Below are 115038 nucleotides of genomic sequence, written 5' to 3' on the forward strand. Positions count from 1 at the left end.
CAGTTGAATCCTGTCATTGTGGGAAGCCAGCTAATATTCTATTTTCTTTTCTTGTAAGGAGAACTTCTAAGATCTGTTCTCCTAGTAACTTCGAACTGTGCAGTAGTGTATCATTCATGTGGCCGCGAGTGCTTTACGTGACATCCCGTGACATGTATCTTGTAGCCGGAAGTTTGCACCTTTTGACCACTTTAACCCCCTCTCCCCACCCCACCTCTGGGAACCACCAGTCTAATATCTGTTTCTGTTTCTTGTGTCTATCAGTGTGTTCTCTTTCTTTGGTTTTGTTCTTTTTTTTTACCCCACATATCCTTTGGTATTTCTTTCTCTGTCTGCCTCATTTTTCTTAGCCTTCAAGATCCATCCAGGTTCACAGATGGCAAGATGTCTTTCCCTTTGATGTCTCCGGTGGCTGGAGAGCACTCTGTTTTATCACACACATACACCACAGCGTCTTTCCCACTCGTCTGTTGGTGGGCATGCAGGTCATTTTCGTGCCTTGGCTGTTGTGTGCGGCCCTGCAGTCAGCATGGGGGTGCAGGTATCTCTTCCAGTTAGTGTTTCCTGGGGTCTTTTTTGGGGAGGGGGGTAAATAACCAGAAATGATATTGCTGCATCATATGGTAGTTCAATTTTTAAAATTTTGGGGGCATGTCTATACTATTTTCCATAGTGGCTGCACCAGTTTACATTCCCACCAGCAGTGCACGAGGGTTCACTCTTCTCTAAATCCTCACCAGCACTTGCTACTTTTGTCTTTTTGATGAGAGCCATTCTGATAGGTGTGAGGTCAGTGTTCCATTGTGGGATACTAGGCATTTATTGGTATTTTGATGTCAGCTTGTTTCTCTTCGTACATTTAAAGAAATTCATAAATATATTTTAAAATAGGCAGCTCTAAAGCCATTTTTATACAGAAAAATAATGAAAATGACATTGAAATTTTATTCTGTAAACCAGAAGAGGTTAAAAACATGCACCTGCTTCCTAAGTTTGTTTTTGTTTTTTGGTTTTTTTTTTTGACATTTAAAAATCTTTAACCACTGTTTCCAGAGTGAAGAATTGGACAGCAGAGTAAGCCTTTAGTGTCTGCTTTTAGTGCTTTCTAGGGTCCTGGGTTGTCCTGTGACAAGACCAAGAGCAGTGGGCAGTGTTTCCTTTCAGTCTGTAAAGAGGATGTCAAAATTAGGCAAGATCAGAGTGAACTTGAATTATTAGCTGCAAATGAGGAGGCTGTAGTTTGAAACATTGTTTTAGTTAAAAAATGTAAATGTTTTTCTGTGTTTTCACAGTAGGCTAATTTGTAAAAACTTATAAAGTAGTGAAAAGTCTTCAAATTTCAGTGGCTTAAACCAATAATACTACACTCACTGACTGCCCTTTGACTTTCCTAGTCCAGGACGTAGGGGCCGCCTGCATTCTGCTAGTGGATGGGAAACGTGAAGGGAGGAGTTCACGACAAGCGTGTTACAGGCCAGGCCTGGAAGTGGTGTGTGCTGTTCTGCCCGGTTCCTTCCTGTCAGGCTCTCATGGCTGCATTTATAGCAAAGGAAGTTTGCAAATGTAGCCCATCTCTGTGCCCAAGAAACAAACGGAAGGTGTTTGGTGAATAGCTAGCCAGGCTCTGCCATCCATTACCTTCCTGATTAAGGACTAAAATCAGCTAATGAATTTGGTTGCTTCTGATCCACACAGTTTATAACTGAGGTTACTCAGCCTCTCTGTGCTCCAAATGTCCATAAAAGTAAAACGTTTTCTGTTTAACTTGTCAGACTACTAAAAACTGAAAAATTTGAAATTTGTAGGAAAAAAAGTTGCAGAAGAAGGCTTATGTAGGGTCTCGGTGTGCACAGGTTATTCAAGAGTTAATTAATCCAGAATCTCACCTGATACTACTCTTCTCACTGATTTTTCTGTTTATATCGTTGTGCTTTCATGGTCATTGATCAGACATCATAGTTCTAAGGTGCTCATGTATGCCTGAAAGGGTAGCATTTTCTTTGATTACGTATCTCACTGTAGAGTGATAGGACGAAAATAATCCAAGAGAGAAAACAAAAATTTAAAGGATGTATGTTTCTTGTTGACATTTCAGATAAAAATTGAAGAAAATTAAAGTATTTAACTTTTTATTTTCCTCTGAATTTAAAGGATTCATGTGTAAATTTAATGTCAACCTTCAGTTAGTAACCAATGACTTCTTTTCTGGGAAGTCAGCATCTGTTGTATTAATCCTCCAATGAGAAATGTGCAAAGACCCCTCCCACAGAAGACACGCAGCCACTGCCCTCACAGAAGCATTGGCATTGCCGCCCGCAAATCTCACCCTCTGATTCCTGGATTTCTACCTTGATCGGAAGCAGACAAAGTATTCCCGTTCATTTTACCCCATCAGAAGAACTCAAAATTCCGTACTTTTGTAAACATACATGAAGTCTGATAGTCTACTGTTAGTTCTTAGATCTAAGAGCAGTTAAAGCAGATGCTTTTAAGTATATTTAAGGTAAGTGTGTTTCTACTAGAAAATGACAAACAATCTGGGCAGAAAACTTAAATTCTTACGATTGCAGAATAGTAAGTTTTATATGCTAATACAAGTAAAAGATAATCTGCCAAACGTGAATTTTTCACTTACAGCAGTTCCCTTAGGAGAGTTCTTAACGAGAACTTAAATGGATACACATATGAAGAATTCAAGCATAGCCCTCCCCCAGACGCAATGTATTTTAGTCAATGTAAGGTACTTTAGAATATAAAACAACAATAGAAAGAAGTCAGAGAGGTTAGTGATGGTGGTGGTGGGTGTGGCTCTGGTAGAAAATTCGTTTGATCATTTGACTATTAAAAATTCATTTGGTTTAAAGAGAAGGAAATATTTAAAACGTCAGTGAATTTTAGATCTTCAACAGCTAAACCACTGTAAGCAGTTATCAAAAGATGATCATGGAAAAGTGACATCATTTTGAAAGTAGGACGTACTGTTCACATTGCTATCCTACATGGATCATTTCTGTACAGCATGTGCGCTGTTGTGGTTTATGCTCTATGTCAAAGCACTGACACAAAGTCTTCCAGTTTCAGAAATACAGATTTATAATCACACTTAACTCAGCTCACGAGACGCTGGTTTTTCATTTCTTGGTAACTAGTCCTCACACACTGCCACTTGTAGTACGAAGTAGTTTGAATTCCATTAAATTGGATATTTAGATTTGGTTGGTAGATTTTAAATCTGTCTAACTTGGTGGTTATCCTACTTTAACCCTGATTGGCAGTTTCCATTACAGTTGTGGCTTATTTAAATAATATGGAATATTGTGGAATATACATTATGGAAGAAAAGATGGAGAAGAAATGGTTTGGAAATTCAATTGGTCTTTATTCTGAAAAGCATTCTTTCCTTCATCAAAAAATCAACGAGAAAGATGAACATGACAAAAATCATGTTGTAATTCAGGAGGAACATTCATTAAAACTTAAGCAATTTAATACACAGTGTATAGTGTATATAGACAGCTTTGTTACAGATATGTGCACTATTTTTGAATAGACTGTCGATTAAACACCTGAATGATAGTAGTATTTTAATTAGTTTTACTATTATCTTGCCCGGTGGCTTTCACAGGAATTTGGTTTTAATTGTGGAAGAATAAGGGAGACGCCTAAAGGAAAGTTACCCTTCCCAGAAAATTGGTAATAGGGTCAGAGACAGCACTCATGTTACTCTCTTTACTTTAGTTTGTTTTAGAGTACTTGCACTGATGCTCACAGACAGTGAGACATTTTGTACATTTGGCAGTATAGTCATACTTTCTTTGAGTTCCCAGGAGGTTTTTTGTTTGCTTTCCCCAGGTTCGAACCACTGTAATTTTGGGGACCCTTGACTCATTAAGAAGGTGGAAGATAGTGTGGGGTGATGTCTCTTCTGTCTGCTGCCTGCTTTGATATCGGCCACTGTGCCAGCTTAGACCCTGAACTTCTTACACCCAGGTTCCAGGAGAGCGTGCGTACCGCTTCCCTGACCTTATTTCTACTGTAGACACTGTGAAGTCTGAATTAGCTGACTTTAAAATGCTTATCTGATGGTCACAGACTCCTTGAATGATCTGCTAGTGACTCCTATGGATAAAACTTCCCTTTAAAAATTAAAATTTTTTGTTTAATAAATTTTAAATGTAGTATCCTTTTCATGCTTCCATGATGATGCTTCTCCTACTTCGTGTCCTAAGTCTGACCACCTTACTCCCTGCACTCCTGTCACACCTGCCTAACTTCCAGAAATTTATGAAGTTGTTCTGGGGCTTTATAGAACTATTATTCTTTGTGACTAGAACCTCCTTCTTTATCTGGCAAGCTCCTACATATACTTAAAAGCCCAACTCCAAAGACAGATTGATTCCTCCTACCCCAGGCCTCCTCTGGAACCTGTTACAGTAATACAGCACTGCTTCTGTTTCCTGTTCACATGCTGGTCACCGATACCAGTATAATTTACTTCGGGACATGGAAATTGGAATTGAGGATGCATTATTCGTTTTTCTTATCATCAGTCCACAGCTTGCCAACTCAATAAGTAGTAGGGGCTTATAAATATTTGATAAATCAATCAGTAAAGCTTGTACACTTACCAGACTTTGGTCTATTCAGCAGAAAACCTGCCTTTATTCAAAATTATTCCATATCAGAACAAGGCATGTTAGATTTGAGCCTGACTAATAAGTGACCTGACTTGAGCCTTCTGTTTTATATCAGATACCTGAGTGGGCAGGTAACATTCTGGAAACAGTCCTCATGAATACCCATGAAGGACATCTGGCGGCAAAACGCAGAGGAGAAAAATAACAATAAAAACCGAGTAAGCTGCGAATCAATAATGTATACTTTGTATTATTAAAGCGATTTTTTATGATTTTGAGCTTCTGTTCAAATCTAATTTCATGTTTTCTGAGAAAAAATACTTAATCATAATAACAGCTGGCTTCATTACATTAAGTGCAAATACTACTTGTTTGTATGTTAACTTGGCATTAGTATCTGCACTAGGTAGAAGAATTTTAAATTATATTTGAAGAAATCCATTAAAACCAATACCATCAATATATTGGCATTTGTGGTGAGGCTTACAGAGCGGTGGGGTTAGGTTGATACCCCTGGACAGAAAAGTGTGTTGTTTTGTGAATCAGATTATTCTCCTTGGGGTACTGTTTTAAAGTCAAAGCTTGAGTTCCACATTCACATCTTGTTAGTGGTGTTTTTAGTTTAAGCTTGTGGCTTAATTAAAGCTCTCGGTAGTTCTACTAGACTCTTCAGTGCCAGTGCTGGGCTGCTGCACCCGACGCCTGTTTCCACGCGGGGGCCCCGCGCTAGCTTCCACAGCGGCCGTGCCATCGCGCGCCCGTGGCAGCGCCGCCCGGGTGGCCCCCGACTCCGGAGCCGGCCGCCTCGGTGCTGGCCCGGGGCAGGGAGCAGCGGTGGCTCGCGGGACGGGTGAGCGGGTGACGGGGCGTGGAGTCGCCCGGGAACCTAACGCTGCCTGACGAGAACCCCAAGACGCGAAGCTCGTGCGGGTTACTGCAGCGCTCGGTCTTGGGCGCTCCCGCGGCGCTCCGGGTCGGGAGGGAGACGGGACACTGTGTTTGCTTCCCACTGTGTAAGGAGGCAGGCGTCTGCGTGTGCTTTAGAAAAACATCCACTGATAACTACGTAGTACTGAAATGTTCAATTTTCTTATAATTTCCAAAACTAAGAGTTCCATCAAAAATAGTGACATTTTTCAAAGGGCTGGTCTGTGTGTGTGTGTGCGCTCGTGCCTTTTAAAAATTTTTATTCTTTACTGAAGTATAGTCAGTTTACAGTGTTGTGTCAGTTTCTGGTGGACAGCGTCGTGTTCAGTCATACGTGTACATGCATATATTCATTTTTGTATTTTTTTCATTATAGGTTACTGCAAGATATTGACTACAGTTCCCTGTGATACACAGTAGGACCTTGCTGTTTATCTGTTTTATGTATAGAATATCTGAAAATCTCGGTAAGATTTGTTTTCTTATGTTTGTTTTCTATGTCTGTGAGTCTGTTTCTGTTTTGTAAATAAGCTTTGTGTCTTGTTTTTAGATTCAAAGGGCTGGTCTTTCAGGTTTTCCTTTATCCAGGAAGTTCCCTTACATGGCATGGACCCCTCATTGTAAGGCCACGTGAGACTTTCCAGATACGACCCATGATGTGTTAAGGACATATACTCAGCCAAAATAGTATTTTCAGCTACTGGTGTGTACGTGGTTGTGAAATGTTTATCGACTAAGGAAAGAGGTAATCCACAGAGCTGGGGGGACAGGTGTGGAGCTGAAAACTCAGACACCTGTGAAATAGGACCCTGAGGGTGGAGGTAAAATCCTGCAGGATTTCTGAAGTGGCATCTTTCCCCGCCTCATCTTTCTTAACTCACTTACAAACCAAACCACAGGAGAATGACAGGTCTAACAGTTTGTCACCACTTGTGGGGGAGGTGAGTCTTACAGAGTGCTAGGAACCTGGACGGAGTGAGGAGGTGAATAAGGCCTGGGAGGGTCATGACCTAGCTATGACACACAAGGGGCATTGTTACAGTGTGAGGACTGCACCTGGGGGCACAGGGGCGGCAGAAGGGACGTGCCCCTCACCCAGGCAAGGACCACTGCGCCCACCCCAAGGGTGGCTGGCGGGCAGAGGCAATGGTGGTGAGCTGGGAGCCTGGCCGGGGGCTGCTGGGGATTGGGGGGTCTGGGAGTTAGGAGAAACGTCTGTCGGAAAGCTTGGCCAACAGAGACCGAAGCCAGGGAGACAGCAAGGCTAGGGACCCCAGGTGATCTGAGCAGAAGGCACCTAAACTGAGAATAAACAAGAAACTGACAGTTAAATCGGCAGAGGGTCACTGGAGGGAGCATGGGGACATCGCGACCACGAGGCTCCCCTGTGCACCTTGACCTGGGAAGGTGCTCCCTCGCTCTGTTGGCCCCACGCCCTGGCTCCTGGGTCACGTCAGGTGTGCTGTCACTCCAGGTTCACGGCGAGGAAGCTGGGCAGTGAGCCCGAGCCCCCCGGGCACAGGGACACCAGGAGCTGAGCTGGGACTGGAACCACCCACTCTGGAACTTTTTGCCGCCAGGTGAGCCTTGGTCCTGTCATTTTCCAGTGCTGAACATCTTCAGCCTAGAAGGCTTTTGTTTCTAGTAAATGTATTCTGTCTTCATGGGCAGCGAGCTGGGGGACAGGGACTCGTGTGAACAAACCCAGTGGAAAACGCAGGCTGACTCCAATGGCTTCCTCAGCAGTGCGTGCTTAGGAAGGAGCCTGAGTTTCAGCGGACTTGGTCTTTGAATGTCTTTTCTAGAGACACCGGGTGTCCAGGGCCTCGCACGGAGACGTCCATTCAGCAGGGCAGGTTCTGTGCTGACCCTTAAGCCGGCGCTGGACTAACGATTCTTCCCCCAAATGAAAGTATTCCTCTGTCTTGCAGGCAGTGAAGCGAGGGCTTTTGCATCTATGTTTGAATCTACAGTGGAGATTTCAGAAAATCACAAAAATGTAAGACGCCTTTGTTTCTGTTATTTAAAGCTTTAAAAAAATTAACTAGATTGATAGAGAATGAATCTTGGTCACATTTCACTTTTCAACTGAAAGTTCCCTGACTTGATAGGTGACTCTTCAAACCTGCGTTATGTCTAGTTAGTTGCGAACAACGTAGCTCAAGGCACTTTCTCTCCTAGGATGTTCTGCAGACGCGTGGTGAACACCAGGGCGGGGCGGGCTCCCCTTCCTCCTAGGTCACCTCTTGCGGCGGGGAGCTCTCGCAGAGGAGCTAGCTGTGGAGCTGTCAGGAAGGCGCTCTGGGTCTGATGCGAGGGACGGAATGACACCGTGGCCATCAGGAACTAGCAAGGCGGGTTTCTCAAAATAGGGCTGGTGTGCTACCAGAGCGCAGTGTTCTGAGACGGCAGCTGGAAGGGGACAGGACCGGGCTGCAGTCTGGACCTCCTGGCTGAAAGTCTCTGGGAGACTTCGGGGGCTGAGTGTGAAACAGCCCGGCAGACAGCAGAATGTCACTCTGGGCGTGCTACGTCCGTGAGCCCTGCGTTTGAAGAGGGGAGAGCAGACTTGTGTCCAGGTCAGCTCTGCCTGATACACCCCCTTCCAGACCCTCCACCATTTCTGTGGCCACTTGATGAGAAATGTGTTACTTTTCAACTTCCTGAAGAGTCAGATGTATGTGTGTTCAAAGGGTCCCTTTTCAGTAAATCAAAGTGCATCTGGGAGGATCAAAGGGCTCTCGCCCACGTTCACATCCAACACCCGACTGAGACAGTTAACTCTGACTTTGGGGAAGTTTGACTTGAGGCAGTGTTTTTCAAATTCAGGTATTTAACTGGACTCTTTTAAATAAAAAAAAAAATCTTGACCTCAGAGTTTTGACGTAAGGCTAACTTTTACAGTATTACATATATGAGCAAATATAGTATCAGATATAAACTATGAGGATGTCGTATTGATGTCTGAAGTCAAAACAAGATGCACAAATGAAATACAAACAAGACCATAAAACTAATAAAGATTCAAACTGGCAACACTGAGGGGACACAGATGATGGTGTTTGCTCAAACTAAATTGTGCGTGTTAGGTTCACAGCAGAAGGATGTGGCTTTAAGTCCAATTCTATTTGTGATTGAGTGGTGTAGACAGACGGGCTCTGTCTGCTAAATCAGACTAAGTGGGCTTCTCAGGGTGCCACCTGCTTGTCCTCTGTTTCTGGCTCCCATCGATGGCTGCCCCATCCTGCACTCCTCACCCCTGTGCATCAGGTGACTACACCTTCCTCTCATGACCATGCATCTGACTCAGCATTCCTGCTGACACCTCCAAGTCTGTCTAAGCAAGCCAGGACTTCAGGGAGAAGAGAATCTGGAATCATGGATTTCTGTTTGGGTCAGAGCACAGGGCACACCCCAGATGCCACGCCTCCTACAACGTGGACTCCACTCCTGCCATGGCCCCCACCCACCAGCCAGGCCCGAGTGGAACCTTCCCCTCCATAGCTCTGACTGCTACCTCCCCTCTTGGAGGGCCAGTGTCAAGTCCAGGCTCGTATCAGGACTAGGTGGAGAAAGCAGTCAGTTGGCAAACCCTAAGACAAGGGTTTTCCCACAAGACAAGGATTCTGAGCACTGGCCAGGCTTGGGGGTGCCAGGCAGGCTTCAGAAGAACACCAGGGCCTGGGCCTGTCTGAGCTCAGGCAGATGCCCTCGTGGCTCAGCATCACAGCCCGCGCGGGTCAGCGCCTGGCCAGGCCTGTCACCAGGCACACAGGCTGGTGCCTCCTCTAGACCCAAATCCAGACTAAAGCTGAATGGAAGGAACATTTGGGACCCCTCAGTTACCTGACACCAAACAGCCCCATCTGCAAATCCTGGGGACTCCTGTGAGACTTGATGTGTTGAGAATGAAGCAGCATGAGGATCACACCTAAACTTTCACAGATGGTCAGCGTGAGTCCATCACAAACCGAGAATTTGGCTGATTATTGTTGGGACTGAGGAACCTGAGAGTTTGGATTATCCTGGATGCCTTTCCTCTGGATTCTCTACGAAGCAGACTGAGGAAACACTGTACTGACCCGGGGCCTCTCTGCACCAGTCTTTTTTGGAAGAGTTCTCAGGTACCTTGGCCCAAGCATGATGTGAGGAAATATGTAGAAATGGAACATGAGAACATTCAGTGTGAGGGGGGAGGAGAGGGGAAGGAGTGGGGAGGGGAGGGGTGATTCAGAACAAGGAAAGCAAGACGCAAGAAACATCATTCAAAACATATTTTAGTTAAAGTGGCTGTGAGAGAAGCCTCGTATCTCTGCTTTTAAGAATGCTGATGATGGATAAAGAAGCTGTGGTAGATTTATACAATGGAATACTACTCAGCCATAAAAAAGAGCAATGCCATTTGCAGCAGCGTGGATGGACCTGGAGATTGTCATTCTATGTGAAGTAAGCCAGAGAGAAAAAAATGCCACATGATTTCACTCATATGTGGAATTAAAAAAAAGAAAAAAAGACACAAATGAACTTACTTACAAAAGAGAAACAGACTCACAGACATAGAAAACAAACCTACAGTTACCAGAGGGGAAAGAGGGTGGGAAGGGATAAATTGGGAGGTGGAGATTTGCAGATACTAACTACTGTATATAAAAATAGATAAACAGTAAGTTCTTCTGTAAAGCACCGGGAGCTATATTCAATATCTTGTAACCTATAATGAAAAAAATATGAAAACAAATATATACATGTATGAGTGAACTATTACACTGTACACCAGAAATTGAAACACTGTAAACTGATTGTACTTCAATTAAAAAAATAAAGTGCTGGTGACAGGCTTGGGAGCTGTTCACAGCAAGTCTTCACACTGGGAGGATTAGGAATATATTGGGAGTGTTAGCAGACTGGAGATACCTGGCAATGAAGATAAGTGTGAAGGAACAGTCTGGGCTTATTCTGTACAAACCTGTTTATTTTCTTGACAAAGGGGAAAGTTAAGTGGAGAAGCCAGCTGAGGGTTTCTGCAGCAGTTCTGGTTGTGGATCTCTGAGTCATTTCTATTATCCCTTATTAAACTTAGGTTTGCAATTTTTGTGCTTAAGTAACCTCCTTGGAGACGTTCCACCTGTGTCTCTCCCATGTGCTTGTGCAGCCGGAGCTCAGGGCCCTGGGAAGAGGGCATCACAAGGACAGTGCCAGAGGACTCCAGGTGTGTGCCTGAGTGGGCTTCAGTGCAGGTCTGAGGACAGACAGAGGCGTCGTGTCACTGATGTGGGGGACACGATTGCCTGTGTGGAGCCGAACTTCCCTAAGTGTTAAGGAGAAAGTAAGGCTTTTCAGGGCGGATGCTCCAAAGCCCACAGCTTCTCAGAAGGAGGAGCACAGGTCCGGCAGGTAGGTTGCTGGAGGGGATCTGGCTCAGAAATCCCACTTCAGCGTCAACCTCCTGGGCCCTCCCAGTCTTCTTAGATGATTCCTGGAGACAGAGATGCCACACTGCATGCAGGGCTCCCCGGACGTGCCTGGGGAAGCCGCATGGGGACCTGTGGCAGACAGACTGGCAGACGCTAAAGGCTGCACTGGAGCCGGGCTGGAGAACGCCCACAGGTGCCTGCATCAGCCAGGCACTGGGGAGGGCCGTCGCCTCCGCCACAGCGGCGCCCTGCGGCTGCGGGCGCTTGCCAGCGAGGGGCGCGGCTGTGGGCCCACACTGCCAGCAGGTGGGGAGTGAGGGTGTCAGCCCTGAAGAGGGGGATCTGGGAGACCCACTCTACCCTGCTCTCCCATCAGCCCTTCCCTCTCTGTGGCCTCACGCTCACTTGCACAACTCGACTGTCCTTGTTTTACTGTAAAAATGTGGTTGGGTTTTTCGTGCTGGGAACAGAGCCAGTTAACTGAGGTAAAGGTACGTGGAAGTACCTGGCTCGGGGAGAGGTCAGTAACCCACCACCACACCCTCCATGTTGGACTGGAAGGCCTTCTGGCTGGGTTGGAAGAGCACAGCTGGTGAAATAACCTTCCTACCCCTTTTCCAAAGCGTCAGGAGTTGTGAAAGGAGGTCCAGAAAAAAAAAAGTTTTTAAATAGGGAAGAATCAACTTCTACTACCTCCACCCGCTCCGAGGTGTAGAAGTCCCTTGCTGACTGTTCCGAGGGCCCGCAGGGGCCGGGTCACCTTCTGAGGGAACAGGGTGAAGTCCTTGGGCCACTGCGAGCCTCACTTGGAACTGTTAAAGCCTGCAAGACACAAACCTAACTAAGATTAAACCAGAAGGGCCCAAATACTAATAAATATTAGTAGGGCCCACCAGAGGGCCCAGGAGAGGCAGGAGCCAAGCAGGCCCCAGGGATGTGACCTTTAATCTAGTCCCACGGAGTCAGGGCAGTGGAGTTGCTGACCCCCTGGAACCGTTTAGCTTGTTCATAAATGTCCTTAGTGCTTCTTTGATGTCCTGGAGTGGCTGACGTATGTATAGCCAGCGCTGCTGATTACTGCAGAGACACCCCCTTGTTCAGCCAGAAGACGACCCAGGGCTATGCTGCTGCCAAAAAACGACACCGGCAGGTCCTGGAGGTCCCTTAAGGCATCACCAGTTTTGGAGGCCAGTTGTGGCCTGGGTAAGGTGTCTGAGGTTGCTTCACGACAGGCAGAACCCCCCAGGGGCGGCCAGTCCAATGGCGGCCCCGAGTCCTGCCAGGATTAGCCCAAGTGCCCAATTCTGTCTGTTTTGCAAGGTGGCATTATACGTGGTGGCTCCTAGTCCTTTAGGTCCCAACTGTCCCAAAGTGCATTCTCCCTGGAAGTGGACATTGTCTAAGCACAGATAGGCCACTGCCCGGAGAGGCTGGGAAAAGGAGGAATTTGGGTTCCCTTCGAAGGGCAGTTTATTTTGCGGTGGACCACAGAGGAACAGGTACCCAGGATGGGTGCAGGCTTGCCAGGGTGAAGTGGAGTTAAACCAGCGACGTAACAGGGAGGCCCGGCTAGGTCTATTACTGCATCCGGGGGGCAGGTGCAGCCATGATAGAGAACAGTATGGGGAGTCTTCAAAAAATGAAAATAGGCTTACCATATGATCTAGCAGTCCCACTCCTGGGCATATCTCCACAGGGAACCTTCATTCAGAAAGACACCTGCACCCCAATGTTCGTAGCAGCACTACTTACAATAGCTGAGATATGGAAGCAACCTAAATGTTCATCGACAGATGCATGGATAAAAGAAGTCATGGCGTATACATATACAATGGAATACTACTCAGCCATAAGAAAGAATAAAATAATGCCATCTGCAGCAACATGGATGGACCTGGAGATCATCATTCTAAGTGAAATAAGCCAGAAAGAGAAAAAAATACCATATGAGACCGCTCATATGTGGCATCTAAAAAAAGAAAGACAAATGAACTTACTTAGACAACAGAGTAACTGTCACAGGCATAGAAAACAAACTTATGGGTGGGAAGGGGTGGGAAGGGATAAACTGGGAGTTTGAGATTCGCAGGTACTAACTACTATATAAAAAACAGATAAACAAGTTCATAGTGTATAGCACAGGGACCCCTATTCAATATTTTGTAGTAACTTACAATGAAGAATATGAAAAAGAATATACATATGACTGAAGCATTATGCTGTACACCAGAAATTGACACAAAACAAAATTAAAAACAAAACAAAATATATATATATATACACCAGCCCATGATTTCTTCCGTACAGCCCCTTTCCAGCATTCTCCCATTCCTGTGGGGAACACGGGACGGCTGGGGAGGCCAGGGGCTCAGTCACTCAGGCCGTGGCTCGGTCAAGCTCTCGTGACTGAGCTGCACGTTCTGCCGCTCCATCACCTTTGTTACCTCCTTGGCGTACAAAGGATCCGTCTTGCAGTGGTCCCTCCAGTGAATTACTGACACCTGGGCTAGGAGCGGCACTGCTTCTGAGAGAGCCGAGATCAAACCTGTATGTTTCATGGGAGAATTGCTGGCAGTTAACATTCGTCTCTTTCCAAGTGGCAGCATGAGTGTGTAGCACGTGAAGTCCAAATTTAGAATCAGAAAGAACATTTAATTCCTTACTCCCCCCCCCCCCGCAGAGCTCTCATTCACCACCAGGTTCAGCTTCCTGGACTGACGTCTGGGGTGCTGGGCTCTGGCTTCCATGGCTTCATCTGGACTAACATCCTGCCATTTAGGTTCCCATCACTACAAAACCACTCCTGTCGGTAAACCACTAGACTTCAGGGCTGTCAGGAGGTTCGTCTGGATCTGCTGGGATAAGCTCGTTCTATTGTCTCTGTACACCGATGTGAAAGATCTCCATTTTCAACAGCTGGGAGAAGAGTTGCTGTGTCTAAGCCTTGGCACACCTTTAAAGTACTGTCGAGGGTGTCCATTAGGAGAGGATATTTTGCTAACTCTCCCCTGGTTAACCAGTGGTGTCCTTTGGCTTCTAACAGGCTGTACCTGATGAAGGGTTAAAACCTCTAGGTGTTGTCCCAGGGTTAGGGACAGGTTAGCCTAGAAGCCTCACTGGCCAGTAGGGCCGTGGCTGCTACTGCCTGTGGGCAGCTGGGCCATTCCAGGGCTACTGAGTCCAGCTGTTTGGAAAAGTAAGCCACTGGCCTTTGATCTGGTCCCAGCTTTTGGGTCAGGGCTCCTAGTGCTGTCATTGACCACTCATGGACATGGTGAAGTCTTTGTCTAAGTGGAGAAGCCCCAGGTGTTGCTGCCCTGCTCAACTCGGGCTTTAGAGTCTCCAAGCCCACTGGTGGTGCTGCTCCACTACAGGCTTCCCTGCTTCCCCCAGGCTTTGCCTGTAAGGCTGTACTCTGGCATCTAGATATGGCAGAACCAGCCACTGCAAGAAAGCCTTGGAGCTGTCTCTTTGTGGTTGGAGACGGTGAGGCACCAACTGCTGTCTCCTGGTCTGTGGCCAGGGCTCACGCACCGGAGGCCGTAACCAATCCTAAATCCTGGACACATTGTGAAATCTGAGCCTTTGTTGGGGAAGACTTGACATCCCTTTTCTGCCAGGAAATTTAACATGTTAACAGTATTCTGATCTGAACCTTGCCTTGTCTCACTATTCATAGATCATCAACATACTGCAACAAAGTTCCATCTTTCAGGCTGCTCCCTCAGCTCCCTTGCTGAGGTGCTTCCAAAGAGATGGGGGCTGTCCCGAAAGCCCTGTGGAAGCACTGTGCAAGTGTGCTGAGTAGCCTCCAGGGTGTCAAGGTCCCTCCATTCAAAGGGAAAAAGGTACTGGGAGTCTGCATGTAGGGGGTGACAGATGCATACTTGAGGTCTAACAGAAGTACTGAGCGCTAACCCCCACCCCCCACACACTTAAGGCCTCTGGCTTTAAAGGATATGGCCTCTTCGAGAGGTACTTCCCTCCAGGCTTTAACTCTGTTTTCAGGCGGGATCATGCTTTGCCTTGCTTGGTACCGATTTATATGAAACCACAGGTTCTACCTATTCCCTACTCTTGGGGAATATTTTGATGACCAATAGGCAGGTCATCTGGGGTTACCAACAGATTTATTCCCTGTTCTGGTTATCTGTCTTCTTGGGCCTCACTCTGTTTTAAGAGTATACTAGCTCCCAGTTGACTTAGCAGATCTCTTCTCAGGAGGGGGTCAGGCAATTCTGGCTAACAGAAAAAGGAGTGAGTAATGATCCCACCTCGCAGGTTAGGGGGGTGTAAACTGTCTCACCTCCGGCCGCCCATCAATCCCCGTTACAGTACAGTCCCATTTGGAGAGGGGGCCGCAGGTCAAGCCAGGTCAGGATCTCACAAGGACATCCACCCATTCCAACAAACAGCAATAGTACAGTTCCGAGTATGAAACTTTTTAAAATACAGACTAACACAAGTATAAACGTTTAACGAGACAGAGAGGGAGCACAGGTTAAGAAGAGGTTACCCTCGTCCAGAACTGGAAATGATGTTTGCGCTGCCTTTGGCAAGACGTCCGCACGTTGCTGGTGCCGAGTTAGTTACCTTAATTTTCTTCCCGGTTAGTACCTGCGTCCGCCACTAACACGTCCTATTTCTGGGCCTCAGTTTCCTCACACAGAGAACGGGCTGCGCCTGGTTTCTCCTGCTCAAAGCGCTCTGGACCCTCGGCTCCTCTCAGGACGCCTCCCTGGCCACTCGGAAAGGGTGGGAGGGTTGCTCGGCTGCTTTATTCTGTCCCCCAACAGGTGAAGGTGCACCGTTGCAGTGCAGTGGGGCTGGCAGGCCGGGGACCACCCCCCGAAGTCCCAGAACGCACACCGACAGCGTAGGCAGGGGAACAGGTGAGGCCGCGCTACCTAGCGGATACCTGCGGGGAGGCGGGCGCCGCCCGGGCCCGAGTGCACTCCCGTCCCGCTGCGGCGGCTCGGGATGGGAGAGCGGCCCGTCCTATCCAGCTTCCGCCCAGCGCTTAGAAGAGACAGACTAACCCACCCTCCGCCTCCCGCCCCCCATCCCGCAGCCGAGGCACCGCACTCCGGTCCCGGGGTCAGACCCTCGCGCCACCTCCGAGCTGTCCGCGCCCGCAGCGCCCGCCCCCTGCTCGTGGGCACTTCCGCTTCTGGGTCAGAGGGCGGGGCGGTGGTGCAGGGCGGGCGGGGCGAGGAGGGCAGGGTCGCCGGCGCGGCAGGGCGGGCCCAGCGTCTCCCGCCGCCCAGGCCCGGACCCAGCGTCGCGCCTCCCGCCGCCGCGTCCCCGCTGCCCGCGTCCGCTCCGCCTCCCCGCGTCCCGAGCGGCCGCGCCCCCTGAACCGGAACCGTTTGCGGCCGCCGGCTCGGAGCCGGGCCGACCGGGAAGCGGAGGCGGCTGCGCGGCGCCCGCCATGGCGGCGGCGGGGTGAGCCGGTCCGGGCGGCCGCAGTCGCGCGGGCGCGGGCGCTCCTCCGCCGCGGACAGGCCGCCGGGCCGGCGAGGGGAGCCGGCCGCCCATGGCGAGGCCGCGCCGCCGCCGCCGCCGCTGCTGACCGGGGCCGCGCCGGCCGGGCCCGCCATGGGGAACACCGCCTCGTGCTGCGTGTCGTCCAGCCCCAAGCTCCGCCGGAATGCCCACTCGCGGCTGGAGTCCTGCCGGCCGGACGCCGAGCTGAGCCGCGAGGACACGGGCTGCAACCTGCAGCACATCAGCGACCGAGAGAACATCGACGGTGAGTCGGCCGCGCGGGTGCCCTGGGCGGGGGTGAGCGGGCCGGGCCCCGGGGCGCGGGGCAGCCGGGCCGCGGGGGCGCAGGTCACATGTTGGAGTCTGAGTCCAGCCGGCGAGCTGGGCTCCCCGGACCCTCGCAAAATGACTCCTCCTCTGGCCCTCCGACCCCAGCGACGCCGCAGGGTTGGGGTGAGGGGTTGCAGTCCCACGGCTCCACCTGAACGCTTTACGTTTTCTTTAGTGTTAGTGTCAGTGCTTTGCAGGCAGCTTTGGGCCGGGGGCGAGCCGCAGTCCTGCGAATTCCGGACTGATCTGAGTGACTTTGGTTTGGACTGGTGTTTGCAAAGGAAGTTAGAGGACTGGTCATTGCACCTAGTGATGGTTGTCTGTTTTCCTGGTCTTGCAGTAACTTCACTAGTAGTATTTTCGCTGTAAGGTGCGTGGCTTAATATCTACAGATGGGTAGTTTGTACATCATGCCGTTTATGCAATTTTCAACTTAAAAAACTTGAAAGTGAAAATACATGTTAGTGACGTGTTGAAATTTCTTTTTTTTAAGCCACCTAACCTCGCATTGCTGTGGTTGAACTCATCTGAAAAACATTTCTTGTGTGAGTGAATTGGCAGAACCCTGTCGTGATTCCTTCCTGTCACTTTCAGGCTGCTTCATTCCATCCAGTGTGCAAAGCCAAGTTTAAACTCACCGAAGGAAAGGATTTTTTCATTGTTTGGCCTCTTTTAATTTCTTTTAAATAGTGATTTCATCTCTTTAGCATGGAAGCTTTATAAAATGAGTACCATGTGTGAAAGAATACACTGTCTGGTTTATGGCAGGCGTTTAGTAAATTAGGGTTCAGTATGACATATCTAGTGGTGGTATTTCAAGCTTCCATTATGTTAGCTTACTCTTTAGCTGCCTTTGAACTACAGCGATTTTTTATTTCATTTAAAAGCATGTAGAAGGATATTAAGGCCAGTCTGTCTTGATCACTGCTATGGCCCCAAACACCTGAAAGAATAAAGACTGAGTAAGTGTTGTATTTTAAAGGAATGAATGAATGAATGAATGAACGACTTTGTCATAGGAAATCATTACCCAGTCCTATACAGTGTTGCCAGGCAAAAATATTTGGAAATAATTTCTCCTTTATGTTGTGTCCTAATTTTCGGTAGAGGCTTTGAGTTTTAAATAATGGGTTGAAATAATACAGATAAAAGGTGGTCCTGGCACTCCGGCGGGCCGTTCTGACGGGTGCGGTGGTGGCTGGTTTTAGTTTGCTCACGTGACGTGGAGCCTCTTCTCATTGTACTTGTTTGCCTGCATTTTACAAGTGATAGTTTTAAAATTGTGGTGGGAGCTGAGCTCTACCAGAACAGGGGCCTGGGGCAGGGCAGGGCCTCTTGCGCAGAGGTGGACTCCCCACACTTCAGGATGGGCGGTGAGCAGCTTTTCCTCTGGGCAGGTTTGGAACCTGCGACTTGTAGGGCTGTGTGTGGAGGGACTAGTGTGCTGGCTTATCAGAGAGCAGAGAAGTCACATGGGAAACAAGGCCACAAAGCAGGACATCTGCGTTAGGACTGTCAGCAGGTGGGAGAGGCAGGTGGGCTCGCGCTGACCGAGCACCTGTCCCGGCCGAGCTCGGGGCATGGTACAGGCCCCTTGGCCCCGAGGGAGGGCAGGCTGGGGCTGCACCTTGGAGCCTGAGTGGGATTTTGGTGGTGGCAGAGGAGGGGCCTTTCAGGATGGCGAGGGTGGTCTGGATACCTCCCACCTATCCGTTCAGTCCTGGGAGGGTGGAGGCCGGCCACCCACGTTTCCATCCAGGTGACTGTCCTGCCCCGGCATCCAGCAAAGAAAGCGAAGAAAGAAAACCTCTCATAAAAACGTGTAACTGTCTGAGGGCCTGTTCTGCCTGTTTTCCCAGAGCTCAGAGCACCTCATTCCGGTCTTTGCCCTGAATTCCTTTCACGCAGTAGGTAGACCTGGGTGGTGGACAGCATTCTTTGTTTTGTGCCTTAATATATATACCCTTTTGAGAAAACTGCTCCATTGGGCTTTCCCCTGTTAAATTTATCTTACCTGGTATTTTTATAGGATTCTCGTTAGTGTACTGAATCAACTCAGGTGAGCTGAACACATGCGAGAATGAGCAGTTGCAGCGCACTTCTGGGGTTGAGCCTGCTCGTGTGCAGTCGAGTGTTTCCTGTGTCTGCACGCTGTCGCGCGTGTGTGTGTGTCAGAAACTGGACCTCAGAGGAATCAGTATTTTATTAGATTAGAGGTGATCAAATGTCTTAATAAAGTACGTCTGAATTCTTTCTTGTGTAACTCTAGACTTTGCCGACCACTTTTGAAAATGTTTGAAAGTGTGACCTGTACACTGCTCTGAGTCAGAATTCCCTGGATGGCTGTTTGAAAATACGGATTTCTAAATCAGGGTCTGCAGGGCGGCTCTGCGGAATGTGTTTTCAGTAAACTGCTCAGGTGGCTTGTGCTAAAGCTGTAGCTCCTGTGAGCCTCGCAGCAGCCCCTGGATTTCCCGGGTGAGGGCGTTTGCTCAGAGAAAAGGTTAGTTGTGTCTGTCACCACCCCCCCCACCCTGCCGTGTTCTTCAGACACTGATAGGGATTTGCCCTGTGACTGGAAGCTGGCTGGTGATGAAACCTAAATTGAACACTTTTTTTTAACTGAAGTATAGTTGGTTACAAATGTGTCAGTTTCCGGGGTACAGCTTGATGTTTTGGTCGTACGTATACTCGTCTTCACGTTCTTTTTCATGGTAGGTTACTACCAGATGTCGAGTGTGGTCCTCTGCGCCGTGCGGAGGAAGCTTGTGTTTTGCCTGTTAATTACTTGCGGTGGCTGGCATCTGCACATCGTGAGCACTTTCACTTGGCGAGCTCGGGACGTCGCGTGATAGATGCGTGCCCGTCCACTCAGGGTCGCTGGCTGTGTGGCCGCCCGGTCACCCACAGGTGAGCTGAAGTGCTGCTCACCTTCCTTGTAGCTGCTTGTCTTCCCTTGGGCAGCGGTTTACTGCCTCACCTTGGATGGAAGCTCTCAAACCCTGCTCACTGTTGATGGCCCCGCAGGAGTTTGCTTCACTTGCCTTGCTGTGAGGTTTTTAAAGAAAGGCTGGATTTCTTTTCCTGCCATCCCCACCCAGCCTGTGTGGCCCTTCAGAGCAGGGACCGCATATGGGTGAAGTTGCTAACAGCCCTGCCAGCCCAGGAGGGGTCACAGAAGCAGCGCGGTGCCTGGTTATGGCCCACTGACCAGTGGCAGGGGACCCCCTCCTTTCTGTTCCCACTCTTGCCACATTGGCTCCTGGCCTTCTTTCCCGAGGCTGGACGCAGTGGTCTGCTTGGCCTCCTTCTCTGTTTTCAGGACCCCTCCTCGCCGTCTTGCCAGGCCAGCCTGCAGACGCGACCTTGAACAAGCCCCTCCCTCCTTGGGGACCTTCACTGTGCTCCCTGGCCTGGGAGGCTCCCCACAGCCTCACTTTGACCTGCCCTTTCTGACTGAATCTGCACCCATTGGGACTGTTTTTTTCCATCCTTTCCACACTTTTAAATGTGGGACTCGGGCTGAGCAGGGTCAGGACAGGGCATTGGCTGCAGGACCTGGGACAAGATGTGGGGACGTGCCCCGGTTTGGGAGTCAAGCGGAGAAGGGTGCCAGTTAGGACAGGAACTGGGAGAGGCAGCTGGAGGGGCCCGGGGAAGGAAGAAGTTCAAGGGGGAGTGGGTGGTCCGCAGTCCTGTGTGTTTAGCAGGTGCATGAAGGCCGAGTGAGTTCTGTTCTGTTGGATGAGCTAACGGTGGCAGTTTGGTGTGTCCGTAAAGACATCAGTGGCAGCAGAAGCCAAGTTGCAGCCATGAGGTGAGACTGCTCATTTGTGAGATTTAAAAGTGAAAAGGCCTGTTTTAATTTATTTTTTTCCCCAGTGGCAGATTCTTCAATGCTTTGAAGGCTCAGAGGACGCAGCTTGTATGAAGGGGAAGATTGGAAATAATTCAGAGAGGCGTGGAGGAGGGGAGGGCTGGGTCCTCCAGGAGGAGTGGGCAGGGCTCAGGTGGCCTCCTCTCTGCTGTTGGTACGAGGAGTCTCATTAGCTGTTGCGCGGGCCAGCTCTGGTGGTTCTGCTGAGTTAATCTTGTGAGGTCTGCCTGGTGTTAGCTGCTTCTCTTCACAACTGTGGGCGACTCACCATCCCTGGCCTTAGCCCTGGGGCCTCCTGGTGCTCAGGTCCCCCAGCGGGACCCTCCATTGTGGGTCTGCTCACCGGCTCTGCCTTTGCGGGGTCTGCCTTCGTTCCTTGCCTTCCACCACCAAGTCTCAGATGCTCTCAGGTGCTTCGTGAGCCGTGTAACTGCCCTGCGGAATTGGAAGTCGTGCTTTTACTTCCCCTGCTAGTTGTGTAACTGAAAGGATCCTTACATCCACGAGTGACTTTAGATGTAATGAAACATAATTAGGAAGTTTGTGTAAGTATCAGAGGACCAGCCTGAGTTGGGCAACTCGGGTTTGCATCCAGCTCTGCGTCTCACTGGGTGTGGCGTGGGGTGGTTATGTCCTGTCACCCCACCCACCGCCACTTACAAGGTGTGGATCAGGGCTGGAGGCCTGGGCCTGGCACAGAGTAAGTGCTCTGGGGTCCGCGCAACAGTGGTCAGTGATGGGCTCGTTTCCAGCAGCGTTTGGCTGACCCTCTGGACAGATGACGCAACAGATGAGGTGGACCAGCCAGGGTGAGTGAGGTGGGGGCTCTGCTCTGTGCTCCCAAGTCCATGCACGGTGGGATGTGCATGGCAAGGAGGTAGAGGGTGCCTGTCTGTGACCGTGTTGTTTCCCCAGGGCCCTCTGCAGGTACAGTTTCCTTTTTCCCTGGTGATCACGTCGAAGGAAGCACATGTTTCTTCCAGGAAAGTGGTGGACACGGAGTCAGTAGCATCATTTTGTATTTTTTTTTTTTAATTGGCAACTAGTTGGAAGTAGCACATAAGTAGATACTTACAACATTCATGGCAAGAGGTGCAGCTTATGAAACCCAAGAAGGAATATTACCACGGAGTGGATTTTTTTTGTTATTAATTTTTAATGTATTTGACATTGTTCCTGGGTAGCCAGTCCCTCCATTTGCTCAGTAGGAACGCAGATGTCTCCTAATGGAGAAACTTCCTCAGAGCCAGATCAAAGTCACAGCCTTATCGCAGACCTGGTAGCCTTTTCCTCACCTGTATTCTGTTGATTAGAAGCAGGTCCCACCCACAGGCAGGGAAGGGGATTATACTGGGGAGTGAGCACCCAGAGGTGGGAACCTTTGCAGGAGAGGGTCTCAGACTGCGGGTTTGTGCTAGGCTTCAGAGCTGTTCCCTCTGTGCTGGCCGACGCTTCCTCCCTGGGCTCCTCCAGGCTGGAGTGGGGCCCCACAGCCACTTCTGTGAATGGGTTTACTCTGCTCCCAGAGGAGTCATGGCTGGAGTGACCCTCAGGGCACCGAGGCCAGGTGAGCAGGGCTGTGGGCCTCCTTCCAACCCATCCGTCAGACACACCTGCTGTCTGGAGAGGAAGCTCGCAGTCAGGTCACCGGTGCAGAGTATCACATAAGTATCACATAATAAACAAGCCCCGCAGAGGACAGGGACGCCTGCTCTTGCTCTGCGTGGCTCTCGCTGCCATCTTCTCAGTGAGTCTGGACATACCATGGTAGTGATGTGGCCCGGACCTTTCCCAAGCCCATGGCTCCTCTCATGACTCTGTAGGCTCCCGACTGTGGGAACCAGGGAACGAGCCTTGGGCTGGAATGATAAAAAAAAGTTCTAGAAAGCTACAGACTCAGAGGTGAGAAAGCTGGTTAGCCAAGGAGGGTAAGATCCCCGAAGGGGGCAACCTAAGACAGGCACAGCCGCCTGAGTCCCAGAAGAGTGTTGTGAAGCAGCCGTTTCTCATACGCTCCGCCCTGATAAGCTGTGAGGCTTGCTGGTGCCAACACGGACATGACTTTCCAAAACATGAAGGGTCTTCTGACCTTGAGCCAGACGCTGCCTGCCAACCTCGTCCCTTGTCGCTCTTCTTTGCTGTGTAAGACTGCGCAGCTTAATAAAGCTTCAGAGTAGCCATCAGCCCTCTCCGCATACGGTGCGTGTGTGTACATGGTATCGTGACACCGACAGACTCCTCCCCAGGACTCCCGCCCTCTGGACAGTGAATGACTGGAAGAGACCCTGGCCTTCATGCTGGTCCTTGGTGACACTGGGAGATGAATGTTCTCAGTCACCCCTGAAAAGGGCAGGACCTCGGAAGGAAGCTGTGTGCCTAGCTAAGTGTCACACCTGCAGAAACCCACGAGCGTCGGCCTCCTCGACGTGGAGGGTGGGCGGCCAGGACGGAGGGAACGGCCGCATGAAGCCTAGCACAAAAAACAAGCGAAACTGCATCAATGCAATATGTTACTGGGGAGTTCTTGAAGAAAACTTAATAAGTAGGAGGTTGAGGCTAATTGTGGGGTGCCTCTAACGGGATGTGATGCTGAGGAATTCGGACTTTATTCTGTAAGTCTTAAAAATCAAGCAAAGAAACGGCACGAAGAAGTGTTTCAGAGACGTCAGGCCACCGGCAGAGCCGGCCAGGGTGGACCCGAGACGGGAGAGTGTGGGTTCTGACCGGTGGAAGTCCCACTGAGGTGGAGTGAATTACTCAAGACCGTGGAAAGTCAAGAGAGCGAGAGGGAGTCGGGGACCAACTCCAGGAGCCTCTCAAATGCTCCCACGTTTACTGTGTACAATCAAAGGAACAATCACCAGCAGTTGTGTGATGGAATGCAGGAACTTAAGGAAAGACAGGGTGGGATCGAGATTGTAGAATCCACAGTGAGTACAAAGGCTTAGTTTACCTTTAGGGAAGTCATGGGGAGAGGGGGAACAAGGTATATTCTTCAGATATGTTAATTACAAAGACGACCGCTGGACCAGCCAGTCCCTCGTCTGGGGGATAACAGACCATCTAACAGCAGGCACGCCCTGCGTCTATAGCCGAGGGCCTGGGTCATTGCTGTGCAAGGAGCAGAGTGCTATCTGAAGCCTCAACTGTGCAAGCAAGGCATTGTCTCCACTTTTACAGCAAGGAGACAGGAGTGTGGACGCACAGGTGCCTACTAGCAAAGCGGTTACTAAGCACATTTGTTCTTCTTAAAGGTGACAGGCAGCTGGGGTCTGTTACAATTTGTTAACCCAGTCATGGGCTCCCACAGGAGAGGGGAGGAGGAGACCCTGGGACCCTGTGGGAGTGACCAACGTGGGTGGGTGCCTCGGGTGCGTGGGCGCAGCGCTGGGGCGGAAGGGAGAACTGGGTCACGTGGGACCGTGCCGTGCTTTGCCATGTGTTTGAGGCATTAAATCGGGGTCGAGTGATCCAAGTGCTGATTTGGAGACCGTCCAGAACTAAGCCTGATAGACACAGCGCCCACTTCAGTGTCGTCCTTAGTCATTCGTGTGTATAAACATGAATATATTTTTGTTATATATGTTATGTATGTAACGCTGTAGGTTCTAATGCCTTCTGACAGCATTGTTTCAGCTGGCTTCCCCCTGCTGAAGTTAGGAAGTAGGTTGGCTGGTTCCCGATTCCTAGACAAACTTCCTAATTAAAAGAAAAAAGGAATAGGCTGTCATTATTTGGTCCTGCAGATGAGTGAGTTCTTCCTTGCTCAGTTCTGTTTTTCTCTCCAGGAAGACCTCTGTCCTTCGTTTCCCCTCGCTCTTAACTGGGGCGCTGGCCTGTCTTGCCGGTGTTTCCCAGGCTCTCTTGTACAGAGAAGCTCGTGGGAGCACTGTCTTGTATGTATATCCCAGACATTTTCACGTGACCCGCTTTGCTCTGTAGAGAAGCTGCATCCCGAGTCCCTTGTTCGTGGGTGGGAGTGTGCACAGCAGTGCCCGCGCAGTGCGTGTCCGCCTGTGGGAAGAAGGCTCTGGTTCTGTCTGCCTTGTGTGCAGTGAGGCTGGCTACGGGGCCCTGGTGGGGAGGGGCCAGCTCGAGGGTCTGGGTTCTCCGGGTGTTCTGGGCCTTTCTCACGGAGGCCACTGGCTTCTCGGGAAGGTGTGAAGCTGCCGTGAGGGTGCTTTATGCCCTGACCCACACAGGCAGCTTCTGGTGACTTTACACCCACTCTTCTGGCGCGTCTTCAGTTTGAGGTTTAAGAAAAGATGACAGTGTCTGGAGTGCGATGTGAATGGGGTGAAACCCACACCTGTGATGGGGATTCTGGAGAGTGGAATGTGGGGTCTCTGATAATGGATCATGGGGAAAATCACCATCATAATGCAGAATCTCATTTGAAAATAAAAACAAAGTCTCACCTAAAAATAGAAACTGAATGCTAAGTAAACTTTAAAAAAAAAAAAAAAAAAAACCACCAGCCCTCACGCTGCAGCTTTGCTGTCAGACTTAGCCGAGTGTGAGTGGAGAGATTCTTAACCAGGGACTTGGCGTCTAGATGAAAATGCGTCTGAATTCGCATTTCCAGGTCTTCCTTGGTTGAGGGGAGCGGTGTGTCACTGCGTCCTAATTCAAGTCACACCGCAGACCCGAGCTCGCCGTGGCCAAGTGTACACGTGAGCATTTCCATGTAATTTTTTTTAAATTGACGCTTAGTCCCGCTGTGTCAGCGTCTGGTGTCCCGCGTCATGCCCTAGGCAGGCATGCACATCCATATGCTCGTTTCTTACTCTTTTCTGTCTGATTCTCCGTGAGCAGCCTGCTGGGTGGATGGGCCTGTCATCTAAAATGAGCCAGGCCGTGTTGCCCTGGTGCCTGCTCCATGCTGGGGCTGCGTCCTGGGTGCGGGCCAGAGTCCGGAGGGCCCGGCCGAGGATGGGTGTGCAGCCCCATGGGCGCCTGACAGGCCCCTCCGGGAGGCCCACTCCCGTGCTCTTCTCGGCTTTTCTTTCTCGGGCCGCGTGTGGGGAGAGGAAACTCCTTTCTTCCTTGGCATTCCTGGTCTCACGGGCGTTCAGCGACGTTCTCGTCTCTGGAAATCCCCGTCCCCATGCTGCGGGGCAGAGCAGAGGCACCGTTAATCTTGCGTGGGTGTCATGTGCTGCCCCCCCAACTCAGCCCCAGCTCGCGTCCCCTGCTTTACTGTGGGGCCAGTGCCTCCGGTCTGACCCGGGAGCCCTTCCTGTGCTCTCCCCTCCAGCGTGGCGGCCAGAGCTTGCTTGCCCGCCGGGAGCGCCGGGGCTCTTGTCCGGGACTCCTCTCCTTGCCCCTTTGGTCTGCTTTCCCAGACTGCACTGCTGCTGTTCGGCGCCGTGTCCCACTGCTGTGGGTGCAGTAACTTGTCCTCATGCAGGATGCCCGCCTTCTGTCTGCTCCCTGCCTGGCCGCCCTCTGTCCCGGTCCACACGATGGCCAGTGCCTGGGGTCTGAGTCGTCCCCCTGCTCTAAGCTGGACACTGTGCCTGTCCTGGGAGATGCAGCCCCCCCTCAGTCAAAGGTGCTGCCTTCACGTGCCCGTGTGCACGTGGGACCACAGAGGCGTGGGGTGGGTGGGCCCTGTCCCCGCTGGTCTGGCTACTGAGGACCCGGGCTGGACTGAGAGCTGGCTCCGAGGCCTTCCGTAACCTCTGCGTCACGCAGCCGGCTGGGTCTTGGTTCCTCTGCTCTGGAATCGTCTCCCCTGCCCCTGGTCCCCAGGTGGGTTAGCCCACTCACATGAGCACAGCCACACCTCAACCTGGCAGACGTCGCATTTAGCAAAGAGCCTGGGTTAGATCAGATCTGGGGTCCTGGCTTCGAACAGGCTTCCTCACTTCTCTGATCTGTTTCTTCCTCTGACTCAGGCATTTGAGAAGATTCAATGTAAGAAGCCAGGTGCTTAGCACCTAATAGCCGTTCAGAAAATGTCAGTTATTATGTTCATAATGAAACAGTTGAGAACTGTTATTAACTTGGGAGGAATGCTAGTTTATGTTTGCCGTTAGCCAGTTCTGGTTTATAATGGATGGGGCCCAGAAAGAGACTTCTCACTTTTCATTGTTTGGGACAAAGCAAAGCTTTTTTTTTTTTAACTTAAGAGTTAAAGGGATAGAGAATTTTTCCATTCCAAACAAAATACCTTTTAACATCCAGTTTTATCTTTTGAGCATGTTTCTTTCCCTTTACTTTATCTGTTAAAAAATGTTGACTCATTTAATGTCTGGCTAGAGTAAAGGCCCTTACAACAGTTTTCTCTAAAAGCACAATAAAACAGTGTTTGCTTTCACCTAATTGCAATCTCTGAAGCTGACTTCAGGCTTCGTTAGGTGGTGCTCAGTCATCTGCAGTGACTGCTTTAACGAACGGGATGAAGAAGCCCCAGATTTGTGAACCTCTGTTCTGGGCCTGCTTTGTGAAGTGCCGAGCGCCCCGCCTCCCTCGGCCTCCCAAAGTAAGACTGGCCTGCCGCAGGCGTGGTGTTGGCCCTCCATTCAGTTCAGCTTTCCACAGATAGTCTTCTTTCATTTATTCAGTCATTGTCTGCCGAGAGAGGCTTTCTGGGGGAGGGGCACGTGTACTGAGGGCGTGGGTGACAGGCAGCAGGTACTTGGGTGCGCTGCAAGCTGCCGTTCTATCAAGGAGCTTCCCCCCGAGGGTGTTGGTGGCCACAGAGTTCTCAGCTTGGTGTCTTGCCTGAGTCCTTTGAGCACCATGCAGGGAAACTTGTGTCCAAGAAGAGCTTTGGCCTGCCTTCATGCCTGGGTTACCGGCTGTAGCCCCATCAGGTAAATGATTAAAAATACCAGAATTCCGTCAGAGACATGATCCTTTGAAGATTCTCAGGTTGGCTTTTTCTGAACTCCAGTGAGTGGTCGCTTTTCCGGGCAACTAATAGCAGTCACGAGTAGCAAGTGGTGGTGGAGGAGGGCGGCCCTGCTGGCTCCGAGCCCCCCCCCCCCCCCCCGGGGCAGGGCGGCCGTCCTGCTGCCCGTCCCGTGCCGCACTAGGCTCGGTCCTGACCAACCTGGCGTGGGGAGCAGCCCCGGCTCCTCCGGGGTAGCTGTGCGGGTTGGGCGAGTTAATGCGCCTGGAGCCCTGCAAGCTCTCGGGTGTGAGTGATGGTGTTGGAATTGTGGGGAATGACCCCCTGCGAGTCCGCCGAGCTCTGGCTCCCAGAGCGCTCGCTCCCTCGTCCTCTCTCCCGGCGTTCTCAGCATCTCAGAAGGGTGTCCGAGTGGTGGCCTGAGACCACCCAGCACCCGAGAGCATCAGCAGAGCCTTGTCCCATAGTGCATCTGAGTAGACTGGCAGGGACGCGTTTTCCTCTGTTTCTGCAAAGGTCCTGAGGCCTTAGCTCTGAAACCTTCTCCACAGATGTGCTGAGTCACCTGCTTTCCCAGCTGGCAGCTGGCTATTGGTCTGATAATGAAGGAGACAGCAAAAATACAGAGAGATAAACCAGCGCCTTATAAACCACCACAAGTCAAGCTGCACTGTGTGTTGGTGCAAATATCCCAGCGTACCTCAGTGGCTGCTTCTCTGTTAATACGCGGTCTCTGGGGGTTGATCACGGTGACTTTGGACAGGCATCCAGAACAGGCTGAATGGGGGGCAGGGTGTAGCTCAGGAGCAGGGCGCACGCCTAGTGCACACGGAGTTCTGGGTTCAACCCCCAGCACTTCCTTTAAAAATAAATAAATGAATAAATCTAATTATGTCCCCCTCAAAAAAAAAAAAAAAAGAATGGGCAAACACTGTTTAAAATACTCTGTTTAGGAAGGCAGGATTTTGTGCAGTACAGTGCTCTTCAAATTTCTTTAACAATGTGTTATAGTAAAGTGTTAACCTGGAAATTTTCTCGTGCTGAGCCAGTGGTTGCACTGACCTTAAAGCTGATATCCATCTTCCTGGAACTCTTTGTCTCAAAAATGAAACGTTAACTTGAGGCCAGGAATCTTTCCGGAATGCCTGCACCTCGGCACAGCATCGTGGACGGCCGTTGCTGCGTGGATGAGCGCGCTGGTGGAGGGGACTGCGGTTTGCTCTGAGGAAGGAGTCCGGTTCACCCGCCGGGGGCACCGCGGGCTGTGCGGCCACTGTGTAATTACTGGGTTGAGCTGAGACGAGGAGAAGCCATCATGTCCCTGGGGCTTCCTGTCTTGGCCCGGACGATGGAACCACAGCTGTTAGAAAACATTTCTAAGACACATCGGGGCCCTCTTGGAAAGTATGTCTGCTCCTTATGCAGAGCAGAAGTGGGGTTCCTGTAACATCTTAGGGCTTGACGGTGGGAATTAAATGCTCTGGACCCTGTCTCGAATTCACTAAGCATCATTGAAAACCCGCTGCTCAAGCCACCTGACACGGCTTAGAGTTTGTCCTAGGACGCAGCTGGTACCTGCAGTGACTGAGGCATTAAGATCTTGGACGAGGGACTGGGGCCGCGGTGGGGTCTGTTGTGGCAGCGGGGCGGGGGCAGCACACTGCCCGGGCGCTGCACAGTGGGTTCCCCGCCCGGCCCTGCAGCCTGTGTCCCAGCACTGGGGGGCCCGGGCATTAGCATTTCCCAAGCTCCTCCATGGGTCTCGCGTGCAGCTGGGTGAGCACCGCTGCCCAGAATGCACTCGGGGGGAAGGGCCGTCCGAGGGACGGTCACGGTCCCACTCTCACATCTATTTCCCGCCTACACGCATGGTAAGATACCATACATTGAAAAGGGAAGGAAGGGAAATGGAAACTGAGGCTGAAACATAAAATGAAGATGGAAGTGAAGCTTAACACGATTCCAGAGAGACCTGAGGACCTGCTGCCACTCGGGGCCTGTTTGCAGCAGCCAGGGCCCAGGGGAGTCTGCCTGGTTTCACTGAGAACCAGTATTTCCTGGGCCTGGTCCCTTCAGCCTGCCTTGGTACCAGGGCCGGCAGCCCGCTCCAGGTGGGCCCTGGGCTCGGGCTTAGCTGTTGTCACACGCACGCACCTGTAAGGGTGGTTTGAACCCGCCTCGCCGCGTGCCCGGTGGATCATGGAACAAAGCTCTCCTCCAGCAGACAGAGCAGCCGGCACACCTTTCAATGCAGCGTTTACAGAGCGGTGCGTGGTGAGAAGGGAGGGCAGGAGCAGGATGTTCTGTGCCCGTTTGTGTGACAGTCTACAGGAGACGGGTCCCGGTTGGAGTGACAGCAGATGGGGCCTGCCTGTGTGTGGGGCGGGGGTGGGCAGACTACCTTGATTGTGGTGGTCACGTGGTGGGTAAACTTGTCAGAACTCATTGAAGTGTACACTCAGAATGGGTGTGCGTTTAATTGTGTGCACAGTACCTGAGTGAAGCTGCCTTCTTAAAAGCAGACGGAGTGAAGGTGTACGAGGAGTGAGTGGACGAGGGTCAGCCGTGTGAGCTGAGGGCCGGTGTCACTGCTTCCACGCGCAGCAATGCGTTTCCGTCGTGCAGATACAGACGTAAAATACTTGTGCTTGGGCGTGTGCATCCTCCCAGGCCAGCAAGGGTGCAGTCGGAGAAGCCACTTCCAGAAGAGACTGCATTACTCTTCGTAGTTTTCACCCCCCTCTCTGATGCATGTGTGGTTACGTCCGGCCTGCAGGTTCACTCTACGGTGGAGACAGCTCTCCGGATCCACCCACTGCTCTGGCGCCGTGTGTGGCCAGGGCCTGCCCTGGCGTGGAAAGGCTAATGAAGCTAATGACTGTACTTTCTCTTCTTAAAAAAAACTGAAACAAAGTTTTTCTTTTTAAGCCCTGGCTGAGCCCCTGCAGGCCGGCTGCAGAGGTCCGGTGAAGTTGGGGAAGGGTGATGGAGGCTGCGTGGCCGAGACGTGGGTCTGTAGCTGCTCCCACACCCGTGGGTAGCCGTGGGCAAGCGACACAGCCTTCCAGCCCTCAGTTTCCCCACTCTAAAGTGGGTACCATGGTAGAATGTTCCTGAAAGAGCCTGGCGGTGAGAAGTAACTGAAGTAATGCATGTAGGGCCCCTGGTGTGACGCCTGGCACGTAGTAAGTGCTCCGTAAACGTTACTGAACGTGCTAACGTTTATTGGTACACAGATGCGCTCTTGAAGTGTACCCAGGGGAGACTGCCTGTGACCCCTGGAACCGTGTATGTAGTAATAACACAGGTTACGAGGTTATTGAGACCAGCGTCTAGGATTTGCCAGGAGCAAGGCAACGTGTTGGCAGGAGGCTGTCGGGCCTTGGTGAGACGGGCTGAAATCTCGGCTCAGGTTACATCCTTCATTGAGATTTAAGGAAGACGGCGGACCACGTGCTGACGGCTGCCTGTGTGCGGGGACTCAGCCCTGCGCTGCGTCCTGGCAGGGGCCCCTCGGCTGGGATCTGACGTCCCTTCTTTTGGTAGGACACCCGCCAGTTCCTTGTGAAGGTGAGGGGGGTCGCTGTCACAGTTTGTGGAGCGTAGGCTAGACCACCTCTGTCGATGGGCTCATTGTTTCTGTACACACGTCAGCACATTCTGTCTGATTATATGTTAGCCTGTTATTCGTTTAGTAGCCGTTTATTATGGGCTTGCTGGATGCCAGGCATTGGGCTAAAAAGTTGAAAAAACATGCTGTTGCTGCTTGTATGATGGTTCCAGCTGGGACGGGGAGGTGTGTTAGAGCAGAGCTGACGTGCGTGCCAGGTGCACTCTGAGCTGTGGCAGTGAACCGCACCGCCTAGGGGGGCCTGAGGGCACCAGTGAGTGGAGGGAGGCTTTGTGCCAGAGCTGCCGGAGGCCAGTGGGGCCGGAACCGGAGCCTGGGGTAGGGGTGGTGGAGGGGGAACCCGGAGAGGTGGGCAGGGCCGTGTGAAGCCAGGTGTGTAGGGGTGGTGATCCTTTGGTATTTACCCCAGGAGCAGTGAGCAGCCACTGACTGGGTTTAAGACGACAGGGCAGGGGGGAGATGCCCGGGGAGAAGCGAGTCAGAGTTGGAGACCAGTTAGACGGGTCTCAACAGAGCCCTGAAGGGGTGACACCTCCACGTCCTTATCCAGATGATTCCCACACACGGACGTCCAGCGTTGGCCACTTGCCTTGGCTCTGGACCATGGCCAGTAGACTTGCAGACAGGGCCGCGTGGTCTGCGTGTCAGCTGCTTGGCTCTGCCAGGTGCCGCAGAAGCCACTGCGGACCAGACGTACGCGGGCTGGCCTGGCCGGGCTCCAGGAGGATGGCCTCTTGGAAGCCTGTGGGGCTGGGCTGCCACCCTGTGCCCACCCTTCCTCCCCATGCCTTCCCCTGGTGCTCCTCGCCCGCGTGTCCCAGGACAGGCTGGAGGGTTCCGAGCACAGCTTGTGCCTGTGTCCTAGACCCCGGCCCGCGGCATCCAGGTTTTGAACATTCGAACCTTGGAGCATCTCCTTGAGAAAAGGGATTTCCAGCTCATGGAAAAACAGACCCTAAGAGTAGAAGTGATGCAGCTGGACGTGAATTGCAAGGTCAAAGGGCATGTGATTGAGGGCGGGGCCGTCCCAGCCAGCGCACTCTGCACTTCCCCTGGACGTTCTGCAACATGTGCTTGCTTGTCAGTGACACGTGTTAACCGTGCTGCTGGAGGGAGCGTCTGACTTACAGGTTAACACAGCAGAAGTGTGTCTGGGTCTTCACGTAGCGTTGCTATATCCCTGTTTGCACCTCATTTTCGTTCGTGTCTGTGGCGGGTGCACTTCTGCTGTCTCGCTGTGGGCTGTTGAGGAATCAGCTGTGCTTGTTCTCCAGCAAGGGGTCGTGATTGCTGGTCCAGAGTTCATGCTGTGTTGGCAGCAGCACCTCCCTGACGAGACCCCATTTGCTAGAAATGCAAGATAAGACCAGGCCTGTAACAGGCAGTGAAAGGTGGAAACGTTCACGAGAAGGGCATTTTCTCCCCCCCTCCTTTTTTTATTAAAGAAAGGGGTATTTTAAAGTTAGGGTGACTTAATTGCTTGAAATGTGACATCTCTGAAAATGTCAATTTTGCAGACATCCCTCATCCTGAAGGGACATGAATTCTAGCAGTAGAAATTTAATATAGGGACTGAACTCTGATTTCCAAGTGCCACGGTTATAACAGCCTGAGAAAGGCCCTGCCCTGTGACATCCGATCCTTTGAAAGATGGGCTTGTGTCGCAGGCCTGTCCGCGCCTGCAGGGAAGGTCGTGGCTCGGGTGGGCTCTGCGGCAGGACGGAGTGGGGCCCCTTCGCAACACGCCCGCTCTGCCCTGCTGCAGAATGGGGCCATTGTGACTGGGGGACAAGCTGGCTTTTAGACTATTGTTAGCAGAGAAGCAGGAACAGTCTTGTTTGAAATGACTGTCACTTGGGAAGGGACAGTGGCCAGAGGAGTGAGAGCTTTCCCAGCTGCTGCGTGTGTGTGGCCTCGGGTGGTCCCACTGAGCTTCTCTCCCGTGTGTCTGCATTGTGGGCACTTCCTGCGTTCTTAATTCCAGAGCTCTGCGAGTGTGCCTTTAGCTCAGGAATCAGGCTTTAAATGGAAAAGCAGCGGGTTATTAGCATAAACTTGGTAAGAGTTTTTATCTGTTGTATCTCATTTTAAAGTGTCGATTCTGCTTTTAATAAAGTCAGTTTCAGTTAGTGACTCACTGTAAAGTTAAGGAGAAGGAAAATGTGTTTCTCTGGAAAACAAGCTTGGCTTTAGGGCTTAAAGCACTAAGGAGAATGCCCAACCTTGTAAAAGAATATATGAAAGGGAAAGTTTCCATTTACGGTTTTCAGTAGAAAAAATTTTAAGTGGTGGAACAATTATAAAGAAAGTAAATTTTGAACAATAGTTTTAAAGTCTGCATCGAGCAATGTGAAAGTGTATGCGGCTTAACCCACGGGCTGGAAGGGTCATTGAGCCTGCGAGACCAGCACTCTCGGGCCCGTCAGCTCCATGGCCGGCAGAGAGGGCATCAGTATTGCCCTGGACGCGGAGGGCAAGTCCTGGGGCGGGGCCTTTGCAGACCTTGCCGTCGGGGCCTGTCGTCCTGCAGGGGTTTCCGGTGGTCAGTGGGTGAGAGGGCTCTTGTGCCCAGAGGTCGTTAGGAATTCTGGGCGGCAGAGGCTGAATGTCGGGGGACCAGTTTAGCGAGACTGCCTGAGCTCTCTGAGCAAAGGCACTGGATCAGACGGTGTCAGCGGAACAGAGCTCAGGCAGGCTTTCCAGGCCCGGGAGAGCTGTCCTGAGGCGGAAATCAGCCTGCAGCAGGATGCACTGCTGCTGGTTGCCTGTTTTACAGGCAAAACCTCATCGGAACAAAGCCGCACCATCACTGACTGTTGGCTCTGGCCGCTTCTGCTCCGGGATGCAGAGTCAAGTCGCTGCTGTGGGGACCGTGGGCCCCCAAAGCCTGATGCGCTTCCTCTCGAGGCCCCGCTGGAGAACGTCTGCTGACCACCTGGGGGATGTCAGCTTGTGCAAGTGGGAGACACAGACGTAGATGTAGGAGAATAAATGCAGAGTTCATGGTCGGTGGCCTTGATGTTAAGCAGTGTGAGTTGTTAAAGGGACATAAAATTAACTCACAGATGATCAGCCTGTAGTGTGGGGAGAGAGGTGGCTTTATGACTCAAAGGCCAGAGTCACACAGGAGCTGCTTGTGGGGAGGAGCTTGGGTGGGAGTTAGGGTCTCTCTGTGGGACCTGATGTTTGAACCTAGTTTTAGCTGACTGTAAATAGGGCTTTGCCTGGAGGACGAGGACTTTTTAGCCAAGGGAAACCATTCAGAGAACAGGATGTGAAGCAAGCTGATGGGGGAGTGGGGGTAGAAGATACCGTCACACTTGGAACATAGGGCACAAGTGATGGAGTTTAGGGGGTGTCGGCCCCCATGAGGACTGATGCCAAGACCCTCAGGAAACTGTGGGGCGGGGTCATGACCTAGTATTGTGTAATTTCCTCCATCACTGAGTATATACTGTTTACAGTTCTTGCAAGTTAGATTTGTGCTTTTCAGGGATAATCCTCATAAAGCAGTGTGGAGGCGGGATTTGGGTGGAGGCGGCTGGCGGTGCAGAGCTGAGTTAGGAGTGCACCGCTGTGGTCCAGGTGACATGGTGGGGACTCAGGTTCGAGTGGTGGGCACCCTGACTGTCATGAGACAGGGACCTCTGCGTGCAGTTGAAAGGGCAGTGACTGTGGACTGGACGCTTGAGGATAGGGGAACTGCAGGGAGTTTCTAGAATCGGTGCTTTGGACAGCACAGTGACCTGCAGGACCACTGGACCCAGCGTGGGGTTAAGTGTGTTTTGGTGGTAGGAGAGTCCGTGTCTGGATCACTGGATGGAGCTGCCCTGAACGGCTGGCGGCCTCGGTCTGGAGGTCAGCAGAGAAGCAGCCTTAAAAGTTAGCGTTTGGCAGGAGTGGAACCAAGAAGTTGAAATTGCAGGGGAGGTGAGTGTGGCTAAGGAGAGCAGGTGGGTTGGAGTCCGATTCCAGGGGCAGCGCTGCCCCTGCCCCCCTCACCTGGGGTGGACCTCACTTGACGGGGTCCTCAGGGTCCTGCTCAAGGCAGCGTGCTGGGAACTGACAGGAGTTGGGGCAGGAGTGCGTCTTGTGTGAAATAGGAAGGTGTGAGGGTCAGAGGAAGACACTTGCATGGAGCCAAGAAGCAGGAGCAGTAGCCACGCCTCTCCAGCAAAGCCAGGGTCTGATCAGAGCTGCTGTGGTGGCAGATTTGGGGAGGAGACAGAGGCCACACTCTAGGGAGGGTGAAGGTGTGTGGGGGGGAGGGCCCCCTGCCCCGCAGGTCTGCAGGAGGCAGGCTTGGGGGCCAGGGGTGAGAAGAGGCCTGTGCCCGGGAGGCTCCCACCCTGAGCCGGGTTCCCCTGGGCAGTGAGCCAGTTGGCGTGTGTTCTCCACTCTTCCATTGTGAACAGCTCCAGCCCTGTAGGAAGGTTGGAAGAGAAGAACCAGCTTTGCTGGTAGTTAACATTTTGCCACATCTGCTTTATTACTCTTTTTCCTTCTTACATACATTTTTTTCCCATGAGCCATCTGAGAATAAGTTGCAGACAGTGGGCACTTTTACTTCCAAGTATTTCCTGTTTTATGAACTCATTACTGGATGTTCTGTGTTATCTGCTTAGTGCCCTTTACTCTCATAAGAAAAGGTTTGGGGAAGCCCTGTTAGAAGGTAACCAGAGCACCCCCTTGACCTCCTAAAATATGCTGTGGTTATTTGCCTCATGGGAGGCTTAAACACTGAACATTTGGGACTTGGACTATATTGTAAACATCTGAAATACAAACTAATTCTTTAGACATTGGCCTGTGTTGATTGGTAGCTGATCTGCAGAAAAGGTAGAGGGAAATGATAGCTATTTGGACCTTTTTCAAATAATAGTAAATATTTGATTCCACAGTGTAATGCTGTGTTATTTATTAATTGTCTGAGAAGTGAGATAGTTCAGTGAGGTTCGAAAGTCTTCTCTTCAGAATACTTACATGTTAGATAAGTCCCTATTTGGACACTGGACAGACGTGTCTAGTGGAAGAAAATGTGGACTTTCCCCCCAAATACAGAACAGTTTAGTCCATTTAGATAGTACTGCCCTCCAGAGCACATTGTGTGCAGGAAGTATGCTGTACAGAGGAAATTTGTTATTTGTCTATTTTATATATAGTGGTTAACATTCGCAAATCTTAAACTGCCAAATTTATCCCTTCCCACCCCCTTTTCCCCGGTAACTGTAAGATTGTTTACTGTGTCTGTGAGTCTGATTCTGTTTTGTAGATGAGTTCATAGTGTCCTGTTTTTTCTTTTTCTTTTTTTTTTTAGATTCCATATATGAGTATATGGTATTTTTCTTCCTCTGTCTGGCTCACTTCACTTAGAAGATAATCTCCAAGTTCATCCATTTGGCTGCAGATGGCATTATTTTATTCTTTTTTATGGCTGAGCAGTATTCCATTGTATAAATATACCACATCTTTATCCAGTCATCTGTTGATGGACATTTAGGCTGTTTCCATGTCTTGGCTGTTGAAAATAGGGCTGCTGTGAACACTGGGGTGCAGGTGTCTTTTCCATTAGCATTCCCTCAGATACATGCCCAGGAGAGGGGATGCTGGATCAGAGGGTAGGTTTTCTTTAGTTTTTTAAGGAATCTCCATTCTGTTTTCCACAGTGGCTGCACCAAACTGCATTCCCACTGGCAGTGTAGGAGGGTTCCCTTTTCTCCACATCTTCTCCAGGATCTATTGTTTAAAAGCAGAGGATAGGAGACCTCACTTCTGGTCAGTCACTACTATCATAATCATCTCAGTTATTTGTAACACTGCACATCCCATTTCTTAAGAAAAACACGATAAAACTGAAAATAATGTCCAATTTAAATGTGTAAGATTACAAGGGCTATTTGGTAGCAGTGTTGTTTCAGTCGCTTGGGAAATTTATAAGTAATAACCCAAGAGTAGTGTTTCTGCTGTGAAATGCCAGAGATAGTTGGCATCTGATGCCCTGGGGCGAGTGCAGGCTTCGTGAGTCCTGTGCTCTGGTTTTCTCAGTTGGTTTAGCCAAGGTTGGCTGTTTGTGCTGGATCTGTAATTTCTCCAGGGAATGTGGCTGTAGCCACAGGTGGTTTGATGAGGAGATAACAGGAACAAAGGATGCACCTTTAGCCCAAGTGTGTCGGCTGATCCCTGGACTTCTTGGGCACAGGCACGAGTGTGCTGCCCGAGGAGCACCCTGTCCCGTGCCCCACGCATGTGCTTCCTGGCCCCACTAGCCTCCAGCCAGTGACAGGGGCACTTTGCACGGGGGAGGTGGTGAGCCTTGGGTTCGTTGTCATGGGGGCTTTGGAGGAGCAGCAGGTGGCTCCGTGCATCCGGCAGGTTCTGCCCCATGTTAGACATCCTCGGGTCCAGGGGCCCCGCCTTCGTAGAGCTCGCATGGCCACGGTACCACTGAGAACGCAGCAGGAGACACGAGAAGTGATGAGCAGGGCGTGTCGGGGGGACACATGCATGTGGCACAAACCGGAGCTGGACGCCCAAGCGGAGCGCGGACTCCATCCTCACTGAGTGACTTGGGGCTCTGGCTTCTCCCGGTCTGTGTCCTCCCCAATAAACTGAGGGTAATGGCACTGGGCGGCTTGTCCGAGTAAATTAATCTGCCTGCAGTTGTTAGAGCAGCGCTGGACTCGCAGCCGCTGGGCCTCGTGTCACGACCGTGCTTGTAAAGCGAGGCTGCTGCTCCTACGCAGGGCAACATTCGAGCGGTGGGGGCCCGCGCTGTCTGGCGCTCGGTAGAGGGGGTCTGCTGTGAGAAAGGACATCTGTGGTGTGTGGAGCCTCCGGAGGCCCATGCCTCGCAATGCCCGATCAGCCTTGGGCTGGACCTCTCGCCCAGGGGCGTGCATCCCCAGCACGGGGCAGCTCTGACAGGTGCCGGCTGCCTGGGCCGCTCCTGCCTCACCCCGAGCCGGCCTGGGGGGGAGCAGTTGGTGTCCCACCCCCACGCCCCCAGCCAGGCGAGCCTCACCATGCGCACCTGTGTCCTCTCCAGGGGCCGGGCATGGGGCCCCTGCCACTCCTTCTCTCTCCTGGTTCTGCTTCACCGGTGTCTGCAGTGCTGTGCTCAGTAAGACACCACCGTCCCTTTCTGATTCTGTAACAGAGCGAAGAGAAGTATGTGTCAAGATGAGGCTGATACTGGGTCTTGTTCATTAGCTTGATAATTTGTGTTCCTGCTGGATTAGTTTGTGTAGGGGGCCGGTGAAGGAATGGGGTGGAACTGGTCTTGCTGAGTGTCGGAGAAGAGTTGGGATGCAGTGGTTCTGCGAATGGAGGTGCAGCCACTGGCGGGCGCTGAAAGTGTCGCCCGCGCACAGTCTGCACCACAGTCGGCCTCGGAGGCCCGGAGGGACTGAGCCGTGTCTGTGATTCCTGGCTTGGTCTGTCGCCGAGACTGTTTATCCCTGCGTAAACCTTTGGGTTAAATGTGCTGGAATGAGAAGTGACGTGCAGACTTCACCTCCTGCTCAGATACCAAAATAGCCTTGTGGTTCATATCAGATCAGCAGTAACCTTGGGGTTGGTCTCCTTAAGCCAGGCGTCACCTTGCTTGTCTGGAGAGAAGCAGTATTCCTCTTCAAGTGGTAATAAATTTAACCTTCACTTGTTTAGTTTTTAACGTTTGTCTTCTCGCTTCATGGTATGAAGTTCCTGACAACTCTTTTTCCTTCCCATCTCAGTGACCACCGAAGTTTCCACCATTTTAGGATAAATTTCTCTGTTCTTTGAGGTTGGAAATTTAATGGTAAGGTTTAAAACTCTGTGGCATTGGTATACTTGAAAAGAGGAGCTCTGTCATTCTCTGCATTTTGAGTGTGCAGTATAAACATGCCACAGGAACACAGACAAAAGTCAAAAAGAAGAGGGAGAAAACACTCATGGTTGTTTTATACAGAAGATGTAATGGTGAACGTTTATGTATAGATTCTTCTAGTACTTTATGAAGCTGGATTTATTTAAAATAAACCCACCGCCACCAAAACAATAAAGCCCAAACCTGGATAACGTATAATTGTGGTGACTCTGGGTGCAAAATTTTGGATCTTCCTTTTCACTTAGTGTGGTAAATAGAAGTGTTTCGCCGGTTACAAATGCGTTAAGCTTTTTAATGAGCGTGTTTTCCGTTTAGTACACTTGCCACCTGGTTACTCAGTCCCTCGTCACTGACATGTAGATTATCGATGGTTTTATCTTTCCTCTTTCAGTAATGCAGTAATGACCATCTTTGGGATTAAAGCCTCGTCTGCGTGCGAGGTCGTCTCAGTAGGGTAGAATCCCAAGGCCGAAATGAATGACTTCAAGTTTTAGATTGCAGTCTGCAAAATTACTGTATGAGAAGGTACATGGTGCTGATATTTCAGCAAAAGCTTCCTGTTGGGTATCTAAATTGAGCAGCGTTTGGTAGCTTATTTTAATTCTTTCTAATTACTTTTTTCCTCTCAAGTGACTAGGCTTTTTAAAAGATTTTGGTTAGGGAGGAGAAAATCTGGTCTATTTAAGGCTCTTGACATTCTTGCTAGTAGTACCCGTATTGGTGGTTTGCCAGTGCACTTGTGGCTTTCCAGGTTTTTTACTGTGACCTTTGGTGAGTGAGAAAATGCATTTTACACCTGAATCCAGAATGTGTTTTATATTCACAGACACCCATGAAATAGTACTTATCCCTGTGCACTCTCTATTATTTATTACGTTCTGAACTATTTTGTTGTTTACTTCATTTTTTTTTTAAAGTTGATTCTTAGTCCTCTAAGTTGATTTCATAACCCACCGAAGGGTCCGTCTTGCAGTTTGAAAACCACTGTACTGTGTCATTACATGGCAGGTAGTGAATCCAGTGGAACACGGGGTCTGTTTGGACTGGTTTACTTTCTCTGTGCGGGTAGGAGTCCCGTGTTATCTTTCTAGTGGCATCTGGGATGCATATGTCCTGCCGGGGGGCACACAGCCGTTGGTGGGGTGGGCTGGCGGGGACTGGGCCGGTGTCCGGGCAGCAGGTTTTAGCCTCACCAGCACAGGCGCTGCCCCAGGTCGTGTCCGTGTCCGGGGAGAGGTCTGGAGGCCGGGGAAGTGCAGGTTTACTGAAGGCTATTGACCCTGAATGGATAGTGGGGCCCACCCTGGAGCAGAAGTAGCCAGGGTGGGACCCAGCTTTCACTCACGTCTGTTCCTTGAGAAACCGGGTGACCTCGACGTGGATGGGGGTCTTAGAAGCAGAAACAAGGTGTTGGTCCATGGAGGGAGAACACCTGCCCAGCTGCCTGGAGGATGCAGGTCTGACCACCTCTCTTGGCCTCACCAGCTTGCCTCGGCCTGCCGTGTGCCCCGTGCCATGTGTTGGTGCCCGACCCTGTGTGCTTTCTGGATTTCCTCTGCCAGATTAGAGGCAGGTCCCCAAGTGCCTGGAGGAGGAGGCTGGCAGCGACCCACACAACGCCTTGCCCCCTCTGCCTTCTCAGAAGGACAATGTGGGTGACTGTTTTACCCGAGGGTTTCAGAGGGGTCCAGTGCGGCTGAGAACCCTCCCCGTCCATTGGCTACAGCAGCCACAGAGGCCGTGTCCATGACCTCGCCTGGATGCTGAAGTGGACGAGAAGCTGCTCCCATCCCCGGGCGGGAGCATCGCTGCCGTCGGAGCTGATTGCTGGTCCTGTTTCCTTCAAGGGCAGCTCATTGTATCCCTCGGACAAGTGACCGTTCCCATTCTCAGCATAGTCACGATGCTGGTGGGAACATAAAGATAAGAAGCTGGGTCTGTTGTTGATCGTGGATTCCCTGGAAGTTGAGGAAAATAACTGCCTCAAGTCGAATTTCACCAGGCCTGGCAGATTGCAGTAGGAAAAAGTGGAGGGAGTGTGGTTTTTCCCAGCCCGAGGAACCTGCCGGGGCCTGCTTCCACCACGTCTCCGTGTCTCAGCTTTTGCAGACGAGTAAGGGTGCTTGTGTGTGACGACCCTCACCTGTGCTCGGGGCGTGCATGGACTGCCACTGTGGGTGGTTCTGGAGGGAGGACCTGTGCGTCCTTGTCACCTGCGTCTCCGTGTCTTCAGCGCAGGGCTGAGCGCGCCCACGGAACAGAGAGAGTTGGGCCCGAGCTGCTGTGGTGCTGGGCTGACTGCCTGATGAGCAGTCAGCCCTGGAAACAAAGTGGAGGGTTTACACATTTTAGCTTTTGTGATGGTTTTGACTCGGGTTGTCTGAAGCCAGCCACGGGTCAGCGATGGCTGGCCCTGAGGCAAGCCGATCGCACCTTCCAGGGCGGCTACTCTGAATGCAGACCTTGTCCTGACTGCCCACCGTCCACCCTCTGAGGCCACTAGGTCAGTCCCTTTCCTCCTGTTCCCCAGAATCGGACTATTTGAAAGGCAATTTGTACTTACAGACTGAGGTAGGAGGAAAATGCTAGATGTGACTTTTTCTTCTGAAAACGTAAGTTGCACGTCGGGGCTGAGAGCTAGGAGAATACCGTAGGCGATGGTCTTGTTTGCAGTCGTGATGACCGACTCCAGGCTCACAGACGTGCTCTGGGAGGACACACAGGGACTGGGCAGCAGGGTTCAGGCTCCGCTGGGGAGAATGGGCTGTGATGGGGTCGGCCCTTCTGTGTCATCTGTGTGTTAGACCGCCCGCCCGCCCGCTGCACATGGGAGCTACTTTACTGTCCCCTGGCATTCCTGGGCGCTGCGCTCGGGGCCCAGGCTCGGTGCCGCCCCGCCCCCAGGTGCTCTCTCACATAGGTGCCAGTGTATTTGCCCCACATTGTGGTTCTGTTTTCCATCTCCGGTATGATCTCCTTTTATAATCTTATTTAGGTTTTTATTTGGCTTATTCAGTTTCTTTAAGTGCTTGCAGATGGTTTCTGACCTCAGGAGCCACGATTTCCGTTGTCAGAGCTTCTGGCACCTGCTCTGGAGGTGGCCCCTCGGGGAGCATGGGCGGTGACTGCCGTGCCTCATCTGCAGTCACTTCCCTTCGCATCCTGGATGCCTGGGGGCTCGTGGTCGCTTTGCCCACGGTCTCTTGCACTTGCCCCTGCCTGTCCTTACTCTGGGGCAGCTGAGCCCCTTCTGCTGTCAGCTTCCCTAAACGATGCTGTGCTTGCTGAAGTCAGTGTGCTGGGTCATAAGACACACCCGTGTTTCATCTTCGTACGGGACCCTGCGTTTTATTTTTTGACTCTTAAAAAGGGGAAATCATAAATGCAGTGAGTAGGATTCTATCTAAAATTTTCCCACCTGTTTTTGTCTTTTGATCCCTCCCTCTTTTTTTGGTTGGGGTAGACACAGTAAGATGTGATATATGTGTGGTTTTTGTTTAAAATAAATTGGAAGCAGCCTTCCTTCCTAAGGGGAGTGGGCTGTGTTTTGTGTCCCCCTGGGGAGGTTTCTGTGCGCGTCCTTCACTGCCGTGGAGGGAGTGGGCTTGGGGGCATCGGCGTGTGGGCCTCAGCCGGCGCGCTCTGGTCGTGGGTTCTGGTGACCGCTCACCTGCAGGTTGTCGCTTGATGAAGTGGTGCTCTGCCTCTCTTTCCAGGGCAGAGGGCCTCTCAGCTTTGTCCTGCCCTCACGTTTGTTGGAATTTTCTTTCCTGACCTCACAGATGATGCAAGGTCTTCCCCATCGGGAGGGTGGTGATCAGCTGTCCTGGTGCCCGTGCCCTGGCAGGAGCATCCTGCCCAGGCTCCCTCTCCGCGTCTGTTCTGAGCAAGCAGAATCACTCCCTTTCTCCGCCCTCAGGAGAGTTTCCAGCCTTCGCTCTGAAGGATTAGGTTTTGCCTTTTCAGAAAAGAACAGCCTTAGTTAAGCAGAGCGCTGGGTGCCGATTCGGCGGAGACACCCTGCTTGATCACCTTTAGCAGGGAGCTAGCACTCACTCAGCCAGAAATGCAGGCGAGTCTGTGGTGGCATGGGACTCTCTTACTGAGTGTGACAGCTTTGTCCTGCCTTTCAGTGGTGTCCTGGGTGTGGAGCAGACGTTTAAAAACAAAATGGAGTTTTGGGCTAGTAGATGTCCAGCCAAGTGTCTGATTTTCAGGTAGGACTCTCTCAACGTTCTAAATAGCAAGTGTTCTCAGTTCTCAGTTGAACCTAGAAGAAGCCATTACCACAGTAACCGTTGGTTTTTTTCCAGAGTCCTTGAGTGTATTAGCAATTTAAGATTGGAAACATTGACAATCTTAGCTGCCTTTAGTTATCAGATGGGTATTCATACGTTTCCTTTTTCTTTCTTTTAAGATTTGAACATGGAATTCAACCCTTCAGACCACCCTCGGGCCAGCACAATATTCCTCAGTAAATCTCAGACGGATGGTAAGTTACTAATCTTTCTTTCTCCTTCCTTCCTTCCTTCCTTCCTTCCCTCCCTCCCCTCCCCTCCCCTCCCCTCCCTTCCCGTCCCTTCCCTTCCTCAGGTTGGTAACTGTCCCGTCTTGATTTTTCACACTGGATGTGAGTCTCAGGATGAAAACAAAATCCCGCTGGTGGCTCCTAAGGATGCTGTTTGTTGGTGGTTCCCTTGAGGTTTCTATACTTTGTAGGAAGCTACGTCTTTAGAACTCCGTTTGTAGCAACTGTCCTCGCTTTGCCTCAGCTGGATTAGTTTTCGGCAGTTTGTACCCTGAGAGTCAGGAATTTTCCTTTGAGAACTGGTATTTGCCTACATTCTCCGAAGATCAGAAGTATTAGATAGCATGTAAAATAAAGCAAAATATAACCTGAAATACAGGCGCCTTCCCTCTGTCGGGTCCTCTGGGCTGGACTGACCCTGTGCATGAGGACAGAGGTTTGCCTTCTGCCAGACTCCTGCTCGCCAGTGTATTCTGGTCCCAGGTGCCTGTGGAATTTCTCCTGGGGGTTCCCCCTTTCCATCCCTGGCCTACCTTCCTGTTCCTGGCCCTTGGCTACACCACACGGGGGACAGTCTTCTCAGTGGGATTCCCGTAGAGAAGAGTCGCACAAGGAGTCTGTTACCCGATGGCCCAGCGGGAGGACGCAGAGTCACGAGACGGGTCCTCTTTGCCTCTTGCCCTGACCCATGCAGGTCACTGAGCCCTAATTTGGAGATGACTCTGAAGAGACTAAGAAATAATCAGACATGAAAGGCAGTGAGCTCACTTAGCAGAGCTGCTGGCTCTTGGGGTATTTACGTGGGGGCAGTGTTGTGATGTGAGCTCAGAAGCACAGTAGCTTCTGAATCTGGGGGCTCTTCTTTTTCTTTCCTTTTCTTTTTCACTGGAGTACCATCAGTTACAATGTGTCAGCTTCTGGTGTCCAGCGCAGTGTCCCAGGCCATGCACATACAGACGCATACTCGTTTTCATATTTCCGGTGGGCTCTCCTTGCGGGTGACGGACCTTCTGCAGGTGAGAACAGGCGAGGACAGCTGTGCCCCAGCTGCGCTGCCCTGCACACCCTCGTCCTCCGCCCCGCCCGCCGCCCACGCCCCGGCCCTGCCTCGGAGCTGCCTGCCACCGTGAGGCAGCGGGACCCCCTTCCCGCTGCTTCCTGAGCTCTGACCAAGGCTGCTGCCATCTCAGCTCCTCGTTTTCAAAGGCGAGAGCGGCTACTCCAGTCTTAGGACAAAGCAGCCAGACTGTATCTTTTTTATTTTAATTAGTTTGCTTTTCAGAAAAGTTCTTTGCTTTAAAAAAGAAGTTAGATAGACGTGAAAACCCGTGTGTGTGTTTCTCACAAGCTCCTTGAAATAACAAAAGGAGTAAGAGCGACTTTTCTCTGGAATGGCTTGAAGCCACAGTGGAAACACTAAAAATCCAGAAGTTAAAACATGAGCTCTGGGTTTCTTGGCCCATCTTTCAGCAACACCAACACTGGGGAGCGTCTTGCGGCCTGGCCGGCCCCTGTTTGGGTCCTGGTTTGGCCCCTGGCGGTGCGCAGCTCCCGCATCGTGACACGCAGCCCCTCCGGAGGACCACCCTCCTTGCTCTCCTTTACTCTGGTGCTTGGAGGCAGCCGGCCCCGCCCCACCGGGATCGCCATCTCCTCGCTGCGGCTTCCAGCACTCACGGTCGCCGCGTCTGCGATGCCCCCTCCCAGCACCCTGGGCAGCACTGTGTCCCCCTGTGGCCTGTCGGGTTCCGCAGGGGCTGCTGTGCAGGGAGACACTGAAGGATCTGTAGGAGCCCAGAGCTCGTGCACCGCTGCGTTTCATGCTCATGGAAGATAACTTTGAAAAACTCTCAGCTCCCTTAAAATGTTTTTCTGGTGACTGTAAAAATTTTTCATCCTATCAAAGAATTTAATTTCTCTTGTATTTTAGACATTGGTATTTGAAAACAAAACCATCCCTCTTTTAAAAAATGTTTCAGATAAAATCTTCGTGCTGTGGTGACTGGATAAGCCCCAGCAGGCATTAAGAACGCAGGAGCTCTCTCTCCCTGAGCAGTCGGGAATTTCGTGCCACTTCTCTGGTCTGGAACTCGTGTCCCCATGCCAGTGCCTCACAGCCTTCCCTCCTGGTGCGCTGCGGTGCGCTTCCTGAAACTCGCCGGTCACACTGCCCTACTTCACTCCCATGAAAATGTGGATCTAAATGTAATTTAATTTTTATTTCTCGTAATTGGAAGGAAGTCTCTAAATACCATACATACATTTTTGTTCTGGGTTGCAGTCTCATGTTTAGCCCTCAGTTGATCAAAACAATACAAACGTTAAAATTTTAAACATTAAATAAATAACTGTTAAACTGAAATGTGAAATAATTTGGGGGGAAATTTGTCATTCTGAGGTGTTCCCGTGGATGAGTGTCACGTGTAAGTGGAGCGAGGTGCTGTCTGTCACATCCTCTTGGCTCCGTGGACATGTGGTGCTGGGGAACTTTGTTCATGGACATAAATCGATGGGAGTGGAAGGAGTTTCGTCAGTGACATCACTGAATTCTTTGTGCTGCATCTGACTTGCATGTCCACAAGGCCAAGGGATTGACTATCCAGAATCATTCCTCAGACCTTCAGTTCAGTCTTGTTTTCCTTCCATTTGTGGGCACTGAGGAGCTGGCGTCCACTTGATCTGCAGAAGAGTTTCTCTCCCGGTTGTAGGAGCTACTCCCCCAGCCACTGTGCAGGCCCAACTGGGAGAGTTGGATTAACGCAGGGTGACACTGGATGGGGGCCTGCTTCAGGACAGGTCCCGCGGCCCCGCTGCTCCAGGGGAAGCAGGGCACGTGGGTGTTCACAGAAACAGCGGGGGCGGGAGTTACCGTTCCAGAGCCCGACAGCTTGTCCTTAGGGGTTCTGTGGTGTCTTGGTGAACTGCTGGCTTTCACTCTTCCAGTTGGAACCAGTGGGACTTCAGGGCAGTGGCCTGACTCCCCCCGGAGGCCTGCCCCCTGGGGGGTGGGCGGGAAGGCGCCCGCTCTCACAGCGGTCTTGCTCTTCCACTGTGGCATCGTTGTTTGTTTATTTTACAGCTTTCCTGTAAGACCCTTCAGCCACAACCATTGAAGGTTCTGTATTTCAGCCCGCTCTGCTCTTCTTGAATAGTTCTTAGTCTTTCCCATAGAACCCACGTAAGATGCTCAGATATTTCCTGAGACGTGGTTATCTTTATCTGCTAGAGGTGGGGTGGTGGAGGGTGTCGAGGTGACCTCAGGGGTGGTTCCCAGAACTGGGAGACACAAAACCTCTGCACAGACCTGCTGCTGGGATGCCCTGGGAAGGCCTAAGTGTCATGTACGGAATTTGCTGGAAACCTGTCAGGTCGGCTGCTGTGGTGGATGGTGGCCCAGTAGTTCATCATGAGTGAATTTAAGGAAGACACTCGTGTACAGGTCACACCCACCTGTGCATGCGCAGCATACATGCCAGGACGTTACAGCCCAGGGCTCCCTGCGAGACCTGCGTTTCCCTTTTGTTGTGGTCCACATGTGGGTGCGTGTGTGCACAAGGTCAGAGGCGCCACCTGCCTCTGCACTGCGTGCCCCGTGCCCCGCGCTCCGCGCGCTGGTCCGGCCTCACTCTGCGTGGTGCACATGTGGCCTGCGGGTGGGCCCTCTGGTGGCTGGCGGTCACTGCAGAGAGGGTCAGACTTCCAAGGAAGAGAGAAGCGCCTCCCAGGGAAGCAAAGAACAGAGCGCTCCGCAGTCACAGCAGCGGGAGGAAGCGAGTGGAAGCCCACCTGTGGGGCCTGCGCTGCCGGGAGCTGCCGGGAGCCGCCCCACGGGGGGGGGGGGCCGGGTCCTACGCTGCTGTTCAGGGCTCCCGGGGCCCAGGACGTCACCTCCTCGAGGGACACCTGTCCTCTGTGCCCTGCACAGCGGCCTGCGCGGTGTGCGTGCTGAGTAGCTCGCCAGTCTCCAGGCGAAAATGCAGAGCGTGCTGACTTCAGTGATGGAGAAGCTCCTCCGGGTTCTCTGTTCCCCACTGTGTCTTTGAGGCTGAGGGCCCCTGTTCTGAGACGCTGGGTGCAGGCTGTGCCGCGCAGCCGGCAGGGTGAGAACGACCTTTCCGAGAGGGTTAGTTGGGTCTTCGTTGTGGGTTTGCTCCGCCTCCCCGAGGGGCAGGATGCCCTGGGTGGCCTCTGGAAGCCAGGTGTCACCCCAGCACCCCCTGGAGAGCAGTGAGGCCACCGCCGACGCTGTCCTGAATTTACTGCTGTGGTGGGTGGTGTCACTGTGCTTCACGCAAGCAGCGTGGACCTTGGTGGGTCCTTTGCTGGGCTAGAGGTAAATAGTCCTGTTACTTGTTGATCATCTGAAAGGGGTGGGTGCGGGCAGGTTTTATGGGATGTGCTGATTCGTGTGTACTTGGCTGGCAGGCCGATCCCCCCGCTGGTGGGCGGCGTGCTCTGCTGGCCCAGGCCACAGCTGCGTTGTGTAGGCCGCACTTCCGACCGGTCATGGAGCATCTGGGTCCGGTGGTGGCCGGAGGAGGGGACCTGACGCTGAGGCCCGTCCTCGGCCACCTGTGAGGGGCTGCCATGCAGGCTAGTAACATCTCTGTTGCATCTTTTGTTTTCACAGTGAGAGAAAAACGGAAGAGTCTCTTCATCAACCACGTAAGTGGGGCTGTCCCCGTGCTCCTCGCGGTGACTGCCCAGCGCTGAGAGCACTCGCACCCGGGTCGGGGGTGGGGATGGAACCCAAGTCTCGTCCACACGCGGAGGAGCTCCCAGGCCCAGGGACCCGGGCTGCTGTGTTTCTGACCGGCCCTCCCACCCGCTCGCCCAGGGGCCTTTCTCCCCTAGGTCAGTTCCGCTGGGATAAGCACAGCTGTCTCCTGCAGGCTGGCTGCCTCCCCTCCCGCTGCCGCCTCCCCTCATGTGTGTAGGGCCGGTAGTCTGCATGTGCTCAGAGGACGGGTAAACTTGACCACACTTTAATTCTAAAAGGATCTGTAAGATTCAGCTCTAACCATGTGGCCACTCTGAGCAGTGTGTCCCTGCCCTTCTGGCCAGGCAGGAAGATGCTTCCTTCTTCCCTGAGCAGTGGGTGCAGCGGCCGGGGGCCCCCACGGCACCCCGACTTGTGCCCCAGGACTGTGGCGCCCAGCCACCAAGCGAGGTACAGCCACAGCCTCCTTGCCTCTAAACTTATGTCCGTCTCCAGGAGAGAACACTGTCTCCGTGAGGTGCGGGTTACCACACACGTACGCCGCAGTCTCACCTGGAGAACCAGAGCCCTTCAGGAGAGGGACGGATGCTGGTCAGTGCAGGTGGAGGGAAATCCCCCCCAGCCAGCACCACAGTGGCCAGTGAAAGGGGCAGAGGCCTTAAATGTTCCCCAGGGAAGGAGCAGGGGAGAGGGACCCTGCCTGGCTGGGAAGGAGGGGTCTCTCACTGGCTCAGAGTAGCCAAGAGAGGCTGGAAGGTTAAGTAAGAGGAGGCTGCTTCTGAAGGAATTATTGCAGGTTTTAAAGCTTGAAACCCTTTGAGGGTAAACCCCTTGGGGAGCTTTGACAGGAAGTTAAATCAGGGAAAGTTATGAAGATTAATACTCTAATCAGGACCCATGTTTTAGACGTAATTAGATCAACAGTCACAGGAAAAGTTAATACATTACGAAAGAGACACTTGGGTAGTTTAGAAAGACTTACATAAAGGGCTTTATTTGAAGTGTGTAGTTATTGAAAAATTTGCTGACGTTTTGGCTGTGCTCTTTCTTTAAACTAGCTGTTTTAATGAATCTTTTAATTAAAATGTGGAAGACTTATTATAAACTGTGGGTGGCATTGTAAGTGGCTGGGAGCCTGGAATCACTCTCCTGGAACTCAGGGAAAACTGCGCTTTTACTTTAGCCTAATTTTTCTGTGACACCCTCCTGCCCCTTGATGACAGCACACCTGAAGTGAATCAATCATTCTAAGTTAAAGAAAAATGATATTTAAACAGAATGAGTCAGGGGTTAAACGGCCAGCCTCCCTGACCCCAGCGACACAGTCACAGTATTTGTCCTAATACTGAGGCAGGTGATGCTTCTGAGAACTTTGTGAGGAAATGGAGTAACTGGGAGCGTTACTGATCAGTTATGCAGAAGTCACACTGTGAGCTGGACTTGGAGCCAGACGAAGCTAGGCACGCCCTGGGTCCATCACCTGAAAGGTGGGGGACCGTGAAAGAGTCTGGAGGCCCTGGCTCTCTGATCTCGTAGAGCGGCTCCTGGCCGCGGCCCCTGGCCTGCCCGCTCTGGCGGGGCTGCGCGCTGGCCGCGGCTCCCTGTGGACATGTTGCTGTTGTTACTGCTCATGGAGTTGGGTCAATTCTGTTTACTTTTCAAGTTCAGTAGCAAAACTGATGGAACTCTTTCTGGCAGTTTGAGTGTGGATACAGTTTTTTCATAAGTATTAAGCCATAGACATCGAGGGATGAAGTGAGTGTGGTCCAGGGCCTGAAGTGGTAAAAATTCTAAACGTTGCTTTTGCCTCTTTGGGAGACGTGCTCTGAGCAGGGCATAGGCGGAGAGCAGTGTGAGCTTAGGAGGAAGGGCCCAAGATCAGGCCGCCTCCTGAGCATCCTGATTGGTCATTAGGTCCTGACCCCGCGTGCTTCTCCCGTAGAAGCGGCGTGCAGGGGGGCCACGGAGCTTCAGCGGTGCGGGGCCCCTGGCTGGGGTGTAAGGGGCTGTGTACCCCCAGTGTGGCTATCACCACCACGGGAGCTTCTGTTTATAGCACTGTCTTCCATTTCTTGGGCTGTTGCATATTTCCATAATTTTCCATAACTATATTACAGAGGAAGCCTTAGTAAATAAGAAGTGGACGTGGAAGTACTGAGCAGGGCGTCTGGTCTGTGAGGGGCGTGAGGGCTTCTTCATGTTTGGGAACCACGGGTGCTGAGGGCTTCGCCGGGGCTGGGAGGTCAGGCAGGCAGGGTCACCAAGTAATTGTCTCTTCGGTTGCTGAAAGTGACACTCAGACTGTCAGCTCAGCGCCAGGCGAGTGGGGACTTGCTAGGATGTTTTGATTTTTCTTCTACCGCTTCCAGCAAGTCACCCAGATTGACGTGTTCTAATCACACTGCCCGCGGAGTTGCCGGAATCCATTTACTGTTCAGTTAGATGTCATCAGCGTGTGGTTTAAATTCTGTTTTCCTTAGCAGTGCGTTTCAGAAGTAGTTGTTAGTCCTGAAGTTCTGCAGAGCGCCCAGAATGCCCGCAGCTGGGAAGGACCAGGGCTCAGACCGCCTGGCGCCTGCAGGAAGGCCACCCGTCGGCTGCATTTTCAGAGGCATCAGATAACTGTCACCTTGAGATGCCCTTAAGGAGGGAATACGTCTTTATTTATACCTTCACTCCCTGAAATTCAAGGTTGGGACATTCTCAGTTGACACTGGCTGCATTTTCCGTGGTCCTCAGATCAACTGTACCCCAAGAACAGAGAAAGACAGGTGCAGTGGGCTCTCTCTCGTGTTGGTCCCGACCTCAAACCCAGATGTCACCAGTGTAGTGAGCAGTGTGTTTCCTGTTTCTCACGGTGATTTTTCTGGGCTCCGCAGTTCGCCCTGTGATGCTGGGTCACGGGGGAGCATTCTGATGCAGGTGTGGGACCCGGGTGGTGGAGGTGACTTTGCGTGTCGAGGAGTGGGAGTTTTGCTGTGGGAAGAAAGGGGGTTTGTACTGTTCTCGCTGGTAGTGCTGGCATTTCTTGCTAAGACCCTTTTCCTCTCCAGGCCGGTCTCTAGGTGAGGGGTGATGTCTGGGAAGACTTTGAGCCCTGTTTAATATCCCTTGTCCCGTCTGCAGCACCCTCCAGGACAGACGGCGAGGAAGTGCAGCTCCTGCTCCACCATCTTTCTGGACGACAGCACAGTCAGCCGGCCGGACCTCAAGTGCACAGTCAAGTGGTGCGCACCTCCCACTCCCCGCCGGGCGGTGGGGTCTGGGGGGTCAGACCGGGCAGGGGAGGCCACTGGCTACTTAGGAAATCTTTTTAAAAGGGGATTTGGGGAAGTAAAATGTGGGGTGTTCAAAATATTTGTGCATATACCATTTATGTAAGTAGACCAGAATTTTCAACGACTTTAAATACGGGTTAAAGCACAGCTTTGATTTCTGTGCGTTCTTGCTGCCTTCCCCTTCACAGCTGTGCAGTGCTGTGCACTTCACGGTGCTCGGGGCCCTCGTGGACTTGGGGCTGCAGTAGACAGTGGCCAGCACTGGAAAGTGCACCCGCCCGACTGGGAGAGGAGCCAGACCCTCCGCCTTGGGGCTCACTGAAAAATGGAGCATAAGGGAGGAAGGGGGTGTGTGGCGTCTTTGGATAAAATCCTTTCCCTTTCGGGCTTTAGGTCCCTAATTTTAAGATGGGCGGTGGGGGGGAAGGAGCACCGGTTTTTCCTGGAATGTTCCTGCCAGCACTGTGGCAAGAACCCTTGACTGAGGCCACAGGGGCCCCGATGTGCTGGCTCTGGGGTTTGGGCTCGGCTGTGAAGGACCTGGGGTGCTGTGCCTTTATCTGTTACGACTTTCATTATGATGTTGATTGCAGCTGTGAAACAGTGAAAACAACTACAATGTTCAGCAGTAGGGGACTAGCTAATAAAGTTGAACAATATGATGGAATGTAGTCAACCATGTTTTTCAGTAACATTTTAATGGTAAGAAAAATGTTAATGCAAAGAAAAGTGGGACCCACACCTGCCTGCTTGCATGTGTGATTTACAAATAGAAACAGGCATTTGTGTGTCTCAGGCCGACAGTAATCATCTCTGGGCAGAGGAATTGTTTTTCTGCATACTTCTTTATTTTCCAAAATTTCTGCAGTCTGAATAGAACACATTTCATACTCAGGAGAACGTTACTTGAAGAAAATTCAGGGGATGGGAATGTTTTCATTAAATTCATATCTTTTAAAATGTGAAATTAAGTTTTAAGATATTAAAATGTAAAGTATCACAAATAAGAGTTCCAGGACCGTTTCAGCAGATGAACAAGCAAGTTAGGCAGATTGCCCAGAGGTTATTGATTTAAGAGGAAAAATGGCAAACCACTGCGGGTAACACCCACATTTTTCTGACAATTGTAAAGAAGCCACTGACTTTCTAGAATGTCAGGTGCGGCGTTGGAGACTTCAAAGGTGTTTGATGTCACCACTGAGCTTTCACATAGCGCCTGTATTTAAAGGGAGGAAAGCTTAAAATTTCAGATAAAAGAGAAATTTGTTCCCGAATATCACTTGAAGTTTTGGTGTTTCTGGAAAAGATTTAATAATTGCATGGAATGAGTGCCTGATTGAGGAGAGCATTTTCTTCATCAGCATTTCTGAATTAAATGGGGCTGTTCAGATGGATCTTTTTACTTTAAAATTTTAAATATTTATGATCAAATTGATGCAAAATAATGTAACACCTTGACTATGATTATGAAACACTGAACTCCTGCATTTTATCTTACAGTGTAGCTCTCGCAATATATTACCACATCAAAAACAGGTACGTGGATTTTGATTGATTTTGTGCTGAGAACATCACACGTTGTCTACTGTTACGGTTTTGCTATTATGTTCTCCTTCCTTCAGCCTTTCAGTTTTATATTCTTAGTGCATTTTCATAGAATTTCTAAAGTTAGCATGATTTACCAACACTTCCCAGGTGAGTGCGGGGCTGCTTCTGAGCGAGGAAGCCAGATGGAGCCCCCAGAACAGAAGAGTTTCTTGATCATGTTCAGTCTCCTCGTTACTTTATTTTCTGTATAATTTGCTTAAATACTCTTTTATAAGATATTTTAACACTTTTCGGTGTGTAACTTTAACATGAGAAGAATGTTTAATTTATAGTTTCAATTCAGTAGAAAAAGTTTTGTTGTCAATTTAGTCATAAACTATTTCAATGTAGTAGAAATCCTCTCCTGATAGCCTGGAGACAGTTCAGCTAATTTAAAAAGCCAGTTAAAATAGGGAGTCCTAGAACGCTCATTTAGAAGTTTTCCTTCAACGTAAGACATTAAAGTACGCTCAGTGTGTGGCGTCCAGGTCCTGCTCTGCGCAGAGGGCACTGATGACAGCAGTGCTGGAGCACGGCCTCTTATCAGCCGCCCCGGGGACTCTTCCTTTCCACAGTGGGTCGGTTTCTGTGTTTGTGATTAGCACTTAGGAAGCCTGTGACATTTGCAGAAGAGTCCGAGTGTGGACTCGTTCAGGTTTGGAGCGCTCCTGACACGCAGCTGACTTACCATTAGTGGTTTCCCGTTACTGGCTCTTTCCAAAGCACTCTTCGTTTCGTGAGAACAGAGACACGTGGTCCTGTCTTGTTGAGTAACGTGGCATTTACGCGTGTTCCATCTACACAGTCACAAGGACAGCTGGTGGGAACCAGCTCCGGGAGCCAGCAAGGCCGCCTCCTGGCTGGCGGGGGTCTCGGGCGGGGCCGCACCCCTGAGTCTGTTTTACGAGAGTGGTGCCAGGCAGGGAAGTCCACGGTAAACAACAGAGCTTGTAATGGGCATGTGGGAAAGCACAGATGCTGGAAGCAGACACCTGGAAAGGCATTCTCTGTAATGACCTTTCCCTACAGTGTAACTGGGATTCATGGTCCATATGGTGCCTGAGAATTTCAGATTTAAGAACTTACAGAACGTAGGATGTTGGAACTTGGAACCTTGGCCAGAGTGACTTATCGGTGAAAGTGCAAGTTTGTCTTGCTGCTTATTCCTGTGATAGTATTTCAGAGTGTTTAAGCCTGTTAGTCCTAACCAGCAATGCAAGGCCATCAATGCCACTTAGGTATGTTCTCAAACGAGTTTCACATTAGCCTCGCTGATTCCTCAGCCCTGAGGTTATGCACGGACGTCAGTGTTGATTTATGGCCGCAGCCAATGCTGCTAAGGCCCGGCTTTATTAAGCACTCACTCTGGCCACCCTGGGCAGCTCTCTACGCGCCTTATCTCATGTAGTGTTTACAGCAGCTCCACCAGCTGGTACCGATACTGTCTCCACTTTACAGATAAAAAAACCGAGGCACAGGGGGTTTAAATAATTTGCCTAAGATACACAGCTAGTAAATTAGGGAATTAGGAGTTGAGCCCAGCAATATACTACTGAGACGTGTGATCGTGTGCCCTGCTGGGCTCGTGGGAATAAATGGAGCCGAAAGTGGAGAAAGTCCGGCTGAAAAGCCGGCATTTGAAAGCAGCCTGGTTAATTTACAGATTGTCGCCTGAAAGTGTCTTGAGACTAGATGGCACAGCTTTTAATGGAATTGAGAGCAAAACCCACTTCTCTGAAGAGCCATTTTAACTTAAATTCTGAACTCTCTTTATATTTTTGACCCTACATTTTTATTGTTAAAATTACTCCTGGTGAAAGTTTCCCGAGTTTGCTGAATGGCATTGCATATGTGTGTGTGCACATGTGCATGTGCGTGCGTATGAGTGGGTGGGTGTGCATGTGTGTGAGTGCACACGTGTGTGCATGTGCATGCGCGTGAGTGGGGGGGTGTGTATCAGAGACAGATCTGTAGCCTTTTGATACTTGCAGCCTAATTGACATTGGAAACACAGACTGTGGAAATTGCATGCTGTTACCAAAGCAGTGATTTCCAAATTTGGTTTTTAAAGAAAAACTTTTAGGCAAAACTCAAATGATATGAAACAGATAGAAGCAGAGCTGTCCCTGGGGGTGACGCCCCCAGAGCCCCGCCTCCCCGTGGCGCTGCGTGAAAGCCGCCGCTCTGCACGGGTCCAGGCGTGTGCCTGTGTGGGAGCGACCAGGCACATTTCTCCATGTGTCACGCCTTGTTCTCAGGGCACAATCATGAAACTGCTCGTTAGTGAAGCGATTGAGTTGCATGTTGTGAAGATTTCAGACGCATCTCTAGGACGCACTGAGTGGTCATTCTTACCCTCAGACTTTTGTCCTTCCAACTACCACGTAGTGATGCTTTCACAGATCCGCCAGCCTTTGCTCAGAAACAAGACGTTAAAGAAGTTTAGGTTTGGTTCCTTTGAAAAGTCAAGAAATGAGAATCTAAATTTTCCCTTAAGTTAATGAAACTAAGTGTGGTTCATAACCTTTATTTCATGGGCTATTCAAAAATGATTAAATATTGTCCCCTAGAAAAACAGATTACAATTCATGAGTAATCGATACCATCTCTCAACGTTCAGCACTGCCTGTTTCTTGAAATACCAGTTGAATGAAAACATGTTTCTGTTTCATTTTGACTGGCATTCGTTCTTGCAGAAAGTAGACTCCATTTCCTGTTGTTTCCCCACCAGGGACCCAGATGGACGGATGCTCTTGGATATTTTCGATGAAAACCTTCACCCTCTTTCGGTAATCTGCCCCTCGGGTGTCAGGGTGCCGTCCAGTCATGTCTCTGTTGCTCTTGTTGGGTCACCTGAGAATATCTCCTTCCCCAGAAATCCGAAGTGCCACCAGATTACGACAAACACAACCCCGAGCAGAAGCAGATTTACCGGTTTGTTCGGACACTGTTCAGCGCTGCCCAGCTGACTGCGGAGTGTGCCATAGTTACCCTGGTGAGTGCCCGCAGGGCGGGCGGCCGTGATCGCTGGCGCCACTGCTGGCTGTCCCTGTCCTGGGTCTCCTCGAATCAGACCGCACTCAGAGGCGGAGAAGCTGCGGAGACACAGGCAGGAAAGTGGAGTGGGCACGAAGGGGCTCCGAAGGACCGGGCCCCTCGCCGACATCCCGGGTTCTGGGCTGGCTTCCTGCAGGGGTTTGGTGACTGGGATCAGGAGCGATGAGCCCTGACACCGGGAGGAGTGATGTGATGGCTGCCTTCTTGTCTGTGGTTTTCCTGTAAACGTATGTCTGTTAGAAATTCAGAGACAGTGGGACGTGACCTGCGCTGAGACCGGAGATAAAAAGTCTCCACCCTAACTTGCATTCTCAAGGCCTTAGGGATGGACCATTGGTCAGATCTCATTTGGTCAATAGGGCTGTTTCTCTGGCGCCTGTTGTGGGCCTTTGCTGGGCCAGCCTGGGGCCTGTGGGCAGAAAGCCACGTCCGGGCAGGTTTGGCCTGGAGCTGACAGAGATGCCTTTCTCTCTGCCTGTCTCCTGGACTTTACCTTGGCATCATGGATCACTGCCCAGGGGAGAGAGCCTCTCTGCCTGCAAGGAGATGGACTGTAGCCTGCCTGTGGCAACAGCTTCCAGGATTTGCAGACACCCGGAGCCCAGTTAACCCAAAGAAATATTTCAGAGCTTAATTAACTCTGTTTTGAAAGAGGAACAATAACTTTATATCACTTACTATATTTCTTTAGCCTTTGAGGATATACTCAAAGCCTTCCCTCCTATCGATACTGACATAGGAGGAAATTTAAAAAGCGGGTGAGGGCACTGAATTGCACCTGCTGATTTATGATAAGCGAAGCCTGAAGGGCACTTTGTAACATTCCCGGCACGGCTGCTGAGTGGGAGTCCAGTCCTTGCTCAGGGCCGTCGGCGGCCACGAGGTGGGCTCTGTTCGGAGAGCATGGCAGTGGGCTGGGGAGGAAGTCAGTGATGGATGGAGAGGGTCAGGCCAGAAGGAAAGGAGTGAGAAGAAATGGGGGTGGCAGAGTGCGGACTGACCTGATGAGGAGACATGTTACGAATTGCTCATCCCTTTGCTGAGATGCAGCCCACACACCGTAAGGCCCACCCTCATGAAGTGAGCGTTGCAGGGGGTTTTAGTATATGGTGCAGCAGCCACCTCCGCCTAACCCCCCAGAAGAGACCCCTTCCCCGCTAGTGGCCACCCCCCATTCCTTGCCCCCAGCCCAGGCCCAGGCCCAGGCCCACCGGTTGAGGACATTTGTGTGGGTGGATTATGTGGTGCTTAGTCTCTGGTGACTGGCTTCCACAGTCACGTTTCCAGAGTTCACCCAGGTTGGAGCCTGTGTGGGATTTCCTTCTTTTTTATTGCCAGCTGATGCTCCATTGAGTGGGTACACTGCCTTTTATTCGTCCACCCCTCAGTTGATGGGCACTGGGTTACTTCCGCCTCCCGGCTGCTGTGATAACGCCGCTGTGAGCATTTGCACTAGCCTTCGGGTGGGCGTATCCTCGTGTCTCGGTGCACACCAGGGCTGGGGCTGCGGGGGCGCGCAGTGACTCTGTTCGCCCTTCTTCTGTGTCGCTGCTGGCAACGTCAGGAGCCCACAGTTTCTCCACGTCACATCCCACACGGCAGTGAAATTAAGAAAGTCAGTCCACTTGTACCCTGAAAACTGCATAAAGAAATTGTTTACTCAGGTTTTCTTCAGTTTCTTTTACCAATCCCTTTCTGTAGTTTCAGTGTACAAATCTTACAGGTCTTCTTTTGTTCAGTATACTCCTGGGTGTTTACTTCTGTTTCACACTTCTGTAAGTGGAATGACTTTCTTAATTCCGTTGTCAGATTGTTCACTGCTGTTGTGCGGGAACGCTGTGCAGCTGACCTGTTCTTCCATGTTGTTTAACTCATGTTAGTTCTCATAGTTTTTATGAGGTTCCTGTGTGCAAGATCACGTCTGCAAGTGGAGGTGGCTCTGCTTCCTCCTTCCCGAGCTGGACGGCTCTTCCTCCTGCAGCCGGTCACCCAGGTCAGCACCGTGCTGACCAGAAGTGAGAGTGCGTGTCCGGGTCTGGTTCATGATCCTGCTGGAAACCTTTCAGTCTTTCTCCGTTAAAGAAGATGTTAGCTGTTGAGTTTTTCATAGATGCCCTTTGCCAGACGAGGAAGTTATCTTCTGTTCCTAATCTGTGGAGTGTTCTTGATCTTTAGAGAGTATTGGATTGTGTCAGAGCTGTTTCTGTATCATGAGATTGGTTGTGTGGTTTTTGTTCTTTATTCTGTTGATGTGTTAAGTCCACCTTGCATTCTCGGTCCTGCTGCGTAATTCTTTTTCTGTGTTGCTGGGCTTGGTTTGCTTCTGTTTTGTTGAGGATTTTTGCATCTGTATTTGTAAGGGATATTGGTCTTTCGTTTCCTTGTGATACCTTTGGTGTTGGAATCAACATAACTGGCCTCATATAATGAACTGAAAAGCGTTCCTTCCACTTCTGTTTCTCTGAAGAGTCTGGGAAGGATTGGTATTCTTATTTAAATAATAGATAGAATTCACCATTGAAGCTGCCTTGGCCAGGGTTTTTTTTAAATAGTATCTTTTAAACAATTTAAGTCCAGGTGATTTACAGTATATTAGTGGTTCAGTATTTTTATAGGTTATGCTTCATTTAGAAGTGTTGTTAAATGTGGCTAATTCCCTGTGCTGCCCTCCACACAGGGCTTTTCTTTGTTGAAGGGTTTGCGTTACCAGTTCAGCCTCTGCCTGCTCTCGGCCTATTCGGACTGTCTGTTTCTTGGGTCAGCTGGTGTCTTTGTGGGGATTTGTGCGTTTTACCTGAGTTGTCCCGTTTGCTTGTAATTCTCTTTATTTCTGAAAGGCTACTGTGATGTCTCTTTTCATTTCTGATTTTCCTTACTGGAGTCCTTTTCCTTTTCTTCTTGGCCGGGTTAGCTGACGGCTTGTCGATTTTGCTGGTCTTCCCAAAGAACCGGCTTGCAGTTCTGTTGGTTTTTCTGTTTTCTCGGCTCCACCCGTTTGTCTCCCCTCTCATCTTGGTTCGTTCCTTCCTCCTGCTGGCTGTCCCTTTAGTTTCCTGTCTTCCTTTTCTTCTGGTTACTGAAGGCAGAAGGTCAGGTTACTGATTTGAGGCCTGCCTTTCCTAACACAGGAGTTGACAGCGACCCGTTTCTGTGAGCTGAGCTCCAGCTGCGCTGCACAAGTTTGGGGATGTGTGTTCATTTTCATGATGTATTTTTAAAAATCGACTTTTAGCTTTAGATTTGTAGGAAAATTGTGACGGTAGCACAGAGTCCCTGCACGCTTCACACCTAGTGTATTGCTGGCGTCTGCAACGTTGCGCTGCACGTGGATGTAATAAACGTGTAATTATTGACACCTCATGTTAGTATGATGTATTTATTAATAAGTGATACGTTACTATGAACTAAGGTTCGTGCTTTATTCAGGTTTTCTTAGTTTTGCCCATTTAAGCATTTTTCTTTCTGTACATGCTTTTTTGGGGTATTTCCTAGTATTTAATATTTTACAGACATGATAAACTATGACTAGTTCGAAAAGTATAGATGATTAATTTAATGAAATTCTTTCTGCAGTTGATGCCTTTGCAAATGCATTTGATGTAAAACTGGAAATAATCAATTCATGATTCAGAGAGGTGTGAAACACATCAATAAGCAGGCTTTTACTAAGGGAAGCTTTGAAAGGCATTCTTAACTCGTGACCCAGCTTAGTTGATGAGCTCTGTGGGTATTTCTGATGTCTGCCTTCTACGTTTGGCAAGTTTTAAATCCTATATTATGTGATTTCATTTTACAACTTCAGCTGGAATTCTTTCATTTAAAAATACCACTTCACACACATTAGGATGACTATAATTTAAAAAAAAAAAAACAAAATAACAGGTACTGGCAAATATTGGCAAGGATGTGGAAAAACTAACCCTTGTGCATTGCTGGTGGGAACATAAATGGTTCAGCTGCTGTGGAGGGGAGTGTGGTGGTTCTACAGAATACTGAGCAGATTATCACACAGTCCGGCAGTCCCACTACTGGGGACACACCGGAAAGAGTCAGACGTAGAGGCTTGAACGGACGTCTGTGCACCAGTGTTCACAGCAGCATTATTCACAGTAGCCAGAAGTGGAAACAAGTCAAGTGTCCATTAATGGATGCTGGGCAAACAGAACGTGGTCTGTACCATTATTCGCCTTAAAAAGGAAGGAATCGTTGACACCGGCTGCAGCATGGGTGACCCTTGGGGACACTGTTCTCAGTGAAAGGAGCCAGTCACAAAGGGATAGGTACTGTGTGAGTCCACCTCCATCAGGTACCTGGGTCGTCACATTCAGGGAGGCAGGAGGGGGAACGGGTTGGGGGTTGCATAGGCACAGAGTTCCAGTTTGGGGAGATGAAAAAGTTCTGGAAAAAGAGTTGGATGGTGAGGGTTTCACAACACTGTGACTGTTCTTAACAGCGCAGAACCGCACACCCAAAACGGTTAAGTGCTGCGTTTTGCGTTGTGTGTACTTGACCATCATAATAAAAACCAGGTTTATCAACACTGTGTAAATCTACCATCACATCCGAATAAAAAGTTTAATGAAAAAGAGTAGAGATTAAAAAAAAAAAAGTTTCTTCTTTCATGTTGTTTGCTCTCCTTGTCGGATCTCTGGTTGCTCGCTGGGTTTGTGCCGGTGTCGCAGTGGGTGGAGCGAGGAGCTGGCCTGTAGCTGCTGGCGTTGGTCCAGCCGCGCCCACACGTCCAGCGTCGGCGGCGCCTTCACGCCCGCCTGTCCTCAACTCCTTGAGCCCTTGACTTTTTAAGCGAGTGACCGGGCCGTGGGGACCTGTGTAGGAGGTGGAGCACGTGCACTGCCTGGTGTGGGAGGCGCTGGCTCGTCACCCGGGGGCTTCCTGTCTTGCAGGTTTACCTCGAGAGGCTTCTGACCTATGCAGAAATCGACATCTGTCCAGCCAACTGGAAGCGGATTGTCCTGGGGGCCATCCTGCTGGCCTCAAAGGTGTGGGATGACCAGGCAGTATGGAACGTGGACTACTGCCAGATCCTCAAGGACATCACGGTGGAGGACATGTGAGTGCTCAGACCCTGCTCCTCCCCCTCCGCCTCCATGTCCCTGGGCCCTGTGCCCCTGGGCCCTGTCCCCCCGGCCAGCCCTGTCCCCACCGCAGACCCACCTCAGGCCCAGTGCCTGCTCTGGGCAGTAGGTGGCTAAAATGTTACCTGTTCTTATTCCATTTCGGGGAGGAGACTTTCACTGCTTTTGTCCTGTTTTGCAAGTTCCGTTGCTTAAAATGAGCCTTGTGTCCCCTTGCCCCCGTGTCATCCGTTGTTGGGGTCTCAGAGCTAGGGATGTGGGAGGTCGGGTCCAAGCCTCCCGTAGGTTCTGGAGAACGTTCAGGATGAACCCTGTACAGTTCCTTACACTTTGTTGGCATTTCTGACTCAATTTTTGCTATTTTTCTCATACTGTTCGTTTGGCTTCCTCAGGGAAGCTTTGGGCTGGAGGAGGTTCCACCATGTGCCCATCCACATCTGTGTCCCCAGACCCAGGATCCTCGGGGCACAGGGTCTGTGGTGGCCGCTGGCTCCTCACCGGCCTGGCCCCTGTCCGCTGGCTGCTGCTGCTCTGGGCACCCATTTCTGGGTCGCCCTCGGGCACAGGTCTGTGTTCTTGGGTCTCTTGCACAGATTCCCTTCCTGCTGCGGACGCTTAAAGTCCTCCCTGCATCTGTAATTCCTTCCTGATAGCAGGAAAAATCAAGTTCTTGATTGCATCTCAAGGTGAAAATGGTCTCTGAGCTGGTCATCCAGGCTGTGAGCAGGTGCATGGGGTGAGAAATCCTGCCTTGTTTCTGCCCCTTGGCATCTGTCACCTGTGCTGAGGTGTGTGTGTGGGGACGTGGTCCAGGTGCCCATCCCACTGACCGGGGATGTGGGTGGCGGTGGTGCTCAGGGTCAGCAAGAGAGCCCAGGACGTCCCCCCGTGGGGTCAGAGGAAAGGCCTGCGGACGCCAGACCTGGGCCTCAGACCGCTTCTCCTTTCTGTCCCTGCTCTCTGCGGAGGGTGCCGCGGGTCACGGGCAGACGACAGATACCACTGAAACTACCTTCAGGGCCCAGCTCGGGGTGTTCTGCCCATTCCCGCTGTCATGCAGCCGTCATCACCACCAAGCCTTGGAACAGAAGGAGAGAGAGAAACGCAGCTGGTGGGGAGATGCCTTCTGTGCTGCTGTCCTTAACACATTGAGACGTCGGCCCAGCTGGGTCTTCACGTGGACTCGGGATCACTGGAGAAGCCCTTATTTTATTGAAAGCCTCGAAGAAGTGGTTGTAAGCTGTTTGTCAGGAGTCGAGCCTTGTCCAGTTTGTGCATGTCTCAGCTGGGTCCTCCCAGCACTCCTAAGACGTGCACTCACTGTTACCACTTGGCAGCCCTGCGTCCCGAGGCCTCGTGTAAGACCCTGCTCCGGCAGAGCAGGCGAGCGTGTGGGGAGCCTCCCAGCCCCGGAGCGGCCAGACTGAGTGGTTTCCACAGGAACTCTGGAGGGGTGGGTCGGCATGTGCTGCACTCGGTGCGGTTCAGGGCCGGCTGCGGAGCCAGGCTCGTGGGGACGCGGGCTGTATTTTGTAGCATCTGCACCGAGCCGCAGATTTACTTCTGGAATTTTAAAAAAGTTAGTGCTTGAGTCAGTCTTTTTCAGTGATACCCTGTGAGTCCCCAGGGGTCAGTGGAATTGGCTGTCACTCAACTAAATGGCTGAGGCTGGCTCTGGGGCCCCTGCTGGGGGGAGGGGGCGTGGGGGGCTGTCGTCTGTCCCAGCCAGCCTCCGCTCCTCCACGCTGGCCTGGGCCTCCCCTTCTCGCTCCCCAGGGCGAGACGGTTGCGAGTTGCAGATGCAGAGATGTGAGATGTGCTTTTTGTTGCTGCTTCTGGTGCCCTGCTGACCCATGTCCCCTTCTTCCTGGCCTCGCCTGTGTGTGGCTGTCCTGAGGTGGCCTGCCCCGTGTTGCCGAGCCCAGGCTCCCCTCCAGCTGAAGGGTCTCTGACACCGAGGACCTTGGTGGGGCCCTGCATGCACCTCTGGATGGGGCAGCTCTGGCTGGCAAGTCTGGGCTCGCTGATGCCGGCGCTCAAAACAAACATTTTGAGGCACGTGTCACGAGGGCAGTCGGGGCACCGTGTTTCACCGATGCCCGTCAGACGGGCCCAGGTTGGGGCTGCCCTGGCGGGAAGACTCTCTCTCGCTCGATGCCTTGTTTGGTTTTTCCATGACAGACATGCTCAGTATGGAATTTACCACTGAAACTACCTTCAGGGCACAGCTCGGGGTGTTCTGCACATTCCCGCTGTCATGCAGCCATCACCAGCTCTTCCTCCGGACTCTTCCTCTTGTAAAACTGACCCTGTCCCCATGCAACCCCACCTCCCAGCCCCCGGCGGCCTCCACTCTGCCTCCCATCTCTCAGAACCTCACTGCTCCAGTGAGTCCACTCGGGCCTCATCTCAGTTGAGCCACGAGGCATTTGTCTTTGCGTGGCTGGCTTCTTTCAGGGGTCATCCACGCTGTAGTCTGAGTCAGAGTCTCCTTCCTTTTTAAGGCTGGGAAGACTCCATTCTGTGTGTAGACCGCTTGTCGACGGACTTGGGCTGCCTGCTCTCCCGGCTGCTGTGAACAGCACTGCCGTGAACAGGAGGAGCGCGGGCGTGCAGACACCTCCCCGGGGCCCTGCCCTCCGCTCTCCTGGGTCTGTGCCCAGAGGTGGGGTTGCTGCGTGGTGGCTGGTCTTTAAAGTGAGCCTGTTTTTCCAGAAAAGCCTACAGGCTATTAGGTGATGAAAACAACTCCCTTTAGGTGCATCTGGGGCCCCATTTGCAGGTTGCTAAGTGGCAGTTAGCCATTCAGTTGGGTTCCGTTGGGTTTCTTTACAATGTTGATCTAATGTGATAAGTATTTCTGAAGTATTTTTTGTTTGTTGACCTGAACTTATTTATTACAAAGTTTCACATTTGAACTGTTTTTAATTATCCTCTTGAGGGCAGCAGATCCGTCAAGCCCACTCGCATCACTGTTCGTTTTCTGATGATTTATATCGCATAGCAAGCTGTCATATGGACTGCTGCAGTTTGGAAATTCAAATTTGGGGAATTATTTTTATTTCCTAAATCTGGCTTCAGTTTGAAAATGCAGCAGCTCTAAAATCTTTATTTCCGTCCAAACTTACACAGAAACATTCAAGAAAACACTCCACTATTCAGAAAGGCTGCTTTTCCCTGAGGAGCACTGGGGAGCCGCCGCCTTGTAAACAGATTCCTCCTGATTGTAATCCTAGATGCGCCCTCAGCAGCAGGCGGTGGTGTCGGTGCCGTCTGGGGCGGGAATAGCGGACTGGCTATCTCCCGTTTGTACCGAGAAGAGAGGCTTTCTTCCCCACACCGGAGTGCGGGCCGCAGTGGCGCCTCTTGGCCCCTGGGTGGCAGTGTGCCCCAGGCCAGCGCCTCTGCCTAACCGCATTTTACTAAGATCTCACCTGGTTCCTGTGTTTCGGAGGATGACCTCTTACTGAATCTCACATAAAGGGGACACAGATAACAGTCACTGAGAGTGGGAAATTCAGCGTAACTCCTCTCTCGAAGCTGCAAGGAAGGGAATCCGCTCCTGTGTTAAGGACCTGAGTGTGGCCTCTTGGTCTTCCCGCTGCGCTGCAAGGGCACCGGCCGGAAGGACAACGCGCTGAGGCTTCTCAGGTCGCTCCTTCCTGGGGCTCCGGTCCGGGGATGCACATCGCGCTCGCATCCCCACCGCCCTGCCTCCTGCTCCTGCTGGTGTCGCCGCAGTGCAGCCTGGCATTGCCCTCCGGGGCTCCGAGGGCTCCGCAAGGTCCCTCAAGGAGCAGCAGATGCACTCGGACCGGGGCTCCAGTGACGACGGAGAGATGACCAGCACGCCCCAGCCTTCCTCCCTAGCCCCGCTGCCCCTCTGGGAGGCCTTCCTGGTCCCCCACCCCCCTGGCAGGACCAAGGCGTACAGATGGACCATCACCGAGGACGCTTCCCCCTGCCCCCACCCCCCACCCTGGCTGTCAGTCAGCCCTGAGAGGTAGGCTGCTCTGTCCTGGCCACCACCACCACCGCCTCCATCCAGGTGTGAGTGGGTCGGCTCCTTTGTGGACCGGGCTCTGTGTTGAGGGTTCTCAGCGGGCCACCAGGCCTCTCAAGGGAGCTTGTTTGAGATGCGCTTTCTCGGGCCCACCTGGCCTGCTGACATGCCCTGCAGGCATGCTCTGTGGAGGAGGCAGGTCAGCGGCGCCCCCTTTTCCTGGGAAGGGCAGAGCCCATGGGCCCTCCCTGGACTCCACTGGGTTCTCTGTGCGGTCTGCCCTGCCCCCCCATTTGAGCCAGTGGGCCTCACGGAGATGTGCAGTCAGACCCTGCACCCACCCAGCGGTCACAGGTGGCTCTTCTTCCTGGTGGGGTCTGTCTCCGCAGTGGGGGGTGGGGGGGCCAAGAGCCGAGCCGCGCTGTCCATCTCTCCCGCAGGAATGAGCTGGAGCGGCAGTTCCTCGAGTTGCTCCAGTTCAACATCAACGTCCCCTCCAGCGTTTATGCCAAGTATTACTTTGACCTTCGTTCTCTGGCCGAAGCCAACAACCTGAGCTTCCCCTTGGAGCCCCTGAGCCGGGAGAGGGCCCACAAGCTGGAGGTGAGGGGCATGGGCGCCCAGGGCAGGCTGCGCGCTCGCGGAGGAATGGGGCACGGTGCCCGCATGCAGTCCGCACAGCCGCTGGTTGTCAGTGACCTTCCTAACAGTGGGCTTCTACTTATTGCGCATTGAGTCTTTTTTTAAATCAAAAAAAGCTTTTTTGAACACCTGTTTTTAAAAACATTAAAAAAAACCAAAGAAAGTTTCCTGGCATGCACTTTTATGAGGAAAAAGATACCAGATGGCCCAAACAATTGGGATTCCAGAAAGGTTTGATTCTGCTTTCATTTTTCATTTTTTCAAAATACTCTCTTCACGGCCCGCTTAGAGCTGGGGCCGCCCCTCTGTCCCCTCCTGGGCTCAGGGCTGTGGTCATCAGGCTGCGGGCCTCTCCTGCCTTGCACTTCTGACAGGAAAGATGGCAGAGGCCCTGCACACCGCCGTGGTCTCACCTCACAAGTCTCACCTTTGCCAGGCGCGGTAAGCGGCCCAGTCCTGTCCCAGGCTCAGGGAGACCCGGGAGCATCAGGATGGCCAGAGTGGAGCTCTCCCAGGGCCACAGCTGCCAGCAAAACAGTCAGGAGGTGGGGAAGAGGGCTCTTAAGGAGGCAGACATTTAAAATCAATGAAACTTTAAAAAGCTGATGGTACATTAGTCCCAAGAAAGAAACTTAGCAGAAGTTGGAGAAGACTGGTTGCCCAGTGCTGGGTTTAAGTCGCAATGCAGTGAGGTTTTCAGAACTCAGCCATGTGGCCAGTGGCGGTTACTGCAAGGCCGCTCTTCTGTTCAAGGGCAGATGTGGGAAACCCTTCCTCCGAAGGTCTTGCCCCAAGGCAGGTGATGTCAAGCCTTGGCAAGGACACATGTGAAGTGGTTAGGCTGGCGAGGAGCGTGGGTCCCCATCCAGCCCACTCTGTTGCATTCCTGGTGTGCTGGTGGCCCCGTCACTCCTCCCTGCTCAGGAGGGACCCTGGCAGCCCCTTGGCCCGCAGGAAAGCCAGCCTGTGGTTCCCTGAGGAAAAGCATCTCTATCCCAGGTCTGCCGCTTATGAGCACAGGCTAGACCAGTGTCCCCCGCAGGCGCTCTGAGTGGAGACCTCGCCTGACCCTGAGGCAGCAGCCGGGCAGGGGAAAGGATGTCATTCGTGTCTCTCTCAGCAGTGGAAGCCCCTTTGAGATAGTTTGTAAGGTGTGGGATGTCATCCTTTTCCTGACCAGCGGGTTAGCAGACGCACCCATGATGGGAGGACAAGGAGTCCCCGAAAGGTGTCAGGAGTCGGGATGTGTCCGAAGCCGGCGAGCGGGCGGGACTCCCGTGGGTTTGCAGTGCTGAGGGGCGTGGGCTCCAGGCTGACCTGATGGCCTCTCTCTCACCCTGCAGGCCATCTCTCGACTGTGTGAGGACAAGTACAAGGACCTGCGGAGGCCCACGAGGAAGCGGTCAGCGAGTGCTGACAATCTGACTCTGCCCCGGTGGTCCCCGGCCATCATCTCCTAACCGTGGGCGTCCGCGCTGGAGGCCGTGCCATCCCGCAGCTTCTCCTCTAGTTGGAGCAGAGACAGACCTGGGGTGGCTGGTGTGGTTTCTCCTTTCGGCTCCTTTGTGAGGTCCTTGTGCTGCCAGGCTGCCTTGATGACCGCCTCCGCGCGCCCCGGGGTCCCCAGCGGCCGGGGCCGGCACCGGCACCTCCTCGCGGAGCAGAGACTCTGACCCTGGAGGAGGGACTGGGGCGTCGCGCGGAGGCAGGGAGAGGGGCTTGGCCGCTTTTCAGCCCCGAGTTCGAGGGCGAGGTCCGCGGTAGGCGGAGGCGGGAAGGCCCGCGGAGAGGACCAGGTTGAATGCGCATTAAAGGCGAGCGCCGGTCACCACCCGGACCAGTACGTCCTGAGATGTCTTGCATTCCTTCTTGCTGCTTCTCGAGGTGTGGGGGGATCTTTGTTCGTGTTATCCTGTCTGGCTTTCGGGCCCACAGAGCAGAGAGCATGGTTTGTACCAACCAGGCACAGACACGAATAAATAGCGCCGGCTTGTTCTCTGCGCGCCCGCCCCGCGCGCTGTCTGCTGAGCTTTCTTCTGCCCCGGGAGCGCTCGCGCGGCCTGCGCACCTTCGCTGTGGGACCGGACCCCCTCCGCCCCCGCCCCCCGGAGCGGTCAGACCCGCGGGCCGCTGCGCTCCCCCCCCCCCCGGCCCTGCCCAGCCCGCCCCTGCGCCCCCACGCCCGCCGTGCAAGCAATAGTCCCCCAATTTTTATATGTTTACTTTAAATCAGAGTTAGTCTATTTGTATAACATTTTTTAAAAATCTGAAATTAAAAAAAATGGGGTGGGGGCGGGTATCCAGGGAAAGGTCATTGAAGGGAAAGATGCCCGTGTTTCCCGAGGTATTTTTCACAGAACGATTGAATAAAAACTCAACTTGCATTTGCATCGTGGGTGCTTAGCGCAGTCACGGAATTCTTCCATTATGCCTGCCCCCGGTTTCCTTTTAGGTGAGGCTTTTCTACCCAGTGACGTTAAAGGGTTGGTGGTGGAGATTCCCGTCAAGTCTCTGAGTCCGGGTCTCACACACTCGGCGTTTTGCATGTTTCCTCGGGTCACAGTGACAGGTTCCTTAGGTTTCCCTCCGTGGAGTCTCGCGGGTGAATGGCGCTGATGACCGGTGTCTCCTCCCTCCTGTGGAGCTGGAGAACTTGGCGTCCTACTCCCTCGTGTGTGCCCGAGCGCGTACCCTGCTCCCCACAGACGTGCAGTGTTGGTGGAGAGCTCGGAAGGTTGAAACCCGGGAACACCAAGCCACGTACTGGTCAGAGTCCCATGTTGTACCACGTGTCAACCGTTTGGGCCAGAAATACCGTCAGGTTCCTCCTGGCTTAAACTCTGAAAGGCAAACAAGCAGAATATGGAGAGTTGATCGCGTTTCCATTGTAATCGTGTTGACATCCTCTGTGTGGGTTCCAAAATTCAGCTGCTCTCTTCAAGTGGGAGTTGGATTTAGAACTTAAATGGAGATCAAAAATGTAGAAAGTATCATTTTATATTCCCTTACCTATAGAGCTTAAAAAGGGACATATTTTCTTAGCTGAATATGAATACCTCTCAGACATGAGTTAGTTCCTCCCATGTAAAGTAGCTTACTTCACCGACCCATTTCAGGAAAGAGGTTCTGCTGCCTTTAAGCAGAAATCTTATTTTTATCCCTTTTATTTGAATGAGAGAGATTTGAAAATTGAATTATGTAAATATTTCAATGCATCTGCTATTATTTTGTGGAGTTTATTAAACTACTTTAAAAAATTGTATAGTCTATTTATTGTACGGATGTACACACAGTCTGATGACTTAAAATTTAAAGTGGACCCCAGAAAACCTGACTCAGCCTTGTGTGGACTGCTGAGTATTGTTTAGCCTTGCGCGCTGGACTCTACCTCTGTATAGGAGAACTTTCCGAATTTGTCAGTGAGCAGTGATCTGTGTTGACTGTGTTTCTTGCGCTGAGTATTTTAAAACTCTGCTGTAAGTGTAGTTTTCAGTTTTACTTTTGCAGTATGAATCCCTCAACACAAAGGTAGACACTTTAGGTTTGTTTTTTTTTTTTATTTTTCTACATGATGATGAAAACTTAACATTTTGGTCTCTGGTTTGTTCTAAGTTTGCTGAAAAACAAAAACCAAAAAACAACAAAAACAAACAAACAAAAAAAAAAACAACAATGACCCAGTGCAGTACCAGTGATAAATCTCCTGATGTAATTTGTCTGCAAGATGATCCATGCCATGCGGTTAAAGCTGGATTGCTCTTTAGGAATACATTGTCTTAGTGTAGTTTTTGAATGGACAGTTTTCATCATTAATGAAGGACGAAGAAAACCACACAATTTATTGACTTTGATTTTAGATTTGACTTCAAATGCAAATAAAGTCATTGGGAGAGTAAGAACACATCCCGATGAACTCCTCCTTTGTGGTCTGTTTCATTTGTTAATTTTCTAACTGGGAGAAGGGGGAGAAGTCAGGGACTTGGGACCAAATTGGAGGGCAAGGTGTGGGCCCTGCCAGGGCCCCAGATGCGCCGCGTGCCTTCGTGCGCCGGGTGGGGCTGCTGTCGGGCTCCTCCTGGTCTCTGGCAGAGCCATCTCCATCTTAGGGTGTCCCTCGGTTCTGGGGGTGTTGCTCCCCAGCTGAGCTGCAGAGCAGAATCTGGGGAGTGAGTGATTTTCACCCTTTCTGGCTGCTTTTGGTAACCTCACCTGGGGCCATATTTTACAGCTTTGCCTTTTTTAAACAATAAAATACAATTCCACTGCAGGTACTCACACGTGTTAAATAAATAAATAAATACGTACAACAAATAGTGCCTGTTTTCCTGCTGCGTTTTTTAAAAATTACATTGAGATAAAATTGAACAGGATGCTGAGTGAACCCGTTCTTTTCGAGGGCGGTGGGAAAGTGTCATGGATTCTGGAGTCCCGAGTGGTCCACAGGGGCCTGAGGCCTCTTAGAGGCCAGCCAGAGCTGGTCACTGTGTTGTGATGACCTGTTTCATCCACAGTCCCTTGACTTCGCTGGAGTCGGCTTTTTAAGACTCAGGTCGGTGCATCTTAGAGACGTGGAGGCCAGCCGGTAGCCCCGCCCTTGTGGGAGGGAGGAGGAAGTAACAGATCATCAGGTGATGGGGAAAGGATGCTGAAGAACTGATTTGGGATTCCTCTTCAAGCTCCATGGGCTGCAAGGAACGCCGTGCTCACAGCCCCGAAGGCCACGCCTGGAAGACACGTGGTCCCCGGGTGCCCGGCAGCCCTCGTCCGCATTAGGGAGACATGCTTGGGCCCAGCAGTTGCCAGACTCAGACTGGACTGGGTCAGCCGCTTCCGGGTCCACCTCCTTCTGGCAGGTTTTCTTGCCATTTGCATGTCTGGAGCTGCTCGAGGGCAGCTGTCACTTTCCTTTAGAGGTGGCCCTCTCTGTCTGGAAGGGGCCACAGGAGGCGCCCGTGTTTCTGTGTCACCCCGAGTTTGGGCAGTGGGTCGGCGCCCGGGTAGTCCCGGCTCCCACACTGCCCATCATGGGTCCGGGAGGAATGTTCTGGAAACCGTTCCTGTAAGAAGCAGCCCAGACATGGTGTCTGACTGGATGGGCCCGTGAGCTTTCTGTGTCCTCTAGGGCCTCCGCCTGTGGAGACAGCTTCACTCCTTTCAAGAACTGTGTTTAAGTGGAAAGCAGGAGAAAGGAATGGCATTCCAAAAGAACTGCCGTTTTGGACAAAAATGCTAGATGTAATTCAGGCGTAATGTTATGTTAACATTGGTACTGACCTGTATCGTCATGGGACCTCGGGTTATGTCTCAGCCCCAAATTAACTTGCTGTATGACCTTGGACAAACCACTTGACCTCTCTGATCATGTAGTGGGCTTGGCTGGCCTAGATGCGCTTGCTTGTGTTTCCACCGCCTGTCCCTGTTTCTGAACACTGCTCGGCCATTCTTGCATCACGATTGTTGGATGCTGCTCTGCTTGGAAGTAGGAAGGCTGGACCCACCGAAAGACAAGTTTGAGCTAAACTGTGAGCTTCCCCGGGGGAGATGGGTTGTGTCTTCAGAGTCCCCTCCCACGCAGAGCGGCCGTCGGCAGGCACAGCTGTCCAGGAGGAGGGCGTGGGCATCCCTGTTCACCTGCGTCCTTCCTGGGTCTCTCCGGATGCACCTGAGTCTCAGCTTGGCCTCTAGCTGGGTTTTGCTGGACCTTGTGGTTCTTGTCCTCAGTGACAGACCCTGGAGGTCTTGAACTAGTGAAGTTGGGTGTAGGAGTCCTCCCTGGATGGTTCTGTCATGAGAAGGGCCCCCCTAACCCCCAAGTGATGCTTGTCTTCCTTAGACCTGCCAACAGGAAGCTTGGGGGCCCGCCCTGGGCGAGGGCTTCCCTCCTCCTCTCCTGTCACGTGCAGGTCACCAGCACCTGCGTATGAGGACTGGTGTTTAGGGGGACCAAGAGAGCTAGGGTCCACTCCACAGAGGGAGCAGCAGCCAGTAAAGCAGGCCCCCTTGTTGTCAGCTCCTGGCCCTGGTTCTCTGCAGCACCCTGCAAAGAGCATAGCCTCGTGAGTGTAAACACAACTGGAAACAAAATTTCTACCCTGCAGCATTATCTAGGAACCGTGTGTTGGTTCCGCAACGAGCAGTCGTGCACGAGGCTTTAGCGCACAGGTTATCCCATGGAGCAGGGACTGTGCCGGACGCCGTCTGCAAGATGGGGACCAACCCGGGACACGGGCACAGCCCTGTGCGGGGTGCTCTGCTGGCAGGTGGGCAGTAGGTAAGTGTGTCAGCACACTCTGGCCTCGGGTCGGTCGTGTGAGGGTGGCGGTGGAGGGCATCTGTGAGTGGGGTCTCCATGGAAGAGCTCTGGGGAGAGCCCCTTGGGCCAGGAGCAGGTGGGGAGGGAAGGGCCTTGCCGTGGATTTCAGGACCAGTGGGGACCAGGGAAGAGCTGAGTGGATGGGTGGAGGGGTGGTAGCGGCTCTGCGGTGCCCCGCGCGCCCCTGGTGCGCGGGATAAACCCAGCGTGGGGGGCACAGTCCCGCCTCCATGCCTGCGGGCTGATGGAGCGAGCGAGGGCTGTGTGCCTTCACTGGTCAGACGTTCACAAGGCAGGCTTCCCCCGTGATGCCCAGGTGGGTCTTCGCGGCCTGGCCCGCAGTCTGGACTGGAGGTTGTCTGTCCACTAAGTTAGTCAACACGCCGGGCACCTGTGACCTTCCAGGCACGGTGCACTGTGGGATCGGTCAGGACCAAAACCCGGGCCCCCACCCTGGGACAGCTGCACTGCTCTGGTCTGGATGGTGGTTCTGACATGACAGGAACGTGGACTCACGTGTCCCTCGTGTCCCGGGCAGAATATCGAGCCTGTCCTTGTTATGGGGACGGATATTGGGCTGCTGCCAGGACCAGCGGGACCAGCGGGACCAGCTCTGGATGGACTGGCTTGACGACTCGGTGCTCCTTGGGAAATTTTATGGCCACGAGGGTCACCCGTCAGTGGGAAGGTGTCCCGTAATGCCTGGAGCACCAGATCGCCAGCATTGCAGCTGGTTTGTGGGGGCCCACCCCCACCCCAGCCCAAGGCCGGATGTTCAGGGGCACAGACAAGGGCTGGATTTAGACGCAGCAGCTTTGTGGGAGTCACTTGTGCTAGTCACCTCCCTGGGAATTCAAGGGGGCTTTGTCGTCTCGCCTCTCTGGTTTTTCTGCCTGCTACTGTGTGAGCCTCACCAGGCCCTGGAGGCCCAAGCGACTGGCATTTGAAGTGACCACTCCAGCATCCCACCGTGTCCTGCGGAAAAGGGCTGTGTAATGGTGCCAACGTGAGGCACATGCCCCAAGTCGAGTTAGCATAGGAGGCTTGAGGAAGTCTCCAGGTGCGAATGGGCAGCTGCACCGGGAAGGGACGATGACCGAGGACAGAGGGGAGTAGAAGGTCAAAGTCAGGGAGCGAGGTGGGGGGGTGGCAGCTTCTCCTGTGTCTGCATCACCAAGTCCTTGCGCAGAGGACTCACCTACATCAAGGAGGGAAGCTGCCTTCCTCATCATCCATCAAAGGTGGGAACCTGCTGAGGAATCGAGGAAATGTCTCTGGGGCGCAGACCTCTCTGCTGGAGGATTTCTAAGTCTGTCTCCAGCCCCGGGCTCCCGCAGGAGGGACCCCTCCTTCTGGGCCACCCTCACGGACCAGGGCGGGGGGCGGACCACGCAGGAAGCACTCCTCCTGGTAGAGAAAGGAGGTTCTTGCCTGAAGTCATTCTTTTGGGAAGTCTGTTCCTTCCTCAGCAGCAGAGGGAGGCACTGTCCCCACAGCCGGGTTCAGGAGCCCACACACGCCGCTCCTGTGACCTGCTTCCAGCGGCTGCTTTGAAGCAGCTGTCCTTCGGGGCATCCTTCCGCACCTTCAGCCCCTGGTCGGCCTCAGTGTTCCAGTTTAACAAGAAAGAAGGAGACACAGGAAACGACTAGTTTTAGACTTTGGTTGTCCCTGAAAAATGTTAGCAAACCATCCCGGGAGACGCCCTGTAATGCTCAGCCTGCTCGGCTCATTGCTGAGGCTTTTTGCTGAATAGGCGCTTCCCCCCACTGCGCCCAAAATAAGACAGACAAATGCTGCTCCCTGGGGAACCCAGCAGAGTGCGGAGGCCTTGCTGAGTCGGGAAGACACTAGCGTCTGGGGAGACTGACTCAGCTGGAGGGCGTGGCAGGACACCACAGGAGAGGAAGCTACGCAGAACCCAGAAACCGGCACAGAAGTTTCCCCGAGTCTTTGGCTGAAAACCACGCTGTACATGTAGAGGGAAAAAACCCACGTGGTTTGGGGCTGGCGGGTACACACTACTGTGTGCGGAGCAGGTAGACAGCAAGGCCCTGCTGTCCGGCCCAGGGAGCTGCGCTCAGGGGCCGCTAGTAACCTGTGATGAAAAGTACATGCGTGAACATGTGTGACTGAACCACCACGCTGTACACCAGAAACTGACACCGCGCCATAAATCAACTGAACTTCAATTTAAAATAAATTTTTTTAAAAAAAAAAAAGAGAAAAAAAAAAAAAAAAAAGAAAAGAGAAACTCCACAGTCAGGAAATGCACAACTTCAGGGGAGCTTTTCAAGCTGCACAATTTCCAGATCTCAGAGGGCAGGGCGACACTGAAGCTCCTGGTAGCCAGAGTGAAGACATCTGGTTACACACCCAGGGATTCGGGAAAGGCTCTGGAAATGCAGAGCCACAGCGGTAGGGCCAGACCCGATCCGCTCTAGTAAAGTGTGAAAGGAGCCTCAGGAGGATCAGCTGCCTGTCAAGTCAAAACTCACAACTTTCTGAAGGAAGATAAAATCCAGACATTCTCCAAGGTAACACACAGTGTCCAGCAGTCAATAAAAATAACTAGACTTGCGGGGAACAGGGAGATTTGACTCACAGTGGTGAGAAAAATCAATTTCGAGAGACCCAGGAATAGTAGCTCCAGATGGCGGAATTAGCAGACAGGCCTTGAAGACCAGTTACTCTAAATACACTCAGGAATTTAAGAGAGAACAAATCCGATGAGGCTATACTGACATCAGGGAAACAGACTTCAGGACAAGGATATTATGAGAGACAAAGGGGGACATGTCATAACGATAAAGGGTCGGTTCATCCAGAAGAAGCACAAATCTTAAAGCGTGTGCATCTGATGACAAGCCCTCACATCGCGTGACACCGGTCGGCCAGGGAAGAACGACGTCCGCAGCTGCTGCTCTTCACGTTTCTGACTGAAGCATAGCCCATTTCCGACGTGTTGATTTCAGGAGAGCAGCGCCCTGATTCAGCCGCACACGCGTGTGTTCCGTTTCAGTTCTCACTGCAGTGTGTAGCTGCTGTTCAAAATTTAAACAGGAAGATACTACACAGGCATCTGCAAGGGCCTCTTCGTCACCACAGATGTACTAAGTGACCTATCCTGGGGCGTTGTGGGGGCGGAGGAGGGGACAGGGAAACAGCTGAACAAAGTTGGCTTTGACCTCAAAGAGCTCACACAATGGGCCTGAAATACAGAGCCCACACACAGATGGACGGATTAAAAGATACGTCTTACGCATTTTCCTTAAACGTCTGCCTTTCAACTTTTGAATCAAATGCATCATTAAGCTCTTGTCGGCTGTCTTCCGTCTCGGGGTGCGAGCGCTCGGCCTCACAGATGCCGCACGACCGCTCAGTCATCCCCGCTACGCCCGAGCGGCGATGTGACCCCCTCCCAGGTTCCACTGGAGCCCGTGGAGCCGGACCCTGGAGGAGGGTCGCTGCTAACACGACGTGAGGCCGAGCTGAGGGCTGGGCGCCCGGCAAGGCTGTGATGGCCTCTGCGGGCCGGTGCCTTCCCCCGTTCTCACGCCCGCGGAGGCAGCAGTGCCCTCACCCAGGAGAACGCTTACAACAAAAGAAAAGAGGATTCGTTCTCTGCATGATTCACACTCATTTCCGTTAGTTAAGCCGGTAAAGCCCCACTTAAGATGAGACAGGGGCCACTCCTCGGGAAAAAAACCATTCTTCAGTATCCGCCTAATACATGCAACTTAATCTTTTAAAATTCAGTCACGTTCCCCAAGGACACTGCCTGGGGGCAGCATGGGATTAGGATGGATTAGACTGGAAAGAGCCCTTCCTGAAATCCAAACTCGGCGAACACGGGGGGCTCTTCATCACCTTTTAATAAATGATCACCCCTAACTTACTGATGCCCCTTCTTTCCAAGAAAGATGAAAGTAGCTGGCCAACGAACCTCCGAGCTCGCTGGCTCCAGGAAGGAGCACAGAGGCCCGGAGATACGTTCCTTCCAGTCTCGGCTGAGTGTGGGAGCGTCCCCGGCCCCCAGGTGCTCCCATCTCCGTGTCAGGTGCGCAGACCAGGGCCTCGGGACCGGTTAACTGGGACAGAATCCCAACCTTGCACCTGCACCACTGGTCTGAGGCAGTGACGAGACATCATGGAGCCCTACGCTCCGCATCTGTAACGTGCCTCACTCTCGGGTGCATGCACACACGTGCACACATGCACGCACACACGTGCACACAGTCATGTCCACACTCGTGCGCACACACGTGCACATACCTGCACACATGCAACACTTGCACGCACATGCACACACTCTCACTGCATGCATGCAAACACGCACACACATGCACACAAATGCACACAGTGCACACACACTCACATACACAAACACATGCACACACTGCAGATCTTCCTTCTCTCCTTCACGCCCCCTTGGCATCTCTCTCACAGCCCTCATCTTCCATCACTGCTACCTGACCAGGCCTTAGGTCTCTCGGGGTCTAGAAGGCTGGCCGCTGTTTTTTGTGGGTGGGAATGGACTTGTCTGCCGCTCTCTCCTTGAAGGGCAGGCTGTGTCTTACTCCCCTATGTCCTTAGTCCTGGCCCAGTGTCCGGCACGGAGGAGACGTCAGTATGTCACTGTGGATGAAACCCTCACTCTTTTCCCGAAGGGCTCCAGCACCTTCTTTGGAAAACCAGACTTTTTAGTAGCCCCGTACCCTCCCAGAATTCGTCTCCCAGACGCGGAGGCCCGCTGGGTGAAGAGCTTTGATGTCAGGCCCTGGGTTCAGTTCCAGCCCCTCCATCACCAGTGGGGTGACCTCATGCCATCACAGGAGGACACGTGCACCTGGCCCTGGTGTGCTAGCTCCAGGGAAGGCGGCGTTTTGTCCCTGTGGGGCCCCTGCCCCTGCCCAGACCTCACCCTTCAGTTCCAGTGGTCATTTGCCACCTGATCCACTCCTGTGCTGTCACCCGTCCCTCTCCTCATGCTCCGCCCTTCCCCTCACCTGCAGCCTTTCTGCTTTGTGGGCTGTCTCTGTCTCCATCACCGCCTGGCTGCCTCCTGCGGGGTCTGGGCTGTGCCAACCGCCCTGCCTGATGGGATGCATGTTCCCTTCTTCCTTAACTTCCTCCTTAGGAGAAAACTTGCCCTGCAGACACAGCTGAGGGGACCCCTGTTCTCGCCTCGCTGGTGGGCGGGGAGGACGTGGGCTCCCAGATGAATTCACTGTCGCCTGCTGGTCCAGACACCGCCACTGGGGGCTTCCGAAAATACCCTTCCTTCAACAAAATGGGCTAATCACTTGGCCCCAATCAAAGCGCTTTGAATGTTTGGAGGGTTAGCGCTGAACAGTTGTGAGTTTTAAAATAGATGGGATTCCTTCATTCCCCTTCTAGTGTTTCGTGGTGGAGAATAGGCAGAGACACACAGAGGGGCGGAGGGCGAGCCCCCCAGATGGGGGCCAGGACGGCGGGGGTCGGGGGCGCTGCTGGACCCGGTCCCAGAGGCAAAGGGCCACGGCACAGCACGGAGCAATAAAGAAACACACAGAGTAAGTACGAAGTGTCTCCAGCAAAAGCTGAGTCCTGGGGTTTTGGCTGCTGTGAGATGGGTCGTGGCGCCACTCACCCAGAGAACGAACAGAGCAGGGGAAATCGAAGTCCTTTTCCCCGCGGCCAGCGCCCTCCTGCCAAGGCGGGCTCAGTGCAACACGAGAGACACCAAGACCATCTCACTGCTTCTGGAGGTTTTAGAAAGAAATCTTTACACCTATTCTGTGTCCGACGTGCCCTTTTCATCTTGACCTTTCTCCTCGAGGCTGGATGAACTGAGCTGGCTGGAGTCTCATGAACTCTCAGATGAGGCCAGAGATGTGCCCTCTGGGTCTGTCCAGTGACCCCCGCCAGTAACCCCCACCCGCCCCGCGAAGCTGATGAGAGCCCTCACTTCTGCTTTTATTTTCCAATTTCCCACTAACTTTTCCAGAATAATAAGGGCAAACCATGAACTTGGGGAGGAATTTGGTGACTGTCCTGCAATTTTCAGGTCCTGCCTCCCCAGCTCCATCCCCGAGGGAGGCCAAGGGCAGGAACCCAGGGGAGCTGCTTCCCCGCCCCCAGACGCACCAGCCACTCACAAGTGGAATTCCTTATGTTTTAAGCCGTTGTTTTCATGTCTGTGTCTCACTTTGCTTGTCCCAGAGCACAGCCTTTTTTTTTTTTTTTTAACTTCACTGATGAGAAAACTGAGGCATGCAAAGCTCTAGCTATTTGCTCAAGGTCACAAAATTCCACTTGAATCCCCATTCAGGCTAGGCTGTTATATCATCCAGCAAACTTCAGTCGTGGCTTTCCCAGTATTTCAGGTCTTCAGCCAATTTCATGAACGGTCTGTTAGGAAGTGAGGATATTTTCCTTTCTTTGATACTTGAACCCTGGAAATGACCCTTTCAACATTTTAACAAAACTACGGTTTCTCCAGATTTCATTGTTCATGTCAAAGCATTTGACTAAAATATAGCCAATCCAGCATTCCTTTCAAGGGGGTCAGAATGTTTTCCGGGGATGGAAATGTGTCGTGTGAATGAAGATGAAGGCAGCTTTGTTGTTCCTCCTCTGGGAATCTTTCTAGGGTTATTACTAGAGTCAAGAATAGATCAGAAATGGAGAAAAGATATCAAGACTGGCTTTCATGGGAAATTGAAATCACTCCTTTTAAAAGTTCACAAATTCCACCCTGGGGATAGATGCCCCCAGCCTTGCAGGACGGGCCCTTCCCAGATGGCGAGGTGGCGGCCCCGAGAAGAGCGCGAGGCAGCTGTGACCGATGTAGGCAGGCCCACACCGTGGTGTTTTATGACAAATTAGCTGACATTTGTTAAGCTGATGTGGCGGCAGCAGCCTGAATCTCGAGGGGGCCGTGAGGTGCAATAGGAGGACGGCATCTCTGAAGGCGTCTAGGGGCCAGTCAGGGGTGGAAAAGCCACTGATTCGCGTTTGGCACACCCACTGTGCGCCAGGTGCTTTTTACACGCTGCCTGTCTCCCACAAGCCCTGCTGCAGGGCGAGGCTCTCGGGAAGCCTCAGTGGCTCCCTGGTGACCAGGCGGCTGCCCTCAGTTTGCACCTGGCCCTTTTGTCTCTGCAGGAAGGGCTCTGGTCACTAGCCCAGACCAGAAAGACCTACAGAATGACTGTGTGACCGTGGGACACGCTGGCATCAGTGGTACAGGGATACGGGGTCGACCACAGATTCTTCTGGGCTCCAGTCACGACGGGTTATGCTTCATAAAAGAGACAAAACATGGCCATTTTGGCATTTCTTTCACAAGTGAAGCAGTTCTGGGGATGTTTTCCTTTTAAATAGGGAAGTGGACAAGTCTGGTTGGCAGGACTTCTCCCCCTTGGGTTAAATGTCGCCGCTCCTATGATAGCCTGAAGGGTCAGCTCTCCTGCTGGGGACATGTGTGCTCAGCCAGGGGCCTGGAATGTCCCAAGAGGGTAAGAATAGCCACAGCGAGAGGCGGCTCGGGCCGGCCTCTGGTCACTGCAGTTGTCAGGAACGCTCAGCCTCAGACAGCTCGGGGCCGTCGCCACTTGAAGAAGGGAGAGCTGACCTCCCGCTTCGGGGCTGGACCCTGCCTTTTCACGTTGCCGGCTCTCACCTGGAAGTCCTCTGTAGCTAAGGTACATTCATTCCTGCAAAGATCTCCCACCTCCCTGGAGAACACTGGCTCTGGCTGCCTGGAGTCTGGGCCTGCTGGCAGCATGGACCGGCCGGACCTGCTGGGCTTCCTCGCCATCACCTTAAGCTGCAACGTGACCGTCGTGGGTGAGTGTGCAAGCCCCGTGGAGCACACGCTCTGCCTCCTCTGCTCCCTTTCCTGGTCCTTCCGCCGGGAAGGGCTGCCTGTTGCTGGGGCACCGGAGCGGCAGCTCAGTTCCTCCTAATTCCCCATCACTTAGGGAGAAGCCACCGTCATTTGAGGACGTCTTGGGAGTCAGACATCTTTCTCTCAAGGTGTCCCTTCTTGCTGACACCTGGGGGGCTGAGCAGGTGGAAGGTGTATTTTTGTGTAATTTTTCTCCGGCTACATTACCAGGAGTAGGTACATTCCAGTCAAAGAGAAATTCATGCCTTGAGTGAGCTTTCTTGCTCATCTTTTTAAGCTTAATTTGAAGCTTAATTGAAGCTTAATTTGTAAAGATTAGTAAATTCTCTCGTGCATTTTAAACCAAGTCCCAATTTTAGTTTATTTATTTATTTATTATTTATTTATTTTAACAAAGAAAGAAGAAAAGTGTTCTCAGTTTGCTGCAGCCTAGTCAAATTTTCAGAAAGGGGTGGGTATCCTAGTAAAAAGGATTGAGAAAAGGATTAAAACATGCCATGAAGTGGTTGGTATTTTTCTCATTCCTTGTTTTGTAGAGTTTAAACAAAGTCAACTTGGTCTTCAAAGTCTGAGCATGTTACTTCCTTGCGTGATGATCCTCTTCCCCTTGTACTTAACTGCCTCCCTTTATAATAGACTTTAGTGTTTCTGAGATCGGGTGATGATTCTGTGTCTCACCACAGAACAAAATATTTACAAATTATTTTGACTGGGTCTTAAACTTGATCCAAGGTAGTTGACTCATGACATGAAAACTGGACTTGGAGGTTACTTTGACTCCTGGGTTAGCCATGCTGATTCATGACAAACCTCAAGTCTTAATAGGCGGAATTGGGGGAAAGGAATTCCGAATTACTGGAAAGTCTGAGAACTTGAATGTCCTTCAAGAAATTCAATTGCAAGGACCATAAAGCAACATTAAAGACAAGCCCTGTGATTAAATAGAGGTTGTGTGGACTATTATTGCTGCAGAAAAGTGTGTTACAGCTCAGCTGTGACAGCAGCCTGGATCCAGGTGAGAGACCAAGCAGCGCTCCACGGGAGAGCTCAGGTTTATCACAGCAACAGGCCCAGAGGAGTCAACACTCCAAGCTCTGGACCCCGTCTGTAGGTTTACACAGGCCTTTTATAGGCTGCCAGTTTACACTTTGCAGCATCATATGCAAATAAGGTATAACAGAAGTTGACTAATTAGGAATAAGCTTTGTAGAAATGGACTAATCAGGAGAGAAAGAACCAATCAGGAGTGAGCTCAGGGAACCAATAGAATTTTAGGGGTAAGTAAGCCGTTTCAGAGGCAAAAAGTGAGATAGAGCCTCTGGGCCAGGGAACCGGATGGTGCCGGCAGGAGAGCAGTGGCCCTGCCCGGGGGTCCTGCTGGTCTTTTTTATGGGGCTTCCCGCCTCATTATCACAGAGAAAACGCGCCAAAGTTAAGAGCTTGGATTTGCTGTGCGCTTACAGGACTGTGCTAGCACTCTTTAAAAAGCTCATTCATCTGAGAGGAGGACTTTATTTACAGCAGCCCCTTTCTAGATCTTTCTGTCCAGGAGACACTACCAGGCTGAACCAGCAGAGCAAGATTAAACATTTTAGTATCTGTGATTTTCTTTCAATCTGCCAATTTCAAAGCATTTTACAATTACAGGCACACCTCCATTCATCGTGCTTTGCAGATACTGTTTTTTTTTGTTGTTGTTTTTTACAAGTTGAAGGTTTGTGGCAGCCCTGTTTTGAGCAAGTCTGTCCATGTCATTTTTCCAACAGCACTTGTTAACTTCATGTCTTTGTGTCAGATTTCGGTAATTCTCACAGTATTTCAAACTTTTCCACTATCATTATATTTGTTGTGGGGATGTGTGGTTAGTGGGTCTTTGATGTTACTACCACCACTGGCTGAAGGCTCAGAGGATGGCTAGCATTTTTTAGCAACAAAGTATTTTTTGATCAAGGAATGTACTTTTTAAATAATGCTATTGCACACTTCGTAGACTAAGACACGGTGAAAAGGTAACTTTTCTATGCTCGGGGAAACAAAAAAATCCACGTAACTCACTGCATCACAGCGGTCTGCACCTGGACGCGCAGTATCTCCGCACAGACCTCGGCGCACTAAGTGCTGGTTAGAGCTGTCCGGCGAGCTAACTGGCCGCCACCGTGGCTGTGACTGAAACACATGCCCGCCCACCGAGGTCTGCACTCTCAGCCCCAGGACGGCTTAACAGCTGTTGCTGGGAGGAGCTGTGTCTGTCCGGCTGTAACGGTGCTTCCCTACTTCCTCTTTCCAGGGAAGATCTGGCTGGTCTTCATGGTACTGTTGAGGATGGTGGTGCTGGTCCTGGCTGGGTCACCCGTTTACCAGGACGAGCAGGAGAGGTTTGTATGCAACACTCTGCAGCCGGGATGCGCCAACGTCTGCTACGACATCTTCTCCCCCGTGTCCCACCTGCGGTTCTGGCTGCTCCACAGCGTGTCTGTCCTCCTCCCCTCCGCGGTCTTCAGTGTCTACGTGCTGCACAAAGGAGCCGAGCTGGCGGCGCGTGGACCCCGTGGGCCGGATGGTGTCCCCGGGGACCACCACGCCCCTGAGCTGACCCCTGGGGCCAGGCGCTGGCTACCGGTGCCTGACTTCTCTTCCGGCTACCTGGTCCACCTCTGCCTGCGGACCCTGACGGAGGCAGCTTTCGGTGCCCTGCATTACCTCCTCTTTGGATTCTTGGTCCCGAAGAGATTCTCATGCACGCACCCTCCGTGCACCAGCGTGGTGGACTGTTACGTCTCTCGGCCCACGGAGAAGTCCATCCTGATGCTCTTCGTCTGGGCGGCCTGCGCACTGTCCTTCCTGCTCAGTGTTGCCGACCTGGTCTGCAGCGCGCGCTGGAAGACCCGCGGGCGACCCGACCGGGCCCCGAGGAGGCCGTGGCCAGTGGCCGGGGACGCAGCGCTGGAGGGACACCGGGACGGGGTAGCCGAGGGGCGAGGGGCGTGCGCTCGCCCGGGGCCGCGGACGGGAGGACAGGGCGCGCACAGCCCCGCAGGGATGCCCGCCGCGCCGGGGCGCCTGGAGCTGCCGGGGGAGGACGAGAGTGACGCGCTGTCCTCGGCCAGCGACCAGCTGCCGGTGCCCAGACCCAGAGAGGCGGCCGCCGCCGGGGGGGAGGAGCGGCCCGGCCCGCCGCGCGCCCCGCTCCCGGGTCCGGGCAAGTCCGAGTGGGTGTGAGCGCCGGAGTCCCGCCCCGGGAGCGCGGGGCACCGGGACGCAGAGCATCCACCCTCAGAAGTGGGGGCTGGCGGGACAGACGGACTCCCCCGGAGGCCCTGCTGCGGGGCACTGGAGATTTAATTCCAGTGACGCCTTCCGGCGCTCCAGGGCGGGTGGGAGCTGCAGGGATGCAGGGCGCGCAGCAGGTCCGAGCCTGCGCGCTGCGGTCTCCCTCGCCTGCGGCAGGTGCTTCTTGAAAAGCACGTTCTCTTGCGTTCACAGAGCTCGTTCATGTTTTAAAATGTTTTCTGGTGAATTATTATGAGGTTTGAAGCGTTCTGGTTTGTTTTCCTGCTTAGCCAAGAAGGGTGTCTGTTACGCATCAATAGGGGCACGTTAGTTTCACTTCTCCCAACGCCTGTAATAAAATTAACGCCGAGTGCGCTGTGATCTCACACTTCCCGCTTCACTGTGTTGTGTATGGGCGGAACCTCGGACGCAGGAAATACGGCCGGAAAACACTGGGGGCTTGCTTTTGTGGGCACCTTGGCTTGCTACTGCATGTGGGTGTGAGGTGCACGGGATGGGGGTGCTGGCTGGCTGTGTCGCTGGGTCTGTTGGCTGAGTGGCTGTCCCTACTGAGCAGAGGGAGCACTTGGGCTGCTAGGACTGTCACACGTTTCCCAGCCCGGCTCTGCCTGTGGGAGGGAGCCATGACCAGTTAGGGCTGCCCCGAGGGCCTTCACCTCCCGTCCTGGGGAGCAGGTGAGACCCTTCTCCAGGTCTGTGCTGAAGCTCCTGGAGGGGCGCCCTAGAGACACCGGCCTCCCCTCTCAGGTGAGCTCCTCATGGGTGCCTCTGTTTCCGCCTCCCCTGGTTCTCTGGTCCAGGTGCTGCCGAGTTCATGGAGCGTGAGTCTGTTTGTGCTTGCGTGCAGCCTTCAGCGGCCACTCGAAGGACACAGCGAGGCGGTAAGGGCTGCTGTGGAACAGGGTAAACCTGCTCACGTGCGTCAGGGGGTGAGAAAGAGGAGGACACCCCGGGTGTCCTCCTGGGGTGGATGAGGAGCCTGTGGTCCCCGAGGCGGAGGAAGAGGAGCTGCCCTTTACGCCGGCAAATAGTGACCAAGGAGGACCAAGGCATCCAGGGAACCCAGCCTTCAACTGTGACCGCCTTGTCTCTGTTCTCACACAGGACACAGTAAACCCCCTGGTTTGTAACTTAGGTGTTGAAGCCTTTACAGATCTTTTCTAGTCATTTTAAGGGGAGGGGGAATCTGAGACTGCATCCAAAAGGTGAAATAAAAAGACGGTGTGGCTGTCATCCTGCTTTCAAGACTCCAGCCTGCTTCTCACATCTTCCGCACACGGGGTGAACGCAAGAGGGCTCATGGGCTGGTGTCCCTGAGTCACCCACTGCCCGCGGCAGAGACGGCGGGAGTTAAGGTGATCGCGCCCGGTGTAGCTGCTCACTCCAGTCTTAGACACTTCACACGGAAGCTTCGTGAAAGTACGGAGTTTCTTGATCAATGGGCAGCATTCCTCTGGGTGGTGGTTCAGGGATCCTTCCATCCTCTGGCTGCACCATCGTCTGCCTGCGGTGCCAAGATTTCTGTGGCAAAGACAAGACCCGTTCCAAGGCCAGGCCTGGAGGAGGACCACACAGCCAGCCAGAGCTGGGACCTGACTGCTCAGGAGGCCACAAAAGATGGCCTAGTTAGACAGCCAGCCCTCCGAATCCACCGGTTCCAGCCTCAGAGTCAAGCCACCATGGATCTAAAATATTTTTGAAAAAATTCCAGAAAGTCCCAAAAAGCAAAACTTGAGTTTGCTGCATGCAGGCAACTATTTGCCTAGCATTTACAATGTATTAGGTGTTATAAGTCATCCGGAGATGGCTTACAGGAGGATGCGGCAGGTTATGTCCAAATATTAGGCCATTTTATGTAAGGGACTTGAGCATCCAGGGATTTGGGAACCAATCCCCCTGCAGACAGTAGGGATGACTGTCCAGGAAGAAGGAGGGAAGGTTTGGGCCAACAGCTGGCCAGCGTTTGCCTCAGGCAGCAAACGTTTCCTGGGTACCTGCCCCACGGGAGGGGCTTAACATATCCTCAGTGGCCAAGGAACTGGTCGCAGGGGAGTAAGGCGAAGCATGGCCGTTGGCTGGGGTCCTCGGACGTCCTGGGGCTGCAGGGAAGAGAAAGGAGGTGACGGGGATGAGGAGAACTCACTGACAGGGGCCTGGACCCAAGTCTCCCGTGCTCGGGACTGTCTCTTAGATATGGGCCTTTCAGACCATGGAGGACCTTGGCAGGTGTAAGCGCCCAGCCGTTCGGGCTTTGCTCGGTGGGTGCGGTGGGCTGGGTGCCGTGGAAGTCTAGCCTCCCGGGTTAGATTTCCCGACGTCTCCCAGGGCTGGTGCCCGGCGGGGGCGGGGGCTGGCTGTGGGGCCCAGCATGGACGGACACCCTAACCCCGAGGCGGGCCCGCAAGGAAGAAGACTAGGGGGGCATTGGTGAGACTGCGCCCAGGAGAGGCCTCCTGTCCGGAACTAACAGAGCGCGACTGTTCTGGCAGGTACCTACTTCCAGTTTCCTGGGTGTGAATCTGGTTTCCGGCAGGAAATGAGGAGGAGGGTGGGCTTTGCAGTGAAGGGGGGGGGCACCTGGCTCCCCGGGCACAGACCTGACCCCGCATCCCTCCTGCCGTGGGGATGGGGTGACCTCCACCCCCAGTCCAGCCCTTTCCCTTGTTCTGTGGGAGAAACGTTTCCTGGAAAGGAAACAGATGTCTCCCCTCGCCCCCACTTGAAATACACGAATGTGTATTTTTCCTCCGTCCTGTCAGTCACAGCGCGCACCTTCCTGTGCTGCGACCCGAGAGAGACGCGAGCGGCAGAAGGCGGAGCCGAAAGAAGTGACGCAGTCTTCTCAGAAGCTGAACTCACGTGAAGGGAGTTTTCATGGAGAATTCAGGAAATAAAAAGTCAAATGCAAATACTGGATTTTAGTAAGAGGTCTCCGTCCCCAGACAGGTGAGCACGAAGGACGGAGCGTTGCAGCGTGGCCTGCGGCCGCCGGCACCCACTGCGCAGACGGCCCGGAGTCTCCCTCCCGGGTCGCGGGGGGCCCTCTCCCCGAAGCGCCCCTCCCTCCCGGGGGGGGGGTTGCTCCTTGCTTTCTGCACAACCCGTGGTGTCAGCAGGCTGAGAGATGAGGTTTCAAGTCGGTGGAGCTATGTCGATAACCATCAGCTCTGCACCCAGCATTTAATCTCTTGCTCTTGTTTCTTTCTATGATGCTTTAAAAAAAAAAAAACCTAAGACCAGCTTATCACGTGGGAGGCCAGCAAATGGGCGGGAAGAGCTCCAGCAAAAGGTATTGGTCCAATTCTAACAGCTCCTCCTACAGTTCCTGTGAGCTCTGCTTTTCTCGGCACTGAGACGGGCACCTGAGGGCTGCCTGACTCCATGGGCTGGTTGGGAAGTTCAGGTGAGATCACGGAGGCGGACGCCCACCTGCCCCCATATGGCCGTGTATAAGGTGTGTCCTGGGCTGTGAGATCTCCACACCTGACAGGTCCCAAAACTGGCATCTCCAGGAGTGGCGGTGACAGGGCACCTGCATGAGGAGGGAGGTGTCCACAGATGGGACAATCCCACCTCCATCCCACCTCCTGTCTGACCAGCAGAGGCCTCTCTTGGACCGTGTTAGGATGTGGTATTTATAAGCTCCAACACCTTCATTTATTTCTGGAGCCTCTTGGCCAGTGTCAGCCTTCTCCTTTCTTGCTCATCTTTGCTCAGAGAAAGCGGGATTTAAGAAGCCTCAGATCTGGGACTCGTGTTAGGTTAACTTTGGATGATGCAGGGAGGTGGGGTGAGACTCTCGGGCCGATGGAGAAATTGTGGGCCATCTGTAATTTAACAGTGTTTCATACCCGTGGGTTGAGATGGCCCCTTCCTTATTTCTAATTTACTTTCTATATTTTTTGCCCACAAGTGTCTGATTGTCCTTTTCCCTGGGTTTTCGTATGGCCAGGCTGCAAACTGCACGTTTGGCCTGAGACACCGATCATGATAAAAGAGGTGGACCTGGGAGGGTCCGGGGTGACTACCCAGGAAGCTGCATGCTGGGCGTGGCAACAGGCACAGACCTTTCTCTTCTGGGACGATTCCTCCCAGCTGTTCACTCATCAGCCAAAAAAGCCCCTTCTGGCCTTGGCTCATCAAATCAGGCACCTGCAAAGGTGCGTGAGGTTTCCACCCCCCTTGGTTTAGGAAATGATGTGTTATTTTATCTGTAAGAATTTTTTCTCTCTTTTTCTTGTGCTTTAGAAGGTTAAAGTGCTTTTGATCTCAGAAACATTATTTGAGAGGCAATTAAATGTCTATAAATTGGTCTTCCTCACCTGGTATATTTCATCGGAAAAAAGCCTCAGGCATTATTAAAGTTTATACTAAGCGTATTGAATGCCGTTTCCTTCAGAAATTCAGTAATTTTATGGAGGGGTTTGTGGGATGGGTGGGGAGAAGGAAGTCAAGTCTTAGGCTAAAGCAGGTTCATCAGATTTTGTTCTGCGCCCAGAGTGGTTCTTCGGAGAGAAACTGAGAACATGGTTCAGCCTGCACTCCAGGGAGGAGGCACTGCTTCCACTCTAGCAGCAAAGGGCTCTGGGAACTCTGGCCTTTCTTTGTGTGTCTTTATTTCCTCACTCACAAGAAGAGTGTCACCTTTTGGAAGAAGGACAAGTGTGAATACGGAAGACAGCTCCTGATGGCCGTGTATTTATTAAGCGTCTTTTCTGTGTCTGGGACTTGGACAAGGCAAGGGAGGAGTCGCAAGAGGAAGACAAGGAAGGCACATCCTTGTGCTTGAGGGCATCTTGATGAGATGACTAGGGTATAAGTGCAGGGAACATATACTTAAAAATTAAATCTCATGGTTCAGACTTGGATATTTCACCATGAAATTTCTATTTTTTCTAAGTAAACCACCATGGAGCTGAATGACACTATATTCAATGTCGTGTAGTAACCTGTAATGAAAAAGAATATGAAAACGAATATATTGTGTGTATATGTATGACTGAAACATGATTCTGGGCACCAGAAACTGACACAACATTGTGAACTATGTTTAGCCAATTTTTAAAAAGTCTTAAAACTTTTTTATTGACTATACTTCAAGAAAAAAGAATGCCAAAAAAAAAAAAAAACCAAAAAAAATTTAAAGTCCAAATGCCTTGTGAGAAGCTGTTCCCTGCACCACCAGTTACACTTTGGTGACCTTGATGGGTCAGAGCAAGGATGGTGACAAGGGGAGGGGAAGGAAGACAAGGTGGTGGCGGGCACTTCCTTGGGAGGGAGGGTTGGCACCAAAGTGGGAAGACGGTGACAAGGAGGAGAGACCAGACGCACAAGGACCAACTATGTGTAAGAGACGCCACGGGGCAGAGAAGGGAGCCCAGGCAGCCTGCGGTCGGGGCAAACGCCAGGCTGGAGGCAGAGTCTGAGGCCCCAGCAGAGTGAGGTTGGGAAACGGCACGTGGGGGAGGGTGCGGATGGGACCTGGTGGCCTCGAACATTTGGGAAAGTGGAGGCCTGTTGTCTTGCCTTCGTGTGTGTAGATCAAAGAGGTCTGAAAGCCTAACTGATCCGTGGGTAACTCCCTACCTCTGAACAGGGCCAGCAGAGGCCCGAAAAGACCCCCCTGACTCAGCCCGAGGTACGGGATGGTACGTGGTCCCCTTTGGGATGTTGGGAGACCCCGCCCAGGTATACCTCCCTGGTGACCTTGCCAATAACCCTGCATGGGTTTCTTTTGGGGGTGGGCGTAATTAGCTTTTTATTTATTTACTGTTAGTGGAAGTCCTGGGGATTGAACCCAGGACCTTGTGCATGCTAGGCACACGCTGTACCACTGAGCTACATGCCCCCCCTTTCTTCTTCTCCTTCTCTTTCTCCTTCTCCTTCTCCTCCTCCTTCTTCTTCTTCATTCTTTGTTGTTGAAGTCTTGTCAGTTTCAGTGTCCTGCCGATTTCTGGTGTACAGCACGATCTTTGAGCGGCACATGTACCCGGCCCATCCTCCTAACACCAGTGTTTCCCAACACGTTGTTATTCACGAGGTACCGCTGGGTCAGGAAGCACACATTCTATGTTACGTTTTTTCATACCTCCCCGAAATTCTGTGGCTGCATCATGTCCTCTGTTCTGGGTTCTTTTCCTGGAGTCTTGCTGGGATTGGTTACTAAAGAATGAAGTTCATAAAAAGATGCAGGGTGGAACTTGGTACCTGAGAAGGAAATATGGAACCCCAAAGACACCCTTTGCCGACTTCTCAAATGGGTGCCTGCCCAAAGCCCAGTAGGGTGGCTTCAGATGGGCTCTGGTCCAATGGGGGAAGCAAAAATGGACCTGAAGGGTCTCATAGAACCGGGTGGAGGCATCCAGGTTGTTTGAGTAAAGTCTTGATTGTGGTGGGAAATCACACTGCCGATAATCCAGATGGAATTAACACCTTTTGTTGTTAACTTGACACTTTTTTCATAAATTAGTGAACGGCTTACAGTAAAACTAAGTCAGTAACTCGAGGGGCCTGGAAAAGCGTTGCTGACTCCCCTCAGCCCCACCCTCACCGCCCGGGGCCCGGAAGCCTCCGTGCTGGTCTTGCGCCAACCCTTCTGGAGTCGGCAAACATGGCTGTGCTGCAAAGTTGTGGAGTTCACCCCATTCATCCTTTAATTAGACTCAGCTTGGATTTCAAGGCTTCCGTGTGATTTGGAAAAATCCAATCTTTGGTCTCATACTGTTAAATCCTCCGAGAATTCGAAGTGCAAATACACAAATCATAACACAGTGTTCAGGTCTGTTCATCCTACGGGCATGTGAGTCACCTTAAACCTAGAGCCTTTCAAACTTAGTCATTTCCTTCATGTGAAATCCAACTTTCCAGCATGGAAGTGTTGACGGGCAAGGTGTTCCAGTGACCGGAGCCCCGAGTCTCCAGTGGGCAGGTTGTGCGAGGATTGCCGTGAAAAGATCGCTCATGTGACGGCGGGGTTTCACTGCAACTCTGATTAAAAATATTTGTTTTGCTTCACCTGAAATTTTTCTTCCTGTCAACTTTCTTCTCTATTTTTCCTTGTTTCTTTATTCTCCTTGCTGTTTAATTCTGCCGTGAGTTAATTTTCTCCGTGGACCGATGGGTTTCACATGAAGAAAGTGTCTGCACGTCTGAACACGGATGGGGCTTCGAACCCCCTCCTGTGTCGTGGTGATTAATGGGTGTGTGTTGAATGAGTGGATTTTAGAACAGCACACAATTTAAAAAAATAATAGAAATTCTCCCTTCTGAGCAGGTTAAAGCACTGACACTTCGCCATTGTAAGTGCAGCGGGGGTCACGAGCGCCTCACTGACAAGTGTAATATCTTGAATTTCCTTCCCTTTTTGTATGTAGAGATTTAAAATGTACTGCTTTTCTCTCGATCATGTCATTTGTTTCACAGAAGGATTGAGTGAGACGGGCAGAGCACCTGTATGTTAATTATACCTCAATTTAAAGAAAAATGGAAAAAAGGAGAAAAAAATAAGGGCCATGCAGTCATCATCGCCCTCATCCCACGTGGAAGAGAAAAACTGGCAAAACTCCTCAGGACCCTGGACGTGGCTGTGCTGTCTTGGACAGGACACCAAAAGCACCTGCCACAAAGCGCACACAGGCAAGTGGGACCACGCTAAAATTAAGAACTGGTTCATCACAGGACACGGTCAGCAGTGGAAAGGCGACCTACGGACTGTGTGAGAATATTTGAAAATCATGTATCAGAGGAGGGGTTATTATCAAGAATATAAAAACAATATACAGCTCAACAGGAAAAATGGAAAAACCTGATGAAAAACGGGCAAAGGGCTTGAACAGACATTTCTCCAAAGATGACACAGAAATGGCCAACAGGCACATGAAAAGTTACTTGGCATCACTAATCATCAGAAAAATGCAGATCAAAACCACAAAACCTCAATCCACCCGAAACCCAGAAAATAACAAGTGATGGCCGGAACGTGGAGAAGCGGGAACCCCGCGCACTGTCGGTGAGGCTGTAAAGTGGGGCGCAGGCTGCAGAGAGCGGCGCGGAGGGTCCTCAGATGTAGACCCGCTGTGTGATCCGGCAGTCCCACTTCTGGGAACACACGCGGAACACCGAAGGCAGGGTCTCAAAGGGATGCTTGCGCACCACGTTCCTAGCAGCATTATTTACGACAGCCAAGAGGTGGGGGCAACCCAAACGCCCATAAGTGGATAAGCTGATTAACAAAATGCGGTGTGTACATCCACTGGTTACTAGCCAGCTTTTAATAAGGAGGAAATCCCGTCACACAGACCACAACATGGATGAACCCTGAGGATATTATGCGAAGTGAAATAAACCAGCCACAAAAAGACAAGTGCCATGTGAGTGTGCTCATAGGCGGGACCGAGAATTGTCCAGTTCATAGAAGTAGGAAGAACGGTTGTGCCAGGGACCGAGGGGAAGGGGGGAAAGGGGGATATTTAATCCGTACTTTCAGTTTTGCAAGATGGACAAGTTGTGGAGATCTGGCTCACAGCAGTGTGAGTATGCCTAGCATCAAACAATGGACACTTAAAAACTGCTTAAGATGGTAAAGTGTGTTGTATGTTTTTTTTAGTCATAATAAAAATAAATAAAGCAAAAATGCACAAGGAAGCATCGCTACAGAAAAACAGGCTTCGATGACGCTGGCCGCCTCCCACTGTTCCAGGCAGTGCCGCTCACCTTGTTCTGTCTGCATTCACTCCTCACAGTTACCCTGAGACCCAGTGAAGCAGGAACCTGTCTCATTCCCATTTTACAGAGGGGCAAACTGAGGCAGACAGAGGCTGAGAACCTGGCCCAGGTGGGGCGTCCTGAGTCCGTGTTCTGAACCTCTCCATTTCGCTGGCTTTCTGCAGCTTCCTGGAGAATCTCTAAGTCAAGCAGGTAAAAACAACGTTCATTATGAGATATTTTCCATGATGATTAAATTGAGTTATTAGCTTCTTTTTGGTTCCCGTTAAGTATAGCCACGTATGCGCTTTAGCGGTATGACAAGAGATTCGTATCCCTCCCATGGGTTTCACCTTTGACCTTCTGCTTGGACTGTTTCTTACAGAAATAGGATGCAGTGTAGCAGTTAAGATCTATGTAGACTCAGGAAAACCTCAGAGTTCACTTGGGGAGTGAGTTTCACTTTCTGGGGCTTTGGTCAAGGACTCGCCCCTTCCTCCTGGGTCCCCAGAGGAAGGAGATTTCTGCCCTGAATAAACATTATCCTACAATTGTAAAACGTGTGCAAAGTTCCAGCATCAGGGGAGGTGGTGTCACGTTCCTTTAAAAGGTACACGTATCCACACACACTCAGGATCCCAGCACCCCCCCCCCGTCTCCAGGACGACGAGGTGACTGTCACCTGGTTGTCAAAAGTCACACCCAGACTAGGTCACCACTGGGTGAGTCCGCTTTTATTGGCTCCTTGGAGGTTTACCGGTTGGGTCTAATTTCTTGTTTAAAAGAATCCTACGCTGTGTACCCAGTTCTCTGTTACGACTTTACAAGTGGAAGAGAAGGCAGGGTTATCCAAACAACGCTGTGCCGCGAGAGCTTCGGTTCACAACAGCAAAGCATGAAGTTCTCCCTTCCGCCCAGCTGGGGGCACCCCTGTCCTCTCCCAGATGTTTACTCAAGGTGACAAAAAGAAAAAAAACAAAACTACTTCCGTTTAAATGAGGCAAATTGGATGACAAGAGCCCTTGGCTCAGCTGATTTCTATCTGTATTTTGTGGTTTCATTTTTAGATCATATCAGTTCCACTCACTGGCTTTCAACGCTGCCTACACGTGCGACTCGTCCCCCCCGGCTGGTTTTAGAAAGCTCGGGCTCCCCAGGAGCTCTGGTTCACCTGCTCGGGGTGCTGCTGGCCGCAGTGGCTGGTGGAGGCACCCCTTGTGCTTGTGGGTGTCGGCAGGGGTGAGAGCCACCGCCAGGGTGCTGCTTACTTAGAAACAGCTTTGTCACGGAACGGACGCTGGAAATTGTTTTTCTGATTTTAATTAGTGTATGGTTCACTTGAGTGTTAAATAAGGCTCATAAATAGGTACCTTTGTCCTGGGTGAGTGGTGGGGCTCCCCAAGGCTTGGAAGGCTGTGGAAGCGCGGTCATTACTTATGAACTATCCCGACGTTGCCCTGGCCTGGCCGTCTGCCCTCACTCCATCCTTCCTGCCGCCCCTTCAGGTACCGCCGTCCTCCTGGGCATGTCCCGGGGCCTTGGTCTGAATCCACGGCGCTCCTGTCCCCTCCCTCCAGAGACTTCGCAGTGCTCACCGGGGCTGTTTCCTGCTCCCTCTGGCTCTGCTGCCCTGGGGGCCTAGTGCACCCCTTCCTCCCAGAGGCCCCAGGCCCCTGCTGACCAGGGCAGGTGCTGGCACCACTCTCCCCGGTGTGACTCCATCAGCCACTGGCCCCTTCCCTCCTCCGGTCACTGCACCTCACTAAGTAGCAGGCAGACTGTGTCCTTGGGCCTTGGTATCAACTAGGAAGTGTGATCTTGGCCAAATACTGTGTCACTGTGGGTGCAGGCCCAAACCTTCCCGAAGTTGCCCCGGCAGCCTCTCAGGCAGTGCTCGTCTGTTCCCGTGTGGGTCAGCACCAGACCGTCGGAAACCTGTGCTCTGGGACGATTCTGGGACTGGGTGCACACGGCCGGGCAGCTGATGTCAGGGACGAAAGCATGTGGCGGCCGGTGGCTGCAGGGACTTACACAGAAACCAGGGCAGCGGAAATGAGCTGTCGCTACTATTAGGAGTGACACGTAGCATCCGTGGCTTCCAGGCCCAGCTCTGCTGCTGGCTGTGTGACCTTGGGCAAGTCCAGTCCTCTCTGGGCATCAATTTCCGGCCTGTAAGTGAAGCAGTGACCTGTGCGTGCGGGAAGCTGCGGGTGGCAATCGATGTGGCTTCTGAGTCCACCTCCCTCAACACTAGGCCTTGCCACTGTTCCTTGTCCACGGAGCAGCGAGAGTCCCGATAACCACTTAGGACCCCAGGACCCTGTAGGTGACCTCCGAGAGCGTCTTCCGTCCTCAGTCCCTTGACCAGCTCGCCTCCTCCCTCCCAGCCCCCGCCCAGCCACTCCGATCCCAGAAGGAAGAAGCCTTCGGATGTGGGCTTCGCGAAGCTGCCTTTCACACTCTGCTCGCAGGCGTGGTCTTCCCGCCCCTGGTCTTCCGTCTCCCCACGCCTTCTCCACTGCTCCCGATTCCCGAGTGATGCCCTCTCTTCCCTTTGGCTGATGTGGATCCTGGCGCGGCTTCTATTCCTTCTGTTCCAGACAAGGGGGACCCCTGCCCCTCCCAAGCCAGCAGTACTTGTCGGGGGTGCAGAGTATCGTCCCCCGGACTCAGCACCAACTTCACGGTGGGAAACTGAAGTGTGCGGAAATTAACAAGCCACCTCCAGACAGTCTTCCTGGTTTATTCTTCCTCCCATTAAATGTGGTGAATCTTTGGTGAGCGGCTCATTCCTTACATAAAAGCACCTCAGAAGGTAATTTTTAAAAAAGACCGTTGAATTTCAACACAGCTTATTGATAATTTTTAACATAACTGTTATATTGAGGATTTAATTCAATGGAGGTCTTGTGGGGCCTTAAATTGATGCAGTTTGGGGATCTTTTTCTTGCAGGAAAGAGTTCAAAATTCTGAACACAACAGCTGCGGGCTGTCTGGGCGGGGACCAGGGGCTCCGCGGTTTGGAGGGAAGGACCTGCAGTGCTGGTCCCGCGCATCCTCGGTGCTGGAACTCCGCGGCACCGCAAGGTGGCAGCAGAGCGTCGCGTGGGGAGACACGAGGCGCGTCTCAGGGGACCTTTGTCACCTATGCTGACTTGCAAGCTGTGCCCACAGCTGCTTGAGGCTCCATGTGTGACTTTTCTCTTGGCAGAACCATCTGATTTCCTCCCCCGAAACTCTGAAGGATTCCAGAGACCTTCAGGGCCATCAGCGCAGGTGAAGGAACTGTCACGGTGACAAGGTTTGCCCTTATCCATTTCCCCTCCGTTTTATGGTATTTTCAAATTGCATATATTATAAAGCGAAAAGAAAGTGTTTCACATAGCTTCTCCCACAAGTAATTTTAATAAGCGTTGGCTTTTCTCATGGTTTTAACCACATGAGACTTTATGGACATTCATCTCCCAGCCACAGAGTAGGCCTGTCCCTTGCTTTTCCCATCCCTCAAACCGATTTGTTTTTGTTTCTAAATCCCATGAATAGATACCATTTGGGTGTTGGCAACCTGGCAACTTAAGCGTTAGCTTTCAAGTCACACAACCAGCCCCTGCGCTCTGAGATCAGTCACTACAGTCAGTCCCTATGAGCACAGGGGCCACAGGCCCCGGCTGTCCCCCTGCGGGCGGGCCTCAGGATGCTGGGGAGGTTTTCCGGTGAAGCTTTTTGCTTATATTGAACACATTTAATAGCCGTTTTGTAAAGGTTATCAAAAGCGGCATTTTACAAGGATATAATGAAGAAATAAAGGGAAAAAGCTCCACTTAAAAAAGAAATGTAGGCACTGGGGACTGAGCCCAGGCCCCCACGCACGCTAAGCATGTGCTCCACGGATGGGCTGCCCCCTCCCCCCAGGGAGACAGCTTCAAAGTTGAACATAAGTCCCAAAGCAGGAAGCCAAGTGCAGCTAGTCTCTAACTCTCTCTCCATCTCACATATGTGCAAGGACTACGGGAACTGCCCTCGAAGTTCTTCCTTATAACCGAAAATGCCGTTCATGGACACTACAGTACCTGCGAGTCACCACATGGGTTCGACTCAGGCCACTCCTTGGTTCCCAAGTTACAAAGCAGTCATCCTTTAATGAATAAACTCTCAGAAGGTGCAGATTTTTCCAGTGGCTCTGACTTTAAAAAACATAGTCGGCATGATAACTAACGTCGGGGTTCTTCCTGCATATCTACCTCGAAAAATCCAATTAACCCCACGAATGACTCTGCGAGGGACTTGCAAAATGTTTCTACCAAGAAACTCCTCTTAAAAGCCTCTTACATGAGAAAGATCGGTCAAAGAAGTAGTTTCCATCCTCTCAACAAAAATAAAAAAAATTTAAAGCACTAAATATTCCTATTAGGAAAAGTAAAGAGAACAAACTTCTTAGCAGGACGCTGTGAACCGGACCCCACCCACCCCACCATGTTGGATGCCGCCATCATTAGCAGGGTAACTGCCCATTTCTTATCTTGATTGACAGGTTAATAAGGGACCCGGGGCTATCTTTTCAGTAGGAACACACAACCTCACCAATTACTTTTAAATTATTGCTCATCTGTCAGAAAATACCAAGCGTGAGGAAGAAAAATATCTGAAAAAGAGAAATGTCTGAAGCAGCTTTTACTTCCGGTGCTTTCAAAGTTCAGTCCAGAAAACTGGCCAGAATGTAGTCAAAGAATTTAGGCACTGATGGCTTTTTTTTTTTAAAGGAAAACTTGTAGTTTATAATAGTTCATTGGTTCAATTAGGAGCGAGAAAGAAGGGAGTTTTGTAATGCAATTGTCCAGCAAAGGAAAACGCTTTAAATTGGGGATTAAGTGCGCAGACCACCTGTAGGGCATTCAGAGCCTTTTTCTATAATGTCTCAACCCATGCCTAGCTGCCTGCAGGCTGGCTAACAATGCCGGGAAAAGCTGTTTAAAAGGCTGTGCGCACTTGTGCCTCTGGTCTTCACGAACTGTTACAAGTCTTCCTCTCCCCCGCTCTCTCTCCTTTTTAAAGTAAAAGTCCCACAGCCCTTTAATGGAAGAACTTTAAGGCTCCGCGGTGGCCAATTGGTCTGCACCAAGAGGAGCCGGGCAGCAGGGAGAGACTTCAGACTATACGGCACATTTGGAGAGGAGAAAAGATCAAAGGTTTTCCAACTCAAAAGACCAAGTTCCCTACAGATTAACCCTATTCATTTGGCTCCTCTTAAAGGATGTGCTGAGCCACTGGGCAGACAGGTAAAAAGTTCAACAATTGCCAAAGCATTCTTCTGCTAATTCAACAGCCTTCTGCTCCAATAAATTAGCTTAGTCTTGACAGAGGAACAATAGCTTTTTCTCTAGGAAAAGAAGTGCATTGGACGACACAAGCCTGGAAGGTTATTAAGATGTTAACCCGTTAGTTTAATCCATGAAAGAACGCCTGGTCGGCTACCAGATTGTCAAGTGACTTACACCGTAACGTGTGATCGATGCTTTCAAACGTTAACCTCGACCCTTCAGTGTGCTCGGTCCTGCAAGAGCAGGTGCCTCCAAAATCACGGACGCCAGAAATGAACGTGGGGTTGGAAGCCTTTAGTGATATTACACAAGATAAATAACAAGGCCGGAGTGGAATTCCGGCCTTGTGGAAGGTCCCATTTACATACACTAAGGTGAGTGTTGTTCACCACGGATCAGAAAAGAGATGCCATGAAAAACACCACCTTTTCGGAAAGGTGCTAAAATCTCAATTTTGAGTGCAGTTCGACAGTGATACTCCGCTAACAACTTATGAACTAGTTTAACAGATCATTTTCTCCATGTCTAACGTCCGTGAACATAATGAGAAACCAGAAAATGTCCATGTTTCCAACGTGCCCTCCGCAAGCTCTTTAAAGGTAACAGTTTGGAAGAGGCAGGGGGAGGGGGCAATGTTTAAATCATTTATCAAAAGTCATTTTATTGACAAAATAGAATACTTATATTTGTTCTTACAGGGGTGGCCTCTAAACTTTTTACAAGAAAATGTACAGACTGTATATCTTTGGATATGTACATATTTTACACATTTTTACAATTAACAAATAATTATATAAATACATCCTCTAATGTAAAAAACCCGTATTTACTTGGGGTGTATAATTAAGACATTTCTTGCTTGTGTACTTAAGGCATTTGCCTGGTCATTAAGAATACCCGAACCGTGCCATCCCGTTAGGCCATGGTCATCCCTCTTCTAGGACATGTTAGACGTCAGAGTTTACGTGGGAGAATCGAGGGAGAAGACAAGGTCCCTCAGGTGAAATCTGTAGGTCTGGCTTCAATCTCAGCGAACGGCAACCAGCGAGGGCTCCAAACCCTGGGTCCTGGAAACGCGGCAGCGAAGTTCACGCTCCTCTGCCAACAGAAACGAACGCCTGCCGGGAGGAACCCCTCGGCCGTCGGTGGAGGAAAGGGGCCGGGTCTGGGAGCCTTCAATGCCAGGTACTTTGTTCTAAGCGAGTCCTCTAAGTCCCAGCTAATGGATACCATTAAGAGTTCATTATCATGCTAATAGCAATCAACACGGTGGAGGGGTGGGAACCTCTGTCTTCGAGTGTCCCCCTCGCAGCCTCGGTCGCCTCGCCCCTCCCCCTGCCTCCCGGGCGCCCCCTCCCCTCCGCTCAGACCTGGGACAAGGGCATCTGCTTTGGATACGACACGGAGCTGGCCGTGCCCGACCGCCACGTCAAGCCGGTGCTGACGTCGCTGTAGAGGGAGCCCGCCCCGCCGCCCGGCCCCCCACCCCCGCCGGGCCCCGCGCCGCCGCCCCCCGGGCCGCCCCCCGCCGCGCCCGCCGCGCCCGCGCCTTTGCTGGCCCAGCAGCAGCGGGTGCACAGCGCGCGCCACGACTCGAGCGTCTTGCCCGACCAGACCCACACGCCGGAGGTGATGCCCACCACCAGGCACATGAAGTACTTGAGCATGAAGACGGCGTAGTCGGGCCGGCGCGCCTGGTCCGGCTGCAGGTCCCGCAGGCACGGACAGTTGTGCGTGGCCTCCCAGCGCGGGCGGTTGTGCTGCTCGTAGAAGAGGCAAGCGACCACGACGGCGGCGGGCACGGTGTAGAGCACGGTGAAGAGGCCCAGGCGGATCATGAGCTTCTCCAGCTTGTGCGTCTTGGTAGGGCCGCCCTGCTGCTTGATGACCGAGCGGATGCGGAAGAGAGACACGAAGCCGGCCAGCAGGAACATGGTGCCGATGAAGAGGTAGATGACCAGCGGCGCCAGCACGAAGCCGCGCAGGTTGTCCAGGCTCTGGTTGCCAACGTAGCAGATGCCCGCCACCGGGTCGCCGTCCACCGAGCTGAGCGCCAGCACGGCGATGGACTTGACGCTGGGCACGAGCCACGCGGCCAGGTGGAAGTACTGCGAGTAGCCGGCGATGGCTTCGTTACCCCACTTCATGCCCGCCGCCAGGAACCACGTGAGCGACAGGATCACCCACCAGATGGAGCTGGCCATGCCGAAGAAGTAGACGAGCAGGAAGACCACGGTGCACAGAGCCGGCCCGGTGGTCTCGTAGCGCACGTGCTGCTCGACTGCGCCCAGCTCCTCGTACTCGCCGCGCCCGCCCGGGCCGCCTGCGCCCGCGCCCGCTGCGCCCGCGCCCGCCGCGGCCGCGCCGCTCGCGCCCCCCGCCCCGCCCGCGGGCCCCGCGCCACCGCTGCACGCCACCTTCTCGTGGCCCGCCACCAGGCGCACCAGGTAGCCGACGGACACGAAGAGGTAGCAGGCCGAGAGGAAGATGATGGGCCGCTCGGGGTACTTGAAGCGCTCCATGTCGATGAGGAAGGTGGACACGGTGGCGAAGGTGGACACGAAGCAGAGCACAGACCACAGGCCGATCCAGAAGACAGTGAAGGCGCGCTCGTCCTGGCTGAAAAACGGATTGTGGCAGGGCAGCGCGCAGTTGGCGATCTGGCCGGTCTTGACGCGGTTGTAGAGAGGGTGCCGCTCGCTGGACACGCTCACCATGGGCGCGCGGCACTGGCAGCCCGGCTCGCAGGGCGCCGCGCCGCCGCCAGGGGGCCGCGCCTTCCCGCCGCCGCCGCCGCCGCCGCCGCGCGCTGGGGGTGCAGCCGCGTCCCCGCCGCCGCCCCGGCCGCGGGATGGGGGCCTGGCCCCGGGCGGGCGACCGTGGCCGCTGCCGGAGGGCGGCTGCTCGCCGGGCGGCGGCGGCGGCGGCGGGCGGCGCGGCGGGCTGGGCGCGGCCGTGGTGAGGTCCGTGCGGTTGTAGTCCATGCACAACGTGTCGGGGTTGCCCTGCTCGGGCAGCCGGTCGCAGCGCATGCGGTCGGGCCAGGCGAAGCCGTACTGCCGCATGAGGGGCGCGCAGCCGGCCTTGGCGCGCTCGCACACCGACCGGCAGGGAGGCAGGGGCTTCTTGTAGTCCTCCAGGCAGATGGGCGTGTACATGCTGCACAGGAAGAACTTGAGGTCGGGCGAGCACTGGATCTCCACCAGCGGCCAGAACTGGTGCACCTCCAGGCCCGCCTCGTCCTGCGTGTCGTGGTTGAACTGGTTGGGCATGTAGGTGTAGTTGTAGCCGATGCCCTTGCACAGAGGCACGGTGATCTCCTGGCACGCCAGCTCCTTAGCTGAGGCGGCCGCCGCGCCGCTAGAGCGCTGCAGCAGCGCCAGGGCGGCCAGCAACGAGGTCACTTCCAACAGGTAACCCCACTCCATGCTGCGAGCCTCGGTCCCGCGCCCTCCGGGCGGCGTGCGAGAGCGCCGGGGGAGGGAAGGCCGGGCGCCCAGCCGGGCTCTCTCCTGCCTCTCCCGGGAGAGGCTCTGCCGATAACCTCGACCCTTCTCGGGACGCGTCCGCACGGCGCTGCGGGAGCCGAAGGTGGCTGCCGAAAGGCACCCCTGTCCCCGGGTCCGCCCACACACGCCGGCCGGGCTCAGCCCTCGCGGGGCATAGTGGCCGGCCCCCAGCTCATCGTCCTTCCCTTGCTCGCTTTCTCCGCGCGCGCCGGTGACTTTGCCGGGCACCGAGGGCGGCGGCGCTGCAAGTTTCCTCTTGGGCCGCGGTGCGCAGTCAAGATGGCTGGGCCAGGCCGCTCCGCGCCAGGTCAGCCCCTGCGGCCCCCTTTCGGCGTCCCGGGGCTCATGCTCTCCCCCAAGGCCGCGCGGCTGCCGCCGGGGTTCGCGGCCCGCCTCCGCCGAGGCCGCCGCCCTCTGTCCTCCGTCGGTCCGCCGCCGGGATGACGGGCCCCGCCTCCGGTGGAAATCTGCGCCGCGCTCCGGCAGGCAGTCGGGCGAGGTGTCGACGCTCCCCTTCTCGCGGGACACTCGGAGCCAAATCCACGCCGGAAGGCGGAGCGGACACCTGAGCGGCGCGCCCGCGCCCCGCCGCCACCTCCTCCTCCTCCTCCTCCTCCTCCTCGGCGGGAGCAGCGCCCCTCGCCAACTTCCCGCTCCGGCCCCGCTGCGCCCCGGCTGGCTCATGAATATTTATACGGCGAGGACTCGGTCTCCGCCCGCGGCCAGCGCGCCAATCCGGGGCGCGGGGCGGAGTCTGCGCGCTCCCCAGGCCCAGCCTTCCTGGGGCGGGCCTGGCTGTCCGCGCGGCCGTGCACGCTGTCTGCGGCCGGAGTTTGGGTAACCTTGGGGTTGACCGCAGAGACGGAGGCTTTGCCACTGCCGTCCCCGCGGCGCTCAGCGCGTCTGCGGTCGGGGTTCCATTTCCTCGACTCTGCGCTTGGGTACTGGGGACGAGGCGTTATGCAGCGCGCGCTTTCCGAGGCCCGTTTTGATCAAGTCAAACCCCTGCTTTCCAGGCTCCCCGAAAGTGGGCGACCTGCTGGCGAGGGGGCCCCGCGCCCCTCCGAGAGCGGGGGTGTGCGCGGGAGCGTTTTGGGGGACCGAGAAGGGGTCCCCTTCTTAAGGTTCTCAGAACGATGGTCGTGGACGCTTGGTAATGTGGGAGGGGTGGAACGACTGCAGTTCACCCCGGCAGGTGGGGCAGGGCCGGGGGCGGCCCGCGAGGAGGTGCCCGGGAGCCCAGCTGCGGGCGCGCGAGGGGCGCGGGCACCCGGGCAGGCCCGGGGGCGGGTCTCCTCCCGCCTCTGCTGAGTGACTGGGGGAGCCTCAGTTTCCTCAACTGGAGAGTGGGGGCACAGTACAGATATTCAAAGGGGTTCTACTAATTAGGTGAGGTAAAACACATAAAGCATCCGGACACAGTGCTCCCTTATGAAACCTCATTCCCTTTCTTTAAAAGAGAAAAAGAGAGAGGAAGAAAAGGGAGAAAGAAAAACTTATAAATAGGACAGACTGGAAACTGCGGCTGGATCCTCTCTCTTCGCCTCGTGCTTTTGGAACACCAGGCGTCTCTCCCAAGTTGACTGTTTTTGCCAGCGCCTCCTCCTCCGCGGTGGGAGGCGGCGCCCAGCCCTGGCGCGGACGCGCGGACACGTCCCCGCGGTTGCCCGGGCCGGCGGCTGGGGACGCGGCCAGCGAGCGCCGCCCCCGCCAGCTCGCAGCCACCTTCGACGGGGAGGGGCCCGAGGGGCGGGCGGCCTGGCAGGTTCATTTACGCTTGTTAGGACGTCCCAGGGGGTTGTCTTTCTCTTAGAATGGAGTGTTTATTTTTTAATTGATGTGCTGTTTCATTTAGCGCTTGTATGGAACTCACGCTGGGGCTGTAATTACTGTAATCTCGGGAACAAGCATTTCAGTTAGCCAGGAGGGTGGCAACAGCCTCTCTCTCCCTCTCTCTTTTCCCCTCCCTTCCTTCCTCCTCCCTTTCTCCTACCTCTCCTCTGTTTCTTCTCTTTCACTCTGTTTCCAGATTTTCCCTGTTTGTCAGGTTTCATAGCAGGAACGAGTACGATTAGAAAGCTAAAGTTATTGAGGGCATGGGGACGGAGGCACTAAACGAAGGCATGTTTGAGGCCAGGCCAGTTTTTTGGGGGGGTGGGGGTGATCCGTTTGAAAGCAACTCTGGCCATGAAACAAGTAACTAGCAGAAGGGTAAACTGCATAGAACCTGTGTCCTCCTGCCCCTGGGCTCTCTAGCTTAGTTTAGCAACCGCATTCTAAAAAGCCAGGCAGAACCTCCCTCCGCCCCCAGCCCCGACCCTGGTTTGGGGCAAGTTCTGTATGTTCACCACAAATTCTAGGCATATCCACAAGGCTGTAGTTGTACCCCCATCATCTTTTTCTTTTTTTTTTTTTCTTTTTAACGAAGTCTAGTTAGGACCTCTTCATACTGGGGAAAAAAACCCCAAAAAACCCAAAACACTTCCTTCCCACTTTTGTTTTGGAAAAACTAACTCCAAAGGAATCAGAAATTCAAAGGCTTCAGAAATATTAGCTGATACAGCAGAAAACGGTCTCTAGTTCTCAAAAATGCAAAGACTCGACCGTTACTTGGTCTTCTATGGGATTTGTTTCCCTTCTTCTAATTGGAATTCCGTGGTTTGTTGAATGTAGCAAGTCACCTCTCTTCTGTGGGTGCCTTGTCCATAGAGGACGATCCATCAGAATATTCAACTGCAGAGTGACATCAGGTAAAACCTGGAGACAGAGTTCTGAGCACAATAGTGGAGGCAAGTCCCCGTTCTGAGGACCAGCCTAGGCCCTGCCTCACTGAGACCACAGATAGAAGGGGCTCGCTTCCAAAAGCAACATCGAGGGTGGAAAGTTTCTTTTGATTTTCTTCAGCAGGAAATGTCAAATAGTGGAGTTTAGAATTCCACTGTATAAATTTCCTAGAATTGGGTAAAAACAAACTGACATTTGAAAATTGAGGCGGAAAAGAGTTGATTTTGGCTTTTCATTGGCATTGAAATTTTTTCTTTTTTCTCTTTTGAGACAAGATGAAAGCTTTGATGATGCGGACTGTGGCAAGTTTGGGGAAGTGTATTAAGCTTGCAGGAGAAAAGCAGACAAAAAGTTCAGAGCCTTCAAAAATCATGTTTTAAGCTCTTTGGGGTGAGATTAAAGCCATTTACATAAAATCATTAAACATTTACTTTTAATTGAGGGGAAATAAGAATAGCATTTACATTTTAGTATTAAATTAAATGGCAACTTGACAATCTTTGAGAGCAGAAGAGACTTAGGAAGCCAATTAGTCTGTAAAAGGCAATGATGGGTCAGCGAAAAGAAACCAGAATCATTTATCCATATTGCTGGCTAAATAATGATTTTTTCTTTTGTATGTAAAGCAGCTGTTTTTTAAGGGAGGGGAAATAGCTTAAGTGGTGACATAAATAATGCAGGAAACTTTCTAGAGGGATTTCTGAACAGATGTCTTGTTACTGAATAGCCCATGAGCACAATAATATAAACAAGTTGAAGGCGTGACTCTAACTCAAGGGAGGGGATATTTTGCCAAACATCGGATACCTAGCTGGATAGGAGACCATCGATATATTAAATGTCACCAACTTAAGAAACTTTGGGGAAATTATGTTTCAGTGGATTTTAATTTAAAAGTCTAACCTAAAATTCTTGATACAAGAGTGAGTCTATTTATTCATTTATTTTTAATGGAGGTGTTGTGGATGGAACCCAGGACCTCGTGCATGCTAAGCATGCACTCTACCACTGAGCTATGCCCACCCCATGAGTGGGTCTAACATGTACCAATAGAATGACGCTTTGCAGAGGTTAAACAGAGAACTCTTCAGTAACTAATACAATTTCTCGGGCATTAAATGAAAGCTTCTTTTGGGGAAACGATCAAAGTCTATATTGTTAGAGAATATAAAACTCTGTCGAGTAATATTGGAATTTCTTAGTGTTTTAGAATCTGTCTTTGGAAGAATTATGTCTTGAGTCACCCACCATAGATGGAAAGAAAGATAGAGGTTAACAGGTCTTGCTTCAATCTCTGTTAGAATTAAAATGCGGGAGATTATTTTTATATTCTTCCATATTAATATTCAGCTCCACGAGAGGTCCTGCGTTTTCTCCACCAGTAGGAAGAGGCTCAGTCTGCGGTCACAAGGCGCGTGCTGGAGGGATGGAGGCACCTGCGCAGGTCTGTGCCGCTGGCCGCTGGCCGGGAGGGATTCCCACCCTACGTGGAGCTGCCATTTTGGAAAATGGCAGCCTCGCTGTCATTTAACTTTATAACGATTGTGAAATATGTTTTTAAAAAAAAATCATTGATTTCCCCTACCTCATTGACACTGAAATATGGGCCAGATGCTGCAACTCTCACGACACAGGGTGCCTTGTGCATTGGTTCCGGAACCTTGAGGGGAATGAAGACCTCCCGCGGAAGACTGACTGAGCCAGGGAGGACACGCTGAGCTCGCGCGCCTGCGCAGCCGGGAGCGGAGGCCGCCTTCGGGTCCCTCCGCGCAGCGGCGTGAGGCCTGCAGGCCTGCTCTGGGCTCTCGGCTTCCCTTTGGGCTGCGTGGGGCCTCCCGCGGCTGGATCATCACGTTTCACAGGACAGCAGCCAAAGCAGGCGGAGTGGTGGGACCTCCCACTGGGCCGCTCGCCTCCTGGAGAAGAAAATCCTTGCCCTCGGGTCACACTGGTCTGGACCTGTCACACCCCAGCTGCAGGGTCAGCTGGCGGGTGAGGCTCTGACGGGAGCTGAGATGGGCGGTGGGCGGTCCGGGCGCCGCGGCGCGCGGGGCAGACACGCAGCAGTCGGCGGTACGTTAACAGTTTGAGATTAACTTTCAAACGGCGTCATTTACCAACATGCCTCGTCTTCCAGAGTATTTTGTTCAGGGCTATGAATTAAGTATGATCTAGATCCAAGAAAACCTTGATATCCGCATTTTCCCTCCTTTTGAAGTTCTCTGTACAGTGGTGTGAATTAAATGTCGAACAGTTTACGACTTGTTTTATTTATAATGTGTGTAAACTGTGTAGTGTAACTCCTTTCCTTTTTGTTAAGCCCCTCCCCGCCCTTTTGGAGACTTCCTTAAAGACATCGATACGATTCTGGAGCTTGAGGATTTTTTTCTTTCTTTCTTCTTTTTAGTCTTATATCGTGTAACTTTTTTGGGTATTGACACACTTAAATACAATGGAGGAGAAACTGTATTGAACCTCATCTCTGAAGGGCTTATTGATGCGAAAGAAGCTTTGTATCAAAAACATTTCGGTGCCAGGGTTGACTTCTGGTAACACTGATCCATTTCAGATGGTGGTCTGAAACGATAATCAAATTTACATTAGTGATACAGATAATAATTACCAGGGTGCTGAGGGCATGGAGGTGGCGAAGATGACAGTGACACGTCTTTCCACTTTGTCTTTGACCAGATCCAGGTGAACGGATGTAATTTTTATTCAACTGGTGACAGCACTTGACTTATTTTTCTGGTGCGTGTCTTGCTTGCTCTCAGGAACAAGTGTACTTATGTAGGCGTAACCTTACAGTTTATAATATGTATAATAATTCATACAATAAAATAAGAGACAATGGATGCGTTAATGTGTCTTTTGGAATAATATCACATCATTAATCTGAATGCCTGATCTGCTTTTTCAAAATACAGTCCAGTAGAGTGCAGTTTGAAAAACCCTGTTCTAGAATGTGTTCAACACACACTATTAAGTGAAACAAAGCAGGCTATGAAACTGTATGGTGTGAGCCCAGCTGTTATTATGCATGAATAGAAAAAAGACTAGAAGGAAGTGCGTCAGAATGTTGCCTAGAGTTATGTCTGAGTTGAAGTGAGTAGGAGTGATTTTGCTTTTCTTTCTTTTTTATAATGATCTGAATTTTATACTGAGGAAAAAATTATCTTGAAACAACCCTGGATTTAGCATTTATTATGTGTCATTTTCTTCTGTTCTTTATTTTATGGATTTTGTCTTTTCTCCTTACATGGACCAAAATGACCGAAGAGCGAGGACCAGGCCTTTGCACTCTTTCCGCCACACAGATGGCCACAGTATGTCGGAGCTGATTCACAGATTGACTCATTGTCCTCACCTTTGGTTGGATCCTCTTAAAATCTGTCCCAGAGCTGTCCTGGTTGAGAATTGCGGTTTTGAAGGGGGTGAGGGAAGGAAGGGGGGGGGCTTTGTCATTAGAAGACTGCAGAATTAGCATGGGAGGTGGAGGCCCAGGTGTCACCAGTTTTGCCTGACCTGGGCACAGTGTCCAGTTTTGCCCTATGCTGATCCAATCTATTGCCCATGACACGAGGCCATCCCTGTGGTGTGTACTCTCCCTGGGTCCCTTTGCAAGCGCCCAGAAGGCTTTCCTGGAAGGGACTGCCTCTTACTCCTCATGGGTCACCACTGGGTCACAGGCCACATCACTGAGCCCTGGCCTGGCCAAGGAGGGGTCCCTTGAGCAAAACTGGGGCTCGGCCATCAAGGGAGAGGGCAGGGGAAAAGCCTCTGGGAGGCGAGCTAGGGTGTCTGCTCGAACCCGGAGGCCTTCTCAGCTGAAAACAGAGGCCCACATCTCTTTGAGATGAAGGTCTGTGCCCAAGGTCAAGGGCTGGGAGCCCAGCAGCCTCTGAAGAGGATGCTTATGCCCTTTGTGTGCTAATTATCAGCAAAGCAGGAGCCCTCCCTCCTCCTCCTTCCCCCAAAGCCACAGCAGGTGGGATCTGTTAATTAGGTTCCAGTTATTTATTTCCTGAGCAGCATATTTTGCTTGAGTCAAGCCTGTTCCGCATCAGAAACCCAGTTGCCTTTAGGGCCCGTCGCTGGCTGGGGAAGCAACTCGCCTGGCAGGACGAGCTGGGTGGCTTAGTGTTTGCTCACGTCCTGCTCTCGGGCAAACTCCCTGCAGGGTAATTACCTGAAGGACCAGCTTCCTACACGGATGGGAGCACGAGCCGAGAGGAGCCCTTGCTCCTCACCTGTGCGGTTTCCAGAGCCCCGTGGCCTGACTGGCTCCCAGGATCCTGCGGAGAACACGGCCTCCCAGGGCCGGCCGGCGTCTCGGGCTGTGGGGATGCTGACTCCCTGCCGCTGGGGCCCCCACCAAGCCTGTTTCTGGAGACTTGCACCCCCAGGAAGATTCGAGTTTCCATTCTTTATCTTTCCACTGGCACTTGGTGTCTTTGCTTGCTTTCGCTTTCTGGACCTAATTCTCTTGCCGTCACTCCACGTTCTCAGGGAGATGCTTGTGGTGTAAGGACCGAGTGGCTCCTGCACTGACCTTGCAGTTGCCTTTCTTCTGCAGATGCTGGCTCCGGGAGCTCCCTCCTCACCAAGTCCTGCCCACAAGCCTTTCAGTGGGACGTGGTTGCTGACCTGCCAGGACAGGCTGCTCTCCGGGAAGAAACGCACCAGACACCTCCCCACCTTGTCACACCACACGTTAGCCCACCCCGTCCGCAAGTCTGCCTCAGCCACTGCCGCTTCGGGAGGGGACCTCTCCTTCAGTCATGCTGGCTTTGTCACAATCTGCTACTTCGGGGCTAAAAAGGAAGGATTCCTGTTTTTACCTGTCGGCCTATTACCCTGTTGATGATTAAATCATTGTGTTTCCGATGGGATCCGTGTGGTCTCTGAATTAATTCGTATTTCAAAAATGTCTACATCAACAGTGGCACCGTGTCTTCATTTGTGACACCTTGTCCTCCGGTCTCAAAATAAACAGAACAGAAAGATTCACTTTATGTTTTATTACTCAAAAATCTGAAAGGGTTCATTTCCTGTTAGGATTCTATTGGAGCTTGATTGCTGTGTGGTAATAAAAGATCAAGGTTTCTGCTGGAAGATAATTCATTGAAATTAGACATCCTAATTTTTTTTTTTTGATTAGAATAAAAAACGTGGGTGTAACTAAACAGAGTGAATCCCAACCTACAATTCATAATTGCAGGATGGTGAATGCGAACCTTGTTCCTGAATCCCCAAGTGAGCCGTAAAAACTGTACTGAGAAGGCGAAGTTTGGATTCTATGCTAATAGTTACTACCGGGAGTAGTCCGTTCACTTAAGAATGGAAGTGACCGGAACAAGGATGGAAAGTAGTTTGATCTGTGTTGCGTCGGTGATGTGCAGAGGGGTGGTGAGGAGACTGGGCGGGCCAGGCCAGAGTGGAGTAACAATGGTAAGTACTGGTTTCTGCATGCCTCTGGTGTGTGGCTCAGGGCTTGACCCTCATCATGTTGGACGTTGTGGCAACTAGCAGCCATTAACCCAACTCAGACTGGCTCGTGCGAGATGGAGATTTGTTGTCTCACACAGCAGGTGGTCCTGAGGTAGGGGGATTCCCAAGTTGGTTGGCACAGGGCTCAGGTTCTTTCTGTTTCCATCCTGCCTCCCTTAGGGTGTGGCGCTGGTGACCTCAGGGTCAGTGGATGGCTGCACATCCAGAGACAGTGTCCCGAGGAGGGACGGCGAACAAACGACGGGGTATGTCGCTCCTTTTCTCTTTCCTAGGTGAAGGACGCGCTCCCAGACTCTCCTGGAAGGCTTCATTGGTTAGGTTATACTGGGATGAATCCCCATTCTTAAACCATTGATGAAAGGATTACCACACTTGACTTAAAGAAATCAGGTTGCCCTATCTTCTGGAGCTGAGAAAGTACCTGGCCAGGTGGAGGAGGGCAAATAACTGAAAAAAATTAGGGTTATGAGAAAGGAAGAAGGAAGGGGAGATGGGTGTTGGTAAGGCAACCAACACTCTGCCACACGACTGTATCCATCTCTGCCTTCCTCCTGTCTAAGCCTCAAGGAAAATCTGCAAGATAGAGACTAGAAGTCATGTTTTACAGATGACTGGATAAAGAAATGGAATACTGCTCAGCCATAAAAAGGAATGAAATCATGCCATTTGCAGCAACATGGATGGACCTGGAGATGATCATATTGAGTGAAGTAAGTCAGACAGAGAAAGACAAATATCATGTGATATCACTTACATGCGGAATCTAAAAAAAAGGTTACAAATTCTATTTACAAACCAAAATCAGACTCCCGGACATATAGAAAGTAAACTATGGTTACCAAAGGGGAATGGGTGGTGAGGAATAAATCAGGAGTTGAGGAGGAGGGAAGGTATAGCTCAGTGGTAGAGTGAGTGGTTGGCATGCACCAGCACCGCTATTAAAAACAAACAAAGAAACCTAATTACCTCCCCCATCCAAAAACAAATGAAAAATTAGGGGCTGGAGATTAACAGACACACATCACTGTATATAAAATAGATAAGCAACAAGGACCTACTATACAGCACCATAATCCATATGGTGTTTATTTTTGTGATCTGTGTTTAGTAGGTTTCTAATTTTGCTTCTTCCCATATGCATTGCCAGTTAAGATGTTCGGTGTGAAATAGTCCATTCTCTCTCTGCATTTTAACACCATTTCTTCTGTGTTCCTACGTTTACTTCCGGTTCTAGCCAGCTACATGGATTAGTTTTCTTTCTCTGCGTTAATAACATATTTAATTGCTATGGTTTTATACACCTTAGTTTCTAGTAGGTCCTCACCTTACTCTTCCTTTTCAAAACTGGTTTATTCGTGTCCATTTCTCTCTGAGAATTTCAGGACCACTTTATCAAAGGTTCTGTGAAAACCCTGTTGTATCTATGGTTTGATTTCCTTATTGTTCATAATTTGTAGCATTTGAATAGTTTCCTTAAATAATCTTGCCAGAAGTTTGTCCATTTTGTTTTAGTCTTTTCAAAGAATTTGTGTTTGGTTTTGTTGAATCCTTCTAATTTTTCTTATAATTTCTTTTTTGAACCAAGAATTATTCAGAAATGCTTTTTAAAAATTACACTTTGGTCAGAGAACATGTTCTGTAAGATGTAGAATCTTTTTTTCCTTGAGATTTATTTTGTGGCTCAGTTGACTGTCAATTTTTGTAAATGTTCCATGTGTGCTTGAAAAGAATATGGGTTCTCTGTTGTCTTCAGGGTTCTATCAGTGACCCTGTAATCAGTCATTGAGAACTGTGAGTTAAAATCAATCCCCTGCTAAAATCGTGAATATCTAGTTTCTTTCCTGTAACATCGTGTGTGTCTGTTTGAGGCTGTGTTTCTAGCTGTATGAAGGTTCACAGTTGTTGTATTTTCCTGGTGGGTTGTTCCTTCCCTTATTGGGCAGTAAGCCGCTGTGTCCCTCTTTCTTCCTCCCTCTCAAAGTCAGTTTTGCTGATGCTTATGTGAAGCTTTGCTGCTGTTATTGTTAGTAGTTTTCAGATACTTCCTCCCCCTCAATTCTTTTACTTTCAATTTCTCTGTGTCACTGTTTTTTGGGTGAGTCTCTTGTTAACAACATATAACTAGAATTTCAAAATACAATCTGTAAGTCTCTGTATTTTATTTGGGGAGTCTAGTTTCTTTACATTTATTATGATTACCATTATACAGTACTTCATCAATTCTAAGCTGCCATTGATTTTAAGATGCAATGCTATTTTAGTTGCCATTAAGAAACAGAAAAAATATTGCAATTAAAGTGACACCATGCTTACTTTGAACTTATTAAAAAAGGTATTTTAGAATTAATTATGAATTCTTAAAAATCATGTGTTAATCTTATGCATAAATTTAAGTGAAATAAATCAATAGAGTTTTTTTCTAAATGTTGTCACGTTGTCTGACTCGTCTCAGTTAGTTTCTGGCTCAGGGTCACCAGTGTTTTTGCTTGTCCACGCCCTGTCCTCTCCATGCTATCAAAAGCAGCATTTCTCAAAAGAGCTGAAAGCCATTAGAATTGGCTGTTAAGCTGGCTTTGCAATTATGTGGAAGAAACATCTTTAGCAGTCTGGCTTTGGGAATGTCGTTGAACCTGTTTTATTCATCACCTTCTCACTTCCTCCCCATGACTCTTGGATCTGAAGAGTTACAGTACTGCTCCACTATTGTTTTCAGGAATTTCTTTCGAGACACTGACAACCATCCTGCAAGTTTGGCTCTTTTGATGTGTGTGCGGTCCTGGCGTCGACGTCGCACGTGCCACACGGCTGACGGGGGCTTTAAGCATCATCAGTTGAAACATGCTTTCTGATTTCTGAGATGCTAAGATGTGAACACATGTGCACTTTAGAACTGATGCAACGTTTTATACTTTATTTACATGAAGACACAGATGTTATTTTTATGCTTTATTCTGCTTTCTCTTTGACATACCTTTTTTCCTTTTTGTTCTGGAGCATTTTTACCTTCTTTCCTGCCTTCTATTGGACCAAGTTTTCTGTAGTTTTCTTTACTGGACTGGAAGTCATACATTTTTATTTTTATTCTTTTCAGTAAACTTCCGGTTTTTAGCATCCATGTTTGACTTGATAAAGTTAATCAATATCTCTATTCACCTCCTTAGTAATTCACTAAATGGACTGCTTTGACCCGACACCCTCCTCCTCTAATGTGTTACAGTTTTCTAGTATGAGAGTTTCAACTTGTTCTGGTTTGGTTTGGTTTTGGTAGGAGAGGCTATTAGACTTACTTATTTTTATTTTTCAGCAGAGTACTGGGGGTGGAACCCAGGACCTCGTGCATGCTGAGCACACGCTCTACCACAGAGCTCTACCCTCCCCCACCAGCTTGTTCTGGGCGTTTCCAGCCATCCACACTGGTCATCGTCTTTACTACTGTTGTGATTTTATTATGATCAGTGCTCACTCAGATTTGCACACACCTTGAGCAATGTCCTTCCTTATCTTTACTCTTTATTTTTATTTTTAAATTGAAGTGTAGTCAGTGACAGTGTGTCAGTGTCTGGTGTGCAGCCCTGTCCCCCAGTCCTGCATACATGTACGCATATTCGTTTTCACGTTCTTTTCCGTTACGGGTTAGTACAAGGTGCTGAACTTGGTTCCGTGTGCTGTATGACCCTTACCCTTTATGTCTGCTTCTTCCTTCTGAGTTCAGTGTCCTTCCTGAGATACACCGTTTAGTTTGAAATGTCTGTGTTCTGCCTTCACTCCTGAATGGTAGCTTAACTGGGTATTGAATTTTGGGGGGAGAAGGGTATGTGGTTTCTGGTATCAGGTGTGCTGTGTAAATGGGTTCTAATTCCAGCCATGCCCTCAGTTAATATTTTTTTTTGTTTGCTTTTGGGGTGTTTTTGGGGAGAGGAGGGGAGGAGAGGTAATTAGGTTTTTAATTAATTTGTTCACTTTTAATGGAGGTGCTGGGAATTGAAGCCAGGACCTCGTGCATGCGAAGCACGCACTCCACCCCTGAGCTGTGCCCTCCGCCCCAGCCCTCAGTATGGAAAACAGGCTCCGTCTGGCTGCCTCCTGCTCAGGTCAGCAGGCGGGGCTCGCTCACCCCCTCCACTGAATGGAAGCCTTTCCGTGGCTCTGGCTAATTCCACGTGTCAGCCCCGCCGGACATGTGGCTTTGGCCCCTTCCTGGCCTTCCTCCCCTGCTCACACCTCCAGCCTTCAGGTCCCTCTTCACTGCTGGCTGTGGGGCATTTCTCGTCCTATCTTCTGAGTTCAGGTCTACATCACATTTTTGTCTTGTGTTTCTAGGTGTTTTATGGCAGGAATGTTTTGCATTAGCCCGGTCTGACTCTCCATGGACCTTCAGAGAATACTGTATTTTTCTTTTCACAATGTATTTTAAAAATATTTAAAATAGTTGACTATATTAAAAAGGGAAATTTGAGTACTCAGTTCAACTGCCAGTTCCATGGAACCGTGGCTTTAACCTCCTGCTCTACTGTATGACTTTGAAATCCATAGCTTAGTGACCGCCTGGGCATGAGCCCCCAGCCTGAAACTCAAGAGAACAGACTTCAGGCAGGATGTCTCCCCTCCGAGGTTTGCCAGCCTGTGGCGACACACGCCTGAGGTGTCAGAATGTCCCTCTCCATCGGGGCTCTGGGCTGTCACTCCCAGATTAGCCAGAGCACCTCTCCAAACGTCAGAGAACCCAGATTAGAAAAGTTGATCTAAAAGGACAGGTCAGTTAACCATTATGCAAAAGGAAAAGAGAATACATTTTGGAATGTGTGTTGGTCAGCTGGTTTCCTTCCATGTGAAGGAAAGGACCTCACTGTTTGTCTGTGCTGTGAGATCAGGGAGATGGAAGCTGTCCTGGAGGCGTATGAAATGACGTAGCCAAATGGCTTCTGTCTCTTCCCATCAGTTAGCTTTTGGTGTGTAAGAGCTCATCCCCAAACAAGTGGTTTCAAAACAACAATCACGCTCCGTGTGGGCTCCCACCCTCCGGGAGGCTCGCCCAGGCTTCTTCTGACAGGCGGGTCAGCCTTCCAGACGGCAGCAGGGAGGAGGGCAGCCTGCCGCACAGGGACTTGTCGAGCCATTGCTTGTGCTGCGCTGGGTAATGTCCCGCGGGCCAAGCCGACCATGTGACCAGAGGAGCCGCAAGTCAGGCTGCAAGACAGTGAACGTGTAAGGATGGAGATGGCCTTTGGCCACTGGTGTACCACGATCCGGCCGTCACGTCAAATAAATACACTCTTTTTGGTGTCTGTGCCTGTTTGTTAGACCCAGGAGAGGGTGTTTCTCTCACTGTCTTTTTGAATGAGAGAGGAACACTGGAAAATACAGAAATGCATGTTATTGGAGGGTGGTAACAAAGACGCCTGTGTTTGGACACCACAACGCAGTTGCGCAGCAGACGGCAGAGCCGGGTATGCACTCCAAAAAAGACAGCTTCTTAAATGAAAGAAGTCAGTTACTGAACCATACGTACTTCATACCTCCCACCACGTACAAAGAGTAAATTCCTGCAGGGACCTCACGACACATCCCGCACACACACGACGCACTGTCACGCTCGAGCCTGGGGCCAGCAGTTACGTCTGCGGAGGGGGTGTGACTGAGCGGCGGGCAGCAGGAGTCTTGTTCCTTTTTGGGGGTATCATTTGGATTTTGTACAAAATGAAGGCCTTTACATATTGTGTATTTACCAGTGAATTTAGCTTTGAACTTAAACAAAGGCATAACTTGGTATGACTC

At 51.7% G+C, this 115038-nt stretch overlaps 3 protein-coding genes and 2 long non-coding RNA genes across 8 annotated transcripts; 2 read left to right on the forward strand and 3 right to left on the reverse strand.

The window, feature by feature from the left end:
- Positions 1–10515: 10515 nt before the first annotated feature.
- On the reverse strand, positions 10516–12922 carry LOC116661606. Of its 3 annotated transcripts, XR_004317556.1 has the most exons (3): positions 11920–12922; positions 11672–11800; positions 10516–11040 (listed from the first exon to the last, which is right to left on the reverse strand). It is a non-coding gene; the product is annotated as an uncharacterized LOC116661606 (long non-coding RNA). The 3 variants fall into 3 exon arrangements; XR_004317557.1 differs by having other exon boundaries at positions 10516–10872; positions 11672–12922; XR_004317555.1 differs by having other exon boundaries at positions 11672–12922.
- A 222-nt stretch (positions 12923–13144) lies between these two features.
- LOC116661607 lies at positions 13145–16043 on the reverse strand. Its single transcript, XR_004317558.1, has 2 exons — positions 15495–16043; positions 13145–13523 (listed from the first exon to the last, which is right to left on the reverse strand). It is a non-coding gene; the product is annotated as an uncharacterized LOC116661607 (long non-coding RNA).
- Positions 16044–16346: 303 nt separating this feature from the next.
- CCNY (cyclin Y) lies at positions 16347–69858 on the forward strand. 2 transcript variants are annotated; one of them, XM_032474140.1, is made up of 10 exons: positions 16347–16730; positions 43447–43521; positions 48170–48222; positions 51404–51504; positions 53056–53091; positions 55874–55931; positions 56018–56137; positions 61104–61270; positions 65739–65901; positions 67284–69858. In XM_032474140.1, exons 1-10 carry the CDS (start codon positions 16577–16579, stop codon positions 67398–67400), a joined length of 1044 nt encoding a protein of 347 aa, XP_032330031.1. In that variant the 5' UTR covers positions 16347–16576; the 3' UTR covers positions 67401–69858. The 2 variants fall into 2 exon arrangements, with proteins under 2 accessions (XP_032330031.1, XP_032330032.1); XM_032474141.1 differs by having other exon boundaries at positions 48188–48222.
- A 9994-nt stretch (positions 69859–79852) lies between these two features.
- GJD4 (gap junction protein delta 4) lies at positions 79853–83366 on the forward strand. The gene is made up of 2 exons (XM_032473839.1): positions 79853–80086; positions 82435–83366. The coding sequence occupies exons 1-2, from the start codon at positions 80023–80025 to the stop codon at positions 83364–83366; spliced, it is 996 nt and encodes a 331-aa protein (XP_032329730.1). The 5' UTR covers positions 79853–80022.
- Positions 83367–97738: 14372 nt separating this feature from the next.
- FZD8 (frizzled class receptor 8) lies at positions 97739–101644 on the reverse strand. The gene has a single exon (XM_032473620.1). The coding sequence runs from the start codon at positions 100885–100887 to the stop codon at positions 98824–98826; it is 2064 nt and encodes a 687-aa protein (XP_032329511.1). The 5' UTR covers positions 100888–101644; the 3' UTR covers positions 97739–98823.
- Between the last annotated feature and the right edge of the window lie 13394 nt (positions 101645–115038).

Source organism: Camelus ferus, chromosome 35 (assembly GCF_009834535.1).
Source record: "Camelus ferus isolate YT-003-E chromosome 35, BCGSAC_Cfer_1.0, whole genome shotgun sequence".
NCBI lineage: Eukaryota > Metazoa > Chordata > Mammalia > Artiodactyla > Camelidae > Camelus > Camelus ferus.

Excerpts from the sequence above, each read along its gene's own strand:
- FZD8 (XM_032473620.1), bottom strand. The coding sequence starts at position 100,887 with ATGGAGTGGGGTTACCTGTTGGAAGTGACCTCGTTGCTGGCCGCCCTG.
- CCNY (XM_032474140.1), top strand. The coding sequence starts at position 16,577 with ATGGGGAACACCGCCTCGTGCTGCGTGTCGTCCAGCCCCAAGCTCCGC. Across the intron at positions 16,731-43,446 it reads CGACCGAGAGAACATCGACG|ATTTGAACATGGAATTCAAC; the intron begins GTGAGTCGGCCG and ends CTTTCTTTTAAG. Across the intron at positions 43,522-48,169 it reads CAGTAAATCTCAGACGGATG|CATCTTTTGTTTTCACAGTG; the intron begins GTAAGTTACTAA and ends ACATCTCTGTTG.
- GJD4 (XM_032473839.1), top strand. The coding sequence starts at position 80,023 with ATGGACCGGCCGGACCTGCTGGGCTTCCTCGCCATCACCTTAAGCTGC. Across the intron at positions 80,087-82,434 it reads CTGCAACGTGACCGTCGTGG|GGAAGATCTGGCTGGTCTTC; the intron begins GTGAGTGTGCAA and ends TCCTCTTTCCAG.